Source organism: Mesoplodon densirostris, chromosome 2 (assembly GCF_025265405.1).
Source record: "Mesoplodon densirostris isolate mMesDen1 chromosome 2, mMesDen1 primary haplotype, whole genome shotgun sequence".
In the NCBI taxonomy this organism is placed as follows: Eukaryota; Metazoa; Chordata; class Mammalia; order Artiodactyla; family Ziphiidae; genus Mesoplodon; species Mesoplodon densirostris.
This window is the reverse complement of record NC_082662.1, coordinates 30199373-30313612: the sequence shown is the minus strand read 5'-3', so window position 1 is coordinate 30313612 and position 114240 is coordinate 30199373. Positions and strand designations below refer to the sequence as shown.

At 43.8% G+C, this 114240-nt stretch overlaps 3 protein-coding genes across 5 annotated transcripts; 1 reads left to right on the top strand and 2 right to left on the bottom strand.

Annotated features, from left to right (window-relative positions):
- The first annotated feature begins 3092 nt into the window (after positions 1-3092).
- On the top strand, positions 3093-4743 carry EVA1B (eva-1 homolog B). Its single transcript, XM_060082275.1, has 3 exons — positions 3093-3275; positions 3684-3781; positions 4064-4743. Exons 2-3 carry the CDS (start codon positions 3715-3717, stop codon positions 4480-4482), a joined length of 486 nt encoding a protein of 161 aa, XP_059938258.1. The 5' UTR covers positions 3093-3275; positions 3684-3714; the 3' UTR covers positions 4483-4743.
- An 827-nt stretch (positions 4744-5570) lies between these two features.
- On the bottom strand, positions 5571-27356 carry SH3D21 (SH3 domain containing 21). Its single transcript, XM_060082262.1, has 13 exons — positions 27247-27356; positions 26907-26997; positions 26667-26722; positions 26518-26563; positions 26269-26369; positions 26064-26150; positions 25857-25899; positions 7373-7466; positions 7226-7278; positions 7013-7107; positions 5977-6863; positions 5822-5885; positions 5571-5737 (listed from the first exon to the last, which is right to left on the bottom strand). The coding sequence occupies exons 1-13, from the start codon at positions 27256-27258 to the stop codon at positions 5660-5662; spliced, it is 1707 nt and encodes a 568-aa protein (XP_059938245.1). The 5' UTR covers positions 27259-27356; the 3' UTR covers positions 5571-5659.
- A 2057-nt stretch (positions 27357-29413) lies between these two features.
- Positions 29414-104386, bottom strand: THRAP3 (thyroid hormone receptor associated protein 3). Of its 3 annotated transcripts, none has more exons than XM_060089496.1 (12): positions 104276-104386; positions 75736-75844; positions 49719-49886; positions 44242-45147; positions 41991-42704; positions 40883-41055; positions 40040-40151; positions 38350-38434; positions 36023-36210; positions 33396-33591; positions 32782-32925; positions 29414-31001 (listed from the first exon to the last, which is right to left on the bottom strand). In XM_060089496.1, the coding sequence occupies exons 3-12, from the start codon at positions 49853-49855 to the stop codon at positions 30780-30782; spliced, it is 2877 nt and encodes a 958-aa protein (XP_059945479.1). In that variant the 5' UTR covers positions 49856-49886; positions 75736-75844; positions 104276-104386; the 3' UTR covers positions 29414-30779. The 3 variants fall into 3 exon arrangements, with proteins under 3 accessions (XP_059945479.1, XP_059945481.1, XP_059945480.1); XM_060089498.1 differs by having other exon boundaries at positions 75785-75844; XM_060089497.1 differs by lacking the exon at positions 104276-104386 and adding an exon at positions 103671-103799.
- Between the last annotated feature and the right edge of the window lie 9854 nt (positions 104387-114240).

Here is a 114240-nt window from a genome sequence, read left to right as displayed (position 1 = left end):
GCAGGTGGGCAGGCAGCAGGTCAGCCACAGGTCGACAGACAAGGAGGAAATCAGGAGGCGGACAGGTGGGACGCAAGCCAGGCAGGCAGGTGACATATATGCAGAGAGATCCCAGCCAGCATGACCAGAAAGGAGGTGGCTGGGCAGACCTACAGACAGGCCGGTGGGCGGGCAGAGGCAGACAGAAAAGCAGATAGGCAGGTGGCCAGGAGGGCATGGGGATGGGGGGGGTGAGGGGGGATGGCCCACATGGACCAAAGGCTTCGGGCCCTCTCCCAGGGCCTCGAGGAGCAGCCCCCAGCTTCTTTGAACCCTCCAAGGCAAGGCTGCCACTTCTCCCACCTGGCCTGGCTTGGCCACGTGCATCCCTCTGGAGAAGGCAGCCCTCTGGGTAGCTCTCTCTGAGGGACCAGCAACCAGCTCAAGCCCCACCCTGCTCCAACATAGCCATCTGCTTCACCAGGGTTGAGTCACACCTGAACCACTCCAAACACACAAGTCACACGCCAACCCAAACACAGACACACCCTTGTCCGTAGGTAGCGATACCCAGAGATCTGCATAGCACAGATGCGCGGAAACAGCTTAACACAAACACATCCAATATCTTAGAGCCCCTACTCAGAGAGGCATGCACGTGGACCCACACGGAGACACAGGTATGTGCCATACAAACCGACGCACAGCATCCTCACACTCAGGGTCAGTCATACACGCACGGCCGCAGCACACACTGATATCCACGTGGACGGGCAGACATCCAACATGTCAGTGCAACCCATGGAAACCCACAGCCAGGGGTCAGATTCCAGCCTCAGCTTCCCCTTGCAGTCCTGGCCAGGTCTTCCTCCCACCCCGCCCCGGTCTCTCCTGGCTGACGCCTCCTGCAGGAGACCTGCAGTGCAGCATCCAGAACTCTCTTCTCTCCTGTCCCCTGGGCGACCTCAGCCACTCCCCGGTGTGCAGTCCACCTTGTCTTGAGGACTCGCAAACACACTCCCAAGGCCGAACTCCTCCGGACTGCGCCTGCGTGTCTGACGGCTCCACCCAGATACTTATGGACCTCTCAAATCTAACCACCTGAAATGAAACTTGGATTCTCTAAATCCTGCTCCCCACCTGAGCTTTCCTCAGGTGCTCAGGCCCAATACCAAGCAGCTGTCCTGCATTCCTGCTTCCCTCACATCCTCACGCAATCCAGGGAGTCCTGCTGCCGCTCCCTTCAGAATCTCAGCCTGGCTCACCTCCTCCACTGGCCCTCCTGGTCCAAGCCCTCGGCCACTGCTGGCCTGGATGGCTGCCAGCCTGCTCACTGTTCTCCAGGCTTCCATTCTTCCCCTGCGGCCCCATCCTACCCTGAGCGCCCAGGGGGACCTCTCCGAAGTGCATCAGAGAACCATGACACTCTCCTGATGGAAACTCTCCAGGGACCCCAACCACACTTGCGAAACATCCAAGCTCCTCCGCAGGCCCACCGGCCCCTTCACAATCACCCCATCACCTGTCCCCGCACCTCGCTGCCCCTGGGAGTGGTGCCCCCAGACGCTCCTACCTCAGGGCCCTCGGCCTCTTTCCTGCCCTGACACTCTCCTCCAGATCCTGGCACAGCTGCCCGCTCTTCTGGATTCAAGCCTCTGCCCCGTGTCACCTGTGAGAGCTGCCCCAGGTGTTCTTCATCACCCTTCCCCACTCCATCGCCCTCTGAGCACTTAGGAGCACCCAAGACCATCTTCTTCACGTACTGTCTCTCCGCCTTAGCGTCAGTTCCAAGAGGGCAAAGATTTGTGTCTGTTCTGTTTACTGCTAAACCCCATTACCAGGAAGTGCTAAGCAGACCAGTTAGCATTTGTTGACTAGTGGCTGAACGGATTTATACACAGACATAGCCACCCCACAAAAATGCTCAAGCAGATACAACACGAAAATAGACACACAAATATACGAATATGGGCAGAAATACCTCCACACATGCTCACAAAGCAGACTAAACAGTCACAGAGACATCAAGAGTCCCTTCCCCTACCCGTGGGAGTCATCCTAGTCGTTTCCCTAATCAGATCTGCCCTCTGCTTGAACCCAGTCTCAGGACTGGGAGTGGGGGTCTCCAGACTGGACAGAGAAGGGGGTCACTGGCCCACAGGCCTCAGGCTGTGCCTTCAGCTATGTCTGCAATTTCCTCTCCCCTTCCTTCCCTCCTCCTCTCTAAGGCTCCTGCCAAGAAGGCCTCCCCCTCACCCCATCCCAGCACAGGAAGGGGGGCCCAAAAGCGGGGGCCTGGGAGTCTGGGCAGGAAGAAGACCCGGCTGCATGCTGATCACACACACACTGCAGGCACAAGCCCTGAGCCTGCGTGGAAATGTGTGCACGTGCACCAGCAGGTTTAGCCCAGAGCCAAACACACCTCTGCCCCTGTGCAGAAGAGCACAGGGGCCAGCAGAGGCCCCGGGCTTGGTTCTGCAAGGCTGGCCTAGGCCTGGCTTGAAGCCAGAGTCCAACATTCATTAACCCTGCGTGACCAGAGCTGGGCCAGCTGGCCACACTCACTGCCTGGGCCCTGGGAGGAGGGGATGAGAACCCCGGCCCTGGATTGTGGCTGAGGGTCTGGGGGAGGAGGGTTGGTATCTGAGCTAGGGAAAGGGGCAGTCTTCCCTGGGTGAGGGGGCCTCCTGGGAGGAAGAGCAAGGTTTGGGGAAGGGGTTAAGAGCCCATGGTCAGAGAACAGTGGATTCAAATCCTGACCGTCTGGGTTAAGTTATTCAATCCCTCTGTGACTCAGTGGACTCATCTGTCAAGTGGGGATAATGGTCCCCACGTTATAGGGTTGTTAGGATTAAATGAAAAGATATTGTAAAGGGCTTAACATTGCCTGGCACCTAGGGAGAACTCCATCCTCGGTATTACTGTTGTTATTAGCAGCCTGGGGGCGGGTTCCTGCAACCGGCCTCCCCAGCGGTTTCCTGTCGGGGAGCAGACGGCCCCTCAGGCCTCGGCCCGGCCCCACCCCTCCTCCCTGCAGCCCTCCTCTCCCCTTCCTCTCCCGGCCCTTTTCCTCCCCGCCTCCCCCGCCCCGCCCCGCCCCGTCCCTCCTCTTTCCTCGGAGGAAACTTTCCGCCGGCTGGTCCATCGGCCCTTGTCCGGCCCGCGCTGCCGCGGCCTGGGATCCGAGCTGGGCGGGCAGGTGACCGGGACCGGACGGGGCGGGAGCGGCCGGGCCCCGGGTGTCTGCGGCCGCCGGACGCGCCGGGGCCGGGCAGCGGGGAAGCGGGGCGCTGACGGTGAGTGAGCCCGGGCCTCCGGGCCCGGGGGTCCCCGCGGGGCGGGCGGGATGGGAGAGGGAGGCGGCTTCCCTTCCCGGAGCCCGCCCAGGGAGTAAGGAAGGCGCCCGCGTCTCTCTCCTCCATCCCGATTCCCGGACGGCGAAAGCGGGCCTCGTTTAGGGTGCCCACCAGGGGACGGAGCCTCCTGCGGCTCACTCCCCCGACCCTCAGGTGTTGGGGCGTCCGCGCCCAGGGGAAGGGTCCCCCAGCCAGGGCCCAGGTCGGCAACGAAGTTAGGAAGCCGCTCTCTCCAGGGTGGAGCCTGGATGGGGCTGCCCTTCCAGGGAGCAGAGCTGCCCCGAGGAGAAAGCGGGGTCAGGGTCGGCTCCAGAGGGGGAGGAGGGTCTGACCTTGCTGACCTCGCAGGCTGACAGGGGAGCTGCGCCCCCAGAGAAGCATGGATGCCCCGCGAAGGGACATGGAGTTGCTCAGCAACAGCCTGGCGGCCTACGCACACATCCGCGGTGAGGGCAGACCCCGGGACCTGGACCCCTCCCTGCCTCCTCAGGCCCCACTCCACCCCTTCCCTCCCCTCCTCCCCGCCCCTACCACTGTAACCACCCTTAGCCAGTCACTTACTCCCAAACCGCCCCCCACTCCCCCGACTGCCCGATGGCGGCTACCTAAGGTCCCTCAAATAGAGGGCACTGTCCTTGCCCCCCAAACTTAGAACCTGGAGTCTTTTAGAGATGGGATGACTCCCAGGCACCAGGCCCCCTCCGTGACTTCTGACCTCTGACCCCCAGCTAACCCCGAGAGCTTCGGCCTCTACTTCGTGCTGGGTGTCTGCTTTGGCCTGCTGCTCACCCTGTGCCTACTAGTCATCAGCATCTCCTGCGCACCCCGCCCGCGGCCCCGAGGCCCCACTCCGCGCCGGGACCCCCGCAGCAGCACCCTGGAGGCCGAGGACGACGACGACGACGACGACGACGATGAGGACACGGTGACTCGGCCGGGCCCCGAAGTGTCCGCGGAGCCCGACGGGCCCCTGAGCGTCAACGTCTTCACTTCGGCGGAGGAGCTGGAGCGGGCACAGCGGCTAGAGGAGCGGGAACGGATCCTGCGGGAGATCTGGCGCACTGGACAGCCAGACCTGCTGGGCACCGGCACGCTGGGGCCCAGCCCCACAGGCACGGGCACCCTGGGCCGCATGCACTATTACTGACCGGCCCCCAGAGCCTACTGGATATGCACAGGGGCTTCAAGCTGCCCCAGGACCTTTGGACTGCCCCTGCCCATGGTGCTATGGAGGCCCGCCCCCACGGCTCCCCTGGTGCTATTGGGCCTGGATTCCCGTCCCCTGGGAGACACCCTTCCCCCGTCCAGCCAGAAGGCCCAGGGGGTAGGGCAGGACGCAGGGTCCCCATCCCTTCTCTGGGGGACGGTTAAGAGGTGACGTGACCAATGAAAGCTGCATTCTCAGTGACTCAGTCTCCCTCTGTTATCCTTCCCCCTAATGACTCCCAAGCTCTTGCCATGCAGGGGGCCCCAGGGCTGAGACCCCTTTACCAGGCTGACCACCTCCTTCCACCCACCCGACGCCTCAGCACACATGCTTGCGTTCAATTCACACATGGCAAAAACACACTCCTGCACCCACACTTCACCGCCTCACCACAGACGCACACACAAAAATCAACCGCATTCCTTACAAATGCATTCCTTACCGGCAAACGCCCGGGTACACGTTGCCCCTATCCCTACAAATGCCCTAGGTTTATGCATCATTGCAATCACACACACGCGCGCGCACACAAGGCCTCGGAACCCTAACCTTGACGCTAAGGCGCTATTAGCCCCAATGTAACCTGGGGTGCCTGAGCTGGGCTGTGGAGTTCCTGTGTCACTGCGTTCCTGGGAGTCCCTCAGAGCGGACAGTGGAGGCAACTGGGAGGGGTCCGGGCTGGAGAGCCGGCCCGCCCGGCCCCTCCCCTGGCGCACAGCTGGATTCTGGAATCCGGCCCCCGGGCAGAGGCCCGACCCCTCCTGGGCCCCTCCTGCCGGCCATTTCTCCAGCGCGGGGACTAGCGTCCGAAGGAGACACCCTCCCCCCTCGCCATCCGGTGGATAAAAATAGCCATGCGCAGGCCCTGGGAGCGGTAATGGAAGCCACATGTTGGCCAGATGTGCCCAGGAGCGGCTGCCAGGAAAGCGGAGGGACAGGAGCGCGGAACGCCAGCCCCGCCCTGCCGCGCATACCCCGCCCTACAGGGACCAGGGAGGCGTGGCGCACGTACACGGCAGTTTACTTTCTTGCGTTTCCCAAGATCGTGTGCAAGGACGTGGGTGGCCGGAGCCCGACTTCGCTCCAGGTCCCGCTGTAGTCCCTCCCGGGCCCACCCTCAGTGCGTCTGCGTCTGCGTCTGCGCTTGGATGGAACCCAGGTTCCGGGACTCCTGGGTCCCCCGCGTCATCTGAACCTAGTGGAGAGAGGGCGTCTGGGGAGTGCCAGCCGCCCACCCCCACCCCATCCCCGCCCCGCCGGGGACCCGCACCCCACCCACCTCCAGCAACACGCGCTTCCCCCTCTCGCTCTTCAGCTCCTCCCAGATGTCAGTCAGCTTCTTTCTGCGGACGCGAGACCGAGGGGAAGGGGTGGGCCGGGCAGGCCCAGAGCCCGCACCCCTCTCCTCCCCTCCCCGCACCCCTCCCCACTTACTCCAGCTGCACCCCCATCAGCTCCAGCGACCTCCTTAAAGCCTCCACCTCGTCCTTTATCCCCACCAGGTCGTCTCTGTCACTTTTGCTATCTGTGAGATTTTGCGGGGCTAAGGGGTGGAGGGTGGGAGTCATTTGGGGCTCTGGAGTCCGCACGATAGGATGTGGATTCTTCTGAGCAGCGGATACCTCTTCGGGGGACACCTCCTCTTTGGGGGTAGCCTCATTCTTCGCTGGTGCCTCCTCCAGGGGAGTGGTAGCCTCTTCCTGGGGGTAGGCCTTCTCAAGGGCAGGCATAGACCCTGACTTGGACTTGGACTCAGACTGGAGAGGGGAGCTGTCCCTCTTATCCAGGGGACGTTTCACCGTGCAGAGGGGGTGCTTCTCTGGCATGTGAACCTCCTCTTGGGATTGAGCCTCACTGGCCCCAAGAGACCTGGTGTTTAGCAGGGCTTCCTCCGGAGAGAAGTGATGGAACTGAGTGTTGTCTCGGGTGGAGGCCTCTTCAGAGAGCACCTGTTTGGTGGTCAAGACCTTTCCTAGGGTGTGGGCCTCGTCCCCAGGAGGGGCCATCTTTGGACCAGGTGGGACTTCTGCGACTGGGGCCTCATGCACAGAAAAGACCCTGTCTGGTCTGGGGGCTTTGTCCTCCAGAGTTGGGGTCTCCTCTAGTATAGGGACCTTATCTGGAGTTAGGGATTCCCCTGGAGTGGGGGCCTTATCTGGAGACAAGGTCTTCTCTGGGCTGCGGGCATTGTCCAGAGATGAGGTCTTCTCTGGGCTGCCGGCCTTATCCGGAGATGGGGTCTTCTCTAGGCTGGGGGTCTTGTCCAGAGTTGGGGTTTTATTCACACGAGGGGCCTTTGTAAGGCTGCTCTGCTCTTTGCCCTGTGGGGATGGGGGAGAGGTCTCAGCCGAGGGCTAGGTACCTTGACAGTTTGAGTCTGGTTACCCTTGGCCTGGGATCCTTCACACCACAGCCCTGAGAACCAGACTCTGCCCAAGATCCCCACTTTCCCAAGTCTTGGGCCTCTCACCTGACTGGCTGCAGAGCGTTGCTGTGAAGCCTGGGCTTTGGCTCCCTTTCTGCCACTCTGGCCTGGACACCCACTGAGGAAACTGCTGCTGGAGCCTGTGAGAGCAGACCCTCAGGGGCCCGGGCCTACTTGGACCCCAAGCCTCTCCCCATCTCTGTCCCTCAGCACAACACCCCAGGCCTCACCCCACTGCAGGGAGGCATCGACACTTACTGGAGTTTCGGGAAGGGCGCTTCTGACTGTCTCCGCTGGATGTCCAAGATGGCCTGAAACATGTCCCCATCAGAACCGGGGATGGGGGCAGGGAGCAGCATTTCTTCTGTACCCTCCTCTTTCCCCCTCCGCCACCCTGCTCCTTACTTGGCTTTGCTTGGCCCAATCGGGGCTGTCACCAGCTTCTTGACCGTAGGGAGGGCTGTTCGGGGCATCATCTTTTTGGGTTCCTTAATAGGAGCTGGGAGGGGAGAGGGGAGTGGGGCCTTTGTTCACTCATCCATTCATCTAAGAGTCACCGTGCTGTGCACAGGGGACTAGTGACAGGAGATGAATTATATTTGACTCTGCCTCCTGGGAGCTCTGGGGACATTGACCATGGGAGCACCCCAAAGAGTTGTCAGGGAAGGCTTCGTGGGGAGATGGCTCCATATCCTGCCAGTTTTTAATCCATGCTTTTCAAAGACCTGTACTCAGCTTGGTGCCCATGGCTGGTTCAGACTCTTCTCCTTCCTGGACCAAGGCAACATCCTTCCCCCTTCCAGTCCACGCTCCCTTCTCTGTCTTCGCTATCACATCTACTCCCTAAGAGATCTCAACCAGTCTTATGGGTTTTATTATCATCAATAAGCCAACAACTCCTAAATTTTCATCTCTAGCCCCTTCCTCTTCTCTGAACTCCAGACTCATACCCGACCGCCCTCTCAACATTTCCACTTAACTTAGCATCACACACTTACCACAGCCAGAACTAAACTCTTGCTTCCCAACCTCCTTGCCCTCAGAAGCGGCCCCTTTCCCACGGCTCCCCATCTCACCCACTCACTCAGACGACAAAGTGAGGAGTCCTCCTTGACGCCTTTATTCCCGTATGCTGCACGTGCAAACCGTCGGTAAGTCCTGTCGGCTCTAAACGCATCCTGAATCCAGCCACTCATCCACACCTCCACCACTAAGCACTCCAGACTGAGTCACACGGTCTTCACTAGGACTGTCGCAGCAGCCTCCAACCTGGGCTTGGGCTGCACCCACCCCGCCTATGGTACGCTCTCCCCACAGCAGCCAGAATGAGCTCATGTTCGACTGGGGAAGCAGACATAAACAAAAGGAATAAACTATGTAGTGTGTTAGAGATTTATTAGTAGTACAGAGGAAGAATAAGCAGGCGAATGTATGATTTTAAATGAGATGGTCCTGAGAAGGCCATACTGAGAAGGTGACATCAGAGTGAGCATCTGAAGGCAGTCACACAAGTGACGTTCATATCCACGGACACAGGAACAGCTACTCTGGCACATGCACACATGCTGAAACTGACTTGCACACACAATATCACACATAGATACAAACAAAATCCCCTGAGGGTCGCAGTGGGCGAAAGCATGGATCCTATAGCCAGACAGCAGACTTGGAATTCCTGCTCTATTACTCGCCAGTTGTGTGAGAACTTGGTTGGTAATTTAACCTTTCTGTGCCCCCATGTCCTCATCCATAAAACATGGATAACAAGAATACACATCCTGGGCTTCCCTGGTGGCGCCATGGTTGAGAGTCCACCTGCCGATGCAGGGGACACGGGTTCGTGCCCCGGTCCGGGAGGATCCCACATGCCGCGGAGCGGCTGGGCCCGTGAGCCATGGCCGCTGAGCCTGCGCGTCCAGAGCCTGTGCTCCGCAACGGGAGAGGCCACAACAGTGAGAGGCCCGCGTACCGCCAAAAAAAAAAAAAAAGAATACACATCCTGTAGGGTTGTTGTGAGGTTTGAGTGACTTAATCCACATGAGGTGCTTAGTGTCTGCCATACAGTCAAAGCTCAGTAAATGTTAACTTTGACTCCTGCTTCTTGTAGTGTGGCTGATCAGGTGCTCTGTGGGGCCCTCCCACTAGAGAGCAATTATATCCTGCTTAGAATACAATTTTAAGGCACTGTTGTACATAAAAGAGGTAGGAGAAGCCCACAAAAAAGGGAGGAACTGGGGCCAGAAAGGAAGTGTGAGGGCAGCATGACTTTGTGGCTACAGAGCCTGGGGCCAGTGATGAGGGGCAGGTGCCCCATGTTCTGCTCCTCTGGTTCATCACAGGCCCAGAGCTCGGCAGCCAGACAGCAGCGAAAGCCTTGCACCACCTTCCTCCGGAAGGCTGAAGCGGTCTCCGGTGGTTGGTGCCCTCTGGCTACTGGCAGAAGTAAAAGCGAGTCATCGCTGGAAGAAGTTTTCCCCTACAGATGTGTACAGAACTCCCCCACACTGAGATCATACACAAAGATCCTAAAACACACGAGAGGGCAGGCCACTGAGAGCAGGAGTCAGAAGATGCAACACACAGCAGATACTGGAAGTGTCAGGAAAAGAACACAGCATAGTTACATATAGTATATTTGAAGAAATGAAGGATGAGCATGCAACAAAAGGACCATTAGGAATAAACAGGAAGATTTTGCAGGGAAAAAAAAAAAGAATTCTGTACTACTAGAGATGATAAATAGCATACATGAAATAAAATGCAATGTGTAGGCTAAATAGCAGATTAAACCTAGATAAAAATCTAGAGAGAGAGTTAGTAAACTAAAAGTAGAATGAGACAAGGAGTGAAAAATTGAAAGCAATGTTCAAAGGAAGAGGTAATAGAAGCAGGGTTTGACTATGGCCGAGTGAGGTAGGTGGTGGTTAAATACTCACTCCACACAGCAACTATAAAGCTGGATAAAAATGGCAAAACAGGGCTTCCCTGGTGGCGCAGTGGTTGAGAGTCCGCCTGCCGATGCAGGGGACACGGGTTCGTACCCCGGTCCGGGAAGATCCCACATGCCGCAGAGCGGCTGGGCCCGTGAGCCATGGCCGTTGAGCCTGCGCGTCCAGAGCCTGTGCTCCGCAACGGGGAGAGGCCACAACAGTGAGAGGCCCGCGTACCGCAAAAAAAAAAAAAAAAAAAAAAAAGGCAAAACATGGGGCTTCCCTGGTGGCGCAGTGGTTGAGAGTCCGCCTGCCGCTGCAGGGGACACGGGTTCGTGCCCTGGTCTGGGAAGATCCCACATGCCGCGGAGCGCCTAGGCCCGTGAGCCCTGGCCGCTGAGCCTGCGTGTCCAGAGCCTGTGCTCCACAACGGGAGAGGCCACAACAGTGAGAGGCCCATGTATCACAAAAAAAAAAAAAAAAAAAAAAAATTATTTCCTTTAGGACTTCCCTGGTGGCACAGTGGTTGGGAATCCGCCTGCTAATGCAGGAGACACAGGTTCGATCACTGCTCCAGGGGGATCCCACATGCCACGGAGCAACTAAGCCTATGAGCCACAACTGCTGAAGCCTGCATGCCTAGAGCCCGCGTGCCGCAACGAGGAGTGGCCCCCGCTCGCCGCAACTAGAGAAAGCCTGAGTGCAGTAATGAGGACCCAACGCAGCCAAAAATAAAATAAATAAATAAATTTATTTTTTTTAAAAATGGCAAAACAACCATTTCAGTGCTTGGATACTGACCAAAGACATAAAATAATTGGAGAAGTACTTGTGCTCAACGGTGTTCTTGCCTGCTCCCATACCTCCCCCACCCCCTACTACCTTGGTCCATGTGGACGTTCTGCAGGGTGGGATAGGTGGAGGATGAACAGCTTTACTGCCATGGTTGAAGAAAACTCAATCAATATGGGGTGCAACCTTGGATTTGGCATTGGTTTCATTGATATGACACCAAAAGCACAAGCAACCAAAGAAAAAATAGGTCAGTGGGACTTCATCAAAATTTTAAACTTTTGCACACAAAGGACACCATCAAGAAAGTGAAAAGACAACCCAAAGAATGGGGGAAAATATTTGCAAATCATATATATGATAAGGGCCTTTTATCTAGAATATATAAAGAACTCCAACAAGTCAACAGTAAAAAGTCAACCCAATTAAAAAATGGGCAAAGGATTCAGATAGATTTTTTCAACATCATTAGCTGTCAAAGAAATGTAAAGCAAAACCACAATGAGATAGCATTTCATACCCAGTAGGATGGTTGCAATCAAAAGACAGATAATAACAAGTACTGGTGTGAATGTGGAGAAACTGGAGCCCTCATACACTGTTGGTCGGAATATAAAATGGTGCAACCACTTTGGAAAACAGTCTGCCAGTTCTTCCCAAAGTTAAACCAGAGTTATCATATCACCTAGCAATTCCTTTCATAGGTATATACCCAACAGAAATGGAAACACGTCAACATAAAATCTTGTACACTAATAAAGTTCATAGCCAAAAATTAGAAACAATCCAAATATCCATCAACAAATGAATGGAAAAAGTGATACAATAGAATATTACTGGGCAATAAAAACAAATTAAGTGCAACACATACTACAAAATGGATAAACCTTGAAAACATTATTCGACGTGAAAGAAGCCCATTAAGAAGACCATATATTGTATGATATCATGTATATGAAATGTAGGCAGATCTATCAAGACAAAGTAGATTAGTGGTTGTCTTGGGATGAGGAGGGGAGAATGGGGAGACTGGCAGGGTAATGGCTAAAGAGTACAGTGGGTGACGAAAACATTCTAAAATTGTGGTGGTGTTGCACAACTATGACTCTACTAAACACCACTGAATTGTACATTCAAATGAGTGAATTGTATGGTGTGTCAATATATCTCAACAAAGCTGTTAACCCCCATTCCCCAAAAACGGTGGCAGGACAGATTTGGCCCACAGACCGTAATTTGCTAACTCTTAACCTAAACACCCCAATAAAAGGCAGAGATTGTCAGACTGAATTAAAAAAGCAAGATCCAACTACATACTGTGGACAACAGATTCAAAGACACAAATAGGTTGACAGTAAAATAGGTTGACAGTAAAAGATTGGAGAAAGATATATCACATAAATAGTAACTATAATAATAACCATATATTAATATCAGACGAAACACAAACTTCAAGATGAGAAAAATTACTAAAGACAAAGAGGGAGAGGTTATAATGATAAACAGGTAAGTACATCAGGAAGAGGTAACAATGACAAATGTCCATGTGCCTAACAACAAAGCCTCAAAATATATAAAGCAAACACTGACAGAATTGAAAGGAGAAATAATTCAAAAATAATAGCTGGAGATTTTGTTCAGGAGAAAGGTTAAGACTTTGAATTTAGACTTGTAAAGTTAAATATACATGGTAAATTTCAAGAGCAACCACTAAAATAATAACAATAAAGTGTACTAATTCTAAATTGATGAAAAAAGTGAAATAAGAAAAAAAGGAGAAAATAAACATTTAAAAATATTGTAAAATAATTATGATTAATATAGTCTAAACTCATCAATTTATCACCAAAGAAAAACACTGACAAGCTAGAGTAAAAAAACAAAGGTGAGAGGGCAGACAGCAGAAGCAAGAAGAACTACAATCCTGCAGCCTGTGGAACAAAAAACACATTCACAGAAAGATAGACAAGATGAAAAGGCAGAGGGCTATGTACCAGATGAAGGAACAAGATAAAACCCCAGAAAAACAACTAAATGAAGTGGAGATAGGCAACCTTCCAGAAAAAGAGTTCAGAATAATGATAGTGAAGATGATCCAGGACCTCGGAAAAACAATGGAGGCAAAGATCGAGAAGATGCAAGAAATGCTTAACAAAGACCTAGAAGAATTAAAGAACTAACAGAGATGAACAATACAATAACTGAAATGAAAACTACGCTAGAAGGAATCAATAGCAGAATAACTGAGGCAGAAGAATGGATAAGCAACCTGGAAGACAGAACGGTGGAATTCACTGCTGCAGAACAGAATAAAGAAAAAAGAATGAAAAGAAATGAAGACCGCCTAAGAGACCTCCGGGACAACATTAAACACAACAACATTCACATTATAGGGGTCCCAGAAGGAGAAGAGGGAAAGAAAGGACCAGAGAAAATATTTGAAGAGATTATAGTCAAAAACTTCCCTAACATGAGAAAGGAAATAGCCACCCACCTCCAGGAAGTGCAGCGAGTCCCATACAGCATAAACCCAAGGAGAAACACGTCGAGACACATAGTAATGAAATTGGCAAAAATTAAAGACAAAGAAAAATTATTGAAAGCAGCAATGGAAAAACGACAAATAACATACAAGGGAACTCCCATAAGGTTAACAGCTGATTTCTCAGCAGAAACTCTACAAGCCAGAAGGGAGTGGCATGATATACTTAAAGTGATGAAAGGGAAGAACCTACAACCAAGATTACTGTACCCGGCAAGGATCTCATTCAGATTCGATGGAGAAATCAAAAGCTTTACAGACAAGCAAAAGCTAATAGAATTCAGCACCACCAAACCAGCTCTACAACAAATGCTAAAGGAACTTCTCTAAGTGGGAAACACAAGAGAAGAAAAGGACCTACAAAAACAAAGCCAAAACAATTAAGAAAATGGTCATAGGAACATACATATCGATAATTACCTTAAACGTGAATGGATTAAATGCTCCAACCAAAACACGCAGGCTTCCTGAACGGATACAAAAACAAGACCCATGTATATGCTGTCTACAAGAGACCCACTTCAGACCTAGGGACACATACAGACTGAAAGTGAGGGGATGGAAAAAGATATTCCATGCAAATGAAAATCAAAAGAAAGCTGGAGTAGCAATACTCATATCAGATAAAACAGACTTTAAAATAAAGAATGTTACAAGAGACAAGGAAGGACACTACATAATGATCAAGGGATCAATCCAAGAAGAAGATATAACAATTATAAATATATATGCACCCAACATAGGACCACTTCAATACATAAGGCAACTGCTAACAGCTATAAAAGAGGAAATCGACAGTACACAATAATAGTGGGGGACTTCAACACCTCACTTACACCAATGGACAGATCATCCAAAATGAAAATAAATAAGGAAACAGAAGCTTTAAATGACATAATAGACCAGATAGATTTAATTGATATTTATAGGACATTCCATCCAAAAACAGATTACACTTTCTTCTCAAGTGTCCATGGAACATTCTCCAGGATAGATCACATCTTGGGTCACAAATCAAGCCTCAGTAAATTTAAGAAAATTGAAATCATATCATGCATCTTTTCTGACCACAACACTATGAGATTAGAAATGAATTACAGGGAAAAAAACACAGGGCTTCCCTGGTGGCTCAGTGGTTGAAAATCCACCTGCCAATGCAGGGGATACGGGTTCGAGCCCTGGTCCAGGAAGACCCCACATGCCGCGGAGCAACTAAGCTCATGCGCCACAACTACTGAGCCTGCACACCGCAACTACTGAAGCCTGTGCACCTAGAGCCTATGCTCCACAACAAGAGAAGCCACCACAATGAGAAGCCCGCTCGCCGCAACGAGAGAAAGCCTGTGAGCAGCAATAAAGACCCAACACAGCCATAAATAAAATGAATAAAAATTTTTAAAAAACACAAAAAACACAAACACATGGAGGCTAAACAATACATTACTAAATAACCAAGAGATCACTGAAGAAATCAAAGAGGAAATCAAAAAATACCTAGAGACAAATGACAATGAAAACATGATGATTCAAAACCCATGGGATGCAGGAAAAGCAGTTCTAAGAGGGAAGTTTATAGCTATACAAGCCTACCTCAAGAAACAAGAAAAATCTCAAATAAACAATCTAACTTCATACCTAAAGGAACTAGAGAAAGAAGAACAAACAATACCCAAAGTTAGCAGAAGGAGAGAAATCATAAATCAGAGCAGAAATAAATGAAATAGAAACAAAGAAAACAATAGCAAAGATCAATAAAACTAAAAGCTGGTTCTTTGAGAAGATAAACAAAATTGATAAGACATTAGCCAGACTCATCAAGAAAAAGAGGGAGACAACTCAAATCAATAAAATTAGAAATGAAAAAGAAGTTACAACAGACACCGCAGAAATACAAAGCATCCTAAGAGACTACTACAAGCAACTCTATGCCAATAAAATGGACAACCTGGAAGAAATGGACAAATTCTTAGAAATGTATAACCTTCCAAGACTGAATCAGGAAGAAACAGAAAATAGGAACAGACCAATCACAAATAATGAAATTGAAATTGTGAATAAAAATCTTCCAACGAACAAAAGTCCAAGACTAGATTGCTTCACAGGCGAATTCTATCAAACATTTAGAGAAGAGCTAAAACCCATCCTTCTCAAACTCTTCCAAAAAATTGCAGAGGAAGGAACACTCCCAAACTCATTCTATGAGGCCACCATCACCCTGATACCAAAACCAGAGAAAGATACTGCAAAAAAGAAAATTACAGACCAATATCACTGATGAATATAGATGCAAAAATCCTCAACAGGGCTTCCCTGGTGGCGCAGTGGTTGAGAATCTGCCTGCTAATGCAGGGGACACGGGTTCGAGCCCTGGTCTGAGAAGATCCCACATGCTGCAGAGCAACTAGGCCCGTGAGCCACAACTACTGAGCCTGCGCGTCTGGAGCCTGTGCTCCGCAACAAGAGAGGCCACGACAGTGAGAGGCCCGCGCACCACGATGAAGAGTGGACCCCGATTGCCACAACTAGAGAAAGCCCTTGCACAGAAATGAAGACCCAACACAGCCAAAAATAAAAATAAATAAAAATTAAAAGAAGGCTCAACATTAAAAAAAAAAAAAGCTTCATTAAAAAAAATCCTCAACAAAATACTAGCAAACAGAATCCAACAACACATTAAAAGAATCATACACCACGATCAAGTGGGATTTATCCCAGGGATGCAAGGATTCTTCAATGTATGCAAATCAATGTGATACACCATATTAACAAATTGAAGAAGAAAAACCATATGATCATCCCAATAGATGCAGAAAAAGCTTTTGACAAAATTCAACACCCTTTTATGATAAAAACTCTCCAGAAAGTGGGCACAGAAGGAACCTACCTCAACATAATAAAGGCCATATATGACAAACCCACAGCAAACATCATTCTCAATGGTGAAAAACTGAAAGCATTTCCTCTAAGACCAGGAACGAGACAAGGATGTCCACTCTCACCACTATTATTCAACACAGTTTTGGAAGTCCTAGCCATGGCAATGAGAGAAGAAAAAGAAATAAAAGGAATACAAATTGGAAAAGAAGAAGTAAAACTGTCACTGTTCGCAGATGACATGATACTATACATAGAGAATCCTAAAAATGCCACCAGAAAACTACTAGAGCTAATCAATGAATTTGGTAAAGTTGCAGGATACAAAATTAATGCACAGAATCTCTTGCATTCCTATACACTAATGATGAAAAATCTGAATGAGAAATTAAGGAAACACTCCCATTTACCATTGCAACCAAAAGAATGAAATACCTAGGAATAAACCTACCTAGGGAAACAAAAGACCTGTATGCAGAAAACTATAAGACACTGATGAAGGAAATTAAAGATGATACCAACAGATGGAGAGATATACCATGTTCTTGGATTGGAAGAATCAATATTGTGAAAATGCCTATACTACCCAAAGCAATCTACAGATTCAATGCAATCCCTATCAAATTGCCAATGGCATTTTTTATGGAACTAGAACAAAAAGTCTTAAAATTTGTATGGAGACACAAAAGACCCCGAATAGCCAAAGCAGTCTTGAGGGCAAAAAACGGAGCTGGAGGAAAAAGACTCCCTTACTTTAGACTGTACTATAGAGCTACAGTAATCAAGACAATATGGTACTGGCACAAAAACAGAGATATAGATCAATGGAACAGGATAGAAAGCCCAGAGATAAACCCATGCACCTATGGTCAAGTAATCTATGACAAAGGAGGCAAGGATATACAATGGAGAAAAGACAGTCTCTTCAATAAGTGGTGCTGGGAAAACTGGACAGCTACGTGTAAAAGAAGGAAATTAGAACACTCCCTAACACCATACACAAAAATAAACTCAAAATGGATTAGAGACCTAAATGTAAGACCGGACACTATAAAACTCTTAGAGGAAAACATAGGAACAACATTCTTTGACATAAATCACAGCAAGATCTTTTTTGATCCACTTCCTAGAGTAATGGAAATAAAAACAAAAATAAACAAATGGGACCTAATGAAACTTCAAAGCTTTTGCACAGCAAAGGAAATGAAAAACAAGACGAAAAGACAACACTCAGAATGGGAGAAAATATTTGCAAACGAATCAATGGACAAAGGATTATCTCCAAAATATATAAACAGCTCACGCAGCTCAATATTAAAGAAACAAACAACCCAATCCAAAAATGGGCAGAAGACCTAGACATTTCTCCAGAGAAGACATACAGATGGTCAAGAAGCACATGAAAAGCTGCTCAACATCACTAATTATTAGAGAAATGAAAATCAAAACTACAATGAGGTATCACCTCATACCAGTTAGAATGGGAATCATCAGAAAATCCACAAACAACAAATGAAAAAACTAAAAAAACTAAAAATAGAATTACCATATGACCCAGCAATCCCACTACTGGGCATATACCCAGATAAAACCATAATTCAAAAAGACACATGCACCCCAATGTTCATTGCAGCACTATTTACAATAGCCAGGTCATGGAAGCAACCTAAATGCCCATCAACAGACGAATGGATAAAGATGTGGCACATATATACAATGAAATAATACTCAGCCATAAAAAGGAACGAAATTGGGTCATTTGTTGAGACGTGGATGGATCTAGAGACTGTCATACAGAGTGAAGTAAGTCAGAAAGAGAAAAACAAATATTATATATTAACGCATGTATGTTGAACCTAGAAAAATGGTATAGATGAACCGGTTTGCAGGACAGAAGTTGAGACACAGATGTAGAGAACAAACGTATGGACACCAAGGGGGGAAAGCCGTGGTGGGGTGGGGATGGTGGTGTGATGAATTGGCAATTGGGATTAATATGTAAACACTGATGTGTATAAAATTGATGACTAATAAGAATCTGCTGTATAAAAAAATAAAATGAAACTCAAAAATTAACAAAAAACAAAGGTACTTTCTAGAGATCTTTTGCAAAACAACATGCATATAGTTAACACTATTGTACACTTAAAAATGGTTAGGATGGTAAATCTTACATATTTCTTACCACAATTTTTTTTATTTTTCTGTGCCGTGGCTTATGGGATCTTAGTTCCCCAACCAGGGATTGAACCTGGGCCCTTGGCATTGAGAGCGCAGAGTCCTAACCACTGGACCACCAAGGAAATCCCTTACCACAGTTTTTTTAAAAGGTACAATAGAGAAGTTTTTTTTAAAGTATGTGAATATAGTAACAAGAGACTGAATAAGAATATAGTAACAAGACATTGAACAAGCATATAGTAGTAACAAGAGATTGAACAAAAAAAACAGTGGAAAAAATAAATATTAGAAATGAAAAAGGACTATAACGGCAAATACCAATGAGATTAAAAAGATTATAAGAGGGGACTGCCCTGGTGGCACAGTGGTTAAGAATCCGCTTGCCAATGCCGGGGACATGCGTTTGAGCCCTGGTGTGGAAAGATCCCACATGCCGTGGAGCAACTAAGGCCGTGCACCACAACTACTGAGCTTGCGCTCTAGAGCCTGCAAGCTACAACTACTGAGCCCATGTGCCACAACTACTGAGCCTACGCACCTACAGCCCATGCTCTGCAACAAGAGAAGCCACTGCAATGAGAAGCCCGCACAGCGCAATTAAGAGTAACTACCACTAGCTGCAACTAGAGAAAGCCTGCACGCAGCAACAAAGACCTAATGCAGCCAAAAATAAATAAATAAAATAAATTTTAAAAAAACATTATAAGAGAATATTATGAACAACTTTATATAAACAGTCAGAAAACGTCGATTAAATAGATAATTTAAAAATATAACTCACTAAAGCTGATTCAAGAATTTTAGTGAGATTTTTGGCCAGTCATGGTTACCCAGGGACCAGGAGACAGAATGCTGTTTGTGCCAGTCTCCTGAGGTGTGAGGTTTCCTCTCCCTCTGAATTCCAAGGTGAAGCCCTTTAAAGAGCAGTTGTAAAGAGGTCTTTGCAGATGTAATCAAGTTACGAGGAGCTCATACTGCATTAGGGTGGACCCTAACCCAGTGACTAGGGTAGGTATCCTTATTAGAAGAGGGAAATTTGGACACAGACACAGAGGGCAGAAGACCTTGTAAAGACAGAGGCAGAGAATGGAGTGATGCATCTACAAGCCAAAGATTGCCAGGAGCTGAGAAGAAGCAAGGAAATATTCTTTCCCTAGAACCTTCACAGAGAATATGGCCATGCCAACATCCAGATTTTGGATTTCCAGGTTCCAAAAATGTGAAATATTTGTGTTGTTTTAAGCCAGGAGAAGGCAGGAAGGCAGGCAGGCAGGCAGGCAGGCAGGCAGGAAGGAAGGGAGGGAGGGAGGAAGGGAAGGAGGGAAGGAAGAGGGGGAAGAAGGGAAGGAAGAGGGGGAAGGAAGGTGAGAGAAAGAAAGAGAGAGAAAGAAAGGGAGGGAGGGAGGGAAAGAGAGAAAAAGAGAAAGAAAGAAAGAAAGAAAGAAAGAAAGGAAGGAAGGAAGGAAGGAAGGAAGGAAGGAAGAGAGAGAGAAAGAGAGAAACAAAGGGAAGTGGTACAGGGAAAACTGGACAGCTACAAGTAAAAGAATGAAATTAGAACGCTCCCTAACACCATACACAAAAATAAACTCAAAATGGATTAAAGACCTAAATGTAAGACTGGACACTATAAAACTCTTAGAGGAAAACATAGGAAGAACACTCTTGGACATAAATCACAGCAAGATCTTTTATGACCCATCTACTAGAGTAATGGAAATAAAAACAAAAATAAACAAATGGAACCTAATGAAATTTAAAAGCTTTTGCACAGCAAAGAAAACCATAAACAAGATGAAAAGACAACCCTCAGAATGGGATAAAATATTTGCAAACGAATCAACAGACAAAGGATTAATCTCCAAAATATACAAACAGCTCATGCAGCTCAATATTAAAAAAAAAAACAACCCAATCAAAAAAATGGACAGAAGACCTAAATAGACATTTCTCCAAAGAAGACATACAGATGGGCAAGAGGCACATGAAAAGATGCTCAACATTACTAATCATTAGAGAAATGCAAGTCAAAACTACAATGAGGTATCACCTCACACCAGTTAGAATGGGAATCATCAGAAAATCCACAAACAATAAATGCTGGAGAGGGTGTGGAGAAAAGGGAACCCTCTTGCACTGCTGGTGGGAATGTAAATCGATACAGCCACTGTGGAGAACAGTATGGAGGTTCCTCTAAAAACTAAAAATAGGGCTTCCCTGGTGACACAGTGGTTGAGAGTCCACCTGCCGATGCAGGGGACACAGGTTCGTGCCCTGGTCCGGGAGGATCCCACATGCCACGGTGCGGCTGGGCCTGTGAGCCATGGCCCCTGGGCCTGCACGTCCGGAGCCTGTGCTCCGCAATGGGAGAGGCTACAACAGTGAGAGGCCTGCGTACAGCAAAAAAAAAAAAAAAAAAACAGAAAACAACTAAAAATAGAATTACCATATGACCCAGCAATCCCACTACTGGGCATATTACCCAGAGAAAACCATAATTCAAAAAGACACATGCACCCCAATGTTCTTTGCAGCACTATTTACAATAGCCAGCTCGTGGAAGTAACCTAAATGTCCATTGACAGACGAATGGATAAAGAAGATGTGGTACATATATACAATGGAATATTACTCAGACATAAAAAGGAATGAAATTGGGTCATTTGTAGAGACATAGATGGACCTAGAGACTGTCATACAGAGTGAAGTAAGTCAGAAAGAGAGAAACAAATATCATATATTAACGCATATTTGTGGAATCTAGAAAAATGGTACAGATGAACCAGTTTGCAAGGCAGAGAAAGAGACACAGATGTAGAGAACAAACGTATGGACACCAAAGGGGGAAAGGAGGGGGTGGGATGAATTGGGAGATTAGGATTAACATATATACACTAACATGTATAAAACAGAGAACTAATGAGAACCTGCTGTATAGCACAGGGAACTCTAGTTCACTTCGCTGTACAGTAGAAACTAACACAACACTGTAAAACAACTATACCCCAATTTAAAAAAAAATATATATATATATATATATTAAAAACACTATGCACTTAAAAAAAAGGGGGAGAAAGAGAGAGGGGAAGAGAGAGACAGAGGGAGAGAGGGAGGGAAGGGAGGGAGGGAGGGAGGAAGGAAGAAAGAAAGAATTTTAGCCAGAAGCCAGACTTGCTTATAACTATAAAGAAATTGAAGTAGTTTAAAATCTTCCCATAATGGAAGAAAAGAGGACCAGATGAATGTACAAGCAAGTTTTACCAGCTTTCAAGGAAAGATGATTCCCATCTTATGTAAGATCTAAAAGATATTTTAAAAACAAAAAAACATATTCCTTAACTCATTCATGGGGCCAGTATAATACTGATAATCAGATGAGGACAGTAAAAACAAATGCAAAAATCTGAAGGAAAAGAAAAAAAACTGGGAAGGTATCCCAACAGTATATGAAAAAATAATAAACCATGACCAATTTGAATTTATCCCAGGAATACAAGGGTGGCTTAATATTAGAAAATTCTACAAATATCTTTATTAAATTGATAGATTAAAGAAGAAAACCCATATAATAATTTCAAAAGATTCATATAAACAATTTGAGAAAATTCGACACCCATTCTTGATAAAAATTCTAAGCAAAAGAAACAGAAAGACCTTCCTTAACCACACAAAAATATACCTACAAAAGATCTAAGCAAACATCATCGTTAAAGGGAAAAAGTTTGAAGCATTCCATTTAAAATCAGGAACATGGTAATGATGTTCAGCATCACTATTTCTATTCAATATTGTATTGCGATCCTAGCCACTAGAATAAAACAGGAAAATGAAATTAAAAGATATAAGATGTTGGGCTTCCCTGGTGGCGCAGTGGTTGGGAGTCCGTCTGCCGATGCAGGGGACACGGGTTCGTGCCCCGGTCAGGGAGGATCCCATGTGCTGCAGAGCAGCTGGGCCCGTGAGCCATGGCCGCTGAGTCTGTGCATCCAGAGCCTGTGCTCCACAACGGGAGGAGCCACAGCAGTGAGAGGCCCGCGTACCGCAAAAAAAAAAAAAAGATATAAGATGTGCAAAGGAGAGAGCCAAACTGTCATTACTCACAGATTAAATGACTGTCTTCATAGAAAACCTATTAAGGATTTACAGATAAATTACTGAAATTATCAGCACTATGGCTGGCTATAAAATCAATATACAAAAATCAGTGCATTTCTATAGTCCTGTAATAAATAATAAAAAGGATATCTAGGGCTTCCCTGGTGGCGCAGTGGTTGGGAGTCCGCCTGCCGATGCAGGGGATACGGGTTTGTGCCCCGGTCCGGGAAGATCCCACATGCCACGGAGCGGCTGGGCCCGTGAGCCATGGCCGCTGAGCCTGCACGTCTGGAGCCTGTGCTCCGCAACGGGAGAGGCCACAGCAGTGAGAGTCCCGCGTACGGCAAAAAAAAAAGGATATCTAATTTTTTAAATGACACAATAAAACCACATGCAGAAATAATAAACGGTGCTAGAACAAGTGACTATCCATATGGAAAAAAGTATAATTAGATCACTCATTAAAATCAATGCTGCATAGATAAAAGCATTTAAAAATGAAAAGCAACACTTTAAAAGTTTTAAAGAAAATATAAATGGACTATTTTTCTGAATTTGGGGCAGGAAGGATTACTTAAACAAGAAAAAACCTGCTAACTATTAAAGATAAGATTGACATGTTTGCATTAAAATTAACTCCTAGATAAATATTGTATGTTATCATTTATATGTGCTTATCACTTATATGTAGAATCTAAAAAACAAAACAAACAAACAAATATAACAAAATAGAAACAGACTCATAGACATAGAGAACAAACTAGTGGTTACCTGTGGGGAGAGGGAAGGGTGTGGGGCAAGACAGGGGTAGGGGATTAAAAGGTACAAACTACTCTGTGTAAAATAATTAATGGGAATTCCCTGGTGGTCCAGTGGTTAGGACTTGGTGCTTTCCCTGCTGTGGTCCTGGGTTCAATCCCTGGTCAGGGATCCCACATAAAAATAAATTTTAAAAAACAAACAAACAAACAAATAAATAAGCTACATGGTGGGAATATAAATTGGTACAACCACTATGGAGGACAGTATGGAGGTTCCTTAAAAAACTAAAAATAGAACTACCATATATTCCACCAATCCCACTCCTGGGCATATATCTGGAGAAAACCATAATTTAAAAAGATACCGGCACCCCAATGTTCACTGCAGCACTATTTACAATAGCCAGGACATGGAGACAACCTAAATGTCCATCGACAGAGGAACAGATAGAGAAGATGTGGTACATACATACAATGGAATATTACTCAGCCATAAAAAAGAACGAAATAATGCCATTTGCAGCAACATGGATGGACCTAGAGATTATCACACTAAATGAAGTAAGTCAAACAGAGAAAGACAAATATCATATGGTATCACTAATATGTGGAATCTAATTTTTTTAAATGATATATAAATAAATAAATAAGCTAAAAGGATTTATTTTACAGCACAGGGAATATAGCCAATATTTTGCAATAACTTTAAATGGAGTATAAGTTGTAAAAATTTTGAATCACTATGTTGTACACCTGAAACTAATATAATATTGTAAATCAACTATACTTCAAAAATTTTTTTTTAATTTAGAACTCCTATTCATCAAAAACCTCATTAAAGGGCCTCCCTGGTGGCGCAGTGGTTAAGAGTCCGCCTGCCGATGCAGGGGATATGGGTTCGTGCCCTGGTCTGGGAGGATCCCATATGCCGCGGAGCGGCTGGGCGCGTGAGCCATGGCCGCTGGGCCTGCGCATCCGGAGCCTGTGCTCCGCAACGGGAGAGGCCACAACAGTGAGAGGCCCACATACGGCAAAAAAAAAAAAACAAAAAAAAAACACCTCATTAAAAAAAAGAAAAGCCACAAACTGAAAGTATCTATAACATGTATAACACATAATTCAGAATATATAAAGAACTTCAACAATTATTACTAACCAGGGAAATACAAATGAAGTCCACAATGAGATGCTATTTTGTGCTAGATTCACGAAAATAATGAAATCTGGTAATACCAAGTGTTGAAGAGGATTTGGATCAGTTTGATCTCTTATACACCAATGGTGGAGTGGTAAAAGTGTACAATTCCTTTGGAAACCAATGTGACTTAACCTCATAAAAGCTGAACATTTACATGCCCTACACTCTAGCAGTGCCACTCCTAGGACTATATCCTAGAGAAACATTATACCTGCACACCGGAAGACAGGCACATGATAGTGTTTATGGCAGCACTATTTGTAATAGTAAATACTAGAGCCCTGCTGCTTCTGGTTCCAGCCTTGCAACCTCATCACAGCCCTCCTAGACCCTCTTGTCTTTACTACTCAGCTCCTGAAACAGGAGTCCTGCTGCCAGAGGCTGGGCAAGTCCCTGAAAACACACACCATATCCAGAGAGCAGCTCCCAGGGGACTGAAGGCTTGAGGCAGACCTGGGGTCAGCAGTGGCTACTGGTTTATATTGGAAAGATAAAGGAGATTTTCTGTTTCCTGTTTTATAAATGTACATTTTTCACTTGGCATCTTAGCTAATGTTTGTGTTTAAAATATATTAAACATCTAGTACTGCCGTTTTCTACTTGGCTTTAGCAAACAACAATAAATGAATTAAAAAATAAAATAAAATAAAAATAAAAACTAGAAACAACGAAAATGTCCTACATCAGGAATAGACCAGATAAATTGCGTTCAGTTCCACAAGGAATAGTATACAGCAGAGAAAAAGAAATGAACTCCATCTACACACAACATGGATGAATCTTAGAAACATAATGTTGATTGAAAACAGCAAGTCCCAGAAGACCATAAACATATGATGCTATTTTTATAGACCTCAAAAACAAACAAAAATAAATTAAGTGATACATTGTTTAGGCACATACCAAAGTGAGTACATTTAAAAACTCAAGGGAATTATTCAAAATTCAGGGTAGTGGTTAGGCTTACCTTTGATGTGGGGGAAGTAGCAGAAGGGAAAGACAGGGGCACACAAACCATTAGCAATTTCTAGTTCTTGGGTTTGGGTGACAGACCATGGGCACTCATTATTAAGTTTTAAAACACATATTATGTATAGTTTTTGATTATGTGAAATATTACATTAAACCATAAATTAAAGACACATCCCACGAATACAGTGATGCATAAACAGAACTATTCACTGACACACTTAATAGATACGTGAACACACAGTCTCAAAGACCCAGATACACTGATCCATACATTTCCTTACAAAATGAAACAAACCTAAACATTCATTCATGAGAATGACAGCCACATGCTCTGGAGAGAACAGGAACATACTAACACACACAAAGTGACACATTCCTAACACTGACCACATACATTCCTACCAGTCCCATGGGGAGGTACCTCCTAAGGGGGTGTACTGGACCACTGGGAAACTATGGGTGTTTATGAGCAACTCCCAGAGATCGTCTGGTGGATCGTCTCCCAGAGATCACCCCCCCAATCCCAGGCTTCCCGGGCACCCACCTGATTCCCGGGATACCACTTTCCGTGGGACCAGCTTCTTGATCTATGCAGAAAAGAAGTGTCAGAATCTGAAGAGGAGCCCTCACATTTCTAGGTCCACCCTCATTTGTGGGTGGCCCTCCAGCTGTGTCCCATGAGAGCCACAACCCCCAACTTTGTCCAGAGTAGCCTGCCCCTTGCCACCTGAGTGCCTGGCTTCGTACTCACCGGGGGTGGTGGGAGCACAAAGTTATCTGGGAAAAGTCCTCTTCTGCCTTGAGACTCTCCTTCCCACCAGCCCTTATCCTCTGTGGTCTGGGAGAGCAAGATGCCGTGGGGAGGTGAGCCAGATCCCCACGCTCCTTCCTTCCCCAAGCCCACCCTTCTCAACACCCCCGTCCCTGTGCCCTCCCCTGCCCTGTGCCTTTCACACCTTCCTCAGTACTTTCACCTCGTCCCCCCTCCGCAGCGCCAACTCGTCTGGGGCCTCGGGATGGTAGTCAAACAGGACCCTGTAGGTCTCAGGGTGGGAGACTGAAGGGAGGTCAGTTCCTGATGCCAAACCCCCTCCCCAAACCATTCATCGGTTCCCTCCTCCATCAGTCTAGCTGGGTCCCCCCTCCCCCCAGGTCAGAGTGGCTTGTGGGGGAGGATTTGAAAGACCCTTTGGCTGGGTGCTCACGTGTCCGCAGGTAGTCTGGAGAGCTGTCATAGGTCAGGCTGCTCAGCTAGTGGGGGCAGGGGGAGGAACAAGCTGAGACCCCCAACACCTCCGCCCCCCCCCCACAGCCAAGAGGAACTCACCACCTTTGCCCACTCCACCCAATTTACCTTGGGAGCCCGCTGGGGACCAAGGCTGATTGAAGACATGCCTGGGTTATCAAGGCCTGGTGGGGGATAGTGAGGTTAGGGGCGGGTGCTAATTCAGTTCAGGTCATGGGAGAGGTCAAAGGGGTGATGGGGCAAGATGTGTGGATCACACGCTCAGGCCACTGGGGAGGGTCACTGAAGATTGTAGAGTCTGGTCACAGGGGTTCACGGGGTCACGGGGTCACAGGGTCCAGGTCTCACTTGGGGGCCCACTGTCCAGCAACTCCACAAAGTTGGATGGGAAGGCTCCCAGCTGCCCGTTCTTCTTCCCCAGCCACCAGCCGTCCTCAATCTGGGGAGGGGGGAGGACGAAGGGGCATCTGGTTCTGCCCCAAGGGCCTCCCTAGGCATCTTAAACCCTGGTTCACCCCCCTCTCCCGATTCTGCCCGATGACCCCTCTCCTCCCTTGCTCCCCAACTTTCCCATTTCTGTGCCCCTCATCAGTCCCATCATCCATACCCTCACTGCACCCATGTCCCCTCATCCGGAGACATACTCCATTATCTCCCCCCAAACCCTCTCATCATCTCATCCCCTCACCTCCTTTATCATTTCCACAATCTCCCCAGCTTGCAGCTTCAGCTCGTCCGCCTGCTCCGGGCTGTAGCTGAAGTTCACTTTGCACCATCTTTGAGGGCCCGGAGATTCGACGGGGTGACCTGGGGTCGGACGAGAGTGAGGCCGCTGGAGCCTCGAGACCCAAGCCCCAGTCCGCTGAGCTGGGGGAGGGGCGGGCCGCGAGTGCTCCCTTAGTACCCCAGGCCCCGCCCCAGGGCGGAGCATTGTACTCGAGAACCAATCACGGGCCGCACAGAGGCCACGCAGTCCCGCCCAGAGCCGCGCCAGGCTCGGCGAGCTGGGAAGACCAGGGCGGTGGGGGGAGGCGGGTGCTGCGCGCGCCCGCCCACCGCCCTGGCTCTCACCTCGGCGGCGCGCACAGCGCGGTCTCGGCGCCTCCCCCGAGCCGCGAAGAGTCTCAGGGATCTCCTACGAATGAGCGCACGGGCAGGGGGGGGCTCTCAGATCCCGGGGGCGCGCGCTGAGAGCCACCCCACCCCCCGCCCGACCTCCGGCCCGGCCTCACCTGCACCAGGCACTCGGGGAAGAGGCCACAACGGCCCCCCAGCTCTCCACGCAGCCAGCCCCGTGCGGGCCCCTTGCACACCTGCCGGACCACGTCCCCGGGCGCCAGGCTCAGCTCGTCCTTTTTCTGCGCGCTGTATCCGGCCAGGACCAGCACCTCTGCGGGCGGAGGATGGCGCGGGCACGCGGCTCAGAAGAGCCCATTCAGAGCCGACTGGCCATGGCGCGAGTCCCAGGCCCCGTGTGGACAGCGGGAGAGCGGGGTGGTGGTGTAGGCTTTTATCGCTATTTCCACGCAGTTGCATAGAAGAGCTACCCCAAACCCTCGGCACATACCCATGGCTTCCGGGTCGCCTTCCGGAGCCGAGCAAGAAGGATGGTGCAGTCGCGTTCGCAGCCGATACTGGGTCCAGGTAGGGTGGGACAAGCAGCGAGATTGTGAAGCCAAGGAGGCGGAGACGCGAGCCGATAGGTCGGGCTCCAGGTGCAAGGAGTGGGTATGGGAGAGGGGGCGGCCCAATTCGGCAGGTTCGGTCCCCGGACCAGGAGTGAGGACTCCGGGATCTCTGGCCAGTGCTGGGGTCACAGCTCCCCGACATGATCTTGTCCGCCTAGCCACCTAAGTTTCAGTCTAGCCACCTTCCTTCCTTCTCCCAGCCTTAGCCCTGAGGCTCCCACCCACCATTACTGGCCTACCCTCTCTGGGCTGACAAGCTTTTAGCTGCAGGGGAGGTGGGAAGAGGCACATACCAGCAGGCAGCAACCGCTCTCGGGCGGGTCCTGGGTGGACGGGGTGGTTGCTCTGTGCGCACAAACCTATTGCTGCTTTCCCTGGGAGGCATATTCCTCCCTGGACCCCCTTTCAAGGGAAGAGGAAGAGCACAAAAACCCTTTCTTCAGGCCAAGGGGGCCTCGTTTGGTTTCAGAAAACATCCCCGGATTCTCCCAGGGAGAAGACAGGAAGAAGGGAACTTCAGGAGCTTTCAAGGCTCCTGCTCTCCTGCAGCCAAGGCCAACGCTGGCAAAGGCTAAAGGTTAGTGCCAGTCCCACGTGGGCTAGGCTAACTTTCAGGTCATCTTCCTGCTTAGTGGCGAACGTACAAAGCCGAGCCTGAGCTCTACAACCACTTCATCTGTTGCCAGCCTGGGTTAATGGAGACTCTTCACTGCAGCATGGAGCCCACTTTTGTGCTGCATCGAACAGCAGCTGGAGTGACTTAAGCAGCTTTATGAAAAGACATTTTTCAAAAACTCTGTGAGCCTCAAAAAAAAAAAAAAAAGAAAAAGAAAGCCGAGCCTGTTATCCACACCCCTTGACCTCTGCCCCACCACTTTGGAAGCCAAAGTCCTTGCTTGACACCAGAGTGAAAAAATCTGGTTCTCCTAGGGCGTCCAAGGTACAGGATATGAAGCAAAATCACTGGAAAGGGAAAGAGGAGCTATTACCCAACGCAGGATTGGCTGAGGTCCTCCTAGAACAACCGAATGGGCTGGAAAGGACGGAGCTGAGCAACAGTCTGGGCCCAGCCCTCCCCCCAGACACCTGGTTTTTCAGGTTCCCTGAAGCTGCTATGGGAGACACCCCCCCAACACACACACTCAGGGTGACAATGACCAGAGCCCATTTACATCTGCCACTTCATTTATTTTTTTATTTGCAGGAGGAGTTGAAACAAATTTTAAGGGTATTTTCATTTTTTTTCCCTAAACATGAATCATTCAAGTAAAACCAACTTAACTATAGAAATGTAGCAAAGTAAGGGGAAAGTAGCATAACAACCCAAGAGGCAAAGGTTGGAGGGGGGGAAGAGGTGGGTGCAGTCCGCATATAACATATGCATAAATGCCATATGATTCACCTGCTCAGGACCGCCTCCCCAGAAGGCAAGCACAAGGACCCATTTTTAAGAGGATGTTTTCCCCCCAAACATCTGAGAATGTTTCAACTTAAAGCTTAAGGTTAAAAAAAGAAAAAGGAAAAGAAAAAAACAAAACAAAAAACCCCCACAAACCACCCAGCCATAACCACCTTCCTTAATCGATCATAGGAGTTTCTTTTCATTTTATAAAAAGATTAATAAAAAATATTGAAAAAATTATTTTCTCATCTTATATTTGTAAAGATAATAGAAGTCAGAAGTTTCTTAGAAAACAGACCAGAAACTGCCACATCCAGTTTCCACCCCTGTTGCTGAGAGGATCAGCAGGACTAGAAAGTTTGGGATACTGGAGCTGCTGGTGGAGAAGGGGAAGCCCAGCCCAGAAGAAATCAGAAAATATTGGGGGGGAGGGGAGGTGCGCACATGGGGTGTGGCTAGGAACAACACCATGTGATACATGGCTGCGCAGAAAAGGGGAACACAAGGTGGTCAGAAAGGCCTTGAACTCCTCCTCGACATACAAAACCAACTTTTACAAAGATCCAAGCAGTTTGGTCCCAAACTGAGGTGAACACTTCAATGTTTATTCACATGCTTTGTTTTCTCTTTTAAGAATCAAAGTTGCCCAAATTAAATCTTTCCGCTAATGTTACTATATATGCCTAAAAAAGGGGGGGGAGGGGCTTTTAAAATCAGGATAAGGGAGAAGAGATTGAAAATCATCAAATTAGTCCTCTTAGCTCCAAATGAAATGAAATGAAGAATAAAACTGTTGGTTTCTAATAGGGAACAAACCAAAATCCAAGTATCGCTCTGCCCTCCCTACCCCAGCCCCACCCCACACAGCAACAAATGAGAACCACACAGCTAAAGCCCAACGTGGTGTGTTCTGCTCAAGAGCTGGGCCTGACCCCAGGCCCCACAGCCGGCTGCCTCTGTCCGGCGGGACACAGCGCCAGGGATGCTTTCGGCTGTAGTAGGAGTTCTGCATGGCTGGTGGGGGGTAGGGGTGGGATTTTCAGAATCTTCTCGAGGCTCCTCTGTTTAGCTCCTCACCAGCCATCTTCCCAGCGCCTCTCCCTTGGGCAGGGGCTCCCATCAAGGTGGCCTCTACTCAGCTGTAGGCTGTAAATTGTCCTTCTCTTCTCGGTTCTCTGTCCCACTCTCGTCATCTTCAATCTCCCCTTCCTCCCCACTGAACTTGTCGTGGGCCCATTTGGGGCTGGTGCTGGATTTCCGGAACATGAACCGGCCCCGACCCCGAGGAAAGGCTCCTCGGCCCCGGCCCCGGCTCACCCACTTCTCACTGCCCTCACCTTCACGGTCATCATGCTGAAAGCAAAGAAGACTGCCGTCAGTGCCGGAGTGAACAAGAGCAGCCAGAACCTTCTCCTCTGAACCCACCCCAATGTGACTTGCTCAAATGAACCTAGGCCCTGTCCCCCACTCTAAAAATGCTACTGATTCAGATCTAAGAGAATATTCAGTTGAGTTCCTTGAATTCTAAGGCAGTAGTTTAGGCGTTATAATGATGATGATGATAAAATCTTCACTCAAAGACCTTTTCCTGCATTATCTCCTTTAATCCTCACATCTACCCTACCCTATCGTTATCACCCTCCACTACACAGATGCGAAAACAGGCAGAGGAACTTTAAGTAACTCCATATTATTTAGAACACTGTCTCTCAAAGGGTGGGTTTGAGAAAGCAAATCACCCCTAAATGTGAACCTATGATCTGAGTTGTCAGGAAGCTAAGAGATGAAGCAACACAGAACACACACATAGTTGGGACTCTAGCTCTCCCCAACACTCCCCCTCAGCCAAGAACAGGCGGTGAGACCAAGGGAAAATGATCTGCTCATGGTCTCAGACCAGTTATTGGCAAAGGCAGGACCAGAACCCAGCCTCCTTGTATCCCTCCCCTCTTTAGTTTTATGCAAGGAGGCAGTGTGGCAGAGTAGGAAAAACAAAACCTACAATTCAAACAATCCCTGGTCAGGTGATCACATGAGAAGAGAAGAAGGGATCCAATGAAAAAGAATGAATGACAAAGCATTTTGAAAAGTCACTGTTACCTCATCAGCCCCATGGCTTCAAAGAGTCTAAACCCTCCACCCACACAAGTAGTGCCTTAGGCCCCTGAGGGGTTAGCTCAGCTAAAGGGCCAGCTGCTTATTCACTAGCCTAAATGAATCAGGCTGGTAATGCTCCTTCAGGGGACAGATGGGGCAGGGAAAGGGGCTTTGTGTGGCCTTTAATCCTTCCCTTAAGCAGCCCCACTACAGTACCTATCCTGGGCCCAGGCAACATTTCCCTAGATATAGGTTCAAGGGTTCTCTAGGAGTCCCAAAGTAGCTACCAGCAGCCCTAGAAAAGTGAAGTTGGCTATGCACAGTAATTTACACAGCAACCTGTTTCCTAGCTTCCTGTTTCCATGCCAGTCCTCAGGGGTGATGAAGAGACTCAGCTGCAAGCTGACCTTGGTTACAACACTCAAGAGTCACGTCTGCTTGGATCTGAGCCTGCTGTTGAGCAAAGCCAAAAGAGCTCTCTCACTGGCCAGGTAATTCAGCTTAGAAGAGCCCTAACCTGAGAGGCAGAGAGGCTCAGATGGTGCCTGGCACCTGACAATGACCAACAGCTTAGAAGAGAGAAGCCCCAGTGGCGTTTCATTTTGGAGGCAGGTCCCCTTCCTCAAAAAGAGATCCTGAGCTGTCTTTCCTGTCAATCTTGTGCTGGGACACGGTGGAACTGCAGCCTCAGGGGAAGGTTATGGTTCTATCCCTTGCATAAAGGCTGGAGGGAGGCTTAGGTTAGGGTGGGTGAGCAGTAAAACAACTTCACAGACTAAAAAGGCAAGAGCAACCTTTCCCGCTTACCCTGGGATCCATAAAACGTCTTAGATAACGCTCTCAAGGTCAGGACTACCTCTTTAGAGAAAACTCATCCTGCCAGCACTATGCCATCCCAACAAGTACACACGTACCCAGACTAGCGCCTGCACACATATTTAATCACAGTTCTGCAAAGACCAATGAAGGCCTCGGTATCAGCTACTGTGTGTGCCAAAGGCCCCCTGGCCCTTCCTGGTTGTCCCCAGACACATACCAAGTAATACTTCTTGCTTTTGGGTGTGTACTCGGGGTCCCATTCTTCCTCCCGGTTTCTCTTTTGAAAATCGTTGTTGCTGCTGCTGCTGTTGTTACCAGAGTAGTTGCCTCTGCCCCAGCCTCTTCCTCTGGCTCGAAATTGCTGTGGCAATAAACGGGGGAAAGGAACAAAGGGACCATGTAAGGAATGGAGAAAAACAATTCCTTGCCTTCTATTCAAACACTTTTCTGGCACAAAACAGACAACTGTCCTCCAGTCAGTATGCTGGTCAACTGGTTTCTAGTCATTCCCTTTCCATTCATCTCAAGTCCACAGCCTAGACAGAGGACAAAATGGCATAAGGGCCTCCCTACATACAGCAGGAGTCAAGACAAGTTCGGAAGTTCGGAAGAGAAGCCCTAAGAGACTTTCTGGCTAAGTGATTATGAACAGGACAAAAACAAACAAAAACACTAAAAATGGAAAGCCTGGGAATTGGGAAACCACAGATTCTAGGGTCTTTAAGCTGAATTACTTGTATCAAGGGCAACAAAATAAATATTCTGATAAGGACATAATTAGACTTGGTGGGAGTAAGGGCTTAGAGAAAGGGAGAGGGGGCAGGGCCTTACAAAGGTCCCTCGAGCTCTGCCTCCTCTGTCACTTGGACCCACAAAGTCTTTGGTCCCCAGTCTTGATTTGTCAAAGCCTGTGGTGCTCTCCTCTCTCTCCTCTGTCTCTTCAGTGTACTCTTCCGCTTTGTAGGAGTGGGATGACTGGGAGGAAGAGGATGATGACCTGGACCGGTCTCGTGCTCTCCGGTGCTTCCTTTGAAAATAGAAGAGGCAGGGAGATCAGTAAGCCTCTAGGGTACAGCCTTTGGCTGGGGGCTCATGGATAAGCAGCACAGGGCAATCAGGAGTGTGTCTGTGATGAAAACACTGAAAGCTAGTAACCTGAAAAACGAACTCACCCCCAACATACACACCCAGGGAACCTGGGGAGCTTCCTCCCAATTCTGTCAGTCATGCTGAGTGACATATCTATGTCCAAGCCTGTGATGAACATGGGACATACACAGAAGGAGCAACAAAACATAGTCTGTGGCCTCTGGCAGCTCAGCCTAATACATGTGCACGAATCAGAAAAGCAGAAGGAAACTAACACTGTATTGAAAGTCACGGAGTATCTGGTACCAGGACAGGCTTTATATATTACCATCTGTTTTGGCTTTACATTCGTTTTATTTCTCCTAAGAAAAACACTACCTGTCTTGGGACAGTGCTCTTAAGACTGAAAAAACAAAGTGCTTAAAAACTCTATACTGACACAGCAGGCATATAGTAAATGGCAATTATGATCATTCAGTATTATTTCCCTCTTTTTATAGCTAAGAATTGCAGGTGACAGAGCTGAGTAGGCCTGGATTCAAACTTGCCTCCGACTAATTATACCACTACTCCACAAACCACTTTCCAGTGAGCTCAAACAGCTTTTGTCATTAAGGACATGATCTGTCGAAACTCTTCCCAGAGTTATTTCCCATCCTTCCCTTCATCTGGGGGAAATTACAGACTAGGGACCCATCAGACTAATATGATGAGTCACGGTCTGTGGTCAACTGGTTTCTAGTTGGGGTCGGGGCCAGTCCTGCCATGTGGTGCTGGAGAAGGGCACCAACCACATCTAAGGTGGCAGAAAGGCTGGCTCCCAGGAGTAGAGAAGGACTTACAGGGAGAAGCCAGCCTGTGTCAGTAACCGATCACTGCCCTCCTCCACTATGGAAAGTACCTTGCAACCCCCCAGCCCACCCCCAAACATTCAAAAAGATCAAAGACTTAACACGTTTGAATCCTACTGGCGCCTTCTAGCATTTACTCTTAAAAAGGGGGAAATCTAAGTTATTGTCATAGGATTCTTATAACTCAAATGTTTGACTCCTAGAAATCAGTGTCGTTTCAAGAGGTTTTCAAACATAAGACTCCAAAAAGCCCCATATGAGTCCCAACACTGCCTTTTATTAGTTGTGTGATCTTGGGTGAGCCATTCTTCAGTCATATGAGAAAAAGTTCTTCTAAACTGAAGTGTGATATACAATGAAAAGTGACATAATTATCATTTTTCTTCTTGCCCCAGTCACAAAATACTACGGTTGCAAGAGACTTGGTCAAGGTTACACAACAAGTCAGAGGTAGAGGCATGTGTCCCAGGGAAAGAAATCAGGATCAGTCATCCAAGTCCAACCCTGAAATGCTTGAGGGGTTCTGCTCCCTTTCCACCAGTGACAGTGCTGAAGACTACTATACCCCCACCTCCATTCCCCGTTGAGGATTATCAGATTTTTATCTGTGGGCAGCCCTGAAAGCTGCTAAGGCTCATAATGTGTAAGTAACTGAGTGGAAGGGTAGACAAAGTGGAACAGAAGATCTGAGTTTTGATGTCAGTTGTTACTGTGTGATCTTAAGACAAATCATTCTGAGCTTACTTCTTTATCTTTCAAATGGGCAAAACAGGTAGCTACTAACTATCCAACTTATCTCAAAGGACTGTTATCAGAAAATGGATACGAAAGTGCTTGCCAGCTAAAGTTCAGAAACACAGAAGTGGTGTAGCTTCTTACAGGAAGGTGTGGGGTTTCAATTGTGCTACCTTTAATGAGACATGATTGAAAAGTCATGGAACATTCAAAAATGTAAATAGAGACAAGACCTTGGCATAAATGCTGCCTTATGAAGTTCAACAATGCTACCTTTGTTTAAAGAATATTTGTAACACCTCTCTTAGAAGTGTCTGTGAAACCAGTTTAAAAGGCATTTAAGATCAACAATCTTGTCCTATCTAGTTCCACCCTGTTTCTCTGACCAAACAGTATTATTATCTGACAACAACTTTGAGCCATTTCTAAAACATAACCTTCCCAAGAAGATTTGTGATGAGAAAGGACATGTCAAAGAACATGGCCAAAACAAATGCAAAAGGAATTCCCCTATGATTTTCCACACTGTCCCTAGAGCCAAATTAACTGCCCATCTCCCAGGAGGCCTCCTTTAGACAAGGATCATGCCTACTTTCATGCTGAAGTTCTATTTTCAATCTAGGGACCTTAATTGACAGTTAAAAAAAAAGAAACTGTACAAGTGGCCATCGTTCCTAACCCCAAGTTCTCTGGCTTGGAGGGTCTGCCATATAGCCTAATGGTGGGCAGACAAAGAAATCCACTCAGGAGTCTGAATGAGGTGACAGACAGGGGCTTACGTACTTCTGCTTCTTTGATCCTTTATGAGTTTTCTCAGTTTTCTCGGCTGATCTTTCCCTCGAGCGGCTTGAGTCTCGGGAATCCACTGATTCTCTTGATTTACCTCGTTTAAGATCTCTCTCTTTATGTTTTTTACGACGTTCGATATCAAGGCGGAGATCAACAGGATCATCTTTGTATTTTCCCTCAGCCTGCCAAAAGAGAAATCAAAATTTAGGTTTTGGGGATTCAGGGCTACCAACTCAACCACCCCACGAGCTGTGGCTTCCACCCCACTGGAGTGGTGCAGAGGAAGCACTGGGAATATGAGGCACCTCGCCCAAGCTCAGGAGGGATACAGGATGGTCCACAGAAGTCGCTTCATGAGGATCCCTACAGAGCCCAAACCAGTTCTCTAAAATAATGATGATGACCTTCTGCATATGCCACACACACACATACACGCACCTCACTTTGCTGTTTCCCTCTGTGGCCCAGTAAAGACTGGCTAGCCGACAAGTTGAGAAGGCCAAAATCAACCCTGGAAGGTGTTGGTTAGGCTGGCTCAGGCTTAGTCACCACCAAGAATGGAAATGCTGTTATCTTCCCCTACCTACACTGTGGCAGCTGCCCTGGGCCTATCCTCTACTTGGAATTCTCTCTCAGTACTGAGTCCAATGACAGACAGTGGGAGACTCAATCAGCCTTCCAAAATGTTTAGTTGTATTAAATTTCTCTAGAAAAGGCATATCAAAACCCATAACGAATTCATAATGTGGCAATACCAAGTCAAAGTTTATTTTTTAAAAAAGGAAGGGAGGGAGGGAGGGAGGAAGGAAGGAAGAAAAGAGAAAAAGAAAACCTCTTTCGCTAACTTTCTAGGAAGTGTAACCTATCAGGGTATGTATGTTGCAGATACAGCATGAGCCCAGCAATAACAGTGGCCTTCTACCCCAAACTATCATGCCACGGGCTTTCAACAGCTCTTCAGAATCTCAGCGAGCAGAGGTGCAATGTGGTTTCAGGCACATAATACACTAAGATTTGTCTCATGGAAGTAAAACCTCCCTAGGGACTTCCCTGGAGGTCCAGTGGTTAAGACTCCATGCTTTCACTGCTGAGGGCCCAGGTTCAATTCCTGGGTTCAGGAACTAAGATCCCACAAGCTGCACAGTGCAGCCAAAAAAAAAAAAACCGCAACAAAAAACTCCCTAAAAAGAGGAAGCGATGAGTAGTTCACTTAGCATTAACGTTTTACTTATACAAACAACTAAGCTTTTTGTTGAAATAATTTAATTAACAGGAGTGGTAGGTAGTAAGTTGGTTTATTTTATCACATGGTTTTCTTTTGACAGAGGGAATGGGGCCTCTGTACCCTCCAAAGACAAAAAAAGAGAGAAGAAAAACGCAGCTGCAGCTCCCTTAGGCAGTGCCCACAGCACCTCTAATGAGTAGGCTATGTGGGGCAGAGAGGACGGAATCTCTTCTGATGTTTCAAAACCTTGCATTTCACATGGTTAGTGCCAAGCCGGTGGGTACTTGGAGAAAAAAGAAAAGGGGGATGGGAGAGAAGAGAGATTGTGCAAGAGTGCCTCTCATTACATTCAACCAACAAGACAAATTTACTTGGAAAACTTGAAAATTACTATTTTTAGAAAAGGTTTCAGCAGCATCGGAAGAGCCATCTCTAATTTTAAATTACAACTCTATATGGGAATGGTGGTCAAGAAATACTAAGATTTTTAAGAACCCAAATCTAGTACCTCATAGTAAAAGACTGCACACAAGCTTTAACCTCTTAATAACAGTGTTTACGTGCACATCATTACAAATGTAGCTGGGCTATCAAAGCAATGCTTAGCTTTAAAGTAACAGTAATCGACAGATGATAGATATGGTACAATGTTAGAAAAAAATCTGGACTAGCTGCTTAAAACAGTCTACTAAGTTAAGATACGAATATTTCACTCTTCTCTGACATGCATGTCTTTTTGAAATCATGGTTGGAAATAGTGCATGTATATAGTTGATTTGATAATACTTACAAGCAGAAAAATATCACAAAAAGTTTCTTCTCTCATCATGGGCACTTGTTCCAAAACTCCTCTCTTTTTTTTCTCAAGCTCACCTCAATAGACTTTGGGGTCATTTACCATATTCTAACCACTTCACAAAGGTTGTTGATACATTTAATAAAAATTAACCCTTTGTAGTTCATTTTTAGAATTATGCCCATCCTTAAAAGAAAAACACAAACTTAAGTAGAGAGTAATTTAAACAAACACATTTCTGTCAAGTTCATGCCCAACGCACTCATTTTGTTGGAATTACTGATCAAAGCAACAGTTCACCTTGTAGCCAGGTTCCCGGGGACTTTTCATTTCGTCATGAGCCAAACCATGTTTTCTGAATGTACTGGGGGAAATGTCTATCCTCCTAAAATTGAAAACACAAAAATTGTTTAACATTCCATAGTGTGAATATAGCACCTCAGTTCGTAAGTAGAGTGGTGCAAATCATAGGCATTCCTTTTTATTACACTTCTGTTGTTTGCTTATATACTTACACTCTCCCATAGATGTGCATGCGTATGTGTGCATGCACAACACATACACACACACTCTCCCTCCCTCCCTCCCTCCCTCCCTCTCTCTCTCTCTCCCAACTTTCCAAACTCAAACAGAAAAAAACATCTTATTCCACCCAGTACTGTTACAGCCAGGAAAACAGACTCACCTACAGCCATGCCTATAATTTCAAATTCACATCAAGATTATCTATGCCCTGCTAACTTCAAAAAGCAGTTTTCATCTTGGGAATTAAAATATAATGGCCCTTGGGACTTCCCTGGTGGCGCAGTGGATAAGAATCCACCTGCCAATGCAGGGGACACAGGTTCGATCCCTGGTCCGGGAAGATCCCACATGCCATGAAGCAACTAAGCCCATGCACCACAACTACTGAGCCTGCGCTCTAGAGCCCGTGAGCCACAACTACTGAAGCCTGCGTGCTTAGAGCCCGTGTTCCGCAACAACAGAAACCACTGCTCAAGGAGAAGCCTGTGCACTGAAGTGAAGAGTAGCCCCCGCTCGCCACAAGTAGAAAAAGCCCGCGCGCAGCAAAGACCCAACGCAGCCAAAAAAAAAAATTTTCATATTTAAAAAAATACAATAAAAATAAATACAATAAAATAAAATATAATGGCCCATTATTCACCAATAGGATGAGGTCTAAGTGAGAAACAACTGTCTGGCATGACATAAATCCCAAAAGACCCTAAATCCAAGACTGTTGTGCAAACATGGTCCTCCTACCTACTGCAAAGGCTCAAGAGCTGACTGTTAAATACTTAAAGACCAACTTTGTTTCTAGACAAAGTCCCTATTTGCTGAATGAATAGTCTCCAAAACCGAGAATGTTTAAACCTCTGGGCTTTTAAACCCTTTGACATAATCCTATAAGCTCTCCCACCTCCAGCCCCCACCTGCTGCAAATTCTTCCAAAGGAAGGACTAATATATGAAATACATGGGTTGCTTAAAGAAACAGTATCTAGGGCTTCCCTGGTGGCGCAGTGGTTGAGAGTCCGCCTGCCGATGCAGGAGACACAGGTTTGTGCGCCAGTCCGGGAAGATCCCACATGCCGCGGAGCGGCTGGGCCCGTGAGCCATGGCCGCTGAGCCTGCGCACCGCAACGGGAGAGGCCACAGCAGTGAGAGGCCCGCGTACCGCAAAAAAAAACAAAACACATCTACTCTATGTAAAGAAAGCTCACAGTGATCTTGGGTTACTGTCTGCCAGCTCCCAAGAATACAAGGGTTCATTTATACCAAAAGGGCTGTTTTCCTCAGGCCCAAAGTGAGAAACTTATAGTCATCAAAGCATACCCTTTCCACTACAAACCACCACTATCCTAGAGCCTGGAGGGCGTTACCTTAAATTCTGCTGATAATGCAACTAACAAGTTGCAAAAACAAGACAAGTTTATTATCTGATGAGCAGACTTTTATGACCGCCTCTAGTGTAAGGCTGAGGTCCTCACCTGTGAATCTCTGGGCTTTTCTTGTTTTTAGCTGCCTCCTGCTCGGTTCCTCTCTTTAGGTATTTAGTAAAGCGTTCATGCAATGTCATTCCCGAGGACCCAAAGTGATGCTCTGTGGGGAGTCAAAGAAAAACATATCAGGCTATCAAAGGCACACCCAACATTCAACTCGTGTGCATGGACCTGCAACCAGAGATGTGACTAAAGTAGTCAAGTCCATATAAAAAACATATTAGGAAGAAGGAAAAATAGCTGGTTCAGACAAAATCCAACGTCTGATTTCCACTGTAGGACATGGATACAAAGAGAGAAACTAGAGCTTACTATCCTTTGATTCAGAACACCAGCTCCTGCTTGAGTTCCAATTTCAGATGGAACCTGTAACTGGCCCAAACCCAGCTTCTACATCACATTCCCCAGCCTGTCCACCTCCATTTGCCCAGGAGATGGCAAAATAATGTGGGGAAGATATCCATACCCCAAGATCTACAAGAAGCCTCTAGAGGATTCTACCTACTAGACAGGAAAAGACAGAGGGGCTGGGAAAGCCACCTTTCATACCTCCTTTTCAAGCAATTTAAACCTTCACATGAAGGATTTTACCTATTCTCATGATCACAGGTTACCACTAGCATTTCATAATGTTCAGCTCTGTAATTAAAAAAATGGAAACTTCTCCCTGGAAGAAATTTCCTTCAAGCTAGCCCCTAGCTTCAAAGGCCCCTATCAATGAGATAAAGATCCCTGATAGACTCCCTCATTCCCCCACTCATCCTTCTGCTTGTTAGAGAGGAAGCTAAGCACGTGGAAAGGGAGCCTGAGCAGGCTGGCGTCTGCACTCACCTTTAACATGGTGAACGATGGTCACTATATGCTGGGCAAACAGTTCTGAAGGGCTCCGCTGAGACTGAGCTGACTGTATGTGCTGGAAAATGGATCGAAATTCCTGTTCCTTTTTGTTGCTATGAACTAGATCCCGACAAAGCTTTCGTTCCTGAGCCAGTAAGCCACTGGGTCTGAAAAAGAAACACAGGGAGGCCCAATGTAACAAGATATACAGAAAGTCAGAACGTTTAAATCCTGAAAATGAAAAGCGTGCTTTAAAAGAGTTAAATTTATCTGTAAAGTTCCTTTCTTAATTCCTACCAAAGTAAAAAGTAACCTCAATGCACCGTAACTATGGAAAAAGGCATCCAAGCTCTCTCTCTTCCCTTTTCCCTGTTGGAATTTAATAGGAACAAATGGGTAGGATGAAGCATTAAACCTCAGTGATTCTGTTCTGGGGGTCTCTGCTGGTTTTAACAGATAACAAACAGGAAGGTGTTTTAAAAGACCAACTAGTTTGGCCACCCAGGGCCACTCAGTGAAGCAACACAATGCAGCAGGAGTGGGATGTGGCTAGAATGCTGTTCAGGAGACTTCCAACTGGCTTTGCAGTTTTTACACCACATAAAAAGCAGCCTGGGCCTCATCACTCTTTCCTGAAGTTCTCCTGCCCCCAGCCCCAACTTTAAAACTGTTACATTATTTCATGAAGACCTGTAATAATAGATATTGTGACTTAGCTAAGAATGGAAAAATGGACCCTGCATGGCTCCACAGGCAAAAGACATCTCAAGCACATTTAGGAAGGCAACAGGACGGGGGTGGAATGGGGCCGGCAGGGGGGCTTACAATGTGATGAATAGAGTGCAAGAGAGAAGCAGAGGGGACCCAGCATCAAAAAAGCCAGTCACTATAGTCTAAGATGCTTCACCACTATGATACTGCCCCCAACATATAACCGCTCAGTGATGCACACTTCTCCACTGAAAACAGAGACACGAAGGTATCCACACTGAAAATGAGACAGCGGGGAAATACATGAGGGGCCTGTCCTCGTTCCAGAATGACCTCGGGGAGAAAGGTTAGGCTACTAAAGCCCTGAGGGTCAAGATGGACTACAGCTCACCTGGCAAGGTCCTCATCAAAAGAGTCCATCCGGACATTGACCTGGGCCTCTCGAGTAATGGAAAAGGAAGACTTCCCCGTGGAAAAGTCTCCTTTGGCTCCTAGCTTCTCTCGGCTCTCAGAGGTCTTTCTCGGGGGAGGTGATGAGCTTTTCTCCTGGACTGCTTTGTAAGCAGTCACTCGGAAATTTTTTTCAGGCACAAATCCCCTGTGCCCACTTTCGGTTCTCTTGGGTCCTCCCCGATCCTCCTTTTTGGATCTCTCTGAGAAAGACTCTTCCTCCAACTCCTCCGTTTTTCTTTGCTTTTCCTTCCCTGGAGGTGCGTACATCAGGCCCTCCCATTTGCCTGACTTTTCCTCCTCCTGGTTTTTGTTTGCACCTGCTACAACTTTCGACATGAATTTGGGTTCATCATCAAACTCAGATTCCTTCCTTCCTTTACCCTTGTCTTTATCTTGATCATCCATCTCCTCCTTGTGGAAGTCAGCCATCTTCTTCTCAAAGTCATCTCGGAGCTTATATCTTTTAGGAGACTGGCTACCCCGAAAAGGCTTCTCAGTATCAGTTTTGGGAGCAAATGGATCAGATTTCATTTTTGTATCACCCAAGCCCGCATCAGAGAAGCTCCCTTTCTCTTTCATTTTCTCTTTATCAGTATTTGTTTGTTTCTGTTCCTTATCCTTTCCATTCTCTGTCTTCTGCTCATCTAGATACCTAGTTATGAAAACACAAGGGAGACACACAAGAGGTTTCTTAAGCAACTTGATCTAAAATAAACTAGCACCATGTGCGTACGGTCTTAGGTTTTTGCTTCTCTAACAAGCATGTCTTGTGGATTCCAGTGTTACGAAAGGAGTCTTGGTTACCTTCTATTCATTTCTAAAAAACTGCTCTTCACAGATCTATGAACTTGGCATTTAAGAGAAAACTATATGGTCTATGGAGTTGTATACTATAAAAACAAACAAAAAGAAAATAGCAAAGGCAATTTTTAGGATACTGAAAAACAAAAACCTACTTACCTGTAAGTGGTCTAGGAAAAAAAAAATTTAAGGTCTTATCCGACCTTCACTCAGTCACTTAAAATCTGCTTTCAGCAAAGTTAACATAGAATGTTCAACCTTGGACTGTTTTGCTTTTATACAACTCACATTTGGAAATACAAGTCTCAAAAGAGACTTCAAATTTGCTTCAAGTCACCTAGAAGATCTAAGTATGAATATACTGCAAACACAAATAAAAACAGAATACATGTTAATTGGGGGAGGGGGCAAAAACCATCCTACTCATTCTTATGGAAAAGCAGAGCTCATGCCCAAGTGTTCTAATGAGATTCACAGTCCTGGCAAGGAACAAAACTTGTATTTCAAAGCCGACTTACTGAAAGCTGCAAAGTACAGATTCTGAACGTCTCATTTGTACCATGAATAGAAAAAGTCTGATGTTACAGTTGCATTAATATGGCAAAAAAGAACCAAAGGACAGCAGGGCAGCAAAGAATATGCTAATAAAAGGAAAAGGTGGGGGCAGGAGGGGAACCACCTGCTCTGTAAGGCCCTCTTAACAACCTGGTCCCAATACAAATTCCCTGTATGTCTCTGCCACCCCAATCCATCCAACCACATAAAAAAAGATTCAAGTTCCAACTCAGCGTGTCCCCCAGGGTAGAAAGACAGAGACACTGATACGTCCTCTCCTAATACACAGCCTGGTTGGCTTCTACTGGGACATACACCCACTTTGTGATTTTAAAACAAGGTCTTCCTGGACTAAGCCTTGGACTTTCCCATTCTGCCCAGTCTCCTCAACTGGAGGGTGTGAGGGTGGGAGGGTACAGCTCTTTACCATGATGGACTGACGCAGATCGACCACAGGAGATGGTGGGTCCTAGAGGGTCTAACAGCTCCAACAGCCATTTATTTTGGTAAAGACCACATTTTTTGATGGCTGACCCACAAATCTCTACTGTTCTCTGGCTTATACTGGTAGAATCCAAGGCAAACTTTAAATGTGAAAACATCATTGCAGAGTAGTCTAAAGAAACTTTATGCTGCAATACAAGTTCAGAAAGGCAGGAAAACTAGAGTTAAGCTAAAGGTTTCCTGGGGTGATGCTTTAAAGTTTGCTAAATGAAAAGTTAAGGAAATGGGATTACCTTATTACCATTAATCAGAGCTCTACAGATCACATTACAACTAAACTGCCAGCTGGTGAGATAAAAACAACCAGACAGGGGAAACAAGATACTTGCCTCTTTGTATAGGCTGCTCCGCCTGGAGCAGCAGCCTCCTCTTTCTGAGATGAGCCATATGTGGAGCCAGTGGCCGGTGGACTCTTACCCACGGGGCTCTTTTTGGATGGACTCAAGGACCCCGAGCCATGGTCAAACTGACCTTGGTGTGTCCCAGCCTGGTACCCAGCACCACTCTGCAGAGCTGAGCCCATCTGGGATGTGCTGGAAAGCGGAGGGCTAGGTTTGGGCACAGGGCTAGGACGAGGAGACCGCCTCCTCACCACCACAGACTGGAGGGGGCTTTTGAGAGCCGGGCTTCGCTCCCGAGGACTCAGCTCAGACACGGCTGAGGCCCGTGATGCAGAACCAGCACTGTATGTGCTGGCATCTGGCCATGGCTTTGAGCTCTCAGACGCTTTTGTGTCTTGAGAGGTGCCTCCAGAGAACGGCTGCTCCTTGGCCTCATCTCCCTGGTTATCCCCGGCAGCCTGAGACGGCCGGCTATCCTTGGAAGAAGACTTTTTCTCCTTTGCAGACTTGCGCTTAGAAGATTCAACTCGGCTGTGGTTGGAGGAAGAACGAGAGGATGAGGAACGCCTTGACCTGTCAGAGGAAGACTTATCGGAGTTTCTAGAATGGCTCCTGGACCTTGGTGAAGGGGACCTTCTCTTTGGGGACCGGGATCGGGAACGGCCCCGACGAGGACTGTACGCCTGCCGATAATTCTGCCAATTTGAGCGGTAGTTTCCATAGCCTCCTCGGTTATACTGGCCCCATGGATAAAAGCCTCTGTTGCGCCCACGGAAATAATAGGGCCTTCTATAGCCTCTGTTGTGACCTCGGAAATCCCGATTCTGATATACTCTTGGGTGATTTCTCTCTCTGTTATGAGCTGGAGAATATGATCTGGAACGAGACCTAGAACTGAAAGAGGGGCAGGGGAAGGAAGAAATGTTTGAATTTTTGACACAAGCATTTTTACTCAAGAAAAACCTGCCAACAAAGAGGTAAATCCCTCTTCTTATGTATCATTTAATTACAGTTGTTTTCAAACAAAAGGTACAAACCTAAATAATTAATTCTACTCTTATGGCCACATTAAGTACAAAAATAAAGAATCACTAACAAATGAGACACTGAGATGCTTCATTAATACTGTAGCACATTCTAAATGGAGATGTATTTCTATAGTGACTGAGAGAATATAAAAATGTTCCTAATGTAGTAAACTAAACAAACACCATTTTAATATAGTATACTAATTGCTAAGAGTTCCACAGGCACAGAGGATTTTACAGGTAGGTCCCTGGGTCACTGGAGGTGATCCCTGCATGCTGTGGTACCCAGACAGGTAACTATTCAGATCCTCTGGCCCCACACTGCTTACTCCCCATCCTATCCAACTCTCTCTGTCTGTGCAGGGCTAATTTCTTAGCTTCCACTAAGACTTGGGGTTGTATAAAAAAAGTTACAACAGGGGCTTCCCTGGTGGCGCAGTGGTTGAGAGTCCGCCTGCCGATGCAGGGGACGTGGGTTCGTGCCCCGGTCCGGGAGGATCCCACATGCCGGCTAGGCCCGTGAGCCATGGCTGCTGAGCCTGCGCGTCTGGAGCCTGTGCTCCGCGACGGGAGAGGCCACAACAGTGAGAGGGCCACGTACCGCAAAAAAAAAAAAATCCTGATCATAAAAAAAGTTACAACAGGTCTAAACCAAAGAATGCTTAAATAGGGACTTAGAGAACTCATCTGTTCAAAGCTTAAAAGAATTTTAACTGAAATCAGATCAGCAAAACATACAAATATTGTTTTTTTTTTTTTTTTTAAACTGGGAATCTGGAAATGGTCTCATTACCTAGGTCAAGTTTCTGTGGCTGAACTACAAGGTCTTACCCAGGTGCCACAAGAGGGCACCATGTGACCATAAGACACCGAAACACACAAGAGGGTAGCAAAGAGGAACTACAAAAACAGTCCCACACTTGCCCATCTTTAAGGTCAACCTAAAGCCTAGTGTTGTTCTTCTTCATTTAACAATACAGAACTCTAATTTAGCAAAGGTACATTTCCAGACCGGTGGGGATTCAACAGTAACATAACTCTGTAAAAATTACATGTTCACAAATGCCAGGCTTGTCAATGACAGGGAGCTGTTTCCATCAAAAAGCCAAAAACTGTATTTGTTGGTGTGGAAAATCCAGTGGTGTTCTTTGATACCACTTGTCGTGTCAACTATGATATAGAGCATTAATTAGTCACTACTCCTAAGTAGTTAACTAGAAATATGTAAAATTACTAGAAAACTCCAAAAATATTTTCTTTACATATGTAATAAAAACCCTTCAGTTCATAAGCAGGGCTTCTCATATCAGACCTAACTGGAAACAGATGCAAATGTGACAGGTTTTAACAACTAAACAGAATGTTATTTTTAGAAAGAAACTTACACTTAGAAGATAAAGTGGGATTGGTTTCCCACTACTTACTACCCACCACGCTCAGGTTCTTTATCTACTCCAAGAACAACAGGAACCAGTGAAGATGCAGCATAGTGATGGTTGTTAATGGTTGCTATTTAAGTACAATTAAAAAAAACAAACTTACCTTTCACACTTTTCATTCGAAAACAGAACAATATAAGAAGGAAGGGAGAGGCAGATGCAGCTATGAAACTGAATATGACCCAGTTTAATGGCTGTACTTGAGGGAGGTGATGCACCACCAGCACTAAGGAGGGTTTTATTCATGTTCCCATCCTCAGAGGCTACTGCTGCTTCTGTCACCAATTACTAGTGAGGGCCCTGTGGCATACTGCATCCAAAACCCGCAGTCACTGCAGAGATGCAGGAATATGAGTCTCTGCAGATTGCAAATTAATTTATTTATGAGAAGTCATTTAAAAGGATACAACAGTCTGTGAAATACAAGGAAACAACCAATTTTCTCCAATTCTGTAGAACTCAGCAGTTAAGTTAATTTAAAGGCATGGTTTTTCAAACTCTCTGGACAGTATACTTTCCTTGTAGGAGAGGGAAAACAAAAGAAAAAAATCACGAAACAGATAAGCCAGAATTAAAAATTGAACATCCAGTGGCAAATTTATCTGTTTCTAAAAAACAGAGAAGTCAGACTTGAATCAAATATAAAAACATGTTTTCTAGTGGAGATATTCCTCCAAAATAATCTTCCAGGTATTAGGACAGCACATGGAGTGGCTCTAGACCTACCCCAGCACATATTGCCTGCGTAAGATATCTTTCCCTCATTTGCCAAGTTGATGACCATGCCAAATGATCTGTAGAATAAGGAGAAGCAATCTGTCCAGACAGATCCGCCCAGAACTCCAGCTATCACAAATACTTCAGAGCTGGTTAACATTTTTCAATTTGGGTTATGTCAGTTCAATTTTCTCTCTCAGTTTTGGTTGTACAGCCTCTTCTTTTTGAACCAATTATTTAGTTTCCATTTACTAGATTAAGTTTTAAAGAACCAAATGAGCTGAAACTGAGATTTAAGCAAACCAGATCAAAGACTCTGGGTGCAAGGTAGGAGTTTACTAAGAGTCTCTGCTCGGTCCAATGGCCTTGATAGCAACTTCCTGGAGTAGATATATTTAGTGGACTTTCCCTCATTTTGGGGGGTTGGGGGGTGGGGGTGGGGTTTGAGAAGATAAAAGAGAATTTTACTTACATACAGACTCTGACACAATTGGGCAACAGAGAGACTACCTAGCACAGGCCTCAAACAAAGTTTGGTATAAAAATGTGTGCCCAAGAAACATGGGAGAGAAAAATAAAGTTAGGATTGGTGACCCTCAAGGTCTAATGCTATCTTAAAAAAGAAAAAAAAAATGGAGTGTTTTTGAGTGAGAGACTCAAAGTTTATAACTTCCTGTTCTACACTATATGGGGAGTCATTAACATTTATGCACACCTATTTTTTGTTCAATCTCTGCTCTGAAATTAATTTTCAGACAGGCTTCTCACAGATTCCACGTAAGAATTAACTTATTCTTGGGCTTCCCTGGTGGTGCAGTGGTTAAGAATCCACCTGCCAATGCAGGGGACACGGGTTCCAGCCCTGGTCCAGGAAGATCCCACATGTCGTGGCGCAACGAAGCCTGTGCGCCCCAACTACTGGGCCTGTGCTCTAGAGCCCGTGAACCACAACTACTGAACCCACGTGCCACAACTACTGAAGCCCGCATGCCTAGAGCCCGTGGTCCGCAACAGGAGAAGCCACCACAATGAGAAGCCCACACACCACAAGGAGGAGTAGCCCCTGCTCGCTACAACTAGAGAAAGCCCGCACACAGCAATGAAGACCCAACACAGCCAAAAATAATAAATAAATAAAAATAAATAAATGCATTAAAAAAAGAATTAACTTATTCTTGTTGGGAGGGTGGGGGTGGGGGGGAAGCCTACCAACCATTTGTTTATAGACTCTTTTAGAAGTAGGACTATGGAAACCATCAAGAATAAAGATTAATAACAACTATTCCTGAGTTTATTTTAAACTGCATAATTCCTTTAAGAGAAGGGCTCTAGATACTCATCTAAAATAATCAGCAGGGGCGCCAAGTGGTAAAACTGAGAAATTGTCTCCTTGCCTACTGCAGCTCTGACAAAAAGAATGAAATTGTACAAAGATCCCCTTTTGGTATTTAAACATTTAGATACATCAATATTTCTCTAATACACATATAGAAACTTATATTTACTAACAGGTTCTTATCTACTCACAAAAGAAAGTTTTAAAGAATGAAAAACCGAACTCATAACCCAACAAAAGAGGAAAGATGCTGGAAGTTTGGCATTATATTCCAAGACACAGCTGAAATAGGAAATAATCCAACTAAAGGTGTAGAAATTGACTAAATTAAAGAATACTAGCAATAAATTCAAAAGAATTATTTGCACATTTACTAAGGCAAAGTGATGTCTACAATAGTGATTTTTAGGCAGTTGCAAGATGTGTTTTACTAAATAGATGCAGCTTGTTAGTAGTTGGCGTATCAGGTATATATATACAAAGGACTCCTGATTAAGTTTTTTAAGGTTTTATTATTTTAGTGAGTTAAGGTTTCTTTTCCTTGCAATGTTGATCATACTATTAATCCTCTTAGCTATCCTTTCTTTGCTGATGATGCAAATAAACCTTGGTCCAAGCCTCCAAAAATAATCTGAAAAATAATCAGGTGTAGAGGTTTGAAGCAAGAAGCTTAAATAAAAATAAAATGCTCTTTCTTCCACAGTGGATGAAAAACAGTTATGTGCTGGCAAGAAAGAAAAGGAATTAGGCCAACAGCATGGCAATCAAAGATGATTTGAAATTGTAACATTTGAAGAGATCTGGAATATCTTACAGCCCAACACTCCACCTCAAGCCAACCCCGCACCTCCATGTGACACTCACAGAAAGGGTCTAACAAAAGATCTTCAGAGACCTATACTGACCAATCAATGATTATCTCATTATACAATCACACCCCCTTACCTCAGCCTGCGTTTCCTTGAACGAGAGACAGACCGACTTCTGGACCGAGACTTCGAAAACGAACGAGAACGAGATCTTGATGCAGATCTTGATCGAGAAGAGCGAGATCCAGACTTAGATTTGTTTGTTTTTGACATCTCTAAAGAGAGGGTCGCTTTTCAATTACACCTAATGTAAGAAAATAGAATCAAACAAATGAGTGAGCCCCTTTGCAAATGAGTGAGTCTCTTGAACTTCCATGGACACTTAGAAACAAACAAAAAAAGATGAAATGACTGTTAAAACCAAACCAAACAAAACACCCTTTGCCCTTTTACCAAGGGGGATTTCTAAGCAGTACAATTCCCAACATACCAACCCACAGCAGCAAATGGAAAACCTGACCTGTAACTCTAACTGGGGAACACCATGAAACACAGGCAAAAATGAGGAGAGCTATCGATAACCTGGGGCACACAGTCTTTTCTCAATAAGCAGACAAGTTTTGCAAACTAAGTTAACTGTTAATAAAAGTACTGAGGGCTTCCCCGGTGGCACAGTGGTTGAAGAGTCCACCTGCCGATGCAGGGGACACAGGTTCGTGCCCCGGTCCGGGAAGATCCCACATACCGCGGAGCGGCTAGGCCTGTGAGCCATGGCCGCTGAGCCTGCACCTCTGCAACGGGAGAGGGCATGACAGTGAGAGGCCCGCGTACCGCAAAATAAATAAATAAATAAATAAAAATATAAATGAATGAATGAATGAATGAATGAACTGAGATGACCTGAGACAGGCTTCCCAGTCCTCACAGAAGAAACTCTATGCAATGACATCTTGGTTATAGAGTTTGTGGCACATCTTACCATTTCCCTACTTCCTGGACCCTGAATCCAGGAGGCATATCCTTAATATTTACTTCAAAGGAAAAGGTTTAAAGTGTGAGAGATTCTGTAATCTCCTTTACACCTACAATTATGTATTACACCTATAATTATAATCATACATCTGCTCATTACATCTATAGTTATATCTTTCCATTTTGTATTTTTCTAATTTTTATCTTCTTTTTTATCTTCTTCAGTATTACCAAGTACCTATGTATATTATTTATCTTAGCAAAGAATTAAAATCTGTTTGTGCTCAAAAAAAACAGTGTGACAGAATATCCTCAAATATTGTAACACCACAACAGGATGTACTACATCCTGTAAAATATAGAATTTTTTTTTTTGGCTGCGTTGCGTCTTCGTTGCTGCGCACTGGCTTTCTCTAGTTGTGGCGAGCAGGGGCTACTCTTTGTTGCAGTGCGCGGGCTTCTCATTGCGGTGGCTTCTCTTGTTGCGGAGCACGGGCTCTAGGCGCGCGTGCTTCAGTACTTGTGGCTCGCGGGCTCTAGAGCGCAGGCTCAGTAGTTGTGGCGCACGGGCTTAGCAGCTCTGCAGCACGTGGGATCTTCCTGGACCAGGGCTCGAACCCACGTCCCCTGCATTGGCAGGCAGATTGTTAACCACTGCGCCACCAGAGAAGTCCCAAAATACAGGATATTAATCCATAAACATAGGACTAAAGTAATTTATAAGGAGAAGAACCTCTACTTTCTTCTAGCCCATCACTAGCTTCAAGAGTCAACCTTCTTTCAGGGTCATTTTCCCATGAAAAAAGCAAAACTGTTTTTTCTTTTTTTTTCAAAGATCAGAAAGCTAGTTAATACCCAAACCAGACCAGAACTCCAGGACTTATCCTATCACACCTCGCTGCCTCACTGCCTAACAAAAGAGTCTTTTATGTAATGTTGCGCCTGGCTTGTGAAGGGAAAACAATAGAAAACAATAATCAATGAACATTTCACCCTCCCCTATCTCTCAGATTTTCTTGCTATTCAGATGCCAACTCAAAAGCTATCTCCCCAGAGGTTTGCCCTGGCCACCCAATCAAAAGCAGCCACCCAGTCATTCTCTAAGGTCTAGTCCAGTACCTTGTTTTCTTCTTCCCAGCACTAAATCTAGTACTTGAAACTTGTTTACTTTGTACTTGTTTACTTTGTTTTTCCTCCTCTACCCAAGTAGGATGTAAGCTCCCACCAGCAGAAATCTCATCTTTCTTATTTACTGCTGTATCCTCAATGCCCAGAACAGCAAACACTTAAACAGTATTTTTAACTTAACCTCAAGGAGGGTATTATTACATCACTTTTTACAGATGCCCATACTGAGACATAAAGAAGGTAACTAACTTGCCCAAGGGCACTCTGCTTTAAGTGGCAGGGCTGGGATTTGAACCCAGGTGACCTGGCTCTAAACCAGTGCTCTTAACTACCATTATACAGCCTCGGCAGAGCAGTGTCTGGCACACAGAAGGCATGCAGAGACTTGTGGGATGAATAAATGATTCAAGTCTCCACTCTTACTGAGTTTAGGATCTGGTAAAGAAGGCAAGACAGAGACCAACTGAAAGGTGGTATCTGTTTATAATTACTATATTCAAGTTTTAGATTTGAATTTTAAGAACTTTTGGAAAGGCAAAGAAGTCCGAGAAGCTGCTATAGCTCCAGCTCATAAGGGAAATAACCATAATCTCAGAGACATAAATTTAGAAGACTGAGAAAGTGCTAGGAAGCCAGAGACAAACAGTGATGAGTAAGAGATTGCTAAATGAGGATACCAAAGACCTACAGTCTAGATCCTGCCAAAAGGATCAAACTGTTACATGCTTTAGCAAGGTCAAAGATGTTTCAGTTTGAAACCAATTTTTGGAAGTAGCGTCCTTATACAAAGCCAGGGTAGAGGAATAAGTTATTTAGAGATATGAGGTGGAGGTGTAAATAAGTAATTTACAGAAACTGAATACTGAAAATACACTGTTTTTCTGGTTGGCCTTCAGCATATTTGGGGATTCTCTAGGTTCATTCTTGCTAAATGGCTTTTTTCTGTTACAAGTCTAGGGGTATCTTTTCCTACCAACTTCTCTGTCCAGTCTTCAATTTAGCTTAGGCTAGAAATAAATACCCTTTTAGATCAGTTACACAATGGGTGGACAATATCAGACTTTAAAAGAAAAGGGGGGCCTCCCTGGTGGCGCAGTGGTTGAGAGTCCGCCTGCCGATGCAGGGGATACGGGTTCGTGCCCCGGTCTGGGAGGATCCCATATGCCGCGGAGCGGCTGGGCCCGTGAGCCATGGCCGCTGGGCCTGCGCATCCGGAGCCTGTGCTCCGCAACGGGAGAGGCCACAACAGTGAGAGGCCCGCATACCGCAAAAAAAAAAAAAAAAAAAAAAAAAAGAAAAGGGGAGGGAATTCCCTGGTGGTCCAGTGGTTAGGAGTCCTCACTTTCACTCCCGGGGGGCACAAGTTCAATCTCTGGTCGGGAAACTAAGATCCTGCAAGCCTGCGCTGCCCGGCAGGAAAAAGGGAAAAAAAGAAAAAGAAAAAAGGAGAAGGGGGAACAAGTCAGTAGAAAAGGAAATACTCATTTCAACTCCAAGTCACTGGAAAATTAAGAACCTAATTTCATGAAGAGGAAGAAAAAGTCGTCATCTAAATACAGATAGAGAGACTTCCCTGGTGGTCCAGTGGCTAAGACTCCACACTCCCAATGCAGGAAGCCCGGGTTCAATCCCTGGTCAGGGAACTAGATCCCACATGCATGCTGCAACTAAGAGTTCGCATGCCACAACTAAGGAGTCTGCAAGCCACAACTAAGGAGCACATGTGCCACAACTAAGGAGAACACGTGCCACAACTAAGGAGCCCACTTGTAGCAACTAAGACCCGACACACGGAATAAAGACACAGACCTACTAGAGAATGGACTTGAGGATATGGGGAGGGGGAAGGGTAAGCTGTGACAAAGCGAAAGAGAGGCATGGACATATATACACTACCAAACGTAAGGTAGATAGATAGTGGGAAGCAGCCGCAGAGCACAGGGAGATCAGCTCGGTGCTTTGTGACCGCCTGGAGGGGTGGGATGGGGAGGGTGGGAGGGAGGGAGATGCATGAGGGAAGGGATGTGGGAACATGACTGATTCACTTTGTTATAAAGCAGAAACTAATTAAAAAAAAATTAAAAAAAAAAAAGACCCGACACAACCAAGTGAACAAATAGAAAGAAGGCAAAGTATTTTTTAAAAATACAGCTAGTGGGCTTCCCTGGTGGCGCAGTGATTGAGAGTCCGCCTGCCAATGCAGGGGACACGGGTTCGTGCCCCGGTCCGGGAAGATCCCACATGCCGCAAAGTGGCTAGGCCCGTGAGCCATGGCTGCTGAGCCTGCACGTCAAGAGCTCCGCAACGGGAGAGGGCCGCATACCGCAAAAAAAAAAAAAAAAAAATACAGATAGAGACAAATTTAACACTTCTACCTATATTAAATTTACTAGAATTGACAAATGTACTCAAGAGTCACAATACTGTGACACCACCCTCACTCCTAGAACTTCTTTAATGTGAACTGAAACTAATTTTAAAACATCACTACTCCCTGAGAGTTAAGAGGAATAACTTTGGATGATACAAAACCAGAGCTGGAAATAAATCAATGAGTATCTTAACTCATTCAAGAGAACTCTAGAGAGTGGACAAACAATGGTAAATTAAAGTAGACTTGGTCTTTGCCTCCATGGAACTTATAATCTAGAGTTACAGATAGATCATAACCAAGCAAGCAAGCAAAAATGTAATTTCAAATTCTGGTAAGTACTAGGAAGAAGGCAAAGAACGCATAATGTTGGCAAATTTATTAAGTGTGGTAGTGAGTTATTTAGACAGGATGGTCCAGAGGTGGCATTTAAGCAGTCACCTGAAGACTATGAAAGAGCAAGTCACACAAAAAAGGAAAAGGTCCAGAAGACTGAGAAGTCTCTTCTCCTGATATACATAAATAGATTTCATGTATATAAACATTTTATACAAACATTTTAGTGTAAGGTAGGGACAACCATAACTAAGGCTATCTGATTAAATTACCAAAATTCATTCAAAACAACTCGCAGTTCTACTTTGAAGACCTTTAAAACTTCATTGTGTTTACACATAGCTTTTCCCATTTCTAACATTTCTTCCATGTCCATGCTCTAAAAATAGTATGGAAAATATGACAGACAAATATCACCTTGAAAATCAACTTAGCACGTTTTACATGTTACAAGTATTGGGTTGGCCAAAAAGTTCGTTCCGGTTTTTCTTTAAGAAGTTTGGTTTCTGTTCAAATTAAAATTTCCCCCAAAGGAAGTTTTGTTTCTTCAGCAATGCCCACTCTTCCTGGACATGCTGTTTCATTCAGAATAAAATAGCCATGTTCCTACACCAGCAATATAAAAGAATCCACCTATTGAACAAGTAGTACTCAGCATGTTAGCAGGCAGAAATATAGGATCCAGTCCCTAAACTCCTAGTTAAGGGCTGGTATGATCCAAATACCCTCAACTTTCCAACATCCTTCAGATGACATGGTTTCATATCCACATTATCACCCTGTTTGCCACTGAATCAATTCCAGTTTGTCCTCCTTCACTGGGATACTCAGAACTAAATGTAATTCACCAAATTTGGCCTATTATAAAACTATTTAGACACTACTAATGCATCCTAAGATTTCTCTTTCTAGCAGCCACACCACATGTTGATTCAGAGTGAGATGAGTCACTAGGCCCTCAAATCCTTTCTCATAAACCCTTCTTCAGCTGCAAGATATCCTCCTCCTCCGTCTTGTATTTATACCACTGTTGTTCTACCCTCCACCCTTTTTATTTAAAACCCAAGTGTAGAATTTCAAACAGCCTTCTGAAATGGTTTCAGATATAATTCTGTCACTTGGAGGAAGGGTTCATCTTTAACCTGCAGAGCCATGTGAGAGGGTAATTTCCAGACCGACCACTCTTTTTAAAGCCCAAGCCTTCTCCACCAAGCCACTGGTCCTTGGAAGAGCAGATACATTTTAACGTAAAACAAAACAAAGGCCTTAAGGTATATAATTACATGGCTTTTATGTCATTAAAAATACAGATCTTATTTTTCAACTCCAAGCAACAAGAATAATATTGGCAGCGAGGGCCAAAGCAAGCTTCTCTAAATCAAAGATTCTCAAAGATAAGAAAGAATTCAATTACTCCTCTCCCCTTCTCACTCCAGATTGTTAAGTTTCTTCTTAGTGTCCCTAGTGACTATGCCAGCATTGTGTTTGGCACATGGTAGGTGTCTTGCTGAATTCACCAGAAGGAACACTTCGGTAGTTAAATTTAATACTGTTTGCCCCATGTTTGGAACACTGTGGATAGGTTACATTTGGCAGGAGACTGAGTTCCTAAAACTAAGTAGTGCCAAATACAGCTTCTCAATGGGCTGCCCTGGGGCTCCAACCTTGGCAGCCCTAAATGGTCAAGCTACTGAGTTGGCCAAAAAGTTCGTTCGGATCTTCCGTTAAGATGTTACTGTTTATTTTCTTTCATAGAAAGAGGACTTACTACTAATAAAGCAAATAAAACTTTAAGGCAAACATACTATAACCTGAAAACAAAACAACAACATAACACACCCACAGCCTTCCTAATACGTAAAACCAATTCAAAACTAAGTCCTTTAAAGCTCTCTGAACCCATGAAAGGACACAGGAATTGAGCTGGGCCAGGGAACTATTGCGTATGGTGAACAGTCTCATCTCTGGATATCTACACCTAACTGTTTTGAATGACTCCACTGCTGTAACTTAATATTTGTACAGGGTTTTGCTGAGCAAACCACTTTTTTTTCCTTTTCTCATTTCCATTAATATGAAACTTACTATCTCATAGGATATTCAATTTCCTCAAGAATCTTATGCACCTTAAAGAGCATAATCACAGCATTTCTCATGGTTTTAACTCTCACTTCAATATCCACATTACAACCAATTTAAAAACCAAAGTACTAGGTATTCTTTTTAGCACCAACCTCTTTCTCCAGCACCACCTGTTTCCCTGCAGCAATGAAGCAGACAGAGTTGCCTCTTTTTTTAAAAAAAATAGATCTTTATTGTAGTATAATTGCTTCACGATACTGTGTTAGTTTCTGTTGTACACCAAAGTGAATCAGCCACATGCATACATATATCCCCATATCCCCTCCCCCGAGCCTCCCTCTGACCCTCCCTATCCCACCCCACTAGGTCATCGCAAAGCACTGAGCTGATCTCCCGGTGCTATGCTGCTGCTTCCCACTAGCTAACTATTTTACATTCGGTAGTGTATATAAGAGTTGCCTCTATCTTATTTTCTTATATTATTAGAATATATTAATAACATCATGAAACTTTCATCACTAATTCTTACTCCAAGGACTCATGACTAATTCAAGGAAGAAGGAGTGTTACAAAGGAACAACAGTTATTTTAATCTGTTTAATTTGGGTTACAGGACCCAAATAAGATCTAAGCCTAGAGAATTTCAGGACAGGATCACTAAACACCACCCTCTAAAAGTTAACTAAATGGTGACCTAAATGGGAAGGAAACCTAAAAAAGAGTGGCTATATGTATAACCGATTCAGTTTGCTGCACAGCAGAAACACAACAGTGTAAAGCAACTATACTCCAATAAAAATTAATTTTAAAAAAATGGAAAAAAAAACTAATAGTCAAAACAATGGATAAGAACAATTAACTATGGAAATCTTCCCAAGAAATAGCCTTCCAAAAAGAAATGCAAAAATCTCACCATAAGACTTAGAATCCTTTTAGTCAAGTCCCTAATTTAAGACGTAGAATTCTGTAAGATACACTGACACACTGAAATGTGTAACATCTATGACATGATTTTATAAACACAAATTTTAGTAATGAATGAATACTGACGGGGAAAATGAAGCATGGGAATTTGCATCTTCTTGTAGTTCAGAGGAAAAAAAAGACTATGACTTAATGACTATAACATACATACATACATATATTTATTTATTTAAGCCGTACCTCACAGCTCGTGGGACCTTAGTTCCCTGACCAGGGACTGAATCCGGGCCCTCGGCAGTGAAAGCATGGAGTCCTAACCACTGGACCGCCAGAGAATTCCCCGTAACAATTATTTAAAGAAAAAATATCCACCTAGAAGTAGGGGGACCAGAGAGTTCAAATCTAAAAGTTAACAAACAGTGTATAGTCCAATAGAAGATTATTGCCCTGCTCTGGCTGAGACAGGCTAGGGGTGGGGGTGTGACATTTCTATCTAGCAATTTAAGGTTTCCAGGATATTTGGGTTGACAATGGGGAAAAGGACTTTATCAATAAATTGGGACTATCCTGAAAAACCAGGACTCATCATTTCTTCAAGGACAACTCAGCTACCCTGATTTGATGGACTTACTATTTAAGAATGTCTAGCTTCTCTTGCTCTGTATTTTAGAATACATTCATCAAAGATCCTTTTATTGGGTTAGCGAAAAAGTTCATTCGGTTTTTTCCGAAAGATGGCTCTAGTAGCATGTAGTTGTCTTTAACTTCATTCAAGACAATCCTGTTAGATTGTATGTGACAGCTGTCATATCTGTGCATTAAAAAAAAAATTATCAAAACTGGTGAACTTTTGTGTAGCCATTTTAATATTGAAGATGGAAGAAAAAAAGCAATGTTTTCAGCATCTTATGCTTTATTATTTCAAGAAAGGTAAAAACGTAACTGAAATGCAAAAAAGATCTGCACAGTGTATGGAAAGGGTGCTGTGACTAATCGAACATGTCAAAAGTGGTTTGTGAAGTTTTGTGCTGGAGATTTCCTGCTGGACAATGCTCCACAGTTGGGTAGACCAGTTGAAGTTGATAGCAATCAAATTGAGACATTAACTGAGAACAATCAATGTTATACCATGAGGGAGACAGCTGACATACTCAAAATATCCAAATCAAGTGCTGAAAATCATTTGCACCAGCTTGGTTACGTTAATTGCTTTGATGTTTGGGTTCCACGTAAGTGAAAAAAACCTTCTTAACCATATTTCCTCATGCAATTCTCTACTTAAACATAACGAAAACATTCCATTTTTAAAACAAATTATGACGGGCGATGAAAAGTGGATACTGTACAATAATGTGGAATGGAAGAGATAGTGGGGCAAGCAAAATGAACCACACCAAAGGCCAGTCTTCATCCAAAGAAGGTGATGTGGTGTATATGGTGGGATTGGAAGGGAATCCTCTATTATGAGCTCCTTCTGGAACACCAAACGACTTTTTTTTAAAACACTTTTTTGAGGACTTCCCTGGTGGTCCAGTGGTAAAGAATCTGCCTTCCAATGCAGGGTACATGGGTTCAATCCCTGGTCAGTGATCTAAGATCCCACATGCCGTGGGGCAACTGAGCCCACGTGCCACAACTACTTGAGCCCGCACCAGAACTAGAGAGAAGTCCATGCACCGCAACAAAGACCCGATGCAGCCAAAAATTTTTAAATAAAATAAATAAATAAATAGGTTTTTTTGGCTGCACCTCATGGCATGTGGGATCTTAGTTCCTTGACCAGGAACTGAACCTGTGCCCCTTGCATTGGAAGGGTGGAGTCTTAACCACTGGACCGCCAGGGAAGTCCCAGAAAACTAAATGATTAATTCCAACAAGTACTGCTCCCAATTAGACGGACTGAAAGCAGCACTCAACAAACAGCATCCAGAATTAGTCAACAGAAAACGCATAATCTTCCATCAGGACAACGCAAGGCTGAATGTTTCTTTGAAAACTGTTACAGCTCGGCTGGGAAGTTCTTTTGTTTTCTTTTAAATAATAACAGTAGATCCAACCACCTTCTTCTTTTTTAAAAAAATATTTATTTACTTTATTTATTCTTATTTCTCTTGGGTACATACCTAGGAGTGGTATTGCTTAGTCACGTGGTAATTCTATGCTTAACTTTGTGGGGTACTGCCAGACTATATTCCAAAGCAGCTACACCATTTTACTTTCCCACCAGCAGTGTATGAGGGTTCCAATTTCTCTACATCTCCAACACTTTATTACTGTCTTTTTTATTATAGCCATCCTAGTGGGTGTGAAGTGGTATCTCATTATGGTTTTGTTTTTGGTTTTTTTGTGTGGTACGTGGGCCTCTCACCGTTGTGGCCTCTCCCGTTGCGGAGCGCAGGCTCAGCAGCCATGGCTCACGGGCCCAGCCACTCCGCAGCATGTGGGATCTTCCCGGACCGGGGTACGAACCCGTGTCCCCTGCATCGGCAGGCGGACTCTCAACCACTGCACCACCAGGGAAGCCCTATGGTTTTTTTGTTTAGTATTTATTTATTTGGCTGCGCCAGGTCTTAGTTGCGGCACGAGGGCTGTTAGTTGCAGCAGGCAGGATCTAGCCCCCTGACCAGGGATGAAACCTGGGCCCCCTGCACTGGGAGCGCAGGGTCTTAACCACTGGACCACCAGGGAAGTCCCTCATTATGGTTTTGATTTGTAATTCCCTAATGACTAACCGTGTTGACAATCTTTTCATATGTTTATTGACTATTTGTGTATCTTAAGAGAAATATCAATTCAGATCCTTTGTCCATTTGTAAGTTGAATTATTTGTCTTTTTATTATTGAGTCGTAAGGCTTTCTAAATTATGGATAGATTCCTTATTAGACATATACTTTGCAAGAAGTTTCTCCCACTTTGTAGGTTGTTCTTCCATTTTCTTGACTCTGACCTTTAAAGAAAAGGGATTTTGTTAGTTTTTTTATAAAGTCTGATTTATCTTATTCTTTTGTTCCTTGTGCTTTTGGTGTCATATCTAAGAAGGGTTTGCTCAAGGTCACAAAGATTTATTCCTAGGTTTTCTTCTAAGAATTTTATAGTTTTAGTTCTTGCATTTAGGTCCATGATCCATTTTGACTTATATTTTATGTTATAGTGCGAGGTAAGGGTCCAACTCCATTCTTTTGCATGTGGATATCCAGATGTCCTAGTACCATTTGTTGAAAAGACTAGTCTTATCCTACTGAAATGTCTTGGCATCTTGGTAAAAAATAAATAAATAAATAAATAAATAAATGAATGAATGAATGAATGATCATAAATGTGAGGGTTTATTTCTGAATTCTCAATTTTATTCCATTGATCTGTATGTCTATGCTTATGCCAAAACCAGTTTGATTACTGTAGCCTTGTAGTACATTCTGAAATCAGAAAGTGTAGGTTTTTCAACTTCCTCCTGCTCAAAGACAATTTTGGCTGAGTCCCCTACATTTTCATATGAATTTTATTTTTTTAATTAATTAATGTATTTATTTATGGTTGCACTGGGTCTTCGTTGCTGCACGCAGACTTTCTCTAGTTGCGGCGAGCAGGGGCTACTCTTTGTTGCGGTGTGCGGGCTTCTCACTGTGGTGGCTTCTCTTGTTGTGCAGCATGGGCTCTAGGCGCGTGGGCTTCAGTAGTTGTGGCACAAGGGCTCAGTAATTGTGGCTTGCGGGCTCTAGAGTGCAGGCTCAGTAGTTGTGGTACACAAGCTTAGTTGCTCCGCGGCATGTGGGATCTTCCTGGACCAGGGCTGGAACCCATGTCCCCTGCATTGGCAGGAGGACTCTTATTAACCACTGTGCCACCAGGGAAGTCCCTCATAAGAATTTTAGATTCAGCACATCAATTTCTACAAAAAAGCCAGCTGGGATTTTGACAAAAATTGTCTTGAATCTGTAGATCAATTTGGAGAGAACTGCCATCTTAACAACATTAAGTCTTCCAACTCATGAACATGCGACGTCTTTCCACAGTGTTTTGTAGTTTTCAGAGTACAAATTTTGTGCTCATTTTGTTAAATTCATTCCTAAGTATTTTGCTCTTTTTGATGCTACTGGAAATGAACTGTTTTTCTATGTCATTTTGATTGCTCACTGCTGGTGTATAGAAATACAATTCATTCTTTTTTTAAAATAATTTTATTTATTTTTGGCTGTGTCGGGTCTCTGTTGCTGCACGCAGGCTTCTCTAGTTGCGGCAAGCGGGAGCTTCTCTTATTGCGAAGCATGGGCCCTAGGCACGCAGGCTTCAGTAGGTGTAGCACTTGGGTTCAGTAGTTGTGGCACGCAGGCTCCAGGGCACACAAGCTTCAGTAGTTGTGGCACATGGGCTCAGTAGTTGTGGCGCACGGGCTTAGTTGCTCCACAGCATGTGGGAATCTTCCCGGACCAGGGATTGAGCCCGTGTCCCCTGCATTGGCAGGCAGATTCTTAACCACTGCACCACGAGCAAGTCCCAGAGAAATACAATTCATTCTTGTATATTCATCTTGTATCCTGTAACATTACTGAATTCATTTAATAGTTCTAATAGTTTTCAGTGGATTCCTTAAGATTTTCTACATAAGATCATATCACCTGCAAAAGAGATAGTTTTACTTCTTCCTTGCCAAGTTAGATGGCTTTTATTTCATTTTCTTGCCTAACTGCCCTGGCTAGAACATCTGGTACAATGTTGAATAGAAATGACAAAAGTGGACATTCTTCTCTTGTCCCTGAACTTAGGATGAAAACATTCAGTCTTCCTTCCACCTTTAAGTACAATGATACCTGTAGGTTTTTCACAGATGTCTAATATCAGATTGAGGAAGTTCCCTTCTATTCCTAGTTGGTTTAATATTTTTATTATGAAAATATGTTGGATTTTTTTTTACTGTATTTATTGAGATGATCAAGTAGCTTTGGTCCTTTATTCTACTGTATTACATTATTTGATTTTCAACAGTTACCACTTAACACCTGTTTTTAAAATAGGTCTTAAAATTAGTCTTTTCCCTGTTTATGGATCTCTAACATAACCTTAATAGAAGAGGAAGAGTCTCTGAGGACTGACCCCATGTAGGCCTGTACTCCCTGTCCCTTGCCCAGGCCCCAGGACTGTTGTCTCTGCTCTGCCAAGAGGACAGCATACTTTTCCAGATCAGATGGCACTATATTTGGTAACTGTTAGGTAACACAAGAGTGCTAACCAAATAAATGTAACAATTCAGGATACCAAACCCAGAAAGCCACTAAATTACCTGGTAAGAGATCACGTCTGATTTGTTGTTCTCCATTTTATGCACAGTGCTTAGCCACAGAGTGGACACTTGGTATGTGCTAATGAACAGGCACTTTCTCTTCATCACACAAGCAGGAATAATAAAAGATCAGTTCACCAAATATTAACAATACAATCCAAGAATAAAACTAAGTATGTATCACAGTCCTAATCACTACAGCTAAACTAAAAGTTGAGCTCATTCGTATTCCTTGTACATTTTCCTCAAAGGCAGAGAGGTCAAACTGATCTCAATGTTAGGGAGACACACTTCATTTAGCAGTGCCAGGTTAGAGTGAAACTCCACCGCCAGCAAGTCCAGTCAAGACAGCCCTGCTCTCAACAGTCACTAAAGGCAAGAAGCAGAAAATTCTTGGTGAACAAAATGACTGAAATAAAGAAGAGACAGATCCAAACATCAGCCAAGAAAGAAATTCACCATCATAAAGGGCTGTAGGCAAAGGAGGGGGCCTGACTGTGTGCTCTGTGTGCCTCTGGATAGTTAGGGGCAGGAAAGCAGAACTCGGGTGAAATATTAAACACGTTTACTATTTTATGCTTTCCTCTGGAGATTATCCTCTCCTGAGCAAAAGAGGGAGGGAAAGGGAAACAGAATCAAGAGCAGCTGTAGGTATCTCTAGGGAAACACTTTTCCAAGACTTCACCCCCGCCCCCCAACATCCCTGAAGAAATCAAATCAGAGACCCCTTCCTGACAGTTACTCTATTAAGCAGCTCTCTTAAACTATTAAATAAATCCATAAATATAACACTAATTTCTGACGTCTTAAAATTCACAAAGGCAAATACCCACATGTGCGCTTAGCACCCTCGTAAAAGGAGAGGGAAGGTCCTTTGGGGAGAATGGCAATTTTATTGCTTAAACAACTTAAGGATATAATAAAAGGTTTGCCCTTGCCTGTGTTATAAAATCATAGCTATTCTGGAGTCTAGTACTAAACTTCTTAAACTTTAAACATTGTATTCTATGTAATTTGGTAGAACTTGTTTTTAAAATGAGTAATATGAAGGTACAGATGTACATATAAGACATATCTGGGCTCCCCTGGTGGCGCAGTGGTTGAGAGTCCACCTGCCGATGCAGGGGACACGCGTTCGTGCCCCAGTCCGGGAAGATCCCACATGCCACGGAGAGGCTGGGCCCGTGAGCCATGGCCGCTGAGCCTGCGCGTCCAGAGCCTGTGCTCCGCGACGGGAGAGGCCACAACAGTGAGAGACCCATGTACTGCAAAAAAAAAAAAAAAAAAAAAGATATATCTACATAAGCACATGCAGCAAACTATTAGTAATGGTTACCTCTGTGGAGCAGAAAGGAAGACATGAAGAGAAAGGGGGCAAGAGAAGGGAAAGACATGAAGTGGGGCAGACAGGACAAGAGCATGTGCTTCTTACTTTACATATAAATGTTTTTAGTTTTTACAGGTGACTTCCCCCTAAGTCTTTTACAAAGTTGTTGACATTCATAGCGTTAATGGTGTTAATTCTTTTAATGTGGAATCAAACATCTACCTACTTTCTTCTGAGATATCTTAAAGATCTAGACTAGTAATTTCCACAAGACCCTAAATAAATAAAACTGTACTTTATTCAAAGTCCATTTCAGGAAAACTTCATTACAATGGAATTTTTTCCCTCTTTTATGACTTTAAAGAAGGTTAAGAAAGGCCAGCCTTATAGCCAGCTGGGCTCTTTTTTTTTTTTTTTTTTTTTAGTGTTTTTATTATGGAGGCATTGATTCAAACATACACAAAAGTAGAAAAGAACAGTGTAAGGAACCCAAGTACATCCGTCATCCAGCTTAAAAAATTATCAACTCTTTGCAGGTGGGCTCAATTCATGGTCAAAATCCTAATAAGTCTGGGTGGATGTAGCCAGTCTCTGCAGCTATTTACCCATACCTTTTCCATAAAAAAATATTAGAGAATCCTTCCATTAAAAAATCCAGGCCTGCGGGAGTTCCCTGGTGGTCTAGCAGTGAGGATTTGGCGCTTTTACTGCAGAGGACTGGGTTCAATCCCTGGTCAGGGGACTGAGATGCCGCAAGACGAGCAGTGAAAAAAAATTTTTTTTTAATCCAGACATGCAATGAGGGGACCCAAAAGGCTCACCTCTACATGCTTCTCCATGTGTGCTCTGCAAATAAGTCTAAAAGGAGAATCATTTATCAGCAAATAACAATTACTGATTTCAGTTCAAACACATTTAAAGTAAATTCCAAAGTGCAACCTTAAACTACCTCCTAATTACAGAACATGAGTAGTCCAAAATACCATTCCCACTGTGGGTTGTTTCAGCAACTTGTTTTTAGAAGTGTGACTACTTCATAACAACTGAGAAATTATTATGAGAGGGGAGAAAATACACATTCGTAAACTATATTTTGGGGTTAGCAAGCCAAAAAATGCTAAAGCTTCTAATTCTGTGAAGTCCAAAAGCCACTGTAAAAATTGTGAGCTCACTTCAACTGTTTATTTGGCATTTGGGGGATTATTTGACATTGTAATTTTTTTACCAGTGTGCTTTTATCCTAGCCTTACTATCAACTTCCCTGTAAATAACCTTTTTATTAATGACAGCATATATTTTAGTTAACTTATGCTAATAATGGACTTGTTTACAAAACAAATTCTCAATTGTTCTTCCTATTGGTTGTTGTCAGGCTGGAAAGAATTCAGAGGAACCAGCTCCAAAAACTTCACAGAAACAATTCAGCACACAGGGACCCCTGTGTTCAGAAACTGGAGAGTGAAGGGAAGCCAATAAAGCCCACACCCTCAGAGAAACAGTATCTGGCCTTCGGTTCTTGTGTCAAGTAACTACAGCAACAAAAGGCCCAACTCTATGTACTGTTTTCACTATGTAAAAAAAACTAACTCATGTTAGTTATCCATTGACACACAGATAATTTTTCTAAGTGAGTATTAAGAAGTTTCCCTGAGGGTAAGCTCTGAAGCATTTATTGGGTTGGCCAGAAAGTTCGTTCAGTTAATGAATAAACTGTTCGATAAAGTTGGTGGTGAAAATGAAGTGTACTTAAAACCGAACGAACTTTTTGGCCAACCCAATAGTTTAAATGTACATCAATTAAGGGATGGCAAGCCTCACATAAAAATACACATGGATAATTTATAATAATAAAAGAGCTTTCTCCCCCTAGGTCAAGAATACTGCCAGTGTGGGAAGTACTGGCCAGCTGGATAAGCCAGCTCTTATCCACAAAGGTTCAATTCCAAGTCCTCCAAAAGTCAATCTCTGTCCTTCCTTTGCCAGCCCTGATTTCTCTGGACAGCAAACAGGAGCACTGTGTTATTTGTCTCTTAGAAAATTCGTAATAAACTGCACAGCAAAAACAGGAAAAAAAATGAGGACTCTTTGCCATCATTTCAAACTTGAGGAAAATAAGTAATTCCTTTCTAACAGTATTGCTACTTACGTTGGATGCTTTGGGCTCCCAAATGCAAAACAGACCTGTTCTGACAGAGTTCTTTTCCAAAAGCCACCAGATACCAGTATTCTGTAGGTGAGCGTGGGGACTGTGGGCTCCTTTCTAACCAGCAGGGCGCCCATCCTACCTCAGAGAGAGTCTTCTTGACTTCCCTCCTTTAGAGCCCAAGCACCAGTCATCAACTAATAAATAACATGTTATTCTAGCCTCCTGTTTGGCTGTTAAACTGCTTTCTTCCCTCTCCTATCAGGACCTCCGATCAGGGCAGAAGTGATCTTCTTCATTGCCACTGGTGAGCAATGAAAAGCTAAAAATAAGTAAATAAATAATGGGCACCTTAAATGAGAGAAATTTACCAAAACTAAATTTATGCTCCTAATAAACACAAAACCCCTTATTTGAAGCAGGTGTTTTTAACCTCTCTGTGCCTATTTTTCATCAATAAAATGAGGATTTGGAACAGCTCTACCAACGGCAAAAAAAACTTAAAATGTTTACACAAACAGAAGAAGATTCCTCATCCTTACTTCAGCCATGTCCTAAAAATGGAATTAAGTGGTGAGGGTTAAACTTTTTGCTTTTAGGGCTTCCCTGGTGGCGCAGTGGTTAACCATCTGCCTGCCAATGCAGGGGACACGGGTTCGAGCCCTGGTCTGGGGAAGATCCCACATGCCGCAGACCAACTAAGTCTGTGCACCACAACTACTGAGCCTGTGCTCTACAGCTCGCGAACCACAACTACTGAGCCTGCGTGCCACAAATGCTGAAGCCCGCGTGCCTAGAGCCCGTGCTCCACAACAAGAGAAGCCACAGCAATGAGAAGGCTGCACACCACAATGAAGAGTAGCCCCTGCTCGCCACACCTAAAGAATGCCTGTGCACAGCAGACACAGCCAAAAATAAATTTATTAAAAAAAAAATTTTTTTGCTTTTAAAAAAGAATCATCCCTCCACTTCCATCCTATCAACTCTGAAATTTACTGTAGAAGAAATAATTTAAGTTTCATAACATATTCTACCACTTTATAAAAACCAGTGCATCTGCCTGAAAATAGCTGACCAGGGACTTGATTACTTACCTTCTGACTGTACTTAAACTATCACTTGCATGGGGGCAATTCACCGACACCAAATTCAGGCAACACCAACCTCTTGGGAAAGAGGAGTTTCCAGAGCGAGTCAGGGCTCTGCAACAGACTCCGTCAGGCAGAGGGACACTGCCGCTAGCTGCTTTCCATCACACAGCCAGCAAGAGGTCACATTTCCTTCCTGCTCTTCAGAGACAGAATTAGTTTCTCTGTTCCAAAGACATGGCAAACTCCACCCCTTCCATCTTTCATTTTTTAAAGGAACAGGACCGCTACTTCTCAGTAACTTGGAAAAGCAGGAAAAATTCAGTGAGATAGCTATTTTCCATATGGCACAGAATACAGCACGCCACTAATTATTTCAGGCCTGATTTCCACAAAGGAATAAGAGTTTCATAAATGTTTCTCTTTGTGTTTTGTTTATTTTAAAAAACACCAGAGAAAAGATTGAATAATTTAAGATCAAAACGACAAAACTTTGCTGGGAAACCCCTTTATTCATTCTTTCCATCAACTGCTGTTTCTCCCCCAATCAGAAATAAAAACATATGAAAATCTTAAGATAGCTGGGATATTATGCAAGTCACAGAAAGCAACATAATTTAATCAATCAATGCTGGAAAATTCTGAAAAATACACACAAGTAATAAACTTAGGTCTCAAGCCACCAGTCTGAAAAAAGCTAGTAAAAGAAAATATATGCAAGCAATTTTACACACCAATTTCTTCTATTATTAATTAAGTATGCCTCCTAGAAAGTGGTAAACTCAACTTCATCTGCCTGCACTGTGTTTTAAATATATGGTTTATCTAACAGCAAAAGGAAGTGACTTGGAATAAGAAAGGCATTCTGGGGGACTTTCAGGAATTAACAGTCTTTGTAGATTTCAGTTTATTCATTTGTTAAAGGTGGTTAATACGGAACATACAACTTAACTTCTAAAGTTTCAGGGGACTTCCCTGGTTGTCCAGTGGCTAAGACTCCGTACTCCCAATGCAGGGGGCCTGGGTTCAATCCCTAGTCAGGGAACTAGATCCCACATGCCGCAACTAAAAAAAAAAAAAGATCCTGGGCTTCCCTGGTGGCACAGTGGTTGAGAGTCCGCCTGCCGATGCAGGGGACACGGGTTCGTGCCCCAGTCCGGGAAGATCCCACACGGCGCGGAGTAGCTGGGCCTGTGAGCCATGGCCGCTGAGCCTGCGCGTCTGGAGCCTGTGCTCTGCAGCGGGAGAGGCCACAACAGTGAGAGGCCCGCGTACCGCAAAAAAAAAAAAAAAAAAAAAAAAAAAAGATCCTGTGTGCCACAACCCTGGTGCAGCCAAACAAACAAAGTTTCAGCTTAGTAGACTGGGCTTCATAAACATAAATAGGACTTCACACCAAGCGCTGGCTACTGGAAAGGTAAATACACAATCATTTCACAATTTTTTAAATAGTTTTGCTTTCTCATTAAAGCAGGTTTCACAATCTCTGTACTTTACTTTGGTAAAATTATTGTGAGTATACTCTCCCAAAAAATACCATGGCCCAACAAGTACCGAGAGCATGTTTCTGTTCATTCTATCAGATTTTATTGAACGCTTACTCCACGCTAAGTACTCTGCTGGATGCAGAAAACAAGAAAATCCTGTTGTAATTATAGGTAGAAAATATCTTTTCAGGCTCATAATGTGACTTGGGAAGTTTTCTTTTGCTTGTACTAAAGTCAGAAAGGAAGTCACTAGTTTTTTTATTTTTTTTTATTTTTTTATTTTTGCTGTGTTGGGTCTGTTTCTGTGTGAGGGCTTTCTCTAGTTGTGGCAAGTGGGGGCCACTCTTCATCACAGTGCGCGGGCCTCTCACTATCGCAGCCTCTCTTGTTGCGGAGCACAGACTCCAGACGTGCAGGCTCAGTAGTTGTGGCTCACGTGCCCAGTTGCTCCGCGGCATGTGGGATCTTCCCAAACCAGGGCTCGAACCCGTGTCCCCTGCATTAGCAGGCAGATTCTCAACCACTGCGCCACCAGGGAAGCCCCGGAAGTCACTAGTTTTGAAATCTTTTCCAAGTCATATCCCCTCCCCAAATTGAAGTTTTCTTATGTGTTAAAAATAGGGCTTACACTTTAGTTAATAATAGTGTATCAATACTGGTTCATTAATTGTGACAAATGTACCATTCTAATGTAAGATGTTAATAATAGAAGAAATTGGGCATAGGGAATATAGGGACTGTTACAGGTTAAACTCTGTCTCCCTAACCCTAAAATGTATATATTGAAGTCCTAATACCAAGCACCTCAGAACGTGACCTCATTTGGAGACAGGGTCTTTACAGATATGAATGGTATCCCTATAAAAGGGGAAATCTGGACACAGAGATATGTGGCGAGAAGACGATATGAAGAGAAATAGGGAGAAGACAGCCATCTAATACAAGCCGACGAGAGAGAACTTGGAAGAGACCCTTCCCTCACAGGTCTCAGAAGGAGCCAATCCAATCCTGCCAACCTCTTTTTTTTTTTTTTTTAATATAATTTTTTTTTTTGGCTGCATTGGGTCTTCATTGCTGTGCGCGGGCTTTCTCTAGTTGTGGCGAGCAGGGGCTACTCTTAGTTGCAGTGCGCAGGCTTCTCACTGCAGTGGCTTCTCTTGCTGCGGAGCACGGGCTCTAGGCGCACGGGCTTCAGTAGTTGTGGCACATGGGCTCAGTAGTTGTGGCTCGCAAGCTCTAGAGCACAGGCTCGGCAGTTGTGGCACAGGGACTTAGTTGCTCCCCGGCATGTGGGATCTTCCCGGACCAGGGCTCGAACCCGTGTCCCCTGCATTGGCAGGCAGATTCTTAACCACTGTGCCACCAGGGAAGCCCCTGCCAACCTCTTGATTTTTGTACTTCTAGCCTTCAGATCTGTGGGACGATATATTGCTATTGCTTAAGCCGCCCAGTTTGTGATACTTTGTTATGGCAGCCCTAGCAAACTAATACAGGAATTCTGTACAATCCTTGCAATTTTCTGTAAATCTTATTCTCAAACAAAACGTTCATTAAAAAAAAAAAAAAAAAAGACAGGGGTAATGGTGCCCACATCTCACAATTATGAGAAGACCAAAGCAGATAGATAATTGGGAAATCCCTGCTCAGCGGAAAGAGAATCCATAATCCCAATACACAGTAAGCAAACAGCTAGGACTAGAATCCAGGTTTCATTTAGTGTTTTCCATAACACAATGTTATTTCAAGATGGGCATATAAAGGCGGGTGTAAGTGAGGGAATATGCCGAAGCAAATTATCAATCTGAAATGCCCTGTCCCAAATGAAGAGAACCTTAAGAGAGTCACTTTATAATACTGGGCTAGGTTCTGCAGTGAGTAGTGGCTTTGGCACCAAAAAAATAACTGGGTTCAAATCTTGGCTCCTCCACCCATTAGCTGGACAAGATACTTACTCTCTCAATCTTCCAAACATGACCTACACCTCACAAGACCGCCACAGGAATTAAAAAGTGTATGTAAACTGCCTGCCATTCAACATGTGACTTCACACCTTAAGCTATGTTTAGCTACAACTCTAGAGTGGTGAGAGGGAGATATTTAGGAACTTCTCTGAGAGCAAACAGACTTCACCACTGATTCTATTTTCCTGCTATTAGTAAACAATCAGATATCTTCCTACACAGAACAATAATGTGTTTTATAACTTTATTAGCTAAACTGGCATATGTTGCACTGAAAAGGTGCAGAGAAGCAAAAAAAGGTCAAATTCTAGGGTCCTGACCTTTGTAGAATAAATCCCTTTGCTGCTGGATGGTAGCAGGGAAAAATCAACAGCAAACTGAGGGGCCTTTCATTTAGAACTTACTCATCTAATATTCCCAATGTAGGCAACTTATGGTATCTTCTCCTGAGAATTTGCTCAATGGGTGTCTATTAGGCTCAGGATCATCTATGCAATTAACCTTTCATCATTAGAGAAATAGAATGAACAGCACAGACAGCAACTTAAAAAATCTTCGATTCACCCCAGAAGCTCCTCCTCTCCTATATCCCTAGGGTAGGCTGATGACAATTTTAGTTACTGTTTTAAATGTGTTACCATTGGGGAATATATCCTTCCCATTTTTTAGAGGAACTCTCAGATTTCCTGACTTAATAAAGATACTACAGGCTCTGTTAACTAATCACCTATGGTCTCCTTCCAGCCCTCATTATGATAAACCTTTTTAAAAACTAAGTTTAGGGCTTCCTTGGTGGCGCAGTGGTTGAGAGTCCGCCTGCTGATGCAGGGGACGCGGGTTCGTGCTCCGGTCCGGGAAGATCCCACATGCCGCGGAGCGGCTGGGCCCGTGAGCCATGGCCGCTGAGCCTGCGCGTCCAGAGCCTGTGCTCCGCAACGGGAGAGGCCACCAAAAAAAAAAAAAACTAAGTTTAACAGCCAATCATGACACAACTATTTTTTTAATTAAGTTATTATTACTAAGACCTTGGGCTGAACCAGTGGTATATATTGCAATCACCTACAGAGCTTTTTAAAAAGTCCATCTATCAAGATTCTTATTCAGGAAACCAGGATAGGAGTTCCGATCCACTGGTTTACGGACATTCTTTACAGACTCCAAGGACTAGGACTGTGTTCTCTCTTCATCCCACCATCAATACACAGAAAGCCACTGCTTACACGGAGTTGTACATAAAGCTTGTTCTACATAAAGTCTGTTTACAACTCTCTTAGGAGGTAAGTTGTTTGACATCCTTTACAGACGTTACCCTTTTGGGGATAAAATCAGCTTCCCCAAACAAGTCTATCACACAGAGGTTTAGAAGAGGGAAAAATGTATGTTTTTAAATTTATTTCCTTATATGTTAAACTATCACTGCTTTGAATGATGTTCACAACATGGCAGGGTTTTCAATAACTTTCAATAACTAGATCACATCAATTTATCCATTCCTTCAGAAGTATGAACCCTAAGAGCTGCAGTGTCCCATATACATGTAGCTACCGTGCACCTGAAATGTGGCTGGCCTGAACTGGGATGAGCTGTAGGTATAAAATACAGGATTTCAAAGACTTAGTACAAAACTCAGAATGTAAAATACTTCATTAAGGATTTTTTATATTAATTACATGTTGAAATGAGAATGTTGGATATATTAAATTACATTAAATATATCATTAAAATTAATTTCACCTGCTTCTTTTTATTTATTTTCTTAACGTGGATGCTAGGAAATTTGAAATTAAATGTGGCTCACACTGGACTTCTCTTGGATGACACTGTCCTAAAGGACAACAATGATTATGTCTTTTCAAATGCTCAAGTTTTGAACCTTATCCAATATTAGTCACTTTTAAATTCATCATTTATTTTTGCAGTTTCTAGTCTTCATCCACTAAGACTTTCCTGTTGAGATAACCACCTGATGTCTTTCCATTTGTATCTACACTTTACCAGATAAGTTGAGGGGGAAAAAAAAGAGATGTCTTAAATACACACACAACTTTACATAAGAAACCAAAAATAATTTCAAGATCTGCTATCATTCTGGACCTTACCAGTCACCTGAGTCTACAAAAGAAATCAAGAACCCAACCTGTTGCTTCTAAATCTAAAACGAATTCATTAAGGCACTATTCAAAGCTATCTAAATTTAGAGACCACTCAACTACCCCAAGCACAGATAGATCCAGACACTGAACCAGACCTCAGTTCAGATACATATGATCAGTGCAACTCCCCTCTCTGGCTCATAAGGAACAGCATATTAACTACATAGACAAATAGGTCTAATTCTTTTCTGTAACATCTTGTATTTGTTGTTTTTTTTTAAAGGAACAAAATTGAATTCATCAGATTTATATATGAAAGCTCCAGCTTGCCATAATTTCAAGATTCTAAATGATCTGACTCCTGCCTACTTCTCCAACATCATCTCAAACCACTCTCTCCCGAATCAATCACTCTACCGGAGTCACAAAGGCCTTCTTTCTGTTCCTTGAACACTTACAAGCATTTATAGTCTCAGCACCTTTATACTTGCAGTTCTCGCTACATGAACACCCTTCTGCAGTCTAAAGCATGGTTGGCTCCTTTCTCATCCTTCAGATCTCAGCTTGTCACCTAACTCGAAAAGGTATTCCTTGGCATTCTACCTAATGACACCTCACTGTTATCTTGTAGTCGTATTTCTTTCCTACACTTAGGAAATCTGAAACTATCGTATCTGCCTTCCCAAACTAGAATGTAAGCTCCCCAAGAATGGGGGTCCTGTTTGTCTTGCTCATTGCCGGTTATCCCTAGCAACAGAGAACAGGCACAGTAACAAGTACTCAAGTGTCTACTGACTGAATTAATCAAAAAAATTAAAAAGCAGCTTTAAAGGACAAAGGATCTTAGAGGGGAAAATCCAGTACACTTATTTTTTAAATTATGCAACTGGCTTCCTATGTTCATATCCTTCTAGTCTTTGTTTTCTAGTTTCCAATACTTAAGTCTCTTGAAGAACTGTCATAGTTCCACAGGGTGAAAAATAAGAAGTATGGAAATATCAATTATATTTTGCTTGCTGAGCCTGGAGAGAGAAGAAACGCTTGTTATCACTAAGTATTTAAAGATGAAATAAGGCAACAATAATAAAAACACTGAGTATTAGTGAATAGTTGGGACAACTGATTAATGATTTAATACAAAATGTTAGATTCCTTCTTCTTACCATAAACAAAACCAAAAAAAGGTAGGAAAAATCATCAGGATGATGATGTTGTGATAACAACATCCCAGCTGCCTAGAGCACATGTTCAGAATGAAGCAGATTAGAAAATATCTCTAAGGGGACTTCCCTGGTGGTGCAGTGGTTAGGACTCTGCGCTCCCAATGCAAGGGGCCTGGGTTCAACCCCGGGCAGGGGAACTAGATCCCACATGCATGCCGCAACTAACTGTTCGCATGCCACAGCTAAGGAGCTGGTGAGCCACAACTAAAAGGAGCCCTCAAGCCCCAACTAAGGAGCCCGCCTGCCACAAGACCAGGTGCAACCAAATAAATAAATAAATATATTTTTAAAAAAAGAAAGTATCTCTAAGATAAAATTTATAATATAACCAAAATGCTTAAAGTATTGAGGAAGAATTCACACTTCTGGGTAGAGTTTAGAAAGAAATTACTGATAAGAACACAGAAACTAAACAAAACAGACCAGAAAAAGATAATTATTAACAATAGAGAAAACAAAAAGTTGTACAGAAAAAAGAAAATTAACCATAGCATATGACATCTGTCTGTGAACAAGCTATACATAACCTTAATATTGTTAAGTGAATACTGCTCTAACCAAAATTCAATTACAACCAGAGTGACAATAAATGTGGACATGTGAGGTGGTCAGAGAATTGTACCACTATCCAAAGTAGAAAGTTAATAGATAATACCCAAAACTGGAAAATCCATAAGTAGCAAAATAAGCTTATTATTTTAGAGGTAATACCAAAAGAAACAGTAAAGAGTTGGAAATGATTGCTTCTAGGGACTGAAAAAGGGGCGGGAGGGCCTGTTTTTCATAAAAAGCCCTGTGGAGGGCTTACCTGGTGGCACAGTGGTTGAGAGTCCGCCTGCCGATGCAGGGGACACGGGTTCGTGCCCCGGTCTGGGAAGATCCCACATGCCGCGGAGCGACTGGGCCCGTGAGCCATGGCCGCTGAGTCTGTGTGTCCGGAGCCTGTGCTCCGGAACAGGAGAGGCCACAACAGTGAGAGGCCCACGTACCACAAAAAAAAAAAAAAAAGCCCTGTGGAGCTGATGGTCTGACATGACTACGTACAGGGTTTCTGTACATGTATTAATAAAAAGTAAAACAAAAAAGGTTTAAATAAATATATAAAATGTTTTTTTTAATTTAAGAGAAGAAACTGTACTATGGGGGGAAATCAACTGTATGCATAAATTTATTCATGTCCATCACACAGTTACCTCACACACAGAAAAATGAGAGAAAAGCCTAAATGTTTACCAAAAAGGAACTAGCTAGATAAATTATATGGCACATCCAATGATGAAATGCCATGAGTCATTTAAAAATGCAAACAGAGAAAACTTTTCTTGTTAACAAGAACCAAGTGACAAAAGAGCACAACTCCAATTTTGATTATATACACACATATCAGAGTAACATATGCATGACAAGGGACTGTTCACCAAACTATTAACAGTGACTATATATGTGTCAAGTTTATGGCTTATCTTTTTCAGTATGTCCAAGTGAATAAACATGTGTTATTTAAAAACTCAAAAGTTAGTTAAAATAAGAAAGTACTGCTGATTCTACAACTTGGGATGGAATCAGAGACGAGAGCAAGGCTACTTTATCAGCCTATTTCAGTTTTTTAAACTGAATGATAAATATTGTTTAATAAGAACCCAGAACTTCTATTAAGGAATCTTCTGGATAAACAACATAAGACTGGCTTTATAAGCCAATGAAGTTATTATTAGTTCCTTTTACCACCATGCATTTACCTTATTTGAACAATGATTCGACTTGCACCAGACCCCAAACAGACACTACCTCAAAGAATACTGGCAGTGCCGCGCTGGCTTCTCCAATTTACAAAGTCAGGATACAACTCTGGAATGAGAAGAAATAAGCAGTGATAAAATAGCTACCCAAACCTTGCAGATTGCATCTTGAAATACAGATGCTTGTAATCTATAAGCAGAAACCCTCCTCTAGCCCTCAACTTAACTCCAAGTGGACACAGGATTCTCTCCCAAAGTATACTGGCCTGAGGGCCTCTCATACTCATTTTCATCCATCCAACCTCCTATAGTAAGGTTGGAAAGTATGGAAAGCTAAAACCTTCCTCTTGTAACCTGATACTTTCACTGGCAATATTTCAGGTGCTATGGTTTGCATTATACAAGTTTAATGTGCAACTCCATAATTCAACCTGGAGAATAACTTCAGAAGAATTAGATGCCTGAAACAAAAAACTTTCAAGTATGCTGAACTAAGTTTAACAAATACATTTCAAGTTAAAGTAACTCCCCACACTCATCCCTCAAAGCACAAAAAAAACCCTTCAGATCCAGTTGTTTAAATATTCCCAGATCCAAATACTACTAACATGGCCATATAGCAAGGCAATGTAGTATTATCCCAAACAAACAGGAAAACGAAGTTCCCAGATCAGCAAGCTCAGTATGTAATTAATATCCTCACTCCTAAATTAAAGTTTTTTCGTTCATTCATAATACTGTAGAGTAGGAAGGCACCTAAGAATTAAATAATCTGAAGACGCAGTCTTGACATTAATCTTCTCTTTTTTCAGTTATTCATTGACTCAATCAAGGATACCCACCTTAGCTTTCTCTGAAACCTGTGGTTTGCACATAGCTGAATCCTTGCCTATTTAGCCAGGAGAGAAAAGAATGCATTTCCTTAAGCTATAGTCTCTCAGTAGTGGGGAGCCCTCAACTCCCCTCTCAGCAAACTCCTACTCATTCTTACGAGGGTCTCCTTCCCCAGCAAGCTGTCCCTGGCTCACCCAGGCTGGGTTAGGTATTGCTTCTCTTACCCTAGACATGGTTCTCCTTACACGCATATCATTATGTCTGTTAATATGTCTACTTACCTCACAAGGCTGCAAACTCTATATACCTAACACTGATATGTGTCCACTGAATAAACTGAATACACAAGTAATAAACTCTTGACCTATACCAAAGGTTATCAGGTAATTAACATTACAAAGAGGCAACAAAAACCTACTCTTAAAACTAAGACTTATCCAGATTAAATTACTATTCAGTCAGACCATTCGGCAAATTAATGACAATGTTGGTATATATTCGCTTAGTTGATAAACAGCAAAAATACAGCACTTACAAAAACTCTTTCTTTCACAATACTTCTGCATATATTCTTGCAAGTCATTCTGGGAATTCATCCTAGGTTTCATCAGCCGAAACCTTCCCTGTTTCTAACTGCAGAGGCACAGGGGCTCATGGCATCGGTCAGCTTGAGGGAACTCCCGATGACTGCTACAAAACTGGGAACCGCTTACTCTACAATGCACTGATTAAAGAACTATTCCAATACATCCACCTTTAAAATTCTAGCCAGTTAACAAACACACACACACAATCTTCCTCTTTCTACCCCATCATGTTTCTTCCCTATTAATTAACCTCTTCTCCGACACTGGCAAGAATTTTCTCATTGCAACAAATCTTCAATTTTTCATTGTTGCAATGGGTGGAGAAGCAAATCTGAGGCTCTGGCCCTTAGCTATTCTATGACAGCAAGGAGACACCTGAAGCCCTAAGTCGCCTGCCACCAATTTTTATGCACCCCCAAACTTGTCCTGCTTGAGTCATCGGGACTGTGATAAAGGCATGCTTTTCAGCCTCCTTCTCCTGACCTGCCTTTCGTCAGATACCAGTATTTTAGCAAGGACACCACAGCACTACCGACAATATATCTTTTTCCCTTCTACACAATTTCCATTTTAACTGTCCACTTACTTCAACAAAAAATTTATTAAGTACCTACTACATTGCCAGGCACTATTCTAGGCAACAGAGATTCAGCAATTAAAAATCTCCTCAGGGACTTCCCTGGTGGCCCAGTGGTTAAGAATCCACCTACCAACTCAGGAGATACGGGTTTCATCCCTGGTCCGGGAGGACCCCACATGCCTTGGAACAACCAAGCCCGCGAGCCACACCTACTGAGCCTGCGTGCCACAACTACTGAAGCCCGCACACCTAGAGCCTGTGCTCCACAACGAGAGAAGCCACCTCGATGAGAAGCCAGCGCACTGCAACGAGGAGTAGCCCCTGCTCACCGCAACTAGAGAAAGCTGGCGCACAGCAACGAAGACCCAACGCAGGCAAAAATAAATAAATTTTTAAAATATCTCTTCATTCCTGGAGCTTACATTCTAAGGGGCAGGTGGGAGCACATGAGGAATAAGAGTTACTCTTTTAGGTACTGTGGTCAGAGAAGGCAAAGATGAACAGAAACAGTATGCTGTACTTTATCTGAAGGCAAAAGAGACCAAATAGAGGAAAGAGGAAGTGCAAAAGACCCTGCGGAGGGAACATGCCTGGTGTATCTGAGGAAGACAAAAAGAGTGGCTGCAATGCCAAAAATTTCCAAGGAACAGCTGGAAGATCAGGTCAGAGACATGGGTGAATGGAAAGGGCCTTGCAAGCCATCGTAAGGACTTTTGTTTTCCTACAGGTTATGTAGGGAACCACAGCACTGTTCTGAGCAGAGGAGTAAGGACCAGAATCATGTTCTAAAAGGATCTTGGCTGCTGAGTGTAGAACAGACCTTAACAGGGCAAGAGCAGAAGAAATTGTTAGATATTGCCTACAATTATCCAGGAAAAGGACAGCAGTGGCTTAGACTAGAGTGCAGCTCAGAATGCCCCCACGTTCCATACACTATACCTTACGTAACAACATAGTTCCTAAATCCAAACAGTGAGCCCTAACATTCTGTTTTTACTTCCTACAGTTAAAGCATTTTTACTTCCTACAGTTAATTAAGATTTGAAATGTTTTTTCTTATCTCACCTCAAGCACCCCTGATAATCTTTTTTCTTTTTTTTTTTTTTTTTTTGCGGTACGCGGGTCTCCCACTGTTGTGGTCCCTCCCGTTGCGGAGCACAGGCTCTGGACGCACAGGCTCAGCGGCCATGGCCCACAGGCCCAGCCGCTCCGCGGCATGTGGGATCCTCCCAGACCGGGGCACGAACCCGTGTCCCCCGCATCGGCAGGCGGACTCTCAACCACTGCGCCACCAGGGAAGCCCCCCCTTATCATCTTTTATTGAGAAATACAGAAGATAAGGAAGCACAAAGATGACCTTGTCTGCTCCTATGAACCTGAGGTCAAAGCTAGTCCTTTAAACCACCATGCAGGGACTTCCCTGGAGGTCCAGTGGTTAAGAATCTGCCTTCCAATGCAGGGGACGCAGGTTCAATCCCTGGTCGGGGACTAAGATCCCGCATGCCGCACTGCACAGCCAAAAAGAGAAAAAGACCACCAGGCACACGTTGCTTCTACAATACTTAAGGACTAATGTGTCTACTTTCAAAATCAAGTTGAATAAAAGTGAACAAAAGGGCTTCCCTGGTGGCACAGTGGTTAGGAATCCGCCTTCCAATGCAGGGGACATGGGTTCGAGCCCTGGTCTGGAAGATCCCACATGCTGCGGAGCAACAAAGCCCACACGCCACAACTACTGAGCCTGTGCTCTACAGCCCGTGAGCCACAACTACTGAAGCCCTCGTGCCTAGAGCCCGTGCTCTGCAACAAGAGAAGCCACTGCAATGAGAAGTCCTTGCACTGCAACGAAGAGTAGCCTCCACTCGCCGCAACTAGAGAAAAGCCCGCAGGCAGCAACAAAGACCCTACGCAGCCAAAAATGAATGAATGAACAAATAAATAGGAACAAAAGAGGACTGTGTCTTCTATTCAAGTTAACCCAAAGTAGCCAATGACAAAATTTAATCTTATCCACTCCCCACTGGAAAAAATACTAGGAATTGATAAGATTATGACAGCTAGGCAAATAAACCTTTAGTGTTTTACCATAGAAAACTGTGCAATGTCTTGCTCTAAGCAGCTTCCCTGGTATGAACCAGGGACCAATACTGAATCTAAGACTGGCGAAATTACTATGAATGGTTTTGGAGAGAAAGACAGATACTTCCAAATGTGTCCAGTATACAGGGCCTTCTTCGCTTGGCGGGGTGAGCAAATGATGTCACACAGCCCAACCTGTCTTTCTACCACCTATGAGTTAAGAACAGTTTCTACTGTTCTTTTTTTTTTTTTTGGCTGCCTGCTCAGTTTGCAGGATCTCAGTTCCCCGACCAGGGATCAAACCCAGGCCCCCCTGCAGTGGAAGTGCGGAGTCCTAACCACCGGGCCATCAGGGAATTCCCAAATTTCTACATTTTTTTTAATGGCAGAAAAATATCAAAAGTATTTCATGACGTGTGAAAATTCTATGAAATTCCAATTTCAGTATCCATGAAGTTTTACTGGAACACAGCCAGGTTCATTTGTTTATAGATAACTGCTTTCACACTACAACAGCAGAGTAGTTGCAAAAGTGACTAAAAGCAGTAGTCTCACCACTTTGCGCTGCTACAAATTGTGGTAAAGCAATTGCAACTAAAAAGCATTTCAGGGACTTCCCTGGTGGCACAGTGGTTAAGAATGCGCCTGCCAATGCGGGGGAAATGGGTTCAAGCCCTGATCCAGGAAGATCTCACATGCCGCGGAGCAACTAAGCCTGTGTGCCACAACTACTGAGCCTGCGCTCTAGAGCCTGCAGGCCACAACTACTGAAGCCCGTGCACCTAGAGCCTGTGCTCCACAACGAGAAGCCACTGCAATGAGAAGCTCACGCGCCGAAACAGAATAGCCCCCACCTGCTGCAACTAGAGAAAGCCCACGTGCGGCAACGAAGACTCAAAACAGCCAAAAATAAATAAATAAATAAATAAATCTTAAAAATAAAAAGCATTTCAAGTACCATGTACTCTGTCATATCACACATGGAGTGTGGGTGCTTTTTTTAAATCCAATTAGATGGCAACACATTGTATTTATTATGAAATGACACCATAGCTGTGCCAAGAACACAATATGTGTCGACATTACCAAACTAAGCACTCACACAATATTCCCAACTCACAGGAAACCAACTGCTGGAAATTTTTTAACAATTTAAAACAGAGTATCTTATCACAACAGAAAACCTTCATAAAAACAAAATAAAAATAAACAAAAATAAGGCTACAACCAAAGTAAGTTTCTGAGTGTTGTATCTGTTAGCATAAGGAGGAAAGTCGTTTATCTATAGTGAGTTAATTAAATTATGTTTGACTGCAAGAGCCTAAAAAATGTGTCTTGAGAAAATGAACTTGTTTAAGACTATTAGCCTTTTGGTTTGAAGGGTTGAGGACAATGGGAGCAATATAAATAGTCAATTAAAAAACAGGGCAGGTGGAGAGGAAGGGTGCTAACCTAAGTTAACTATGGAAATAAGTGAAATGAGAAGATAAAAAGCAAAAGGAACTGCATATAACCACTGCATTCTACTTGTTAAAGTTTTCTAGTTGTAAAGTTGTTAAAGGGTACAGGTTAACAATCCTGAAACCACTACACTACATGTATACTGGAATTAATGAGTAAATGGATGGCAAATGGTGAGAGCCAAGTTTCTCACTGTTGGGAGTGGGAGGTTATAGATAAAAAAGGAAGAGACTAGAATGATCAACGAGGTACTGGATTAGAGTTAGAGATATCAGTAATTCATGTCCAGCTTAATACAGATACAAATGAAGATATGTAGAAATATGAAATACTTAGATATTTCTATAAGCATATGGAATATATGTGTTAGTATACAGATGTATTTCCTTGCTTTGTCAGCTGAGAAGATCTGGAAGCAATAACCCTCCAGTAGGAATGTGCACACCTAGCACCCAGATCTTGATTTCTAATACCATTCTCCAATAAAAGAAACCAGGGCCCCTTGGAGAAATGGCTGCATCTAGGGCTGGGGGAGGGGACACACAGTATGAGCTTGGGAGTATCTTATAGTCCCAGAAAGTAAGAAAGAGCTAAACAACAACAACAAAAAACACCACCACACACAATAAAGGGGGTATGTCAAAAGGACACTCCTGTCCAACTGAAAGAGCTCTCAATAGTAAATATCAAAAAATTAGAACAGGGCTTCCCTGGTGGCGCAGTGGTTGAGAGTTCGCCTGTGATGCAGGGGACACGCGTTTGTGCCCCGGTCCGGGAAGATCCCACATGCTGCGGAATGGCTGGGCCCGTGAGCCATGGCTGCTGAGCCTGCGCGTCCAGAGCCTGTGCTCCGCAACGGGAGAGGCCACAGCAGTGAGAGGCCCGCGTACCGCAAAAAAAAAAAAAAAAAAAAAAAAAGAACAAAATAAAGTACTGGATTATAACAAAAATACCCATGAGTCCATACTGATATAAATAAGTGACTGAATAAATAAATAAATGGATGAGAAAAAACCAATCTCCCAGGCAGAAGAATTACAAATAATTCATGTATATACGCCACCCTCAAGGAGGTGGACTATAACTATCCACTCCTTAAGTGGAGGTGAGTATGCCTAGCGATTTTCTTCCAAAGAGTACACTGTGGCAGGGAGGGGAGGGAGTAATTTTTTGGAGAAACCTAGCCAGATAATCACAGTTAACAAGAAGTCACACTGATAGCATGTATTCCTTGATATGATATGGCACTTTACCTCTGTGTTCTTTCTCCCCCAAATCCATAACACTAGTATAAATCATTAGAAAAATGTTAGACAAATTCCAATTGAGGGACATTCTAAAATACAGCTAACCAGTACTCCTCAAAACTGTCAAGGTCACCAAAAATAAATGTGAGAAACTGTCACAGCCAAGAGAAGTCTAAGGAGACACAACTTAATGTATATCCTAGATGAGATCCTGGAACAGAAAAAGGACATTAGGTAAAAACTAAGGAAATCTGGGGACTTCCCTGGTGGTCCAGTGGTTAAGACTCTGTGCTTCCACTGCAGGGAGCATGGGTTCGATCCCTGGTCAAGGAACTAAAGATCCCGCATGCTATGCTGTACGGCCAAAAATTTTTTTTAATTAAAAATTAAAAAAAAAAAAAGGGCTTCCCTGGTGGCACAGTGGTTGAGAGTCCTCCTGCTCATGCAGGGGACACGGGTTCGTGCCCCGGTCTGGGAAGATCCCACATGCCACGGAGCAGCTAGGCCCGTGAGCCATGGCCGCTGAGCCTGCGTGTCCGGAGCCTGTGCTCCACAACAGGAGAGGCCACAACAGTGAGGACCGTGTACCGAAAAAAAAAAAAAAAAAAACCCTAAGGAAATCTGAATAAAGTATGAATTTTAGTTAGTAAGAATATACCAATGTACCAATATTGGTACATTAGTTGTGACCAATGTACCATACTAATGCAAGGTGTTAACAGGGAAAATGGATATGGGGTATATATAGGAACACCCTGTACTATTTCCTGAGACTGTCTGTAAATCAAACTGTTCAAAATAAATTTATTTTTTTTAAAAGGCAAATGATTGTGGGTGGTGTTCCATGGCTCTTGATGATTCAACAGATACTACTGATACTGCTCAGTTTTTTAGTGACGTCAATGCTGAGTGTGAAGTGACTGAACACTATGAACAAAACAGTCTGTGTGGAACAACCACTGGCAAGAATCTTTTCACAAAGGTTGAGAGAACATTAATTCAATACAATCTGAACTTGAATCTGCTAAGATGTGCAGAAATAATGGTGGTAAAAACGTGTGGAGAAGAAAGGGCTTAGCTGGACAAATTTACAAAGCCTGTGAAAATGTAAAGTATTTCAAGCAAATGGTTTATTCACTGTACTGTTCATCAGCAAGTATTCTGCAAAAAGAATCTATCACATGCTATTGACCCAGTATTGTCAACAGTGACCTTCATTTGCTCTCAATCCACTTCTGTAGTGGATTCATCAGTTCTATGAATTTCTGTCAGAAACAGAAGGTGAATCCTGACTTGCCTACTAAACAGCAGTTAAATGGCTTAGCAGCCATAAAATTTTATTGTGATTTTTTTTTTTAAGCTCAAGGCTGAATTTGAGGGACTTCCCTGGTGGTCCAGTGGGTAAGACTCCGTTTTCCCAATGCAGGGGGTCCAGGTTCAATCCCTGGTCGGGGAACTAGATCCCACATGCATGCTGCAACTAAGAGTCTGCATGCCACAACTAAGGGTTCACATGCCACAACTAAAGATCCCGCATGCCGCAACGAAGACACGGCACAGCCTAAATAAATAAATACTCTAAAAAAAAAAAAAAAAAAAGACTGAATTTGAAATTTTTCTGAAGACGAATCACCCTTAAACACTATTACTGAATACTTAATGGGTTTGGAAATTAGCTTTTGCTGCACACTTAATAACGTCTCTTAATAAATCCATTTGAAAATTAACAAGACAAAACAGCACTTCTATGGGAAACATACTACAGCAAGTTAAAATGAACATACATTGTTTGAATCACAAGTAATGTTACTTTTTTCATTTCCCATACTGTCGAAAGTTAAAACAGGTAACGAGATCTCCAGTCCCACACAAATTTGAAGCAGACATATTTTCTTAGCTCAAACTACAGTTTTACCATATTTCCTCAATGCAAGTACAAAGGAAATCTCCATATTTCAAAATCCATCTAAACACCAACTGAGGAACTTCCATCTAATCTTCAATTGGAAATGATTAATGTGCAGTGTAAGGGCAGGCTAAAAAGCAAATATCGAGAAAAGAATCTAACAGAATTCTATAAAGCCTTCCAAGTGATAAATATGCTCAATTAAAATCATATGCTCCAAAAAAAATCATATGCTCATGGATTAAGATTAGTATTTGGCAGGACCTGTGTGAAAAACGTTTTCAAAGATGACATATGGGGACTTGCCTGGTGGCACAGTGGTTAAGAATCTGCCTGCCAATGCCAGGGACACGGGTTTGAGCCCTGGTCCGGAATAGATCCCACATGCCTCAGAGCAACTAAGCCCGTCCGCCACAACTACAGAGCCCACACACCTCAACTACTGAAGCCCGAGAGCCTAGAGCCCGTGCCCTGCAACAAGAGAAGCCACCGCAATGAGAAGCCCGCGCACCGCAACGAAGAGTAGCCCCCACTCGCCACAACTAGAGGAAGCCTGCGCACAGCAACGAAGACCCAACGCAGACAAAAATAATAAATAAAATTTTTTTAAAAGATGACATTTGTAAAATCTCACTACAAATTTCATCAACAGATGAACATTTGCCATCAATTGCTATGGACCCCAATTAAAAGAAGTGCTATCCCCCCAAAAGAATCGCATTCTTCTCACTAACACACCTATATTATAATAACTGTATTCAATTTACATAATTTGCCTAACAAAGTCATTTAGTGCAAATGGCCAAACAAGAATAAACCCTTAATGAACAGTAATTCTCAAAACTGTAGGGTCTCAAATGGTAGAAAATGTCATTTTTAAATGCTTATGCCCAGCAACTTACAGTAAAGCAAATAAAGCAAATAAAATTAGTAATCCATCATCCCAAAGCAATCTGCAAAGCACTAACCAATAAATAATAAAAAAGAACACATGCTCTAAAACTAGACTGCCTAGATTTGATTGATTCCCACTCCACCAACTAACTTAGACCTGTGATAAATTTCTTAATTAAATCTCACTGTCTCTGTTTCTTTACCTGTAAAACTGGTTCTTACTACAAAGGGTTATGAAAATTGAATAAATTAATATGCATAAAGTTACTGAAGGTGCTTAGCACACCATTAGTACTCAATAATAATAATTATGAATCAGGCCACTGTCAAAATGACAGAGTTAAAAGACAACAAGACTTCAACTAGCTGGTATGGAGAGTCACAAGGTCATTAAACAATTCTGTTCTCTCTATCTTGATAATTCAGAACCTGGATTTATGGCAGACTCAGAATAGAAGACACTACATCTTCCAAATCTCTTAAAGAAGCAGAACACTCTGGCAACGAACCCAAACCTATACTTGATTCCAGGCTGAATGAGCTTGACCCCTAAATGACACCATTATTCTGTGCCCCAGGTTCTCAATTTACAACAGAGAGAGACGGATCAACATGCCATCTGTGTACCTGACAGTTCCTACCTAGACAGGTTTTTTAAAATCTTGCTCTCAGGCTATGCAGAGGCGCCTCGGGGCAAAATTATAACCTTCTCATCTGAATCCTCTGGCCTGTTCAGCATATAAGACTGTCAGGAAATCCTAACAGCTACTTTTCCAGAATTTATTTTATCACATTACAACTTTTTATAAGCTATCACCATTTCCTTACAACTTAAGCCTCTATTTCCTTGAAAAATACTAATCATGCAATATTACGAGACTATTTTGCTCCTTGAGGGCAAGTACCAGATGAAACTCCTTTTTTTGGATTCCCCGGTGTTGAATAACAAAACGAGTAAACACTAGCTAAATAATATATATATATTTTACTATGGTAAAATATACATAACACAAGATATACCATTTTAACCATTTTTAGGCGTACAGTGCAGATCAGGGGCATTCAGCCCATTCCCACTGGTGTGCAACCATCACCACCATCCATCTCCAGAACTCTTCCACCTCCCCAACACAAACCACGCACCTGTTAAACAGTAACACCCCCACCACTGCAACCACCACTCTACTGTCTAGTTGACTAATCTAGGTATCTCACGCAAGTGGAATCATACAGTGTTGTCCTTTTACGTCTAACTTATGTCATCTAGCATGTTTTCAAAGTTCAGCCAAAAAAAAAAAAAAGTTCAGCCATGTTGTGGCACATATACAGTTTTTAAAATGGTAAAAACATGTACAGAATCATAGAACTTGAGATATTAACTTAAACTGTTTCATTTGCCTCAGCAAACTTAAAATGTTTCTTTTTACCTAGTTTTTTCATTTTAGTAATACATGCACAGTAAAAATTTCAAACTGTATAAGAGTACATAATGAAAAGAGGTCTCCTTCCTAATTTCTACCCTCCCTATCCTCAACTTCCAGTTCCCCTCTCAGGTTTAATTTTTTACTTTGGAACACAACTGCCAACCACATGTTGCCTTGCCTTAAGGATGTCCTATTAGTAAGATAGTTAGTTGGGGGACTTCCCTGGTGGTCCAGTGGTTAAGAATCCATCTTGCAATGCAGTGGATCCCTGCTCGGGGTACTAAGATCCCACATGCTGCAGGACAACTAAGCCCACACACTGCAACTACTGAGCCCGCACGCCACAACAAAAGATCCACATGCCGCAACTAAGACCCAACGCAACCCTAAATAAATATATACATACATATACATTTAAAAAAAAAAGATCCAAAACAATGAACATAAAACATTTCACAAGTATTTCACTGAGTTAACATTCATTGAGTGCACCCAATGGATAATGTCTTTGCTAGGCAGCATATTGAGGCAATAAAGAGAACAGACTTTGGCGTCACATAAAAACTAGTTTAGGGCTTCTCTGGTGGTGCAGTGGTTGAGAGTCCGCCTGCCGATGCAGGTGACACGGGTTTGTGCCCCGGTCTGGGAAGATCCCACGTGCCGCAGAGTGGCTGGGCCCGTGAGCCATGGCCGCTGAGCCTACGCGTCCGGAGCCTGTGCTCTGCAACAGGAGAGGCCCGCGTACCACAAAAAACAAACAAACAAACAAACAAACAAAAAAAAAACACTAGTTTAAAGCATTTTGACTCCTTTAAGTCTCAGTTTCCTGATCTATAAAATAAGGGCAACACTATCTCATAAGCTACTGAAATGATTAAATGAGGAAAACATCTAAATCATAGTACAGTACACAGTAATATAGCAAGGACTCAAATAATAGTAATAAATAATTGTTAATTTCCTTCACTGGGCACTATGGAAAGCACAAAGATGAATCAGAACATCTGTCCCCTTTTAAGGCGCTTATAATAAAACAGAGCAGTTTATCTCTGCTCAGTATTATCATTATCTGCCAAGACCCTGGTATTAACACAACTTCCAACCTACATTTATAACTTTTATGGCTCTGTTTCTAAACCTCACTGAAATAGTTATTTGTAAATAGTTATTTGTTATTTCTCCTAGCACTAGGAGAATAAAGAGAAAGTTCATTATCATCAGACCATGTATAGGGTGTGCAGCCCTGAGTCAGTCTACAGCTAGTTTTAATCAAAGAGCAGAGAGTTGTGTGATTAAGAGACCATGATCCACTCCAATCTGAACCAGAAGCATATCAGAGTTATGGACAAATCTCACTAGAATTAGAGTCACAAAGCATTAAGAACTGGAAGCACTCTTAGAGATTATCTAAACTACAACTAGTTTTTACAGAAGGAAACCTGAACCCAGATAAAGGAAGAGATTTGCCCAAGAAGATGAGGCAAAACTAGAGCTAAAGGCCCTTAGCTCTCAGTGTGTCCCCAGTTCTTTCCACATCATCATGCTACCTTTTACCTGTTAAAGAAACTTAAACTACAAACTTCATCCACTCTGCTCTAATTTCTCACTTTTCTTCCCAGTTACTTATTATCTAACAGGAAAAAATTTTTTAAATGTGCTTTATGAAATCTGTCTTCTCTAAATAATCTATTATTTGCCTTAAACTTACACTACTGGAAGCTACAGGGAGATGCTAACTAAAAATAAATCTAATTCACTAAAAGCCTATTTGAAATGAAATTTCAATCCACAAAAAAACTCTTAATTTTATTTTATTTATTTATTTTTCGGCCATGCTGTGTGGCTTACAGATCTTAGTTCCCTGATCAGGGATTGAACCCAGGCCACGGCAGTGAAAGCAGCCAAGTCCTAACCACTGGACCACCACGGAATTCCCAAAAAAACTTAATTTCAGAGTTGGAAAAGCGGATGGTACAGAGTATTATCTTCCACAACTGCTTACTTTCACTAAAAAAATTTATCCAAAATAGTAATCTGATTAACCCATTTAACCCAGAGCATCAGACAAGGATAACCAACTTCTAAATGAGTCACATTTCCTCTCAACTGTAAACAAGCAACAGGAAAGAGACTAAATTTGATGCCAGAATACTCTGTTACAAATATTTGTGACATTATTCCAGCAACAAATTTGGATATGATCATGTCATGCTGGAGAACCTACTAAAGTACATTCACCTTCAGAGATTTTTTCTTTCTTATTTTTCCTTTTTAAATTACAAATTGGAAGAAGCTACTATGTTTGACACAAAGATCAAAACTACTTCCCAGAGTACTGTCAAATAAAAACTTACTTTCAAACAAACTAAGAAATAGTCTTATCAGCAATTTTGGAACTCTACCCAAAATGTCCACATATATTCTGGTTCTGCTAATTCTAGAAATAAATTTGCAACTGCTTTGTAAATTTGCTGATGTTAACTCAACATCAATTTACAAACACCTTTAGGGATGTAAACCTCTTCTTCCCACAAAATGCCCAAATCCCAAGGCCACCTAGCCACTCCTAAGTACAGGTTTTCTCACAAAATGCATCTTATTTCCAAAACATTTATAAGCAATGTAACTGCTCACCACTGACCCCTACCTCACATCACAAAAAATAAACTCCAAGTGGACTTAAAAAAAAAAAAAAAAGCATATACACAAACATTAAATGTGAAAAGCTTTAAAACATTTAGAAGAAAATATAGAAGAATATTTGTACAAATTCCGGGTAGAGGATTTGAAACAAGTTATAAGTATAAACCATAGACGTAAAGATTGATAAATATGTCTATATGCTTTAGAAAATCAAAACGAAACCACATACTAGGAGAGTATATTTGCAATACACATAAACAAAGGATTAAAATCCAGACTCTATATAAAGAACTTCTACAAATCAATAAAAAAGGCAAAAAACTCAATTATTCAGATTAAAAAAGATTAATTTATTAAATACTTATTGAACACGTATGCCAGGCACTGTCCTTGGCACTAGAGATACAACACTGACAAAAGGAGAAAGTCTCTCATCTTGTGGTTGGTGGGGCAAGACATACACTCAAGTAACTATATACTGTATGTCAAATGATGATAAACGCTAAAAATAAAGTGGGCTAAGGGGATGATCAATTAAAAAAAGAAAAAACCTATATGGCTAATACACATATGCAAAGATATTCATTTTCACTACTAATCAGAGAAATACAATTTAAAACTATAATAAGATATTTCATACTCACAAGAATGGCAAAAAATTTTAAAGTCTAACAACATCATGTGCCATTAAGATGTACAACAGAAATGCATATATTGGGAGTATAAACTGGTATAATTCCTCTGGAGAATAATGTTATAGTTAAAGATGTGCACATCCTGTGAACCAGAAATTCCAGTTTTAGGTATAAACGCTAGAGAAATTATCTCAAGTCAGTAAAAAATATATACAAGAATATTCTTGGCAGCGCTGAGTACAAACAGGATACAGTACAAAATGGATAAATAAAAACTGGCACTTTCATACAATGAACACTATAAAACAGTGAAAATGAAGAACACACATACCATGAATGAATCTCACAAACAGAAGCCTGAGCAGAAAACGAAGTTACAAAAACAACTTCTTGGTATCAAGAATCAAGAGCTAGGGACTTCCCTAGTGGTCCGGTGGTTAAGAATCAGCCTTCCAATGCAGGGGACACAGGTTCAATCCCTGGTCAGGGAACTAGGATCCCACATGCTGTGGGAAAACTAAGCCCCCGCGCCTCAGCTACAGAGCCCACAGTCGGGAGCCTGCACACCACAACTAGAGGGAAGCCCACACGCCGCAACGAAAACCCGACGCAGCCAAAAATAAATAAATAAATAAACATTTTTTTTTTAAAAAGCTACAAAAAAGCAAGAACAAAAAAAGGAGGGGGGCCTCCCTGGTGGCGCAGTGGTTAAGAGTCCGCCTGCCGATGCAGGGGATACGGGTTCGTGCCCCGGTCTGGGAGGATCCCATATGCCGCGGAGCGGCTGGGCCCGTGAGCCATGGCCGCTGGGCCTGCGCATCCGGAGCCTGTGCTCCGCAACGGGAGAGGCCACAACAGTGAGAGGCCCGCATACCGCAAAAAAAAAAAAAAAAGGAAAAAACGCTAAAAAAAAAAAAGCAAGAACTTCTTGGTATCAGTTGGTATTGAACAATTTACATGAAGTTTAAAAACACAAAAATACTATATTTTGTTTACGAAAGCAAACATTTTTAATAGAAGTCTAGAAAAATGCATAAGTATCATAAACACCAAGTTAGAAGAGAGGATGGGGGAGATGGGGAGAACAATTCTAGAAGACTTAGCTATGGTGGTAAAGCTTTATTTCTTAAATTTATTAAACTGATCTCTTAAATAGTCAATACATGGGCACCAGTTATACAGTATTATTCTTTGTACTTTCTACATGTCTTCAGATTGCATACTTTAAAACCATGAAAAAAAATGCTGTACAATGCTGAACACTGTTGTTGTGCTCACTTTAGACTTCATTTCTCAGTCCCTCTCTAGAGGAAAAAAGGATTAATACAATTCTCTATAATAGTGACAGAAAAGTACAAGCATTCCCACGTACCTCATAAGCTTCTTGGCCACACACATTTAAACTTCTGCAAACAACTGTCAAAGATTGAAATAGGACTCATAAAGCAATGCTCTTAAGGTTAAATCAAAGAAACAACTCCACACTGAAGGACAAGCATATTAAAGTGTATGTTGAGGGTAATTCCCTGGCAGTCCACTGGTTAGGACTCTGCGCTTCCACTGCAGGGGGCACGGGTTCCATCCCTGGCTGGGGAACTAAGATTCAGCAAGTTGTGCAGCACAGACAAAAATAAAATAAAATAATCCTTTCTTAAAAAAAAAAAAAGAAAGAAAAAAATATATATATATATATATGTTGAATACAGGCAGAGTGATTAAGAGTAAGAATTTTGTAAATGTGACCGACATGGATTAGAATCCTGACTCCACTACTGTGCAGGCTTGAACAAGGTGTGTAATCTTACTAAGTTTCTCATATCAAAAAACAGATACACTGATCTTATAAAATTACCCTAGGATTAAAGGAATTAATGTATGTAAAGCACATAGCACACTGTATTCTAAAAGGGCAGTTTGAAAAATAAAAAGAAAGTTGGAAGGGAAAGGATAACAGTGGATACGCTCAACAATGAGAATTTCATTTTCCCAAATTGTTGCAGTAGTCAATCAAGATTTTATACTTACATTAAGGCTTTTTCCCCCAGTAACATGCTTACATAACCACCAAACAACAAATTAAATCCTTAAAGATATTTCCATTTCCAGAATCACCTTTAAAAAAAACTGAGCTGATACTCAAATATCTGTCCAATGCAAAGCAGAGATCCAGCTAAATCCCTAGCATTTTGTTTAATTCCACATTGGGTACAATTCAGGTGCTGACTACTCAGGGAGAAAAAAAAATTACACTAAACGCTATATAACTTGTATCAAGAAATACAGTCAAGGGACTTCCCTGGCGGTCCAGTGGTTAAGACTCCGCGCTCTCAATGTCGAGGGCACAGGTTTGATCCCTGATCAGGGAACTAAGATCCCACATGCCGCACAGCGCAGCCAAAAAAAAAAAAAAAGAAACATAGTCAAGAAAAAGTTGAATATTTTCTACAGAAAACTAGATTATTCATGAGTTACTATATGAAAGGCTGAGTTTTGTACACATAATGCATCCAAAAAGTGTATCCAGGACTTACAATTTTGATTTGAACAATGTTTTCCTACACAGTAAAAGGAGTAAAGGCAGGAGGATGAACAATACAGAAGACAAAGCCTGTATCCCTACAGCTCTGCAATGATATTTAATACAGAACAAGGAAACCAAAGATCCTCTCCTCAGAAAGCACCTCCTATTTCTTGTTCACAGCTCTAGGATTAGTTACCAGAATAAGATCAGGTGAGAAAGGAAAGGTCAAGATTCCAGATGGAATAACACATTGTTATAATATTATATATACATATTATATCTGGAAGTTAAGTTACAGCTTATGTATACTTTTGACCAGCACATAAAATCTTTTTTTTTTTTTTTTTGGTATGCAGGCCTCTCACTGTTGTGGCCTCTCCTGTTGCGGAGCACAGGCTCTGGACGCGCAGGCTCAGCGGCCATGGCTCACAGGCCCAGCCGCTCCACGCCATGTGGGATCTTCCTGGACCGGGGCACGAACCCATGTCCCCTGCGTCGGCAGGCGGACTTCTCAACCACTGCGCCACCAGGGAAGCCCTCAGCACATAAAATCTTAGTTTCCTAAAAACCCCAGCAATGCTAGTTGACAACTTCAAAATTAAAGTTAACCTTTGATTTACATTCATGGCTCATGTATGAAAATACCTCAACACATTAATGGTCAGGGCAGGTACCAGATTTTATCAGGAACCTGCTGTTGGGCTAACCATGTTAAAAATTTTTTCATTAAGCTGCCTTCTCTCAAAGAGAAGATGTTTCAAAAATATTAAAAAGTGATAATAAATGATATGACAAAGCATTTGCAATAGTTAAATGACACTCTATGTATCATTCATTCAATGAATTTTGGATCCACTGCTTCTGAACCAAGAGTCCAACAATTTGTTGAAGAGATGGTTCACTGCAGTGGCTAAACTCAAATGACATTCAAAACAATTACATTTGAGAATTTCTAGTGCTCAACTAACACTGTTCATTCAACTGTCAAAACAGCACAAGGAAAAAAAAAACAGCACTAGACTAACTCTATGCCTAAACTTACGTGACATAGGATTTTCATCACTTTTACATGTCCAAACCATTTAATAACCATTTAGTAATAAAAGAAATGATGGCATGTGACTATGCTAAGTTGCATAAGATACTGAACTATACAGTTTTTCATGTATTCTTTGTATTAGTGTCAAAATATATATACTGTAATTCTCTCAAAATAAGAAAGGTAGGAAGGAGGGCGTATTTTCATTTTAAAGACGGAAAGACACAAAAAGCTAGGCAACAGGGATTCCATGGTTGCGCAGTGGTTGAGAGTCCGCCTGCAGATGCAGGGGACATGGGTTCGTGCCCCGGTCCAGGAAGATCCCACATGCTGCAGAGCGGCTGGGCCCGTGAGCCATGGCCGCTGAGCCTGCGCGTCCGGAGCAACGGGATAGGCCACAACAGTGAGAGGCCCACGTACCGCAAAAAAAAAAAAAAAGCTAGGCAACGGAATTCCCTGGGGGTCCAGTGGTTAGGACTCTGTTAGGGCCCGGGTTCAATCCTTGGTCAGGGAACTAAAATCCCACAAGCCATGCTGAGCGGCCAAAAAAAAAAAAAAAAGTTAGGCAAATATGATTGATTCTAAAATACATCTTCTGTCATTCTACTTGCAGCAAGGCGAATCAAAAAGCCTCTGCAGTCGGCTGGTAGATTCAAGTCCATTTATTCTTGAAGAGAAATTTAAATAACTTAACTCTGGATCTAATAAGCATGACAATAACAAAATGGGATGTTCTGTTATGTGAAGACTCTCCTCACCACTCCCTGGACCCTTACTCTGGGCAATATAGCAGTTGCTAAGAGTGGAAGTTTAGAGTCAGACCTAGGTTCAAATCTTATCTCTTCCTAAATTGATCTCTTATGCCTCAACTTATCATTTGTAAAACAAGAAACTCTTCACTTACCCTGTAAAATACAGGGTTAAATGAGATAATGCATGTAAAGTGTTTAAATAAGCATTTACTTTGAAAATAATCTCAATCTACAAAAGTTCTTCTTTAATATTTAGGTTGACCTTATATTCAGGTTTGCTCAAGATAGTTTACACTTGCTGTCCCAGTGTATTAATAGCATCCCCTCTCTCAATAGTGTCCTGGTTTAAAAAGATAAATTATATGATCACAATTATTAATTTGACAAAAATAAATCTAACTTGAGACAAACATCATTAAATCAGAGGAAAGGGAACTATTCCAGCTAAGAACTGGCACTCAAAATCTCTCTATCCAAGCACGTATAAATTAAAGAAATGATGGTCACATTTAGATGTGTAAATTTTACCTCCCTGTCCTCCCCCAAAAAGGGACTCATAAGAGTTCAATCATAAATATTGAACTCTAGCTAATGATATGCATGTTGAAGCATTTAAATATAAGACTGATTTCTGCAACTTACTTTAAAATACTTCAAAAAAAAATAAGGAAATGGGCAAAGGACTTGAACAAATATTTCTCAAAAGAAGATATACAAATGGTCCACAGCATATGAAAAGAGAACATCACTAATCAATAGGGAAATGCTAACCAAAGCTACCCCACACCCATTAGAATGGCTACTATTTAAAAAAAAAAAAAGAAAAGAGGAAGGAAGGAGGTGGGGAGGGAGGGAGGAAATGCTGGTGAGGATGTGGAAAAATTGGCGCCGTAGTTGGGAATGTAAATGGTGCAGCCACTGTGGAAAACAGCAGAGAATGGCAGTTCCTCAAAAAACTAAACATAGAATTACCATATGATCCAGCAATTCCACTTCTGGGTATATACTCAAAAGGACTGAAAGCGAGGTCTTGAAGAGATATTTGTATACCTAGGTTCACAGCAGCATTATTCACAATAGCTAAAACATGGAAAGAACCCAAGTGTCTGACTGATGGATAAACGGATAAGCAAAATGTGGTATAGGGCTTCCCTGGTGGCGCAGTGGTTGAGAGTCCGCCTGCCGATGCAGGGGACGCAGGTTCGTGCCCCGGTCTGGGAAGACCCCACATGCCGCGGAGCGGCTGGGCCCGTGAGCCATGGCCGCTGAGCCTGCGCGTCCGGAGCCCGTGTTCCGCAACGGGAGAGGCCACAACAGTGAGAGGCCCGCGTACCTCAAAAAAAAAAAAAAAAAAAAAATGTGGTATAAACCTACATACAATGGAATATTATGAAGGGAAATTCTGACATGTTACAACATGAATGAACCTTGAGGACGTTATGCTAACTGAAGTGAGCTAGTCACAAAAAGACAAATACTCTTTGATTACCCTTATATGAGGTACTTAGAGCAGTCTAAACAAAGTAGAATGACGGTTGTCAGAGGCTGGGGATGGAAGGGAGAATGGGGACTGACTATTTAATGGGGTATAGAGTATCGACTTTGCAAGATGAAACATTCTGGAGATGAACAGTGATGATGGCTGCACAACAGTGAACGTACTTAATACCACTGAACTGCACACTTAAAAATTATTATCATGGTAGATTTTATGTTCTGTATATTTAGCCACAACAAAAAAACCTGGAAAAAAAATACAGTGGAGTGATGAGTATAAAGATATGTGATTTAAAAAAAAAAAGATGTGATAAAGTAAACATAGCAAAATGCTAACAAATGTAGAATCTAGGTGGCGGGCATATGGGTACTCACTGTACAATTCTTTCAACTTTTCTGCATGCGTGAAATCTTTCATAATAAAACACTGGAGGAAAAAAAAAATCAAAGAAATTTTCATCCCTACGAAAAACACTTGATGCAGAGCAACTAACCTACCCAGTGTAAGAGAAACATGAGCCTAAAGGGATGAGAGAATGTAAAAGCCAACTTACACTGAATCTTCTAAAAGTTCATTTTAGCCACATTCAATGGGATCCTCACAACTGTAATAACACTAACACAGTGGGAATATATTTGCCTACCCTAGCCCCAAAATAACAAATTAAGATTTAGCTCATCCAACATAAATAACCAATATTCTGAAGGCAATATTTGAAGCCCCAATTTAAGCAATAAATCCATCCACTTCTAAAAAATAACTAACCTGGACAGAAATTAAATCCTAAAAGTATATCAATCAGTAAAGATCTGTATACCACGTTATTTTCATTTTAGTACGTGCCTAGCACTTAGCAGACATTTAATAAGTATTTAATGCCCTCTTTCCCCAAAAAAAGAAAAGCCAAACATCAAAAACAATCCATGTATGAATCTCAATTCCAGTTCCTGCTCAGTTGTTTTTAAAGTGAAGAACAGAAACTCTAATAGGTTAAAAAAAAATTCTAATCCAGAACTAGGAGGTTTAGCAAAATTGTCCTCATGTTTTCCCCTTTGGCCACAGAGGTAGCATTCTCTCTGCATTCTGAACAAACCCATTGTGGGCTAAGAGGTAAAGAGAGTTTAAATATTATGAAAATGGTGATGCATAAATGATAGCCAAAGCAAAGTCCAAAATTCTTTTGTAAACTCTAAGGGGAGAAAACTGCAACTACTATGAGGCCCCACCTATCGTATGCAGAAGCAATGCTGACAAAAACATGAAAAGACAATCTAGATCCACGCTAACAGAACTTTCTGAGATGAGGAAAATGTTCCTTATCTATGCTACTCAAAATGGCAGCCACCATTCACATGTTGCTATTGACCACCTGAAATATAGCTAGTGTGAAAACTATACTAAGTATACTAAATAAGTATACTGAGTATTTAATTTTAATTAACTCAAAGTGAGCTAGCCACATTTGGCTAGTGGCTACCAAAATGAACTGTGCAGATCTAGACCACAGACCACATATTTAAGGTAATTTTTCTCCAACAGAATCTAAAGTTCAGTACACGCTTAATAAACACTGACTAAGGAGGAAATGGAGAGTCAGAAAGGTTTTTGAACAGAACTAAAGCATCAGTTCTGGGCATTTTTCTACACATTGTATTATGTCAACAAATTTGGTGCTCCCATCTACATCTCTTCTACCTAGCATTCCACTGTACACACATGCTATAACATAAGCAGTTCCCTAGTGTTGTACATTTAGGTTGTCTTTAATTTTTCACTTAACGTAACACTGTAATGATTATCCTTATCTTTAACGACCTGTGCAATTATTTCCTTATGGTATATTCCTAAAAGCACAGGTACATTGTGTTCTCCGGAACAGCTACAGCACCTTATATTGCTACCAGGCGTACTTGAGAATGTCCATTTCCCCACACTCTCACCAACAATAACCGTTATATTGTTTTTTTTATCATGAGGGAGATCTGAGGGAAAAAATGGTATTTCATTTTTTATTTAATCTGTATCTCTTGTTTTCACGTGATTTATTTTGTCAAGTTAATGTAATTTTCAAAAAGGTTAGCCAACTGTTCCAGAGCTCTTTATTGAATAATTAAGTCATCCTTCCCTCACAATCTTGAAATATCAACTTAATCGTGTACTCAGCACTTTCCATATGCTATCAGTTGAGGGCTCTGGGTGTTTCTCACTGTCCTTTCAGATTTAATGCCATATAACTACTTCCCTTTCCCAAGCAGCTAACAAGCAATCCATCTTCCATATATAATAAAATTAATTTGTTGAATCCCTACTATTAGCCCTGGCACTGAGCTAACCATCTAGCCATCACAATAACCCTTGTTGGAGGTAGATAAGAGATTTCGATCTCCATCTGAAATTGAACAGATACACTGAAGGGTTAAGCAACTTGCCCCAAGGTCCCAGTTTAATTAAAAACAACAACAAAAAACTTCTGATAAGAAACAAGGACTTCCATTTCTCATCTCATTCCAAGGTCTCTAGGTACCACAGATCATATAACTCCATGACCATGCCCTATTAAATGAACACTACAGCTGAAAATATTCTGCTAAAAGTGGAACAGAAAATATCCCCTACCAAACCCCAAAGTATAAAATATCAATGCAGGGGCCTCCCTGGTGGCGCAAGTGGTTGAGAGTCCGCCTGCCGATGCAGGGGATACGGGTTCGTGCCCCGGTCTGGGAGGATCCCATATGCCGCGGAGCGGCTGGGCCCGTGAGCCATGGCCGCTGAGCCATGGCCGCTGAGCCATGGCCGCTGGGCCATGGCCGCTGAGCCTGCGCGTCCGGAGCCTGCGCGTCCGGAGCCTGTGCTCCGCAACGGGGGAGGCCACAACAGTGAGAGGCCCGCATACCGCAAAAAAAAAAAAAAAAAAAAAAAAATATCAATGCAGCACCTCAGACTGAAATTAGGGTGGGCTATTCAGAACCTGGCCAGCTTAGCCTCCTTCCCTCATAATGCCTGAGGCACCTCCTCATTCCAGAGTATTTTAAAACCTCCTGTCCCACCTACACTTGGCTAAACTTACCAAAAATTCAAGGAAAACAATCATTACCACAGCCTACCTACAGAGTTACCTCAGTTTTACAGAACAGCCTTTAGAAAATGAGTTTTGAATACAAATTTTTATAAATTATTATAACTCATATATAATAGATGTACACATTTTAAAGATACAGTTCAGTGAGTTTTGACAAAATATACTATGTAAACACCACCCTAACCCAACAATAGAATACTTTTATCACTCCAGTAAGTACCCTCTTGCCCCTTGGCAATCTCCTCACCAACCGCCATACAAATTATTTTCAACAGGTAGCTTAACAGAATCTGAGTAAGCTAGAACTCGATAGTGGGAGCACTTCCAGAGACTGTCACCCAGTCAGCCATCTATTTATTCCCATATTAATTCATCCTTTCTCTCAATATTTACTAAGCCTCTTCTATTTAACAGAGAACGTCCTAGGTGTGGGGATTCAGCAGTGAATCAAACAAATCCCTGCTTCACTCTCTAAAAAGGTGAAGACACAATAGATGAAAAATAAATCATGTAATATCCCATAGTAATAACGCAGGGTTGGGGAGGGGTATTGGTTAATGATCACAGTACCATTATAGATAAGGTCGTCAAGAAAAGCCTCTCTCAGAACACTTTCCAAAGTGATACATGCATACAAAGGGACATCAAAACTGCCAGAGTGAGACTTCCCTGGAGGTCTTAGGACTATGTGCATCCACTGTAGGGGGTGCGGGGTTTGATCCCTGGTCTCCCTGGTCAGGAAACTAAGATCCCACATCCCGCATGCTGTGCAGCCAAAAAAAAAGGCTTTGTAAAGGAAAACTTTATTACACCTGAAACAAGATTTTTTTTTACATTAAAAAATTTACCCAATTCTTTTTCTTTATTGGGCAAGCCCACTCTGGCGCCTGACCAACTTCCTCAATCTCCTTCATTTTTAAAGTTTTTTTCTGATAGCCCATAATCTGGTAGCCAAAGGTTTTAGTCAAGACTCTAGGACACATAGGACACATCCTTTAGATACAATGGGATCATCTTCCGGGAAGCCCGGATACAATGGAGAGACCTGGAGTGACGAAATCTCTACGGTAACTTCAGAAAGCAGTCTCACCTCTATGACTTCCTCTATCAATCCCTTCTGTAGGGACTTCCCCGGTGGTCCAGTGGCTAAAACTCCATGCTCCCAATGCAGGGGGACCGGGTTCAATCCCTAGTCAGGGAACTAGATCCCACATGCCTCTACTAAGTGTTCGCATGCCGCAATGTGTTGCACACCACAACTAAGTGTTGCACGCCGCAACTAAGACCCAGCGCAGCCAAATAATTTTTTTTTAATCCTTTATGTATCCTGACCTTTTTATTAAAATAGACAAAAATAAAATTGAGTTATGAACCTCTCCAAAATACGCACAGGATTTCTGAAAGCATAGCGATGGACTCCACAAACGCATACATTAAATACACTTACACACACACACACACACACACACACACACATTTTGCCTCAGGACAGGCGCCAAAAGTCGTCTAATTAGACGTTCAGCAACTTCTCTTTGCTTGGCCTTCTATCTTCTGAAACAAGCCAAGCTCTGCAGTTACTGCATTCCAGATGCTAAAAAGCAAATCAGGCAGAACAAAAATGAGGACACCGCACACGTGCCAGCTAAAAAGGCATGGGCAGGGGTCAGATCAATGCCTTTTGCTTTCTAAAAGCCCTTGGGTTTCTTTAGTACGGAAACAAAATAATTCAATGTTTTGGGCCCTCCCCTCCCCACTGCACTGCTCCACCTTCCTCTTCTGAAGTTCTCTAAAATTTCCTCTTTTTTTTAAAGAAGAAACAAAGGAAAGAAATAAAGCACCAAAGCAGAAAGAAATTTTTTTAGTGGTGCTATAAGGACATGCCCAACTATAAAAGATTGCTGCTGCAAGCAGAAACACAGGTCCATCACTGCCAGATCTGATATTTCAAAGCAGCCGGAATCCACATTTTTACATGAAATCTCCCTGTTTTTCAATGTTGACAACTAATTCAAATTTACAACACTGTGTGAGCCAAACAAAACACATCTGCCGACTGGATTTAGTCCATGAGCCTTCAGTCTTCAACATCTGCCATAAAAAGAAAAATACATGGTTCTTTCCGTGGTAGAGCTCTAACTCTGTGGAAAAAAGCACACCCTATGCTTCCAGTAACACACTATCATCTGAAAAATACACTACAAAATATATAAACATACATATGAAACCCCTGTTAGAAGGAGAGCAAGAAGAAAACAATCTCACTCTTCACACACTAAGGTGCTCCATTTCTACCACTAAAATAGGAACTGTAAACAAAACCCAATGAAAGAAAACAGTAGGAATGGATATGGATTTTCGTGAAACTGAGCTCACTAATGTTCAGCTTCCTCACTCAGTATGTGCATCGGCCTGTAACTCCTAGAGAAAAAGAAACTAAAAGGTGACTTTTCTATGGCACAGCATTTAACTTTGATTTAAAACAAACAAAAAACGAGTTCCCTAAAGAAAGGCAACCCTGGGCTTCCTTGGTGGCGCAGTGGTTGAGAATCCGCCTGCCAATGCAGGGGACACGAGTTCGAGCCCTGGTCCGGGAAGACCCCACATGCCGTGGAGCAACTAAGCCTGTGTGCCACAACTACTGAGCCTGTGCTCTAGAGCCCATGAGCCACAACTACCGAGCCCGCATGACACAACTACTGAAGCCCTTGCGCCTAGAGCCCATGCTCCACAACAGTAGAAGGCACTGCAATGAGAAACCCACGCGCCACAACAAAAAGTAGTCCCCACTCGCCACAACTAGAGAAAGCCAGCACGCAGCAATGAAGACCCAATGCAGCCAAAAGTAAATAAATAAAATAAATTTATTAAAAAAAAAAAAAGGCAAGCTTTTAGAAAGGGTACCCATGACTCTTAACTCTCCTGGTAAGCCACGGGCAATTACTTTTTTATGGGTTATAAACCTGCACAAAGAGCCCACGTGCAGCAACTAAGACCTGGCGCAGCCAAAAAAAAAAAAAAAAAAACCTGCATTACAAACTCCAGAGCACTGGTTCTTAAATTTTGAGACTCTAATGACTGATGGAAGGTAATGACCCTTTGAGAAAATGCACTTCCCTCACTAAACTTTTAGAGTTCATGAGCTCCCTGTAGTCCATGGACCGTACTAAGAACGTCTTGCTCTAGAGAATATTAAAACTACCTAATCTGAAAACCCTCTGCTTCTTCCCACCAACGCATCTCCACTCCATCTCTCTACTTCAGGCAACTATCATCTCCAGGCTATACCAGTACAAAAGCCTCTTAACTGACAGCCTCACAATCCATCTTCTACACCCCTGGCAAAAAACGATTTTAAAATGTAAATCTGGGGACTTCCCTGGTGGCGTAGTCGCAGTGGTTAAGAATCCGCCTGCCAACGCAGAGGACACGGGTTTGAGCCCTGGTCCGGGAAGATCCCACATGCCGCGGAGCAACTAAGCCCGTGCGCCCCAACTACTGAGCCTGCACTCTGGAGCCCGCAAGCCACACCTACTGAGCCCGTGTGCCACAACTACTGAAGCCCGCGTGCCTAGAGCCAGTGCTCCACAACGAGAAGCCACTGCAGTGAGAAGCCCACGCACCACAACGAAGAGTAGCCCCCGCTCACCGCAACTAGAGAAAGCCTGCACGCAGCAATAAAGACCCAATGCAGCCAAAAATAAAAAATAAATTAATTAAAAAAAAATACCTGTACTAGTTATGCTATTAAAGTAATATGCTAAAGAACTACTACTACTGCTGCTGCTATAACTACTATTACCACCATCACCGCTAGAATTGGACTGTACCTAGTCTGCAGACTAAAAACACCAGTCTCCAAAACTGGAGATCTTTCACTAGTGCTAAGAGATGTAAAAAGCAGAGATGGAATTGTATTTAAAGGCTTTTAGTTAAACAGTTCCTAACAGAAACTTCAATCCACTCTTCCACAAAATGCAATCAAGCTTAAATGGCTGCAGAAAAAAACTGCTTTTGATATTGCTCAAGTATGTATACTAATTCACAAAACAAACTTCCCAGTAGAGAACAAACTAAGCCCAGTTTGTTCCACAAGTTCATGGCAGCAGCCAGCTTAGCTTTGGCTCTTTAACAGGCTTGATACACACATCAGTCTGTCTAGATAACAGGAAAAACTACAACAAACCGTATTGCCACAAACAAGAAAAGGGAGGGCCATCTGAAAGGGAAAGAAAAAGATGGTGTGATAGGTGCCTTTCCACTCTGGGCCTACAACCTATAAATTCTAAAAGTGACGATAATGATACTAGTGCTTAATACCTGGTAGGTAATGAGCTAAGCGGTTTTTAATTTACCTCATTTAACCTTCACAATTACCCTATAAGATAACCAGTGTTGCCGCTATTTTGCAGATAAGGAAACTGAAGGACCTGGAAGTGAAGCTCCTCGACCTGAAACCAAAAGCTAGCAGAGCCAAAACTTGAACCCAGGCAGCTGGCTCCAGGATCCTTCCGTTACGCTGCCACCAGAAGCTTCATCGGCTCTCTCCCGCCAGGCTCTACCACACTCTCAGAGGCTTTTCCTTCAACCCAATGAACAACCTCCTCGTAAACACTCAACTACCACTGATGGCTCCAACTGCTGGGCACCAGCGCTACTCGCCAGTTTCTGCCGCCATACTCCATCCCTAAGACTTAGAAGAGCAAAGAGGATAACTGATAAAAGTTGCTTGGGTGCTAAGGGAGACGAAGAAAATTACCTTATTCAGGCAGAACACACGCTAATTACCACTGGAACACAAGTCGGCCTCACCTCCAGCGCAAGAGAAATGAAAGTGGGCGCACCAATGTTCCGGTGATAAATTTGGACTATGCCTCCTCTGGCCACAAGGCAGGAAAGAACGGAAGCGGTACCAACATTTACTGAGTGCCAGCCACATGCGCCCTAGAAGAAGACAGATCCAGGCCAATGGAGATTAGGCTGGGGGGAAGGGCACTCAAGAGTTCCGGGAAAAGGAGAAATCCAAATAATAGGATTCACCCGACTAAGGGGGGAGATAGAGGAGGTGGAGGCCCCTCCCTGGCAGCTTGCAAGCAAGAAAAAGGATAGGGGGTGCTCCGGAGAAAACGCGGCCCTGAGCGTCGTGAGCTAGGCCGGAGCGAGGGGAAGCCCTGAAGGGCGGGGAGGGGGAGGAGCCGGAGCGAGCAGGGCCCGCTCAGAAGAAGCCGAGGAGAAGGCGAGGGGGAGCGGCTCCGCGCCAGGCCTGACGGGCACCGTGAGCCAGCGGCCGCGGAGGAAAGATAAAAGACGAAACGACTGGAGCAGACTGAGCTGCCCTAATTCCCATCAAGGGCCCTCACTCACCTGGGCCCACCTCAGCGGCAGCAGCAGCCTCGCAACGGCACAACCGGCCCGAACCTGCCCCCGCCCGACAGCGCGCCCCGCGTCTCAGCTCTCCGGCGGCTTCAGCTGCGGCGTCGCCCCGTGGCCTCCTGGGAAATGTAGTCCTAGGTCCCGCCTTCCTGGCCAGCTTGACGGTCTACGGAACTACGTTTCCCACAAGGCAAGACGAGCGCCGGGCCCGCCGCTTTGCGTCACGCGCCAGGTTGTCGGCAGTCACGTGGGCTGCTCCGTTCCATCCCCTCCCCCCGCCTGGGTGGACTGGGGAAGAAGGAGGGAGGTGGACGGAAGGGGCGGGGGCGTTGCTGACGCCAAGGCCCCCACCATTTTGGAAGCAGCCTGGAGCAAGGGCCTGAGCCCCACCCACTCGCGGCCTCCCTTCGTAATCGGAAAGTCTCTGAGCTGGGAATCTGCTAGCCTGGCTTTCGGTCTCTGCCCTGCTACTTCTCGCTTCGTGACCTTGAGCAAATCTCCCCTCTCTGAGCCTCAGTTTCCTCCCCTATGAAATGAGACTCTTAATTTCTACCCCACAGAGTTGTTGCGGGACTCCGACAAAGTACGGCACACGAAAGCATCTACTACCCTGAAAGCGCGACTCAAAATGAATTTGTTTTTATTGTGACAGTGTGCGCCTATGGAGACCCAGAAGCCCCGGTGGGCAAAGTTCTCTCCACTCTCATCTCCCGCCACCGCTGCCCCCCACTCCCAACGACAATGGGAGCACATAAAGAGGTTTTAAAGAGTGTGGTCCTGTAAAGCTTATTAAAGTGGATGCCCTCACCTATAGAACCAGAAATTTCCCGGGAGGTATAGCCTTGGAATCTGCATTATAAACAGACTTCTCCAGTGATTCTTAACGCACATAGAAGTTTGACAACCACAGCATTTATCAAGGTTTTTGCACAGGCTGGTTTGCGCTAGAATTCCTACCGTACTGAACGCCAATCTTTAAGACTGAGTTCCACTGTCACCTCTTCTGTGAAGCCTTCCAAGTTTACGAGCTCCTCCTCATCTCTGTCCTCCCACAGTACCTTTCCATCTTATAATTATCAAGGACTGTGTTTGTCTTCCCCACCAGACTGTGAGCTCTTTAGAACAAAGATCAGTTTTGATGGATTTCTGCATCCCCAGGGCAATGTAAACAAAATAAAAGTGAAAAAAATATTGAATCTATTCTTCCTGCGAGAAAAACTCACTAGGCTCAACTCAGATCTCACATGGTGCCACATCAGCTCTCACCCTTACTGGCCTCAGCAGCATTCCTTCCACACTGTTTTCTTTCTTTGACCATTTCCTGTAGGCTGCATTCTGTGTACTGCTTCTTGAAAGGTTCTGTTTCATTTTCAATTCACAGATTTTCTGAGTGTCTACTATAGGCTATGCCTAGTGCAAGATACTAGGAACACGGTGGTAAACTAGGTAGATACAAAAATACATAGTCATTACTCTTTATTCCCAAAACACCTCTGTGTTCGATCTCTTACACCTTTCTCCTACCTCTGCCCTTTCCCTAGCCCATAAACTTACCCCATAGTTCCAGCCTCCTCTCTCTCTTCTCATTCAACCTCTCTCCCTGAGTGACCTCTCTCCTTAAGTGATTGGCACACTCAGGTAGCTTTTACAGCTCTTCTGTGAATTTTACTCCCTTCTCTATGTCTTAGCATCAACTCAGTTCCAGACGTTTGTCACCATACCCTGATTTCCCACTGGTATCTCAAACTGAACCTGCGGAAAGCTGAACTCCTTTCTCCAATAAGCATTACCTAGTTAATTGTGCATATGTCTGTATTCTCCACTAAGCTTGGAGTGCCTCTCAAGGAAAAGAACACCTTATCACTCCATTCATTTATTGAGCACCTACTATGGTCCAGGCCCTGTGCTAGAAGCTCAGGAGGAAAATGGTAAAGTACATGTGGTCCCTGTCTTCACAGAGCTTAATTCTAACTGGAGAGACAACTATAGGAGTCTATCACATGCATAATTAATTACTACTTGTGATAAGGGCAACACAGGAGATTATATGAGACATATATATATAAAACAACACAGAATAGGGGTTGGCAAACTGTGGCCTACGGGCCAATTCTAGCCCGCCTCCAGTTTTTTTATGGCCAGAAGCTAGGAATTGTTTTTTCATTTTAAATGGTTGAAAAAAATCAAAAGAATACTAATATTTCATGACACATGGGAAGTATATATGAAATTCAAAGTTCAGCACCCATAAATTTGTTTATGTATTTTCAATGGCTGCTATGACCCTGAGTTGAATAGTTGCGATGCTCTATGACCTGCAAAACCTGAAGTATTTATTATGTGCCCCTTATAGAAAACGTTTGCTGATTCTTGACAGAATCCCAAGGTCCTGACCTAGACTTGAAGGTCAGAGGAGGCTTCCCTGAGGAAATGACCGATAAACTTACAGTTAACTAGGTTGAGAATTGGGGAAGAGCATTCATTCCAGACAGAAGAAAAAACACACGGGAAAGCCCTGTGGCCTGAAGGAATTTGGCACATCCTAAATATTGTTAGGCCTACTTTTGACTCTGGAGTGCAGGAACTAAAGCACAGTGAGCTTAGTGAGGTTACATCCTGCTGGGTCGGGTAGTCCAAGTTGAGGATATTGGATTTTACTCTGAGAGCAATGGGAAGCCATTGAAAGGTGTATAAGCAGGGGAGGGATTCAGATTTCCTTTTTTAAAGGATTAAATAGGGGGACTTCCCTGGCGATCCAGTGGTTAAGACTCCGTGCTTCCACTGCAGGGCGCACGGGTTCAATCCCTGGTCAAGGAACTAAAATCCTGCATGCTGTGCAGCATGGCCAAAAAAAAAAAAAGGATTAAATAAATTTCCTAAACGATTAAATGAAATTCCTATTTTAAAGGATTATTCAGTGTGAGAATGGATTAGGGCAAACTAGAATGAAAGTGGAGAGCAATTTAGGAGGTATATCACAAAAGTTCAAATGAGAAGACACAGTGGCTTGATCTAGTGTGTTTTCAGTGGGGATGAAAAGAAGTAAGCAGATTCAAAAGATACTTAGGGGGAATTCCCTGGTGGCGCAGTGGTTAAGAATCCACCTGCCAATGCAGGGGACACGTGGATTCGAGCCCTGGTCCGTGAAGATCCCACACGCTGCGGAGCAACTAAGCCCGTGCACCACAACTACTGAGCCTGAGCTCTAGAGCCCGCGAGCCACAACTACTGCAGCCCCCGCCCCACAACAAGAGAAGCCACCGCAATGAGAAGCCCACACACCGCAACAAAGAGTAGCCCCTGCTCGCCCCAACTAGAGAAAGCCTGCACGCAGCAACAAAGACCCAAAAAACACAGCCAAAAAAAAAATTTTTTTTTTTTTTTTTTGCGGTACACGGGCTTCTCACTGCTGTGGCCTCTCCCGTTGCGGAGCACAGGCTCCGGACACGCAGGCTCACTGGCCATGGCTCACAGGCCCAGCCGCTCCACGGCATGTGGGATCCTCCCGGACCGGGGCACGAACCCGTGTCCCCTGCATCGGCAGGCAGATTCTCAACCGCTGCGCCACCAGGGAAGCCCCCCCAGAATTTTTTTTTAAAAAGAAAGAAAGATACTTAGGAGATCAACTCTACTGGTCTTGGTGATTGGATGAAAGAGGGAGAGAAGGAGTCAAGGTTGACCCCTCGGTTTCTGGCATGAGCAGCTGTGTGGATGGATTGACATTACTGCCTCCCTACCCCACTCTTCTTGTACAAGTCTCTGCACACTCATCACGATGTACTGAAATCATCCGTTACGTGCATGTGTCTCCCACAGACATGTTACATGCCCGTGCCTCCCACAGACAGCCATCTCCTGGAAGGCGACAATGAGCTTGTTCTTTGTCTTCCTAGGGCCTGGCAGTGAGCTAGGCATAGAGTTGGCCGCAGTAAATGTGTATGAACTTTTCTTCAGTTCTTATTTCTGTTTCTTACAGGAACTCTCTATCCTTCTGACTGCTCAGGTTCAAAATCTCAGAGGAATCCTGGCTTCCTCTTTCTACCTCATCTACCATATGGCATCAGTCACAAAGTCCCATGTATTCTGTCCCCAGAACATCTGGTGAATCTCCTAGTACCCTGTTTCAGGCCTTCACATGTCTTAACACGTGCAAAGTGATTAGAACAGGGCCTGGGCCAGAGTAAAGGGTATATAAGTGTTGGCTATGATTAAGGACTCTTCCTCAGTCTCCCTGCCTCCTGCTTCTTTCCATTCAGGCCATCTTTCAGAAGGTAGTCCGAGTGCTGTCTCTCAAGTACAACTCTGAGCTGAAGCCCTGGCTCCAGTGCTCTCAAGACCAAATCCTAAATCCTCAGTGTGGCCTACAAGGTCCCATGTGGCCTAACCTCTGATTATCTTCCCAGCTACACCTTCACCTTCAAAGGCATTCCATTGCCACTGGGATGAAGGGCAAACTCAAGGCCTTCCAGCATCTAGACTCAATGTCCTCACCAGCCTCAGCTCTTTCATACACAATGCTCCAGTTGTGTGTACTTGTCTTGACCATACTCTGGGTTTCCTGCCTCCTCATGCCAGCTCATGCCCTTCCTCCCCAATGGCCCCATCTATCAAAGGCTTATCTTGTCACTTCAGGGTCCCCCTCCGTCAGGAGTACCCCAACATCTACTCTGTATTTGTCAGATCCTACTTTATATTGTGGTTTCTGCACATCTCATTCCTCCACCACCTGGGAGCAAATGGATCAGCCATCTGTTGCCGTGCCTGCTCAGCATCTTTCCAATCCTCCTCCTCTGGTGACAGCACTCTGATAATCCTTTGAGATGACTTCATTCCCCCACTCTGGCTGATGAGCACATTTCATTCCTTTGGCCACAGTTATCGGTAGGTGGCTCAAACCAGGCTAGCAGAGAGAGTGAACATCAGCCTGAGACCTATGCTGGAACACTGAGAAAAGAGCCCTCTCTTTCTTCTAGGGTTGCTAAACTAGAAGAATAGCAACCTGGACTTGTTTTTTTTTTTGGCTGTGTTGGGTCTTCATTGCTGCACGCAGGCTTTCTCTAGTTGCAGAGAACGGGGGCTACTCTTTGTTGCAGTGCGCGGACTTCTCGTTGCTGTGGCTTCTCTTGTTGTTGAGTACGGGCTCTAGGAGCACGGGCTTCAGTAGTTGTGGCTCGCCGGCTCTAGAGCGCAGGCTCAGTAGTTGTGGCGCATGGGCTTAGTTGCTCTGCGACATGTGGGATCTTCCCGGACCAGGGATCGAACCTGTGTCCCCTGCATTGGTAGGCAGATTCTTAACCATTGCACCACCAGGGAAGTCCCCATCCTGGACTTGTTAATGGTCATCTTTGCCATTATTTGGAGAGAGGCTTCTTGAGAATAAAGCCAACAGAGTTGGAAAGCAGAGCCATGAGTTGAGAAAGACAAATTCTCAGCTATACCAATTTGAGGCCTTGGATTCGGCCATGCCTGAAATTAGTAGCACCTTGACTTTTCCATGCATGAGCTAATAAATGCGTTCATTTGAAATGAGTATCTGTCACTTCTGTGCTGGAGTCATGAATAGCAGACTGAAGCTGCTTGGGCTATCTGTTGTGTACAAGAGACTTTCAGAGAAGGAAGTTGGGAGGGGAAATCAGAAGAGACTGGGACTAGCACCAGTGTGTGACCCTCTAAGCTTGAAGGTCCACCTGTGGAAAAGAGGAGCAGTTACCTTTGCTGTTGCTCAGACCAACCAAAGTGCCTTCACCTCCATCTCTACTTTGCAGAAGAACCAAACCAAACATTCTGGTCAAGGTAACAGTTGCTTGTTTTGCTGATGATCATTGGGAAGAGGAGACTTTTAATGGCTGAGCTTAAGCAGGAGGTGGTTACTCCTTAGCCAGTTGGCTAGCATCTACCATCAGAGAATACTCTAGTCCAGTGGTTCCTAAACTTGTCTGCACATTGGAGTCATCTTGGGATATTTTAAAAATTCTGACACCCAGGCCACATCCCAGACCAAGTAAATCACAATCTCTGGGGGTGGAACACAGGCATGGCTTTTTTTTTTTTTTTTTTTTTTTTTTGCCATGCAAGTTCTTAGTTCCCTGACCGGGGATTGAACCCATGCCCCCTGCAGTCCTGCAGTGGAAACACAGAGTCCTAACCACTGAAACGCCAGGGAATTCCCGCTATTTTTGAAGTTTCCAACATCAGACACGTTTGGGAACCACTGCCAAAGGTCCCATCTTCCTGTTCCCAAGGCTTACACTTCTATAAAGCAGAGATTCTCCACCAAGTTGACATTAGATCACCTGGGGACTTTTTTTTTTAATATTTATTTTATTTATTTATTATTTTGGCTGCACCGGGTCTTAGTTGCGGCATGCAGACTTCTTAGTTGTGGCATGCGAAATCTTAGCTGTGGCATGCATGTGGGATCTAGTTCCCTGACCAGGGATTGAACCCGGGCCCCTTGTATTGGGAGCACAGAGTCTTACCCACTGGACCACCAGGGAAGTCCCCGGGATTTTTTGTGTGTGTGTGCGTGGTACGCGGGCCTCTCACTGTTGTGGCCTCTCCAGTTACGAAGCACAGGCTCTGGATGCGCAGGCTCAGTGGCCATGGCTCATGGGCCTAGCCACTCCACGGCATGTGGGATCTTCCCGGTCCAGGACACGAACCCGTGTCCCCTGCATCGGCAGGCGAACTCTCAACCACTGCGCCACCAGGGAAGTCCCCGGGATTTTTTTTTTTTAGTGTCCATGTCTGGACCTCACCTTCAGAAATTCTGATTCAGTGGTTTGGGGTGAGACCCCAATACTGGCTGCTATAGACTGAATGTTTGTGCCCATCCCAAATTCATGTTGAAACCTAACCCCCAAGGTGCTGGTATCTGGCAGTGGAATCTCTGGGAGTGATTAAGTCATAAAGGTGGAGCCCTCATGAATGGGATTAGTGCCCTTATAAAAGAGACCCCAGGGGAATTCCCTGGTAGTCCAGTGGTTAGGAGTCCACACTTCCACGGCAGGGGACACGGGTTCGACCCCTGGTTGGGGAACTAAGATCCCGCAAGCTGTGCAGTGCAGCCAAAAAATAAAAAAAATAAAGAACCATTGTAGTTATAAAGAAAAAAAAGAGACAGAGAGAGAGACCCCAGAGAATTCCTACCCCCACTCCCATTCCCTTTCTCATTCGCTTGCTCTTCCCCTAAGGCAAAAGAATGTTTTGTGGGAAGGATGAGGCTGAGAGAAGCTTCAACAAGCAAATAAGACTCTGGCTCCCCTCCCTTTTCAGATCTCCTCCTCCTGCCTTCCATGTGGTGAATACATGGCCAGGGTGCCATCAGATTTCTAGAGGCAAGTCTGGAGACCTACCTCTCTCATCCCACTCTCAGGGTTGGCTCAAGGATTGGGTAGGTTTGTCTGTCCTGCTCAGACTGTCCCTTAGGTGGGTCTTGCCAAGGCCTAGACATGGGAGGGGAAAGGTTTTGAGTTTAGGTCCAAATATAAGCAATTAGCAATAAAACTGATTTGGCTCTCCATCCTACTGCCTTGACTGGCTGGTCTGAACTCAGGGTTGGGGCGGGGTGGTGTACGTAAGTATCACTCTCACACCCCAGCACTAGCATTTGTACCAGCTTCCATTCATTGGTTTTCTCACTGAACTGGACTGCACTGTGTCCTGTGCCCTCTGTATATTCCCCAAGCACAGAGACTGCCACAGAAGTTCTCAATATATATAAATTGACTCAGGTCTTGGGAATTCCCTGGCAGTCCAGCGGTTAAGACTCCACGCTTCCACTGCAGGGGGGCACGGGTTCCATCCCTGGTCAGGGAACTAAGATCCCGAATGGTGCATGGCAGGGCCAAAAAGTAAAAAAAAAAAAAAATTGAGTCAGGTCGTCTCTGAGTTCCTACCCCATTTAGGAGATAGGAAGGGATACAAAATATACAAATGGGACATAGTATGATCCCTGCTCTCGGGGTCTCCAGTGACCAACAGCCCCGGAGGGGCAGGGAAGACTTCCCAAAGAGGAGGCATTCAGCTGATTCCTTAAAGATGGAGGGGTGTCACAGGAAAAGTGGGAAGGTGCGGAGGTATGAAAGGTTCATCTAAGGGAATATTGTGCTCCCTCAAGGGCACATGGAAGGGCTGTTCTCGATGATAGCCCCATCCCCACCCCCCCATCCCCACGAACAGCTTCACTACGGTTCTCCTCAATCCACTCATGTGGGCAGATCAAGAGACTGAGACAGACACTTAGAGAAGGAACCAGTACCAGACACAGAAGGAAAAGAGACTCCTAGAATAGGGCCTGTGGACAAGCAGCATGTGGCACCAACCACCAGTTGCTGCTCTTTTTCTTTTTTTTTTTTTACTGTATAATGTATTTTTTATTATACTTAATTTCTAGTTCAACAATCATTCTATCAAACATCTAAAATGCATCCTTTGGTTTATGCATTTTACAATCCACTTAGAGAAAAAAAGTAAACATCTTTTTCAGTTGACTCATCTGTAAAATTGGAGAGGAGGTGCTGCGCTTTTCCCACCTTGGCTCTGAGCAACTTCCTTTTGCAGTTGGGGCATCCCCTTTGGGGATGGCAGTAAATATAACATCACTGACCCCTCCTGGACTCTGATTTGATAGAGCCGGGTACCGGTAAAGCCAGTTATTCCCAGGGAAGTCGGTGTCAGGCCTCAGAGGATCACCACAGGCCCGGCTCCTGACTGGGATTCAGGCCTTAGAAGCTTCCTCCCCAACCCCCTCTTGCATCAGAAGCAGAAGCCTAAACCTCAGTGATCTATCTCCCCCAAGCTACTTCAGAAGAGGGGACTTATTCCTCCCTGACACATTTTATTTATAAGACCTGCTTTTTTGAAACAGCTGTTGTTTTATCTTTTGTCTAACTCAGTGGTTCTCAACTGGCGTGGATTTTGTCCCCACAGTGAACATTTGGCAAGACTGGACACACTTTTGGTTGTCACAACCTGGGGGCGGGGCTGGGGGTGGGGCATGGTACTACTGACATATGGTGAGTAGAGGCCAGGGATGCTGCTAAACATCCTACAATGCACAGGACAGCCCCTGACAACACAGAATTATCCTGCCCAAAATATCAATAGTGCTGAGGCTGAGAAACTCTTCATCTTGCTTAGGGAGAAAAAAGTTTAGTAACACTAGCTTTAAAATATCCCCGTGGTCTGGTCAGCAATAACTAACACAAGGCTGTCGTCTTGCAACTCATCCATAGATTCGTGCTTGCTCTCCTTTCCCTGGGTCCTGTATGGGGAGGAATGGAGGTTGTGGTATGGGGGATGCTGCAGAAGTAGATAAGGGTCAGGTGGGGATGAGAGATGGGGGTCACACAGGGCAAAAATCACAGGCTTTAGAGTCAGATCTGAGTTCATATTCCAGCCTTGACTACTTCTTTTTTTTTTTTTTTTTTTTTAGTATTTACTTTTTTGGCTGTGCCAGGTCTTAGCTGCGGCCTGCGGGATCTTCATTGCCGCGTGAGGGATCTTTAGTTGCAGCATGCGGGAACTTTAGTTGTGGCATGTAGGATCTAGTTCCCTGACCAGGGATCGAACCCCGGGTCCCCTGAATTGGGAGCACAGAGCCTTAGCTGCTGGACCACCAGGGAAGTTGTTTGAGTATTTTTGTTTGTTTGTTTGGGTTTTTTTTGCGGTACACAGGCCTCTCACGTTGCAGAGCACAGGCTCCAGACGCGCAGGCCTAGCGGCCATGGCTCACGGGCCCAGCCGCTCCACGGCATGTGGGATCTTCCCAGACCAGGGCACGAACCCGCGTCCCCTTCATTGGCAGGCAGATTCTTAACCACTGCGCCACCAGGGAAGCCCCTGCTTGCCTACTTCTTTAGCTGTGTGCCTTTAGGCAAGTGACTTTCCCTCTCTAGGCCTTGGTTTTCTCCTCTGTAAAACAGGACAACTCCTACCTTACAGGGTCCAGGTAC

Coding starts and splice junctions, on each gene's coding strand:
- EVA1B (XM_060082275.1), top strand. CDS start 3,715: ATGGATGCCCCGCGAAGGGACATGGAGTTGCTCAGCAACAGCCTGGCG. Junction 3,782..4,063: donor GGCCTACGCACACATCCGCG/GTGAGGGCAGAC, acceptor TCTGACCCCCAG/CTAACCCCGAGAGCTTCGGC.
- SH3D21 (XM_060082262.1), bottom strand. Junction 26,723..26,906: donor GCTGGACAGTGGGCCCCCAA/GTGAGACCTGGA, acceptor ATCCCCCACCAG/GCCTTGATAACCCAGGCATG. Junction 25,900..26,063: donor TTGTGCTCCCACCACCCCCG/GTGAGTACGAAG, acceptor TTTTCTGCATAG/ATCAAGAAGCTGGTCCCACG.
- THRAP3 (XM_060089496.1), bottom strand. CDS start 49,855: ATGTCAAAAACAAACAAATCTAAGTCTGGATCTCGCTCTTCTCGATCA. Junction 42,705..44,241: donor GGAGCAGCCTATACAAAGAG/GCAAGTATCTTG, acceptor TTTCATAACTAG/GTATCTAGATGAGCAGAAGA. Junction 36,211..38,349: donor CCCGGGAACCTGGCTACAAG/GTGAACTGTTGC, acceptor CTCTTTTGGCAG/GCTGAGGGAAAATACAAAGA.